We start from the raw sequence: 117,711 nt of genomic DNA, 5'->3' as shown, positions 1-117,711 counted from the left end.
TAGAAACCCCTGCTGCCCTATTGAAATTTCTAAACGGAGCTGAAGAGAATGGGATATCCCATGAGCAGTGGGAGCATGTACTTGTATCTATTTTTCCTCCCCGTGGCAGGTGACAGATCGGAGATAGAAATTCCTGAAGTTCTGCCTGGTAACCTACATTCCAGGAGAAGCACAGTTGATTTGAAGAAGGGAAATCCTTCTGGAGGATTGGAAAAATCTGATGACAATGCAAGTAATAGGTTTGCCATGTATTTATGTTGTACTTCCTTCCCTTGAGAACATGAAGAGCAGAAGTGAATTCTCCCAGATAAGGTGACATAGAAGAAGCCAACAATTCTGACTTCCAAGAAATGTTCCCAAGAGATTTTTAGCTAACAATGTTAGTAGAGCTTTTTTGTCACTTCCAGAGTTGGCTATGACTCCCACATAATGGTTAAGAATGCTATAGTGCCTAAATTTATATCTTAACCCCGCCTCTTTTCCTCACCTATAGAAAAGGGGGTAAATAAGTATCTAACACAAAGAAATCTTATTAACTCATTAAATGAGTTGATACATGTTCCCTCTCTGGTCGGTTATGGCCACTGCTTTCAAGTCCATGACCCTGGAAAGGATATACAGAGCCTAGCAGAGTCCTGGTTAGGGTACCTGCTCTTTGTGCTGGACAGAGAAAACATTCCTGCCCCCAGAGTCCACCCCAGTGCAGTGTCCCTAAAACAAGAGAGCTCCTAACCCAGATATGAACTAGAAATCCGCAGGAAGCCCTGTATGTTAGCTGTCTTCCCCATTGGGAGAAGTTCTCACCTCTGTGAAAACTAAGACCACCTAAAAAAGGTTTGTTTTCAAGCCCAAAAGTAATTTCTTATTTCTGTGGGTCAGGGCTTTCTCCTCCTCCTTTCTCATCTGTCCTCCCACTCATTCCTGCTGCTGAGAACAAAGACCTCTTCCTTTACCATTTTCTGCCTCCCTTAGACTCCTTATCTCTGAAGGTATGTTTAGGAAGAGATACCGCTCATTCCAGCTCAGCCAGAAAAGAAGTCCATGCCACCCCGCTGTTCAGACTAAGTCTAGAATTAATCCCTTGCCTCTTCTTGCTCCACTTTCACCCCAGCTGGCTAAATAAAGCAATAATCCTAAAAGGGAATTTCAGGCTATTTGTGACTCCCCGCCAGCCCCCCACCCCACTCCCTCCCACAAACACCACGTTTACAGAGGAGAGAGCAAAGCCCCTAGATCAGAGTAATCTGTTTCTAACCCACTTCCGTTCCAGGGGATTACTTCTGTAGGGGGAGGGAGACAAAGAAATCTGACACCTTAGCACTGGGGAATGGGGAAGAAGTTCCAGGAATGCTAGGAGGGCTGCAGTTCAGGAGCCTGAGGGCCTGTTCTCCTACGCTAGGTAGGGTACCCTGTGAAAACAATTTTTAGAGTAATGATTGGGAATGAGGTACTCTATAAATGTGTTGAATGAAAGATTGAAAAGTGTATAAATTCTGGGCAGATGAAGGCAAAAACAATTTCCTGATTATACACTACAACCTCATGTGCTTATATGCACACCACTGTGCATTTTGTCTAAATTCAATCTACCAACCAATAGAAAACTAAGATAAGGGAAGGGCTCTGGGTTTGAAGGCAGGAGACAGGGGTTCTAGTACAACCATTGCTGACATTGACTCTCCATGCCTTAAGACAAGTCCCTTCACATCTCTGAGCACTAATTTTCCTTTTGAAAAAGAAAATCACTCTCTAGAGCTCAAAAGCCCACTGTCCCATGCTGTGTGTATTGAGCTCTTCTTATTAATAATGCACAAAGTCCTGAGCTCATTATAATACACTGAAAGGGATGCCCTTTGGGGGCCCTAGTGAAACAAGTGTTGAGCACACCTTCACTATAGACCGTATTCTTTTGTCTGCCCGCTGTGGACCCTGACATAGAAACATGTACCTTCCAGCTGACTATTCTTTTGGGATGCCCTGGAGCTTTTGGGGGTGGAAGGGAAGCTGTGTGAATGCAGAAAACTTCCACTAGAGGGTACCAAGGCTGCACTGAGATCTCCAACTGCAGGGAGGCCTATACAAACCTGACAACTTCAGCTTTTTTAAATACCTGCCTTTAGAGATTTAGAGATTGCCCTTCATTGCTCTTTGCTTGGTCTGCTCCTTACTGTTCCTTGGATGGCTTAAGAGGTCTCTACTATTTTGACATCATTTTGATTTGATTTGACTTCCAGTCCAAGGCAGCTGATACTGGAAACCTATGGGGACTCTGGCAATTAATGCAGACCCCACTACTTCCAAACTCTATGAACAAATCACTTAAATCCTCTAAGTGTCAGTGAACCCCTCTGTGAAATGGGGATAATAAAACTTACCTCCTAGGGCTGTTGTGAACACACAGTGAAATCATACATGGAAACACGTTTCTGGTAGGCTTTCTGGAAGACTTCAGGTGCCTAAAACTTAATGTTTGTTTGTTTGTTTGTTTGTTTGTTTGTATGTCTTTCCCTGAAAGGGAGTTCTAAGAATTGCCACAAGCTGGGAATGGTGTTGACGAAAGAGAGATGGATTTGGGAGAGCGGAGGACCTCCAAACCAGAAAGGTGACTTTTGCCATTTTGCTCTTCCGCCTTGCGGGTTTCCGGGCTAGTGCTTTGGTCCCCCTCACCCTCAGCCCTCAACCCTGTTCTGCCATCCGTGTCAGCCCGGCCACGGTGCTCTTCGGGTCTTTACTTACCCTGATTACTCAGAAGGGAATTCAGTTTTTACTTCCTACTCGCCTCCTAGACAAAACAGCTCTGTATTTTGCCCTGTGTTTTCTGAAGCGACACTTGTCCACCTGGTTCAGTTCTTCCCTTTTCCTCTCATCTTTCCTACAGTCACTTCTGGGGTGGAATGTGCCATCTGTTTCTGGGACTGTGCAGAAGTTCAGCAGCGGGGAGGGAGAGCGTGTCAGGGCTTGCTTGTCAGCAGACGCAGTCCAGCTGCAGGGCAAACGGGGGTGAAACTGCAAGCCAGAGGCCCCTGGGCCAGCAGCTGTGAGGCCCACCCCGCCCCTCTGCTGGCTCCTTCCCATCTCGTCTTCTCTCACCCCGAGAGGCTTCTTGGCAGGAGTGGGAGAGGTTGGTATCGAGTCCTTGAGCCCTGACTCATTCCCTGACCTAGTTGGGTGTTACCTTTGGTGGTAGTGTCATCCCAGACAGAAGAGACGGAAGAGAAAAGTGGACCACCTATGTATTTCCTCCCCATCTGAGGATTCCAATAACAAATAAGTCTATATAGTCCTCGTGCTTTTAGGTGCCACCCAGGACATTGGTTATAAAGTGAACGAAATCATCTCACATTGCTACCCTCAGAGACTGGCTATTTTCCAGAGTGATTTATAGAAACAATCAGGGTTAACTTTGTCAAGAAAGAAAAAAAAAAGATATTATTTCACTCGGGCAGGGGAAGGGGCTGGGAGAGGGGGACTGGGACTGGAACGCTGAGCCAGGAAGTGACTGGCCATTATCACACAGTGAGTCAGGGCCTATCCAGGCACACAACTCAGGTTTCCAGCCCCACCCCAGATTCCATTCCCTTTCACTGGGCCATGTTAATTATGGACTAGAATAATGTTCTGGGCTTTCTGGACTTTACACAAGTTCTTAAAGCCCCCAAAATTCCTGAGGGTCAATAGGAAACCGATTGTGTTATGCTTATGTCCCTTTCACTCTATGTCCTGTGGAAATGTAAGGGAAACGTTTGTTGCCTCCTTGACGTGTTGTTGAAAAGACTTTAGAGTTATCCAAGATTCAAGGAAGACCTATATGGTAGTCTGTGGTCCTGAGATTAGATTTCAGAAACAGGAGATCGCATTTTTAAATCATTTGTTGGTGTTCGTATTCTCTCCTTGTGAGTTACTATACCAGTAGATGCTAAAAATTGTTTTCCTCTCCCTCCTCTATTCAAAGGTCCCAATCTCTCCCTAATTAGGGTCATGCTTCCTAAAGACATTAACTGGTTTCCAGGAAAGCAGATTTTAACTTGATCCCTTGGCAGAGTGAACGGCGTCATTGCACACAGGCCAGAACTTTTTTTTTTTTCTGCCAGAGCTCCCCATCTGGAAGAAAAGAGAAAAAAGAGTTTCAGAGTTTCCATAAAAGCTGCCTAAAGGGGAGGAAGGGAAAGTGAGCCATAGGGAGGGGAGATGAAAGCTACAGGACTGAAACACCAAGCTCCGCAATTTGAAAAGAATATCAGATGAGCGAGCAATCCTGATATCCCAGCCCAGGAGCCCGACACCTTTCCTTCCTTCTGACCCTTAGCCAGGGTTGACTTTGCTCCCCATTCCTTTGTCTTTCCCAAGTCCTTCACTGTCCTTCCTGCCACACCTCAGAATTTTCCCTCTACGTTCTTTATGTCCCTCCCTTCCAATTTTGTGCTCTCTCTATGGATGGCTCTTAGACGTTCCTAGACTACTTCAAAGTGCTTCTCGGAAAAACAGGAGTTAGAAGGAACTTTCTCATAACCATGAATACAGGAGGACTTTAGTGGGTACAGGGAGCCTCTGAAATTGAATGTCAATTTAGCGCACACGTGCCTATTTCTGGCAAGAAGTCCCACAGCTTCCGTCAGGTTCTGCTACATTCCATTCAAATCCCTGCTCTTCACCATGCAGTTCAATGCTGGGCTATTTTTTTCCCTCCCAGAATAAGGCTGGAAACCTACATTAATTTTGGAACCTAGATCATAACTTCTACAGTTTTTAAATTTATTGATTTGAGAAAGAGAGAGAAGGAGAGTTACAGAGAGAGAGACATAGGTCTGTTGTTCCACCAATTTATGCATGCACTGGTTGAGTCTTGTATGTGCCCTGACCAGGGATCAAACTAGTGACTTTGGCATATTGGGATGATGCTCCAACCAACTGAGCTATCCGGCCAGGGCATGCCTTCCATTTTTTTTTAATAAATTCTTCCCCCCCCCCCAAAGATTGTATTTATTTATTTTTAGAGAGGGAAGGAAGGGAGAAAGAGAGAGAGAAACATCAATGTGCGGTTGCTGGGGGTCATAGCCTGCAACCCAGGCATGTACCCTGACTAGGAATCAAACCTGCGATACTTTGGGCCTTCCATTTTTTAAAGTGAACAAAATAGAATAGAAAATATCCATGTGCATCACACATAGTAAGGTCATTAGTTTTGATTAATTAATTAACTGGTATTTGATTTAAATGCATATGTAATACATTTTAAAGATGGAAAAGACATATTTATGACCCACAAGCAGCTCACATTTAGTAGGAAAGAGATGAGTCCACAAAAAACATGAGGTGCTGCTACAGAAGTAAGCACAAGGTACAAGGTGCAAAGGAGAGTTGGACAGGCCATTTGGGGAATTCAGATGGGCTTGTACTTGAGCTGAGTTTGGAGACATGAGCAGGAGTTTGCAGGGTGCATAGGAAGGAGATGTGAGGTTCCAGGACCGATGTGCACAAACACACAGCCGTGTCAGACAACACAGGAAGGCCAGCGCATTCCCAGCAGTCCAGTGTGTTGTCTCCGTATCGTGGGGTTCGGCTGGAGAGGCTGGAGACTCAGCCTGGGTCATAGAGTCTCCCACTGAAAGCAGAAAATTCTAAATATCCTCAACAGACTGTCACCCAGCTCTGCCCCGGCCCTCTCAGTGACAAGGAACCCAGGACTCTGTAAGGAAGCTCAGTCTGCTCTGGAGCGTCTGACTGTGACAAACCCCTTCCAATACGGATGGAGTCTTTGCGTCCCTCCTTCACCCGATGATTCTCATTTGTCTCCTGCAGCATTATAAGAGTCTACATCCTCTTCTACTAAGTTAAAACAAATAAAATTGCCATTTTAGAGATCAAAATGGTTGAATATCGGCAATTTCATAGTGTTAGTCTTATACTTATCAAAATTAGCTATTTGAGGACAGCTATTATTTATCCACCTTAGTCTTCTCATCCCCATATTTAACATCTCTAAACTTGACCCATTCTTCCTCACCTGGATGTTTTTCCGACCCCATCTCTTGCTGGGTGCTCACTAGTTCATCAATATCTTCTGTAATACGGGGCAGCCAGAACTGGTCAGTTCACAAGGTGGAGAGGCTATTGTCTCTCCTGATCTGACGTTGTGTCTTTTCACGAAACTGGGCTGTACTGTGTTTAGTGAGACCAAAACCTTTTTCACGTCAAACGCTGTCAAACCAGTCCCACTCCTTCCTGTACGACTAATTTTTCAAAACCTAAATGTAGGTCTTTACTTTATCCCTGTCAAATTTCCTGTTGATTTTGGCACTTGGTTCTAATCTGCCAAGATGATTTTAAATCTTGCTCCTATCATCCATTCTATTCATTATCTTTCCCAGCTAGGTCACTCTCTAAGTCAGCAATTTTCAGCTGGGGCACCGTAGAATTTTTACAACATGCGATACCTGCCTGTTCAGTCAGGGGCACTGACCTCTTTTCCCATAGTTTGTCAAATAAAAAAAAAAATGACAAGAGCCAACACAACAGTAGCTGTCTGGTGTGAATGAATCAAAGTTATACATACTACTTTGTCAGCTCAGCAAAAATTATAATATTTTTTTAGTGTGCCACAAAATTTTAGTAATTAGTTTATGTGTGCCATGAGATAAAAGGGGTTAAAAATCACTGATCTAAGTTATGGATTTAAAAAATATTTAGTAAAACAGCGATGAGGCCCCTCTCTTTGTTGATATCAATCTCATAATCAATATTCTTTGAGCTCAGTTAAAAAGCTAGTTAAAAATCTACATAACTGTGATTACCCTCCCACAGCTCCCAGCCCCATTTTCCTGGCCCCATATTCCTGCTCCATTACCTACTACCTTTCTCCAACCTGCCCCTGGACCAGTAAGCAAACCAGACCTACCCAGAAACCACGCGACTGAAGATTTCTGTATAGGACCTACACACACCAGCTGTTTTTAAAGGAATTATCAAAAAAACTTTCTCCCTCGATAATTGCCAACCTGCTAGGTCCGCTGATCTTCCCTCCAGGCAACCCTGTGGGAGGCTTTGTGATTTCCGTCCCTCCTTACCCCCACCAGCCACTCCAAATATGATGTCTTTAAATTCTTCCAGGTGTTTAGACTCTGGCTTGGACTTTGGCATAGCTTCTCCTATTGGCTGTTGATGCTCCCCCTTGGCATAAGATACAACTCTCTCTTTTAGCTTGGCTATGTTATGTAGAACCTTGCCTCAATATTTTTGGTGATCACATAGTATTCCACTGCATAGACAGACTATGCTGATGGATATTTAGGTGGTTCCCAAACTTCTGGTTTTACAAAGAGACCATGAGTCAGTTTGCCAGTACCGAGGTAGGATAAATTCCTGGAAATAGAATTGAAGGGTCAAAAATATGTGCATTTTAATTTCAATAGTGCCAAATTGCTCTCCAAGGTAGTTTGCCTTTGTGGTGGCTTAGATCTCAGCGACATAAATAATTTCAAATTAAATTTACCTGCTCTTAAAAGATATCTTGCTATTATACTATTGTAAATTTGAAATTACTTTAAATTTTTCCCCTTTCCCTATTTCTCTTCTTTTCTCTCTTCTCTGATTGTTCCCCCATTGTAAACTCCAAATTCTTTGCACTCGTTTACACAAAGAAATTCTGCTATCTCCAGACCCTACTCCTTGATTCTGCCTCAGCCTGGCCTTTAAACATAAAATCCTCAACATAGTAAACTTGCTGCCATCCAGAGCCATTCTCCTTAGTAATAACAACACTGAGCACTGATGTGTAATAACCTAGTTAACCCTTCAACAACCTTATGACACTGGTACCATTATCATCCTTACTTCATGCGTAAGGAAATGGAGGTATAGATTAAGTAGCTTGTCCAAGGTTACACAGTTTAAAAATTGTACAAATACTATTTGAACCTAGAGGGCAGGTCTCTAGAGACCGCACTTTTAACCCCCTCCTACAAACAGAGACCTCTCTTGGGAGATTAGTACAATAGCTTGGTCCCTACCAAATTCTAACCTAACTTTTTTAGTGATTTCTATAATATAGTTCAGGCTCTGGCCTTTACCTTGATCCCTGCCTAGTCCACAGCCTGTTCTATTAGCAGCTAGCTGTGCCTCTATAAAAGTGTCAGAGGGAACAAGTTTGAGGACTGCCTTCCTCAGTCTGTGGCAGAGGAGAAAGCGTGGGGCAGGGTCATGGGCAGAGGCGGGCATCTGCAGGGCTGTGGCCTCCCTGTTCTGGTCTCTGGGTGGGTCTCCCCAGACAGGAAGGGAGCAGTTGGCTTGTTCAGTTTTACTTTCCCTGGAACTCAGCACACTGAAATTTAGAAGGTGCCTGAGGCCAATTTAGGCAAGTTCTATTCAACAAAGATTGACTGAGGCTCCACAATGGGCCAGGCATCCTGCTCGGTTAGAATACCACACGTAGAAGTCACATTCCTGAGCAGTGAAGATAAGCACTTCAATTGCCAGTTACCCACAGTGGGATCAGTGCCTCAGGAGCGCCTGAGTGCAGCGTCGGGAGTGAGAGAGCTGAGGAGGAAAAGGGGGAAAGGGAAGCTAGGAATAAGGCATTTATTCCTAGGGGTTAGGATTTGAAGGGAACAACTGAGATTAGGGAAAGGAGTAATAACTTTGGTGGAGTGGGACGAGCTACATCCCCTCTCAGAAGGGATGTACCTTCAAGAGTACTGAGTTCTCCAACTGCAGGCGAGGTCAAATACCTTGCCTCTTTATCTAAAATGGTGGAGGAAGGAGGGTATGTGGGCAAAAAAGCAGTCAGAAAAAGTTCCAAGATTCATAACAGTGTGTGGGGAAAGGGTTCTGTGAAATGCTAATTACTGCTTTTTCTTGGCAGCTTTTCTGGAAATTGTGATGACAGCTGGTGGTGGGAAAGAAATCACTGAAATCACCAGTGACCACAGCCATTTCCCTGCATCTAGGTGGCTGGCTATCACCTGAGCCATTCCAGATGTCAGGCTGTTATGGGCTTTTTTGTCTTCCTCATTTAATAAAGTGAAGTTATTACTGTGTGTGTGTGTGTGTGTTGGAGGTAGGAGGTAGGGAGGAAGGAAGAGAGGAAGATAGAGGTTCATTTTCCAAGAGCAATGAGTAAGCAAACCACATCCTCTACATTAACCAGATAGCTTCTTGCGGGATAAAAAGCCATGGACAACAGACTCGGCCAGCAGAGAGACCCAGTTTCTGGCTTCAGATCTGGTCCAACTCACTGTGAGCTTTGGGAATTCACAGCCTATCTGTACATCCACTTCTTCATTTGTACTGTGGGAATCATAAATTCTTCTCTCTCAGTAGTGTGAAAAAGAAAAGAAAGGCATAAGAAATACACATTTAATGGCTCAGGAAATAGTGCTTTGTAGAGATATATTTTATTGTTTTTAATAATTTCTCGGACGGTTCCAGAAAAGTAAAAAGGCCATGGCTGATACACTTTTTAGACTGGATGCTGAGAGTTGCTAAGGGGCCCTCCCTCTTTTATTTTATTTTACTTTTTTTAGAGTGAGAGGGAGAGAGAGAGAAGGAGGAGGAGGAGGAAGAAGAGAAGGAGAAAGAGAAAAAGAAAAAGAAGGAGAAGGAAAAAAGAGAGAAACATCAGTTTGTTGTTTCACTTATTGATGCATTCATTGGTTGATTCTTATATGTGTCCTGACCAGGGATGGAACCTGCAAATTTGGTGGAGTGGGACGATGCTCTAGCCAACAGAGCCATGCAGTCAGGGCCAGGGCCTCTCTTCAGTAACTTCCTCCTGTTAATAGGGACAGAAATTCTGGACATTGACAAACATAGAAGGGCCAAAATAGAACTTAACTGTTCTAGAACTTTTGGTCCTCAATAGGTTCCACTTAAACATTTGGTTCTACTTTGTAGGGGAATGGGTGAAGAGGTGAGGGGATTAAGAAGTACAAATGGGTAGTTACAGAATAGCCATGGGGATGTAAAGTACAGTGTAGGAAATGGAGCAGCCAAAGAACTTATATGCATGACCCAAGGACATGAACAATACTGTGGGGATTGCCTGAGGGAGTGTGTGTGTGGGGGTGCTGGGTGAAGGGGGAGAAAGGGGGGGAAAATTGGGACAAATACAATTTTAGAAAAGCTAAATCATTAAAACACGGGCCAGTTCTAATGAAGAGCATGCTTAATAAGAAATACACACTTTCAGCCAAGATGGAGGCATAGGTAGACACACTGCCTCCTCGCACAACCAAAAGAAGGACAATAACAAATCTAAAACTAAAAAGCAACCAGAACTGACAGAAAATCGAACTGTATGGAAGTCCAACCACCCAGGAGTTAAAGAGGGGTGGAGTCAGGCAGACGGGAAGAGAGGAGTCCTGGCAAGGCAGTGGCTGGAGGACAGGGAGGTCCCACATTCTTGAGCAGATAAACCAAGAGGAACATCTGGGGAATGAGACAGATCACACAACTCAGGGCTCCAGGGCAGGGGTGGGGCAGTGGGGGGTAATAAAACCTCAAACCTCGGACTGAAAATACCTGTGAGGGTTGCGGTGGCAGCGGGAGAAACTCCCAGCCTCACAGGAGAGTTTGTTGGAGAGACCCACAGGGTCCCAGGACGTACACAAACCCACCCACCTGGGAATCAGCACCAGAATGGCCCAGTTTGCTTGGGGGAAGCCGGGGGGAAGTGACTGAAATTTGGCAGAGAGCGAAGCAAGTGCCATTGTTCCTTCTCAGACCCCACCCCCACATACACCTAAGGCTCCACCCCTCACCATGTAACAGGAGCATCAAAACAAAAAAAATGGCCCAAGTGAAAGAACAGATCAAAACTCCAGAAAAAAATACAACTAAGCAATGAAGAGATGACCAACTTATCAGAGGCACAGTTCAAAACACTGGTGGTCAGGATGCTCACAGAATTGGTTGAATATGGTGGCAAATTAGAGAAAAAAATGAAGGGTATGCTAAGTGAAATAAAGGAAAATGTTGAGGGAACCAACAGTGATGGGAAGGAAACTGGGACTCAAATCAATGGAGTGGACCAGAAAGAAGAAAGAAACACTCAACCAGAATAGAATGAAGAAACAAGAATTTAAAAAAAAAATGAGGAGAGGCTTAAGAACCTCCAGGACATCTTTAAACATTCCAACATCCAACTCATAGGTAGGGGTGCCAGAAAGAGAAGAGGAAGAGAAAGAGGAAGAAATTGAAAACTTATTTGAAAACATAATAAAGGAGAACTTCCTTAATCTGGCAAAGGAAATAGACTTCCAGGAAGTCCAGGAAGCTCAGAGAGTCCCAAAGAAGTTAGACCCAAGGAGGAACACACCAAGTCACATCATAATTACATTACCCAAGATTAAAGATAAAGAGAGAATCTTAAAAGCAGCAAGTCAAAAAGAGAGACTTACCTACAAAGGAGTACCAATAAGACTGTCAGCTGATTTCTCAAAAGAGACCTTACAGGCAAGAAGGGACTGGAAAGAAATATTCCAAGTCATGAAAGGCAAGGACCTACATCCAAGATTACTCTATCCAGCAAAGCTATCATTTAGAATGGAAGGGCAGATAAAGTCAAGTTAACTTGACTTTATCTGCTTCCCAGATAAGGTCAAGTTAAAGGAGTTCATCATCACTAAGCCCTTAGCATATGAAATGTTAAAGGGACTTATCTAAGAAAAAGAAGATAAAAAATATGAACAGTACAATGACACAGTTACTAACAACCAAACCTAAAACAAAAACAAAAACAAAAATGAAGTAAGCAAACAACTAGAACAGGAACAGAATCACCGACATGGAGATCACATGGAAGGTTATTAGCAGGGGAGTGGGAAGGGGAGGGAGGAGGAAAAGAGAATAAGAGGAAATAGGAGTACAGAGAATAAGTAGCATAAATGGTAGGTAGAAAATAGACAGGGGGAGGTTAAGAATAGCATAGGAAATGTAGAAGCCAAAGAACTTATATGTATGACCTATGGACATGAACTAAAGGGGGGAAATGTGGGTGAGAGGGTGTGTGCAGGGCGGAGGGAAATAAAGTGGGTAAAATGGGACAACTGTAATAGCATAATCAATAAAACATTTTTTTAAAGATTTTATTTATTTATTTTTTAGAGAGGGAAGGGAGGAAGAAAGAGAGAGAGAGAAACATCAATGTGCGGTTGCTGGGGCCCGTGGCCTGCAACCCAGGCATGTGCCATGACTGGGAATCGAACCTGTGACACTTTGGTTCGCAGCCCGAGCTCAATCCACTGAGCTATGCCAGCCAGGGCTTAATAAAACATATTTAAAAAAGAAACAAAAATAAGAAATACATATATCATGAAGAGAATGAAAAAGCAAGGACAAAAATCCACTGATGAACTGTAAGTGGCCACAAAATCTAAAAACAGCCCTGGCTGGTGTGACTCAGTGGATTGAGCACTAGCCTGCAAACCAAAGGGTTGCTAGTTCAGTTCCCAGTCAGGGCACATGGCTGGGTTGTGGGCCAGGTCCCCTGTGGGGAGGGCATGCGAGAGGCAACTGCACATTGATGTTTCTCTCCCTCTCTGTCTCTGTCCCTTTCCATCTCTGAAGAAATAAATAAAATAATTAAAAATGATTTTAAAAAAGATTACCTAATACATCTAATTTTCCCTTTTAAAAATGTATTTTTCTATCATAGTAGGCATATAATATTATTTTAGTTTTAGGTGTACGTCATAGTAATTTGACATTTATTTTATTATTTTCTTAAAGACCTCTTGACTTCTTTTTTTTTAAAGATTTTATTTATTTATTTTTAGAGAGGGAAGGGAAGGAGAAAGAGAGAAAGAGAGAAACATCAATGTGCGGTTGCTGGGGGTCATGGCCTGCAACCCAGGCATGTGCCCTGACTGGGAATCGAACCTACGATGCTTTGGTTCGCAGCCCACGCTCAATCCACTGAGCTACGCCAGCCAGGTTAATTTGACACTTATATACCTTACTCCAACACCTAAAGTTTCTAGGGATAGATAAAGGATTTGGGTGGCAATATTGGAAAGTCAGGAAATTCTGAGGATCATCAAGAGAAAATGTCTTTTAATAGTTCTTAATATTTAAATGAGACAGGTGATGGAAACTTATCTGCTCTTTAGTGGGCCATGTTAGCACCACCTGTTAGGGATGAGCTAAACAGAAACTCAAGCTCTATTCCTCCTTGTCTTGTTCCATTCTTTGGGTTACATTACATCAGCCCTGGAGTTCACAGAACAAGATCGTGGGAAGACCAAGTGCTGAGAAGGTGCCTGCTCCTAGTCAGACCGACCTGGGCTCTGGCACTGAGGTCCCAGGCGGGTCACTGAACCCACACATTTCTCAGTTTTCCAAAATGAAAATAATAACATCTGTTCCATGTAGTACTGGGGGAATAAGTGAAAGAATACTTAGTGTCAAGTGTACACCAGTTCATCAAATCAATACATATGGCTGGCCACAGTGGAAAAGGAAAATTCTTCCTAATGAGAAATCAAAGAAATGGAAAATAAATAGCAATGAGGTACCACTTTTACCTACCCAATCAAGATGGAAAGAAAACGAAGCTAGTAACGCTGGAGGGTATGAAAGCGGGTATCTTCATATATTGCTGAAAGGAGTATAAATTGTAAATTGGTACATTTCTGGGGGTCAGCAGCCTCCAATACGCATTGCCAACAGCTTGGCAATGTGTATTAAGAACCTTTAAAAAATGTTCATCTTTGATCCCGAGTTTTACTTCTAGATATTCAGCCTATGAAAACAGTTGTATGTGTGTGTGTGGGGGGGAAGATCTATCTATCTGTCTAAAGTTAGTTCTTGATATGATGGGAGGAAATAGAGTAAGTATGAGTTTTCACAACCTTTCTCTCTTCCACAAGGCAAGAAGAATGTTTCGCTGCTACATCAATAAAATGAGGGCATTGGATCCTGGAGAAAATGAAATACAGCTTTAATTTAATTTACATTGAAAAAGACAGATATTTATAGGAAAGGGAGAAGAATTTTATCAGAATATTTGGGGGTGGGGAGGGAAGAAATGATGGGCGAAGGAAGGGAGGAAAGAGGAGAAAAGGGGCTAGTTGGGAGAGAAGCTTCAAATAATTGTCCTGTGTGTGAAGCATTCACCATTGAGAAAGAAGGAGAAGAGAGTGTTTTGAGAAGATTTGTGTCTTATTAATATAATCATCCTTTGGTTTCATCTTGAGAGAGTGAAGATTTCCTTTTTTAAAAAATTTATTTAAAAAAACATTGTATTTATTTTTAGAAAAAGGGAAAGGGAAGGAGAAAAAGAGGGAAAGAAACATCAGTCAGTTGCCTCTCACATACCTTCAACTGGGGACCTGACCCACAACCCAGGCATATGCCTTGACCAGGAATCGAACCTACAACCTTCCAGTTTGCAAGCTGGCACTCAATCCACTGAGGCACACCAGCCAGGGCAGATTTCCTTTTTCTTTAAATGATCATCCCAGTTTCGGTGCTCTTTGTAGGGTCAGCTGAGGCCTTTGAGACTGTGTCACAATTTAACTTCTGCCCCTGCCCAATGTGGTTCAGTCTCTTTGCTTTTACAGGTGTATAGCCAAAGCTCACTCACTCTTTTTCTCAGAGTTGGCTTCCAAAGGAACCCAACCTGTGGCAATGATCAACATCTGTAATCATCAGGGAAATGCAAATAAAAACTGTAAGAAACCGTAGCTAGTCCCATGACTAAAAGGTTGCTGGTTGAATTCCTGGTCAAGGCAAATACCTAGGTTGCGGTTTCCATCCCTGGTCTGGGTGCGAATGGAAGGCAACCAACTGATGTTTCTTTCCCATGTCAATGTTCCTCTCTCTCCCTCTTCCCCATACCCCCTCTCTAAAAGCAATGAAAGAATGTCCTCAGGTAAGGATAAGAAATAAATAAATAAAACCACAAGGAGATGCTATTTCACACCCACTGGAAGAGCTAAAAAGGAGTAACAATACCAAGTGTTGGTGAAGGTGGGAAAAAAATGGAACTCTCGTACGTTGCTGGTGGGAGTGTCAAGTGGTAGAACCATGTTGGAGAAGTGTTTGGCAGTTTTTAACAAGGTTAAATATCAACTTAGCCTATGATCCAGCAATTCTGCTCTTAAGTATGTCCAAAGAGAAATGAAGACATTTTTATTTCTTCCTGGGTCTGAGAAAATGAGAAATTTTATATCCATAAAATTGTACAAGAATGCTCATGGATAGTCTTAGTTATTATAATCCCAAACTGGAAATAACATAAATGTTCATCAATAAGGAAATGAATAAATTGCAGTCTAGTCTTCTTTCCAGCTGCCACTGAGCCTTGGGCATCTCTTAGGACAATGGGCGCAAGTGCCGCAAAGGTGGGGGCAAGAGAAAACCCTGCCATAAGAAGGGAAAATAAGAGTTTAGTGTTGACCCCGCTGCCAACACTACGATTGGCCCCACCGCATACACGCAGCATTCATGCTGATAGGCAGCAAGAAGAGCTGTGCCTTGAGGCTGAACATGGGCAACTTCTCCTGGGGCTTCGAGTGTTACACCCGAAAAACAAGGATTGTTGATGTCTACACATGTCCATCAATGACCTGGTCCTCACCAAGACCCTAGCAAAGAACTGTCCCATGCTTATTGCGCACATCATATTGCTGTAAAGTGGTGTGAGTCCCACTAGGCACTGCCCCTGAGCTGCAGGAAGGGGACCAAGCTGATTCCTGAGGAGACTGAGATCTTAAACAAACAAACAAACAAACAAACAAACAAGCAAGCAAACAAACAAAAACGATAAAACATTTCAGAAGAAATAGCCTTGGCTGGTGTGGCTCAGTGGGTTGAGCACCAGCCTGCAAATCAAAAGGTTGCCAGTTTGATTCCTAGTCGGGGCACATGCCTGGGTTGTGGGCCAGGTCCCCAGCTGCGAGTATTTGAGAGGCAACTGACCGATGTATCTCTCACCCATTGATGTTTCTCTCCCTCTCTTTCTCCATTCCTTCCCCTCTCTCTAAAAGTGAATAAATGAAATCTTTTTAAAAATTCAGAAGATATATGATAAAAGGGGAAAAATGCCAAAAATCAGCCATCTTCTGTAGGAGGACGTCCAGCAGCACAAGTTCTCGCCTGCATGGCTCCAAGACCAGCCCAGTGTGGCCAAGCAGAAGCCTACATAAAGGGTAAGGAGCTGGAGTTTTACTTGAGGAAAATCAAGGCCCGGGAAGACACCCTGACTGGTGTAGGTCAGTGGGTTGAGTGTTGTACTGCAAACTGAAAGGTGGTTGCCGTTTTGATTCCCAGTCAGGGCACATGCCTGGGTTGTGGGCCAGGTCCTGAATTAGGGGCGTGTGAGAGGCAACCAATCAATGTTTCTCTCTTTCTCTCTCTCTAAAAAGAAAAAAAAAAAAAGGTCCAGGGAAGGCAAATAATCCTCCTCCGTCCTATCCTTAGCTCATGTAATAAAGGTGTTTATTGTTCTTTGAAATATTGCAGTATAGTCCTAAAAACACTACCCACCAATATAAAAGAATGAGCTACTGATACACATAACATGTGTAGATCAGAAACATTATGTTGTATAAAAAACACACACAATGAGTAGCGCACACTAGTAGCACTCAATAAATGTTTAAGAAACAAGAAGAGATGGTTTTTCTAAAGGACCAAATTATTAACAATTATGGAAAAGAGTTCCTCCTGAGTTGTGTTAAAATGTGAGATTCTCTTGAGAAACTCCTTGATGAAAATCCTGTGAATACTTATTCTTCACAGTAGTTTCCTTTCCTCCCCCATTACAATGGTTAAGACGTGATATGTACAGGAGTGGCAGAATCAGGTCTACAATGTCTAACTGCATCAGTTGCAGGTGAGTGGAAATGCTGAAACTATATTAATAGAGTAGCAGTGGTGAGAGAAAGAACTAGAAAACCACCATCGGTTTCCCAGTGTGGTAGGTCAGCATTTGGCTGCTACTCTGTACAACCTTGCCAACATCACTCTCAGAGCAATTTTTCTTATAAAACATGGCGCAATCTCCACCCTGTTTTGGACATGGGTATTTAATCTCAGAAAAAGTATTTCAAGCATTTGAAATATCTGAAGAGACAAGTTGACTATTTTATGGAGCCAGCTGATATTAGACTATTCTGTTTTCCACTAAAGTTAATACCCTGGGATATACAAACATTAGAAACAAAGAGTCTGAGGGTTTTCATAGCCTAAAAACTAAGCTTGACAGAGTGCCAATCAACGCTCAAGAAAAAGAGTTCTGCAAACACATGAAGTTATTTAAAATTCTTCTTTCTATAATCAAACAGTTCGACATCCACTGACTGCCATCTTCAAAACCGGAAGGCAGCCTACTGGTGGGCTGGGCAGACTTAGCTAATAAAAAATACAGGATGCTCAATAAAACTTGAATTTTAGATAAGCAATGAGTAATTTTTACTATAAGGATTCCCCTCCAAATATTGCATATTTTTAGTATGAGCATGTCCCATGAAATATTTGAGACATATTTATCCTAAAAGAGTATTTACTGTTTCCCTGAAAATCAAATACAACTAGGTGTTCTGTACTTTATCTGGCAACCCTAGGGGAGAATTACTTGGCCTACTTTGTAGAACAAGAGGCCCCACCTGGCTGCTGAGAGTGTGTATTTATGTAGGGTTACCACACGGAATTACAAGGTTAGCAATGGGCATCATACAAGGAGAAGACTTGAACCTTTCTTCTGCTCCATGGATCTCCACTCTCCCTTTCACACTGAAAAATATTTGGAAAACATTTCAGTGTATTTCCATTTTAGAGTTACAGTGGATTACTTGTACCAAATAAAGAGTACACTTCAATCGAATCTCTAAGGTTTGTTTGCATAGGGGCTGAGAGCCCAGGATTAACCATATGGACTGGTGAACCCAGAAAACTTGTTTCTCTGGCTAGGTTTGCTATTCTTAGGAATGAACAGACCTGATTTTGTAAAGCCATTTGAGGACTTCAAAATACAAGAAAATGTACTTTGTTCTAATGAAGTTCTTCCCCACCCTTTCACCAAGGGGTTATCCTCACGGTTCTGGTTTATAGGACCTGCCGTGCTGTGTCAGCTCTCCAAGGTGGAAGGAAGCCTGCGTCTAATGGAAGCTGGGATACTGGGGCTCCAGAGGCGGGTCGAAAGCAGCAGTAATTGCTCGGAGTCTGTTTTTAGCCCCCATGGAGAGAGCATTCTTTTCAGCTTCGGTTGATGCTCTGCAGCTGGGATTCTATTACCCTCATCTGAGCCGCCTGGTCATTCGAGCAATCAGATCTCTCTGTCTCCTTCCTGTGACTGGGCCCCGGCACCGGCCCTCATGTGCCCTCTTTGCTTTGACTCTCGGGCACACAATTCTCCTTTCATTGTCTTGAAGCTCAAAAGTTGGGATATTGGAATTTCTAGGACAGGTACATAGCTATGACAACACTGGGGGGATAACGTGAGACCAGGACTGTCCAGTAAAACCTAGGACAAGTAGTCTTCCTCATATTTCAACACCCGTCCTCTGACAGTTCCCTCCAACTGCAAGGATATTTGGAGAAGAGACAGGACTGGGAGTTAGAAATCCTTCTCATCATGGCTCTAGTCACTGTTTTTCAGTTAACCTTGGGCAAATAACTGCTTCTATCTCTGCCCCGTGTCCGTTTCTGATCCTCTTTTATTTGAAGCCCCTTGTTACAATCATCAAAAAGAACAAAGCCAAAGGGACTCATTTAAGCTTACTATGCCTATTCTCAGCATTTAAGTTTGAATCCTAGTGTTTGTAACATGGCATATCGGGCTTCTCTGTCCCTTTACCAAGGGGGGGGGGGTTATGGAAAACATAGGTCTTAAAAGGAATTACTATTTTAATCCCTTGATTAGGAGGATGAAATGCGTCTGCTTTGAAGACAGCAATTCGTAAAATTCCAGTCTGAACCCAACCAGGATAGAACTGTAGTGTTCTCGTTCTTAGAAAAAAATAAAAGGGGCTCACGAACTAAAGAAATCGATTGACCTCATCAGACTGTAACAATGACACTTTCTGTAACATAGTGACTCTTTTTTCTCCCCATACCTCTTTAATTCCTTTGATCCTGACACCCTTTCTTCCACGTACTGACATCCTCTTACATTGAGATGAGACGGTGATGAGTCACATAGGGCTAAAGAAAGATGTCATATCTTAGCCCTGGCTCGTGTGGCTCCATGGATTGAGTGCTGGAACACAAACCAAAAGGTTGCCAGTTTGATTCCTGGTCAGGGCACATGCCTGGGTTGCAGGTCAGGTCCCTGGCTGGGGGTGTGTGGGAGGCAACCGATCTATGTTCGTCTCACACTTCAGTGTTTCTCTCCCTTTCTTTCTCCCTCCTTCCTCTATCTCTAAAAATAAATACATAAAATATTTTTTAAGAAAGGTGTCATATTTTGGCATCTCTTGGCACTAAGACACATTAGGATAGGGCCCAGTAAGAGTTCAGGGTTCTCTAATGCAGAATTCCTAAAACTGTGGCTCTCACTTCACAGTTAATGTAGGTTTGGGGCAAGAAAAATATCTCTCTTGAATGTTTGAAGTATGCCTGTTTGCCTAAAGAGTTTTGTCCTTTTTTTCATGCCCTAATTCCTGGTGTCTGCTCCCTAGGATGTCTGTGCTATGTACTTCATTCTCAGTGAATGTATATTTTATACAGTGTGATCCCACTTTGAACTAAAATAGACCATGTCTAGAAGTCTGAGGGTACAGCTTCCCAGGACTAAAGAATCTAAGCAGTTGGAAATGCTTTTTGTCTCTTTGGTTTCTTCTTGAGTCAATTCACAAAATAGAGATGTTACCGTCTAGGTTTCATTTAAACAAGGGCACCAGATCCCAAAGGCTAGCCTCCATACTGAGACTATTCCTGTTACAGTCTACAGGGGGTTCCTCCCCACCTATCTGGGTTCATTTTGCCCACCGCCTGAGGAAAGATGTCTCTTAATACCAGAGATCAGTGAAAAGGAAAGGCATTTATTATTCATTTGAAATAACACAAACTAAAGTTCCCCACAAATGCACACAGTCCTCCCAGCACCCTCCACGTGGCAAAAGGGAGCACTTCCAAAGCCTCATGGTCCTAAACAGACACGTGGTCCCAAAAAGAGAGACGCCCAATGGCTGCTGTGCCTCTGTTTCAATCCCAGCGCTAATGTTCCTCTGCAGCCCCATTTCCGGCTCCTCTCACAATTGGCCACAGCTGCCCACATTCTGGGCCGGTGTGGCCCTGTGGTGTGGAGCCAATTCGGACCCTTCCGGACCCTATTACAGATCCCTATTTGGGGCTCCCCTCTTGGCTGCACCCTGTCACATTCCCTAGAAAATGTGGAATATCTAAAAATGGAATGGTCCTTGATGATTACCTTACAGTCTCTCTTCAGCTCCAGCATTATTTGTTTGTTGGGAACAAGATGACTTTCAGTTCAGTCCTGTGCAGAAGCAGGCTGCAGGCCAATTTCTAGCTTCTCCTACACTTTTTAAGTGTTTATTAATCTGAACTCCTATGCAAATTAGGGAGGTTGGCAGTGGAAAGATTTCCATCCACTGTTCTTTAAGATATGTGGCTAAAACTCCAACGCAAATTGCTTTCATAAAGTAACACCCTGTAAGATGTGACTTTACCAAGTTGGCAGGGCTTAACGTCTTAGGTCTCTTTTCTTCACCCTGCTCTTAACCTAGGGTCGGACAGAGGTTGAAAATGATTCTCTTCACTAGGCTTGGGATCAGGGATTGATTGAGTGAGAACTAATTCTGATGTAAATTCTTCTTGTCAGGGATTTAAAAAGCAAACAGAAATAGAGCCAAGAGCGGAGAAACTGAGGCCATCTGATTGTTGCCAAGCTTCTGAGATTTCTAATCCTCTTGGCTACTCTACTAGTTCAGCCCCTCACTTTTTTTTTTTTTTTTTGGATTTGAAGTCAAGGCAACTTCATTGGTAAGTCAATTTCAGAATGAAAGCTCCCAAAACTGTAACCTTTAAAGACTGGGGTTTCCAGAAGAAATGTAGCAGCGTTCCAGAGACCCGCGCATCAGACACAGACACAGACATATGTATTCTTGCCTGTAGCAGGGGATGTTGGCTTTACTCCCTAACTCACGTGCTGCAAGACTCTGGTGGCTAACCCTTCATAAGAGGGGAGAGCCAGACAGGTTCGTCTCAATTTCAAGGTTACCAGCGACGGACCTGGGTTTAGTCATGTTGTTGCCAGTCATTTGGGATTTGTACATAATCTTGGGGTAGTGGTTGTGAAAAAGGAAGCAAAAGTACTGAAATAAAAAGGGAGGGGCAAAAAAGCTAGAAAGGAAGTAAGACAGGTGGAAATGTCTGACTTTTTCAACTTCCTGATGGAAAGATACCAAGAGAAATAAAAGTCTTTCAACTCTGAGGACCTTTCTTTGGCCATATTTGGATGCATATAGTGTCATATTGCCAACTCCAAATATATATATATATATATTTATATACATATATGTGCACACAGATACACACACACGCACACACACACATATCATCTGCTATATCACAGTAGTTTTCCAGGAGAGGATGCACTTTAAAGCACATGGAATTAATCTACCTCCCTTTCACAAAGAACACAGGATGGGCAGGCAACATTCCGTCTGCTCCCCGCATTTCCAACGGTCATCCCAACAGCCATTTGAAGTCGCAGAAAAGAGCCGAGGTTGTGGTCTTGGGGCGTCGGCTTCCTATGGATTGCTCTCCGACTTTCTGTGTCGCTGGCTTTTGGAACCTCTTTGCCATCTTCTGCATGTAAGGTTCATATTAGTGAAATTAGAGTTATAATTTCCACTCTCGAAACTGACACTGTTAGGGTCACTAGGCTCAGACAATTTCTGAGTCAGGGAGGCTAAATAGTAGCAGTAATGCTTCATCTCATCGGATGTGGTGGGTTTTATAACAGCCTTCCAAAGCCTTCTACATCTTCCCCTTCCCTTTTTAGTGTTTCACAGCCAGCGTGTCTTTCCCTCCTGCCTGAGCGTTTGGCTCCCTAAGCCAACTCCTTGATATTCTCTTTGCTTTGAAGCAGCTCTTTCGATCATTTGCTTTGTATATCCTTTACAGCAACTCTTTATCTACCACTCTTGCTATAAAGGCCATTCTGATGTTAAGGACATGATAGCCCCCTCTTTTTATAGAAATCCCCAAACGACAGGTATAATATTTTTTTTCAAGAAAAGCATGCATTATGCACCTTACCTGCTCTACAAATGGGGAGACCTAAGCAGAGAAACTGGTAAGACTTGCTCTATGTCATGACGAGGTGATAAAACTGGGACTATGTGATCAGACTCAGACTAGTGCTTGAAAACTAAAGACAAAAGTGCCTAAGAGTAGAATGACTGATTCATTTTTTTTCTTAACTTTTTATTGATGGGTATCACCTGCATAGGTTTTTCAGCTTGCATAGAGAAGCCTAGACACCTGTTAGAGGCAGAGCTAAGGACTTCGGCCCACCACTGACTTCCCCACGCCTTCTGAAGTGCCACGGAGGGAGATGACATTGTTTTCTTAAACCAAAGACTGTATATTGGACCTAATATTATCATACTATAGTATTGGGCATCCACCATTTTATTTTATTTTATATTTCAAACATGTTAATTGAAATGTAATTCACATACCATAAAATTCTCCCATGTAATGTTTGGTTTGGGGCATATTCACAGAGCTGTGCAACAACCACCGCAATCTAAGTATAGAGCTTTATTTTTGTTTATTTTTATAAGATTTTATTTATTTTTAAAGAGAGGGGAAGGAAGGGAGAAAGAGAGGGAAGGAAACATTGACTTGCCAGAGAAACATCAATTGGTTGCCTCTTGCAAGCCCCCAACCGAGGACCTGGCCCACAGCTCAGGTATGTGCCCTAACTGGGAACTGAACTGGTGACCTTTTGGTTTGCAGGATGACACCCAGTCCTCTAAGCCATATCAGTCACTATTCAACTTTGCTATTTGGGCGGGGCGGGGGGGTCAAGCACAGTTTACATTCAGTATTATTTGGTATTAGTATCAGGTGTTCAGCATAGTAGTTAGACAATCATATAGTTTACAAAGTGTTCCCCCTGATATTTCTAGTACTCGTCTGGCACCACACATAGTTATTACAATATTATTGGCTCTATTCCGTATGCTGTGCTTTACAGCCTCATGGCTATTTTGTAACTATCAATTTGTACTTCTTAATCCTTTCACCTTTTTTTTTTTTTAATCCTCACCCAAGGACATGCTTATTGATTTTAGAGCGTGGGGAAGGACAGAGAGAGGGAGAGAAACATCAACGCTGTCTGAACTGCAACTAGGCATGTGCCTTGACCAGGAATCCAACCTGTTCCCTTTTGGTTTACAGGACAACATTCCAGCCAACTTAGTCACACAGGCCAGGGCCAACCTTTCACCTTTTCTCTCCCCGTCTCCCAACCGCCCCTCCCCTCTGAGGGAAATGAATTTCCAAGAGGATTCGTGTTCTTCACGTCAGTTATTCCACGGAAGCCTGCCTTGAGCATATATGAGACTGTTAGCTAGTCTTTGCTTATGGGACTGTATGAGAACTTCAGTTCCCTGTATCAAGTCGTAGGCAGTAGGCTGACTTTACTCTTGACTTGCTGCATTGGAACCTCTTGGGTCAGGGGACTAGGGATGGGGGCAGTTTAACTTCTCTTTTTCCTCTGCAGGTCACAAGTACTGCTCCTAGGACGTCTATGGGTCTGAAGTATTTTTGGCTTTGGTCTTAAAATCACCTTCTGTGACTTTATAAGAGAAGGTTGCCTCTAGTCTTAGGTTCACATCGTGGGGCATACATCTTCTACATGTAGGAAAGGCTACAGACTGGTGAAACATTCTCTCCTGGTCAATTGGTGAGCTAGGGCAGTAACAACTGAGTTGTACTTTGTACAGGGCTCCACACTGACAGTTGTAAAATAATTAGAAATCAATCTCTTGCTAGCGGTACATCTTGAAAAGATATCCACATAAAAACATAAAAAATACAACTACAGAACAAAAGAAACAAGTACAAATACATCAGCAAAAGCTAGTACTTGGGAGCTGATGGGAAAGGGTTGGGTGGAGTTAGTCAAGGGAGACTACCTGGAAAAGATGAGTTTTAAAGGAAGGGAGGGGCATGGTTTGCTGACAGGATCAGGTCTTTCCAGCAATGCATGAGCAATGGTAGAGAAGAGAAAATGGACAAGCAATAAGGGCCAAATGGTAAACAGGTTAGCTTGCTAAGGCTGGAGAATCTATGCTACAGGACAAGAAGAAACAAATCTCAGAAAATGGTAAGGATAGTTCATGGAGAGCCTTAAGTGGTTATAAATTGAATTTTCTTTAACAGACAAAAGAGAGCCTTATGGGTTCTTGCATAATGAAAGTGACTTTTTGCCCTGGCTGGTGTGGCTCAGTGGATTGAGTGCTGGCCTTCAAACCAAAAGGTTGCGGGTTTGATTCCTGGTCAGGGCACATGTCTGGGTTGTGGGTCAGATCTCCAGTTGGGGATGTGAAAGAGGCAACCGATTGGTGTATTTCCTGCACATCGATGTTTCTCTCCCTCTCTTTCCCCCTCCTTTCCCCTCTTTCTAAAACTAAAACAATAAAATCTTTTTTTTAAAAGAAAACTTTCAAGGAAGACTGACATACAGATATATTAAAATAAAACATGCCCTAGCTAGAGTGGCTCAGTGGATTGAGCACCAGTCTGTGAACCAAAGGGTTGCCAGTTCGATGGGGCACATGAAAGGCAACCACACATTGATGTTTCTCTCTCTTTCTCCCTCCCTTACCCTCTCTCAAAAAGTAAGTAAATAAAATCTTTTTTAAAAAAGAATGAAACAAACTGGAGACTCAGAAAAATAGAAAAACTGTTGCAAATTTTTCCAGGAGAGGGGTGAGGGAAAGGCTGGATTGTAATTATTAGCTATGGCCTTGGGCAAATCACTGAATCGGTGTGCCTGTTTTGTCATCTGTAAAATGGGAATAATGGTATCCACTCACTAGAGTTGTTGAAAGGATTAAATGAATTAATACTTGAAAAGTGTTTAGCAAACACTCAATACATTATTATTCAATTATGAGTTATATTATTACTCTATTATTATTTCTATGACCAAGAAGCAGTCATAGAAATGCATCTGTTTAAAAAAGGTCTCATCTCACATGTCAGTTTGAAAGGACTGCAGGTGTTTTTTGAAAAATATGTTTTATTGATTATGCTATTACATTTGTCCCATTTTCCCCCTTTTATGCCCCTCCACCCTGCACACCCTCTCCGACCCACATTCCCCACCTTTAGTTCATGTCCATGTGTCATATTTATAAGTTCTTGGCTTCTACATTTCCTATACTATTCTTACCCTCCCTCTATTTTCTACCTACCATCTATGCTGCTTATTCTCTGTACCTTTTCCCCCTCTCTCCTCCTCCCACTCCCCTGTTGATAACATGAGGAGGGGGTTTTCTCCCTCCACGTGATCTCCATTTCTGTGGTTCTGTTCCTGTTCTAGTTGTTTGCTTAGTTTGTTTTTGTTTTTGTTTTAGGTGTGGTTGTTAATTATTGTGAGTTTGCTGTCATTTTACTGTGCATGTTTTTTATCTTCTTTTTCTTAGATAATTCCCTTTAACATTTCATATGCTAAGGGTTTGGTGATAATGAACTCCTTTAACTTGACCTTATCTGGGAAGCACTTTATCTGCCCTTCCATTCTAAATGATAGTTTTACCTGATAGAGGAATCTTGGATTTAGCCTTTCGAATACTTCTTTCCAGTCCCTTCTTGCCTGCAAGATTTCTTTTGAGAAATGAGCTGACAGTCTTATGGGAACTCCTTTGTAGGTAACTGTCTCCTTTTCTCTTGCTGCTTTTAAGATTCTCTCCTTCTCTTTAATCTTTGGTAATATAATTAGGATGTGCCTTGGTATGTGCTTCCTTGGGTCCAACTTCTTTGGAACTCTCTGAGCCTCCTAGACTTCCTGAAAGTATATTTCCTTAGCCAGAATGGGGAAGTTCTCCTTTATTATTTGTTCAAATAACTTTTCCACTTGTTGCTCTTCTTCTTCTCCTGGTACCCCTATAATTTGGATGTTGGAATGTTTCAAGATGTCCTGGAGGTTCGTAAGCCTCTCCTCATTTTTCTGAATTCCTATTTCTTCATTCTTTTCTGATTGGATGTTTCTTTCTTCTTCCTGGCTCACTCCATTGATTTGAGTCCCAGTTTCTTTCCCATCACTATTGGTTCCCTGTACATTTTCCTTTATTTCGCTTAGCGTAGCCTTCATTTTTTCCTTTAATTTGCGACCAAATTCAACCAATTCTGTGAGCATCCTGATCACCAGTGTTTTGAACTGTGCATCTGATAAGTTGTCTATGTCTTCATCACTTAGTTGTATTTTTTCTGGAGATTTGATCTGTTCTTTCGTTTGGACCTTTTTTGTTGTTGTTGTTTTGACGTACCTGTTACATATGAGGGGTGGAGCCTTAGGTGTTTGCCCAGGCAGGTCAACTCTGTCACTGCGTTGTGATGCTGTACGTGAGGCAGGGGTCTGAGAGGAAACAATGGCGCTTGCTCCGCTCTCTGTTGGATTTCAGTCCTTTCTGCTGCTTCCCCCAAGCAAACTGGGCCCTTCTGGTGCTGATTCCCAGGTGGGTAGGCTTGTGTACATTCTAGGACCCTGTGGGTCCCTCCAACCAACTCTCCTGTGAGTCTGGGAGTCTCTCCCAGCACCTCAACCCCACAGGTGTTTTCAATCGGTGGTTTGAGGCTTTATTTCCCCACGCTGGGGCCCTGGGTTGCGTGGTCTATCTTGCTCCCCAGTTTTGCCTGGTTTATCTGCATGAGAATGTGGGACTGGATGCGCCATGCCCCTCTACAATCCACTGCCTTGCTGTGTCCGCCAACTGCCGCTTTGCACACCCGGGGTCCATCAGCCGCCCTGCCGCCACCCCTCTCTGCCCGGCCGCCTGACTTCAGCCCTCCTACCTGTCTGGATGAAGGTGTCTACTTTAACTCCTCGGTTGTTGGACTTCCATGCAGTTCAATTTTCTGTCAGTACTGGGTATTTTTTGGTTTTTAAATTGTTGTTGTCCTTATTTTGGTTGTGCAAGGAGGCACAGTGTGTCTACCTACATCTACCTACGCCTCCATCTTGGCCGGAAGTCGAGGACTGCAGGGTTTCAGTCTGTCTTAAAAGTTATGTAGAGCCCTGGCTGGCATGGCTCACTTGGTTGGGCATCATCCCACAAAGCAAAAGGCTGCTGGTTCGATTCCCAGTCAGGGCACATACCTGGGTTGTGGGTTTGGTCTGTATAAGAGAGGGAACCAATCACTGTTTCTCTCTCACATGGATGTTTCAAAACCTTTCTCCCTCTCTCCCCCTCTCTAAAAATAAATAAATAAAATCTTTTAAAGAAAAAGGCATGTAGGATTCAGAGAATGAAGCTGGCAAGCAAGCCCTTGGAGCTATTGAACATCCAAAATGTGGGTAGTTGGAATTGAGATGTGTTGTCAATGTAAACACACTGGATTTCAAAGCCTTAGACTACATGTTGACATGATAATATTTTGGATATGTTAGGTTAAATAAGATGTATCAATGCCATCTGTTTTCTTTTTCCTTTTTTTAGATTTTTGGTGTGGCTACTAGAAAATTAAAGCTAGTTGGCCCAGATTATATTTCTATTGTATAGTGCTGGTCCAGTACAACATTCGTTACTGGGTTTGGAAATTAAGGGGTTCTACATGAGAAGGTCCTACGAAGGCATATTGGGATTACAGATAAATCTCCTTGCCCTTAATACTTTAAAATATTTTAAAATATATACTTGTTTGTATATAATTAACATATATCTTTATTTAAAGATATGTATATACCTCAATTTGCAAGAAAGCTACAGAACTGAGGGAGCCACAGCTAGTTTACCTTTCAAGAACCCACAATTGGTAAAGGTTTTCTTTTTTAAAAAACAAAAATGAAATGGAAAAAGATAAAACATATCCCATTTTCAACGTTAAACAAAAACCTAACTTTTAAAATCACTCCCTCAAAGGTCCTAATACCATTGGTTAAGTAACGTGGATTATTAAAGGTTTTCTAATTTTTCATGACATCCCTTGGAAGTCGCTACTTATAATAGGAATAATTATGGATAAAGAGCTTCTGGTTATGGCTTTCCACTGATCTGGAGGTAAAAATCTATTTTACGGTTTTGCTCTGAGTTGATGTTTTAACATTTAAGCCTGTCTGCGCTGACCAAGTACCTCGGCTTAAATTTCCAAAGACAGCTGGGGTGGGGGACCTCACACCTTTCCCTCTGCTCCTCAAATTCTTCTCAAATCCTTCCCCGCTGCTTCCTTCTAGAAGGCTTTCCGCTCTCCCCAGCGACGCCGACAGGTGCAGCGCCACCAGGGCGCGACCAGCCCACAGCTCGGCGTCCGCGACCCTGAGCCCTTCCGCGGCCCCGGACGCGGCTCCACCGCTCCGCCCCTGCCCTGGCGCGCGCGCACGGGGCGCGCACGGGGGCGCGCCCTGCTGGCGGGGCCGTGCACGCAGCTGCCGCCGCCGCTGCCACCGCCTCCCTCCCTTGCTCCCTCCCTCCAGGCCCTCCTCCCCTGCCCTCCCCTCCGCCCCCTTCCCCGTAGGCAGTCAACCCGCCCGCATTGACTCCCTCCTGGCCCCTGGCGTTCGGGCTGGGTCTCTCCCCAGCCCCCCAGACTCCCCGGTCGCTCTCCTCAGGCAGTCGCCCGCGCTCGGTGGATGTGGCTGGTAGCCGCCGCCCCCTCTCTCGCTCGCCGCCTGTTCTTTCTCGGCCCTCCGCCTCCTCCCCTCCTCCTTCTCCTCCTCAGCCGCTCCTCTCGCCGCCGCCGCCTCCACAGCCTGGGCCTCGCCGCGATGCCAGAGAAGAGGCCCTTCGAGAGGCTGCCTACCGATGTCTCCCCCATCAACTACAGTCTTTGCCTCAAACCCGACTTGCTGGACTTCACCTTCGAGGGCAAGCTGGAGGCCGCCGCCCAGGTACGGCGACCCTCGGGCGCCGGGGGCGAGCTGCGGAGCCAGCAGTTAGGCCGCGCCCGCGGGCTAGGCTGGGGGCCCGGCAGCAGGGCGGGCTGGCGGGAGGGCCTGGGCGCTGTGGGCCTGGGACTGGGGACGCGGGCTCCGGGCCGGGCGCGCCCCTCGGGGGCAGCCGCGGGGCGCCCGGGCTGGTGTGCTCTGCCCTGCTGGGCCGGGGCGCGGGCCGCGCTGCGGGGAGCGCTGCGGAAGCCGGCAGGCCGGGCCCTGGCGCCCCTCCGGGGCAGGCACACCTGTGCGGGGCATTTCCACTGACCCCTGGCCCTTCCGGGCTTGGTAGTGTTTTGGGAGAGGTTGGAGCGTGTCGGGAGACGCTAGAGGGGTCATCGGAGTCCACTTTCTGTCCCAGCCTCCTGACTCGGTTCTGTTCTATGGTTCTACCTAGGCCCCAGGGAGGACACATTGGAAGGGGCGGTCATCTGGGACTCCTCTGGCCGCCGAGCCTTAGCGAGGAGGGGAGAGTCTAGAAGGGGGGAGAGGGTGAGGAGAATGTTAATCCTGGGCAGCCTTGCTGAGTTCTCCCCGCCTGCTCCGGCCCAGGGGCTGGGTTTCCAAGATGATCCGCCCCTCCCCCCTCCCCTTCTCCTCAAGTGACAGTGCAGCAGTGACTTGATTCTCTGCTAACCCCTAGAGAAGCAGAGGGAGGACCCCATCTCCGCTTTTCCTTCCATCTTCTAGTTTTGCAGCCTTTGAAGCAGGTGGATTTATTGCTATAGCGATGGTTGCTTAGCAGTACCCTCCCCTGAAAGAAGCTATTAGTTTTAGCATACCACTGGTGAAAATATTCCATTACTCTTCATTGCAGTTTTTGGTGAATCATGCTCTCCCCACCTCCCCTCACCCCGTTCGCAGCGTTATTTGAAGTACTGCTTGATTTTGGAGACCATTAATATTGATGCCCTACAAAGGTCCTGAACAGTAGACATTTGTGATACCATATTATATATTATGTGAGATCTGTAGTGAAAAATGGGAACTGTTTAGCAGTTATCTGGGAAAAGAATGATGCTAAAAACATTTTGTTTCATTTTTCTTTCCACTGCAGGCAGGAGGAAAAATCAGTAGGCCTCAACCTAAAAGAACAGGGTGTGTATGTAGCAGTGAAATGAAAGAAATGTAGACTGGTGTTTGAATGAATTGAAAGTTGGCAGTTGTCTTTGGAAGCCGAGTCCTCAGATTAAAAATATGCCTGAAAGTGTAGAATTAAAAAGTATGCTGTCAGATTTGGGGCACTTGTGTGAAAACATGAGGGCTCTAGGGTCTGGCTTCATCAAAAGGCAAAACTTAACCCTATGAAAGTCAGGTGATCTAGAATTTTTCCATTAAGATTTGTGAATCAGAATGAATGCATCTGAGGTCTAAATTAGGATTTCAGAAGGTTATTTGGGAGATGGTGTTTGTTTAAGCCAAGTGACTAGAGTGTTTGGTATATATTGGCAGGGGGCAGATGGGAGGGATTGTAAACAGTAGTGTGTCTTGTGACTTGGCAAAGGAAGGACCTGGTGATGAATGAGTTCGCATTATGTGAAAAGACTGACATTAAAAAAAAAATCATTTGTTTCTTTACCTCATGTTTTGGCACAATAGGTTCAGAATTCTGAGAGAAATATATATTTAAGGAAATTTTTCAGAAAAAAAATGGTCAGTAAAGATTTTTCAGTGATTATTTTATGAGGAAGTGACAGTTTTATTTAAGTGTTGGAATGGAACAGCAAGCAGTGATGTATTGTGCTGGCCAAAAGGTTGTTTAGCTTTTTTCGTACGATGGCTCTAGTAGTGCTTAGTTGTATTTAACTTTATGCTAAGCAATTTTGTTAGAGTGTATGGTGACAGCTGTCATATCAGCGTGCATGAAAAAAAAACTTAATCAAAATTAGTGAATTTTTGTGCAGCCATTTAATACTGAAGATGGAAGAAGATATGCAACATTTTTTGGCATACTATCCTTTATTGTTTCAAGAAAGGTGAAAATGCCACCGAACCACACAAAAAAGATTTGTACAGTGTATGGAGAAGGTGCTGTGACTGGTCGAATGTGTCAAAAATGGTTTGTGGAGTTTCTTGGTGCTATTGACGTTCTGGCCAAATGATTCTTTGCTGCGGGGCTGTCTTATACATTGAAAGATGTTTAGCAGCACCCCCTGGCCTCTAGCCACTAGAAGTCAATAGCAGGAGAAAGCTGATACACTCAAAATATCCAAATCATTGAAGTTATTGGTGTAAATGAAAAATGTGTCTCTTATTTTACGGAAAAAACTAAATGGATCTTTGGCCACCCCAATACTTCTCCTTATCCCTTTTCTACTTCCTTTTCCAAAGAGATGAGAAATCCTTAAAGACTGGTTTGGGCCATTGAGGGACACATGGTAATGTGCTCCGTATTAGCAGGGACTTGTTGATTTGATACAAGGAAATAAATTAATCTTTTTTGGTAACATAAATTTTTCAAAGCATTTCTTTTCAGAAGTCCTTTTCAGGCTAGGTGGCAACACAAATGAAAGGTGGCATTATAGTGAATTCTAACAGGTGTAATTAAAGGACAGTTGGACTCTTTAATCATTTGAATTGCCACCTTTGGAAATATAAAGAGGAATTAACAGTAAAAAGCCAACATTACTAGTAAAAAGCATATGTTAATTTTTTTATATCCATGCATTGGAGCAATAAGTTGTGGCTCTAGGTGATATCTTATAGGGGAAGTCTAAAAATGGGGACAAAATTACAGTGCTAGAAATCCAGATTTATTACTGGTATTGGGTCAGTTTTCTAATAGTTGGAATCACATTACACAAAGTATGCAAGTTGCCTGGTTGCTTTAGTTGCAGAATTTTATGATAAGCCCAGAGTATTTGTACAGGTTACATATTAGAAACTGAGTGGATTTTTAACCTGACCTGGGGTGTGGACTTCTGGGGAAGGTGAAGAAATTAGTCAGTGTGCACTAATTTAAAAAGTAGTTGTCTTTCACACAAGTGAATGTGGTTTAATTCAACAAGTTTTGAGAAGGTATTATCATGGCCCTAGAGCAGCAATTTTTTTTTTTAGATTTTATTTATTTATTTTTAGAGAGGGAAGGGAGGAAGACAGAGAGAGAGAGAGAAACATCAATGTGCAGTTGCTGGGGGTTATGGCCTGCAACCCAGGCATGTACCCTGGCTGGGAATTGAACCTGCGACACTTTGGTTTGCAGCCTGCACTCAATCCACTGAGCTACACCAGCCAGGGCCTAGAGCAGCAATTTTTAATGGCTGTGCCGTGGCAGACACACTGGTGTGTTGCATGAATTTTTAAAACATGCAATACTTGACTATATAGTCAGGGGCATTGACCTCTTTTCCTATAGATTGTCAAATTAAAAAATGACAACAGCCAATACAACAATAGCCGTCCTGTGTGAATGAATCAAAATTATATCTATTTTTTGTCAGACCAGCAAAATATTTTTTGGTGTACCACAGAATTTTAGTAATTAGTTTGTGTGTGCCGTGAGATAAAGGTTGAAAATCACTGGCCTAGAGAAATGGGACATTCCCTATTTCCTCCCTTTACATTAGGATATTTGAGAGCAATGGGTTTTTGTAGCTATTTAAAATTCTGACATTCTTGCTTTGTGGATAATTAAAAAGTAGATTACCAGTTCATGTGAGTGGCCACAATTTTTTGTAATGATTGTATAGTGGTTTATACGGTAATTGTTTTTTTTTTCCTTATGGAAATGCTTCACCTGTGCTGGAGAAAGTAACTTCATCCCTTAAGGCCAGAAGTCACAATATACTAGACAGTCCCTGGCCTCTACCAACAAAATACTCATGTTCCTGATGACTAAATTGGCACTTATAGGAGACTTACAGATAGAGTAGTTTGCTTGGCAGACTAAAACTTGGCATCTAAATGGATGTTATTGTCAACCCTATGTTATGGAATTTTCTGCCCAGATTTTGCATATTTTCTATGCAGTCATTTTGGTAGTTTTTTTGGTACTTTACAAAATGATAAAATAATGTGTCCAGCATTGTTCTAGATCACTAAATGGTCTTAAGACATTAAATTTGAAAGTCAGTGATAATGTATTGAATTTATTCAGATTTGCTATTCTGTTTCTTCAAATACATTTATGAGGAAACACCTAAAACTTTTTTTTTTTTTTAAAGATTTTCCTTATCTATTCTCAGAGAGAGGGGAAGGGAGGGAGACAAACATCAATGTGTGAGAGAAACATTACACATTGTTGTTTCACACATCAGTTGGTTGCCTCTCTCACACCCCCTACTGGAGACCTGGCCCATAACCCAGGCATGTGCCCTGACAGGGAATTGAACCACTGACCCTATGGTTTGTAGGTTAGAGTTCAATCTACTGAGCTATACCAACCAGGGCCCTAAGAAACTTTTCTATTTTAAGCTTTATCTAATACATCTGGCAATGTATTCTGCAGTGAATTTTCTGGATAAATGAAGCTTACTCTTTGGGTCATTTAGAATTTTAAAAATGTTTACTGATTTGCATGGAAATATTCCTAAAATATATTTTAAAACATTCTATAATTCCTCATAATCTAGGTTTGTTTCTTTTTTAAAATACTGGACATCGTTCTGAATGTCTGTCATTGATATTTATAGCCATATATTACCCCAAACTATGTACTATGATTTATTAATTTCATATCTGTTCTTTAAAGTCTTTTGTTTGTTTTCCTTACTCTCAGGTTATTATTTTTTGCTGCTTATGGTGCCTTGTTGCTGCCTATTGTGAAATTTTCTTCCCTCATCTGTTTTACTGAATTTGATCTGAAGAGTTTAAGTAACCAGATAAAATAAGTTTGTTTGAATTTAAAAAGAAATTTCTAAGTGAAGGTTTGGTGGATTCTCTTCTGAATGAAGGGTATGAGCTTAATTGTATGGACTTTGTATCATCTATTCTGGCTTTTCATACAGGCTTTTTTTTTTAACTTCCTGCTTCTGGATAATTGATACTGCCCAATACAACCTGGATAAATGTGGTCTTACGTAGTAAATTATCTATGAAACTTTTCTGAACTTTGCTACATAAATGAGCCTGCTCTTATTGTAAAGTAAGTTTTATTCTAATCTATATGTGAGTCAGTGGCAAAGGGCCGAGTCTTCTAGTAGCTGTTTTGTTGTTAACTGAGATTAGTTCTTCAGACCTTGGAGACTTCATCTCGAATACCATATAAGCATGTAGTTCTCAGTTTATTTCGCCAGTTGTGATCACTTTAAAATTTTATTTTAAATTAGGACATATTGTGGAAATATGGATAAGTAACCCACCACCTGGATTTAGCAAATACTGATATTTTGCCCCACTTGCATCAGACTGTGCATGATTTTGTGGGCGAAATGAAATGTCACAGGTCACTACAGCTCATTTCCATCTCTTCCCACCCACACCCCCATGGTAACTGCTCTTTTTAGGTAGATAAGTATTATTCCTATACATAGTTTAAAAGTTTTGTTGTGTGTGTAAGTAACTACAGACAATAAATGGCAATGTTCTGTATGTTTAACATTTTTACATTAATGGTAGTTATGACTTTCTGCAACTTGCCCTTTTCAATGTCTCTTTTGTTACAAAACTTGGCTCAGCTTGTGTTTACCAATTATTTGCTCCTTATTATCTTCAGAAATTATTGCCCTGTTCTACAAAGACAACAGTTATTACAAAATTTTAACGATGGAAATGCTTGTTAGGCCAAGTGACTCAAGCTTCAGGCTGACTGGTATTTGGAATTGTCACACTGGAGATTTCCTTTTACTACAATATTAGGACTTTGGCAATCAGGAAAAAAAAAACCTCTTGAGTCTTCCCGTAGTACATGTAAGATGTATTTCTGAGTGGTTGTAGTGAAGACTCATTCAGGCAAAAAAAATTATCTCAGATTGCTGCCTTCCTAGCTCTTAGGGAACTTCTGTAAAATTCTTACAAATGGTCAAGCTGCCTCTTCAGTAGAGCTGTTACTTGGCTTTGGTTCTGTTGAAGCACAGTCTGGTGAAACTCCAAAAAGACTTAACCCTGGATTTGAAACAAAGAATACACTAACGTGCCATTCTTTTCTTTTTTCTTTTCTTTCTTTCTTTTTTTTTTTTTTAAAGAGGGAAAGGGAGAGAGAAAGAGAGAGAGAAACATCAAAGTGTGGTTGCCTCACATGCGCTCCCTACTGGGGACCCCGCCTGCAACCCAGGCATGTGCCCCAGACTGGGAATCAAACCAGCGACACTTTGATTTGCTGGCTGGCGCTCAGTCCACTGAGCCACACCAGCCAGGGCTAATGTTCCATTCTTTAATAGCATCAAATGGAAAAGTTGAAACTGAGCTTGTTATTAACGCAATTTTGTATGCCTGCTTTAATATTTTGCTCTCTTTGGAGCTTGGAAACTGAAGATCTTAATGCTCAAGTTCCTTTGCATTATTACCTATATTTTTGATAGTGGAACATAGAGGTAATATGCACTAACATGATGATGTTAATATGTGAGAAATCACTTACAGAATCATCAGGTCAATGCTATTATTGGGAAAGCATCAAAAAGAGCAGTGTTATAGTGTAGTAGTCAAACAAGCATATGCTTAAGTCTACATGGATATTTTAAATTACCTTCCTTGGGTAGTATATATATGCTGATATCCAAAGTGCTATGTATTATATATAGTACATAGTTCTTAAATTTTATATCAGTTCTGATCAGACACTTATACACTTGTTAGGTGAATACTGTTAGGTGATATTCAAAGTAACATCTTTGTGATTAGAGCATATTTAATCTTGGTCTTTGTGTATGTGCCTTAATAATGTCTGTTAAGTGATTACTGTGTATCAGGCACTAAGTGCTACAACAGGCACTTTCTATGGATTATCCTGTTGTTTAAAATGCAACTCTAAGATGACTATACTGTCTGATTTTTAAAATTTGAGGGAGATTTTTTTAAAAGATTTTATTTATTTATTTTTAGAGAGAGGGGAAGGGAGGGAGAAAGGGAAAAAAACATCGATGTGGGAGAGATACATGGATCAGTTGTCTCTCGCATACTCCTAACTGGGGACTTGGCCTGCAACCCAGGCACGTGCCCTGACTGGGAATCAAACTGGCATCCTTCAGGTTCGCAGGCCAGCACTCAGTCCACTGAGCCACACTAGCCAGGGCAAGTTCTTTTTAAAAAAAGATTTTATTTATTTATTTATTTTTAGATAGAGGGGAAGAGAGAAAGAAAGACAGGGAGAGAAACATTGATGTTAGGTTGCCTCTCACATGCCCCCCACTGGGGGCCTGGCCTGCAACCCAGGCATGTGCCCTGACTGGCCATCAAACCTGTGACCCTTTGCTTTGCAGGCCAGCACTCAGTCCATTGAGCCTCACCAGCCTGGGCCTTTTTTTTTTTTTTTTAAGATTTTATTTATTTATTTTAGAAAGAGGTGAAGGGTGGGAGAAAGAGGAAGAGAAACATCAGTGTGAGTGCACTGTGCCTTTCCAAAGTGTATTCCTTCCCTCAGAATGTGGTAATAGTAGTGAGATAAATATAGTATCATTGGCATATGCAGTGTTGTATAGGTATCTTGACATTGGTAGATTAATTGCTTGGCTACCATTAAATTCACTGTAGATGCTGATGGATGAAAATATGGTTGCCTAGATAAAGATTAAGATGTGTAACTAAACCAGTTATTATTCTGTTGGCATAAACTTCAAACTATGGAAGGTTTTGGTTCATTTTACCCTTTGGAGAACACCTAGTGAGTGCTTCATTTCTCTGTTTCCGAATTTTTTAGAAGTCATTTTATGAATAACCAAAGATTTTTTTTTTTTTTGGGGGGGGGGTTCAAATGTAGTGCTGTAGTTGCCAATTAGGACGTAAAAGTTGTAGTGCTATTTAGGTATGTTCTGCTGAAATAAATACTGTGATGGACTGTTATCACTTACTAAATTAAAACAGGTTGCCCTGGCTAGTGTGGCTCAGTGGATCTGGTGGCGGCCTGCGAACCAAAGGGTCGCTGGTTTGATTCCCAGTTAGGGCACATGCCTGGGTTGTGGGCCAGGTCCCCAGTAGGGAGTGTGTGAGAGGCAACCACACATTGATTTTCTCACCCTCTCTTTCTCCCTTCCTTCCCCTCTCTCTAAAAATAAATAAATAAATTCTTTTTTTTAATCTAAAGGAGCCACTTCTCTTTTTTATTTTATTTATTTTATTTTTTAAAAGATTTTATTTTTATTTATTTTTTTAGAGAGGGAAGGGAGGGAGAAAGAGAGAGAGAGAGAAACAAACATCAATGTGCGATTGCTGGGGGCCGTGGCCTGCAACCCAGGCATGTGCCCTAACTGGGAACTGAACCTGCGATGCTTTGGTTCGCAGCCTGCGCTCAATCCACTGAGCTACACCAGGCAGGGCTCTTTTTTTTTTTTTAATAAATAAATTCTTTAAAAAAACAGGTTTATGAAATGACATTTGTTTAGGAAGAGGAAGATTGATTTATGAGAAGGACTTAAAAGTGTTTATTGATTTCAGAGACAGAGGAAGGGGAGAGAGGGAGGGAGAGAGACAGAAGGAAAAAGAGAGAGAGAAACCTAGATGTGAGAGAGCAATGTCAATTGGTTGCCTCCCGTATGTGCCCCGACTAAGGATCGAACCTACAACCTAGGTATGTGTCCTGACAGGGAGTCAAACCCCAACCTTTTGGTGTACGTGATGATGCTCCAACCAACTGAGCCACACTGGCCAGGACTGATTTTTTTTTTTTTAATGAGCCAAAATATATAATGAACCAATGCTTTGTGTGTTAGAGATTTTGACAGTCTGTTACATAAAGGCTTAATAACATTCTATGTGTCAGATAATTTTAGTTTAAAGATAATATTTATGAATGGGTTAATAAAATTACTCTTAGGTATAGCTTTCATATACAATTGATATTACTGCTGTATCGTTACCTAGTTGTGTGGTCTGTTCAGCAATCTCAGTGCACTGTTGACCTCCATATGGGCTTTGTTTGGTCTACACAGTATTTTTTTTTGAAAACTTGAGTTAGTTATCAATTACAAATTAGGAGATTGCACATGAAATCTGAATTTGTGGCTTCTTTAAAATTGGAAGATCTATCAACACTAAGTTTGCCTTTCAGTTCAGCAATAATTGGTGGCTCCAAGAAGTGTTCTTTCCCTCTCCTTCATGCACGCCTCTGTGCACACCTTTCACTCAACCTACTGCACACGCTTGGCTGGCCTCTGCAGGCGTTGTGTGTGATTTAGGGTATCTCTATTTTTGTAACTTTTAGATTTAGACCATTCAAATATCTGAAAATTAATTTGAGGTTTTAATTTGAGGTTAATTTGAGGTTTGTTTAATGCAAGTGTATAAGAACGAGATTACAACCAAATTGAAAAATGGACAAAGGTTATAAACAAACAATTTGCATAGGAAAAACTCAGTGGCACAAAAAGAAAAGCTTAGTCGGCAATGTTAATAGTAATCAGGGAAATTCTTATTAAAACAACAGTGTGATACCATTTAATACCTGTTATATTGTCAAAAATTTTAAAGTTTTTTTGGAGAATGCTGCAAGTGGGATTTCTTCATTCTTTGCTCATGGAAGTGTCAGTTGAGACTACTCTGGAGGATAATTGGGCAATTCTTGGTAAGGAAAACATGTGCACAAGGAAACACGAATCAAGATGTTTATTATAGCACTATTATAAATAACAGTAAAAAAGTGGAAGTAACCTAAGCCCTGGCTGGCGTAGCTCAGTGGATTGAGTGCGGGCTGGGAACCAAAGTGTTCCAGGTTCGATTCCCAGCCAGGGTACATTCCTGGGTTGCAGGCCATAACCCCCAGCAACTGCACATTGACGTTTCTCTCTCTCTCTCTCTCTCTCTCTCTCTCCCCCTTCTCTAAAAATAAATAAATAAAATCTTTAAAAAAAAAAAAGTGGAAGTAACCTAACTTCCTTCATGAAGGAAATGGATGAATAACGTCCTTATTTATAGAATGGAATACTACTATGCAGGAGTTAAAATGAATGAATTCGATACACATTTATGAGCATTTACCCATCTCAGAAACAATGTTAAATGAAAAAAGCAGGTTGCAAAAAATTTTATATACACAATTTGATGCCATTTATATAAAATTAAAAACATTGTTAAAAACATATACTAAACATACATGAGAAAACTACATTATTCTTAGGATGGTAGTTATTTCCAGGGAAGGAGGAAGAGAGAAAAGGGCTTTTATTATTTCTATATTTTATTTACCTTTTGGATCTGAAGCAAGTAAGACAGTCATTAGTGTCTGTTACATCTAAAATATTTCTTTGGGAAAAGAAAAAATTTAAAGAGTGTTTTATGAAGTTTGATATAGTTTAAGATACTAGCTTTCTTCCTCTATTCATATGAAAGGTGTCATGATGGGTTTCATGGGTTGTAATGCATAATTAATTGTAACATAAGGAATGTTTTCTAATTAAATGTTTTTGAAATTTAAAAAATTAAGAAGTAGTTATAATCAAGGTTTCAGTAGAAATAAATTACTTTTATTTTAGCTCACTGGTCAGATGTTTAAATTCTGTGAAATACTTATGCTTTTATTATTTCTTTTAATATAATGTGAATTGCTTTGGATTACTTAAAACTACTCATTTATTTCTACCATTGATGCATAAATAGTTTAGGTTTTAGTGATGTCTGGGTTTAAAAAATTTGGACCTGGCTGGTGTTGCTCAGTGGGTGAGTGTGGGCCTAAGAACCAAAGGGTTGCCGGGTTGATTCCTGGTCAGGGCACACGCCTGGGTTGCAGGCCAGGTCCTCAGTGTGGGGTGTGAGAGGCAACCACACACTGATGTTTCTCTCCCTCTCTTCCTCCTTTCCTTCTCCTCTCTAAAAAATAAATAAATAAAATCTTTTAAAAATATTATTCCTGAGGCTGTTTCTGACACACTGGTTTTTCTTTCTTCTTAGGTGAGGCAGGCAACCAATCAGATTGTGATGAATTGTGCTGATATTGACATTATTACAGCTTCATATGTACCAGAAGGAGATGAAGGTAAGAGCTGTTTTTCATTTTAATTTGTTGTCCCTATTTGTGTGTGTATGATATGTGCAGGGTCAGGCAGAAGTAGGTGTTTACAGTTGTGATTATGTGAACAGGGTTTATTTGTGTATTATTTAGTAGTTGTTGTATTATTTATATGAACAACTGTAATCCCCACTACTTTTGCCCCACTCTGTATTTGTGTGTTCTTTTGTGTGTATAAATATATGTTTTTAGGTTGTTAAGATGTCAATGTTTGTTACTTTAGAAATAGGAAAATTTTTTAGATATTCATGGGAAATGTTTGAATAGTATAATTTGTGCTATGAGATAAAGAAAATGTCACAATTTAGATCACAAAACTCAACTTCAGTTAAGTTTTGTGATCTAGACAGATCACATTTCTTTAAATATGAGTATAATACCATACATATAAATATAAAGTGTAAGACATTTTAAAAATTAATTTGAACAAACAAGGTTTAACAAGAGGGCCTAATTCATATGTGGTTTTCTTGAGTTTTTTTTTTCCTCTTGAACTATAGAGTAAGATTGAGATAAGTCTTACTCGTAACTGAGAGAAAATTATTTGCTTTATGAGATCAAGTACGAAAGTGAGAAGCTAGATGATGGAGTTAGTCACAGGGGAAGAATAGTTTTAAAAGAAACATGATATAGAATGTGTAGGAATTCATTACATATCTTTAAAATGAGAAGTATTTTAGACCTTGTAATTACAATAAGGATTAAATTTAGTAGTCAGTTCTGGCATGAACTCATTTCTACATAAGCTGCATTTCTAAAAGTTATCAAGTTTGGCATTAACTCACAGGTATATTAATATTGGAGCTCAATTGCTTTTAATTTTTTACTTCATCTTGACATTCTTTGTCAGAATGTTTTATTGGTTGGTCTCTACTACTATGAAACTTGCTCTTAGAAAGTCTTCTCATTTGACCCTGGCTGGTGTAGCTCAGTGGATTGAGCTTGGACCTGCCAACCAAAGGGTCACTGGTTCGATTCCCAGTCAGGGCACATGCCTGCATTGCAGGCCAGGTCCCCAGTGAGGGGCGTGAGAGACAACCACACATTGATGTTTCTCTCCCTCTCTTTCTCTCTCCCTTCCCTTCTCTCTAAAAATAAATAAATAAAATCTTTTCTAAAAAAAAAAGTCTTCTCATTTGATATAAAATAAGTTAGAAATTTGACCTTTTTATTTACATTTTGTATTGCCGATTCCCTTCTCCTTTGCATTATACTGGGGAAAAAAAAGCATACAAGTAACATTTTAAGGCCTGGCAATACTTATTTCATGACTTTTTCCTAAATTATCCATATAAAGACCAAAAAAGTTAGTAGCATTTGAGCATACTATTGCCAAGAAGTACTTAAGTTCAATTGATTGTAAATGAGATCAAACTGCTCTGATTTTAAGTTAGAGGAGCAGGTCCTTCAAATGGATTTTGAATGCATGCCAACTTTTAACAAATTGTTTGGTAAATGAAAGAGAGATTATTTAATTTCTTTAACCGAAGGAACACGGAAGCGCATCAGCCAAGCATATCAAGGCAAGCTTTCTTCATTGTAGGTAGAGAACATGTAAGTTCAGTGTAGGGTTTTTAAATAGTGTCAAGTATAGACAGATAGAGGTAGCAAAAGAGATGTGCTGTGTCCCCCCGGCGTGATTTCAGCTCAGGTTTGTTTTCTGTCTTCTACTACTAAAATGTCAAGTAAGAATCTAAGTAAGAACTTAGGTGTTTTGAATATGCATCACTGAGTGGTGCCCAGCTTGTAGTGATCTGCATCTCAAGGAAGCAGTGTTAGTGCTCTCACTAAGAGGGTCAGGAGAGAAGTGAAAACTTAGAGGAAGTAAAGAGGATTTGGAGAGAATTCAGGTAAAACATTAAAATTTTTTAGATACATAAAATAGTTTCTTTAGAACTAGCTAAGGTACATTTCTCAACCTATTTCTCCTACTGCAACAGGAAAACCCTGGAGTCCTGTGTGGTAAGCCGATATTATTTCAGAGTGTAAGAGAGTGGAAGTTGTATGAATTTGGCATTTTAAGGTTTCAGTCAGAAACAAAGGCAGATTGGGCCTTCTATGTATATCTATGTATGTCTCTATATAGACATGTATATCTTAATTTTGTCCTTGGACATAGTAGCATTTTTTGACTTTTTATCTTATGAGAGAGCACAACAGGTTGTTTCTTTACGAACAAGTAGTTGTGAATTTGACTGCCAGCTCCTTCCAGGGCTGTGTGCTGATGATGGCAGGGAACAAATGAGCCAATAGCAGAGATACCATTTATTAACCCAGCTAATCTCATGTAGTACCTATTAATACTGCTGAGTGCCTGCTGCAAGACCGATTGACATCTGCAGCCACCAGACTTTGGTGTTTTAAGGTAAAATCAGAAAATTAGTTGAAGGCATAGAATTGTGCCTTCTTTGTGTACATTTTTAATTGATGAAAAAGGCCATCCGCACTTCAAGGATTGGTGAAATCACTAGCACTTCAGCATGTACCAGGAAAGTACCTCCCTACACCGTGCAGGGATTAGTATTGTCATCAGCTTCTCCAAGAGAAATACAAACGTCTGAGTGCCTGAACTCAGGACCTGACAGGTGAAAAAACTTTTATCATTAATCGATGACTTGGGCATAGAAATGACCACTTGAAAGTTTTGTACTAACTTGTCCCTTAGTATACTCCGCCAGGTATATATGTTTGTAGAATTGACTGTGTAAGAAAATTTTTTTTCCATCGGTGACATAATATTTCACACAAAATTCTAATATATAGTTTCAGATCCAATAGTATCACTTTGGTTTATCCATATAAGGCATGTAAACTTGAACACGTTCATTCTTGAAGTAGGATTGTGTTTTTCAGTATTTGCATACGCACATGTGTGTGCTTAATGAAAGGATAAAACAGCTTAGTCAGAAGAAATATTGCCAAACAATAATTTAGAGCAAAACTATTAACTTGAGAAAAAAGAATGGTTCCTGACACTTGATCCTAAGCCTTCATCCAACTATTAGTAATACATATTCTGTCATACAGTTACATGTGGGCTAATAATAACATTAATAAACCACCATCTCTTTTGCAATAATGTTGCAAAATACATACACGACTGATTAAGTGCTAGCCCGCAGATCAGAGAGATTGAAAGAGAAGGGAAAATATCTATTTCTAATACAAATGTATTGAAATATGATACAGAATTTCATAAGGAAATTTTAAATGAAAAGAACCTAAGTATAACTTAAATGCTAAGCTGGGAGAGGTAGTTGTTCAAATCAGTGCTTCTGAACTTTGCCCCCCAAGAAATAATAGAAAACAATAGTGCTTTCTTGGTTTACTGGAAAGGAGAGGCTCACACGAGGAGGGTGGCAGAGGTTTTCCATTGCTCAGGCTCTGTCTGGCTGACACAGAGTCCAGGAGATTAATATCTTGGCAAACCTGTAATTCATATTTCAAGTTGCCATAAAACACTGGGAAAGCTCTGTTGTAAATAGTTTCAAATTATAGGAATTACCAGAAATCTTAGCTATCAGATCTCTTTTAATAAAATATAATGCTATTTATTTATGTTTATATATTTTATATAAGTAATTTCATACATTTATTATATTTATTTATGTATTTTATTTCATTTATTTTATTTTTAGACAGAGGGGAAGGGAGGGAGAAAGACAGGGAGAGAAACATCAGTGTGTGGTTGTCTCTCACCCCCTACCGGGGGCCTGGCCTACAACCCAGGCCTGTGCCCTGACTGGGAATCAAACCAGCAACCCTTTGATTTGCAGGCTGACGCTCAATCCACTGAGCCACATTAGCCAGGGATGGGTTTTTTGTTTTTGTTTTTGTTTTTAAGAATTTTTAAAAATTTGCTTTTAGAGAGAAGGGAAGGGAGGGAGAAAGAAAAGGAGAGAAACAGCCATGTGTGAGAGATATATTGATCAGTTGCCTCTCCCACAGCCCCAGTCGGGGGCCTGGCCTGAACCTAGGCATGTGCCTCCACTGGGAATCAAACCGGTGACCTTTCAGTTTGCAGGCTGATGCTCAATCCACTGAGCCAGACTAGCCTGGGCTATTTATATATTTTATTTTTTGTGCCTCCTCTTTTTGCCCTTAATCCTCATATCTTTGTCAATTTTATTAGTCTTTTCAAACAACCAACTTATTTTATTTGTAAAATAATTTTTATTTTTCAATTACCATTGCCATACAATATTATATTAGTTTCAGGTATACAGCATAGTGATTAGACATTTATGTAACAGGAAGTAATCACCCCAATAAACCTAGTTCACATCTGCTACCATACATAGTTATTATAGTATTATTGCTGGTATTCCCTATGCCATATTTTACATCTCCATGACTCTTTTGTAACTACCAATTTGTATTTCTTAATCCCTTCATCTTTTTCACCCATACCCCTACCCTCCGTGAAATCTGGCAACCATCAAAACATTCTCTGTATCTATGAACTTATTCCTATTTATTTTGTTTTTTAGATTACACGTATAAGTGAAATCATATGGCATTTGTCCTTTTCTGTCTGACTTATTTCACTCAGCACAACACCCGCTAGGTTCATCCGTGTTGTTGCGGATGGTAAAATTTTATTCATTCTTATGTCTATATGCACTTTTCCTCTTAATCCATTCATCTATTGATGGACCCTTTGGTTGTTTCCATATTTTGGCTATTGTAAATAATGCTGCAGAGAACATACAGATGCATATGTCTTTTCAAGTTAGTGTTTTGGGTTTCTTTGGATAAATATCCAGAAGTGGAATTGCTGGTCCTTCTTTGTCTCTCGTTACAGCCTTTGTTTTAAACTCTATTTTGTCTGGTACAAGTATTGCTACCCCAGCTTTTGTTTTTGGTTTCCATTTTCATGAAATATCTTTTTCCATCCCTTTATTTTCAGTCTGTGGGTTTCTTTGAGCTCAAAAGAGTCTCTTGTAGACAGCGTATGTAAGGATCTTGTTTTCTTATTCACTTCTCCACCCTATGTCTTTTGATTGGAGCATTTAATGCATTTACATTTAAAGTAATTGTTGATCCCTGGCTGGTGTGGCTCAGTTGGTTGGGTGTTGTCTCGCAAAGCAAAAGGTTGCCTGTTCAATCCCTGGTTACAGCACATGCCTGGGTTACAGGTTCAGTCCCCAGTTGGGGCACGAACAAGAGGCAACCAGTGAATGTTTCTCTCCCTTTCTCCCTCCCTTCCCTCTCTCTAAGAAAATAAACAAAACTTTATATTTTAAAAAAGAAAGAAATGTTAAAGGGTCTTCTTTAAGAAGAAGGAAAAAAACAAAATATGTAAATAATAAAGTGGCAATAAATATATATCTATCAACAATTACTTTAAATGACTGAAAGTAAAGGGACAGCATGAATGGGCCTAGAGGGTATAATGCCAAGTGAAGTAAGACAGAGAAAGACAAATACCATATGATTTCACTTACATGTGGAATCTAACGAACAATATAAACAAACAAACAAAATAGAAAAGACTCAGCTATATAGAACAGACAAGGCTGACAGGGGAGGGGTATTGGGGCTGGGTGAAAAGGTGAAGGGATTAAGAAGCACAATGTGCTGCAAAAGGAATATAGTCGATAATATAATAACTATGTATGGTGCCAGGTGAGTACTGAAGATATTGGGGGGGAAATTTGTAAATTGTATGATTGTCAAACCACTATGCTGTACACCTGGGACTAATACAGTATAATACTGAATGTAAACTATAATTGAAAAATAAAAATTTTTAAAAAGAATTTCTCTAAGAAGAAAAAAGGGGGCAAGATAAAAATGTAATAAATGGCAATAACTATTTCTATTAACAATTACTTTATTTTTAAGATTTTATTTATTTTTAGAGAGAGGGGAAAGGAGGGAGAAGACAGGGAGAGAAACATTGCTGTGTGAGAGACACATTGACTCTCCCCCCCAACTGGGGCAAGGAGATCCTTCCACATTTCCTGTAATACCGGTTTGGTGGTGATGAACTCCTTCAGCTTTTTCTTGTCTGCGAAGCTCTTTATCTGTCCTTTGGTTCTAAATATAGCCTTGCTGGGTAGAATAATCTTGGTTGTAGGTCCTTGCTTTTCATCACTTTGAATATTTCATGGCAATCCCTTCTACCCTGCAAAGTTTCTGTTGGGAAATCAGCTGGCAGTCTTATAGGAGCACCCTCATGGGTAACTTTCTCTTGCTGCTTTTGAAATTCTGTCTTTAATCATTGGTATTTTAATTATCACATGGCTTGGTGTGGGCCTCTAAGAGTTCATTTTGTTTGGACTCAGTGTTTCCTAGACTTGTATGTCTATTTTCTTCACCAGGTTAGGATAGTTTGGATGTTTTTTTTTTAATCCTCACCCAAGGACATGCATATTGATTTTAGAGGGAGAGAAACATCAATGGGAGAGAGAAACTTTTATTGACCGGCTGCCTCCCTCCCACATACACTGCGACAAGGTACCAAACCCACAACCCAAGCATGTGCCCTGGCTGGGTATTGAACCTATGACCACTCAGTTTATGGGACGATGCTTCAACCAGCTGAGTCACACTGACCTTGGCAGGATAATTTCCATCATCTTTTTTTTTTTTTTTCCCCCCAGATAGATTTTCAGTTCCATGCTCGCTCTCCTCCTCTGGCTAATGAATGTTGGTGTGCTTAAAGTTGTCCCCGAGGCTCCTTAAACTGTCCTCACTTCTTTTCTTTTTTAATTCTTTTTTCTTTTCTGATGGGTGTTTTCTTATGTTCCAATTTGCTGACTTGATCTTCTGCATATATATTTTACTGTTGATTCCCTGTAATTATTTTTTATTTCAGTTATTGTATTCATTTTTGGCTGGTTCTTTTTTATGTTTTCTGTCTCTATTTTTATGTTTCCTATCTTTTTGTTGAAATTCTCACTGAGATCATTGAATATCCTTATAACCAATGTTTTGAACTCTGTATCTGGTAGATTGTTTACATTCTGTTCAGTTCTTTGTCTTGAGTTTTGTTCTCTTCTTTTATTTAGGACATGTTTCTTTGTCTCCTCATTTTGGTTGCTTCCCTGTGTTTGTTTCTGTGTGTTAGGTAGAGCTGCCATGTCTCCTGGTCTTGGTAGAGGGCCTTATGTAATAGGTGTCTTGTGCTGCGTGGCGCAGTCTTCCAGGTCACCTACGCTGGGTGCCTCAGGTTTACCACCACCCCTGTGTGGTCTCTGTGCACCTCCCATTGTCCTTGAGTCTTGATTGTTGTTGGCATGTCATTGGGAAGGATTTACCCCCAGGTAGATTGGCTGTGAGGACTAGCTGTGACCACAGCAGAGGATCTGCTGTACAGGGGTCAACCTCATGGAGCAAGACTTACTTCGATGAGGCTCTGGTGCCCCGAGTCCTTCTCTTGAGTGTGTTGCTCGTGTAGGTGGTTCAGTAGTGCTTCATTGTGGTCTGAAGCTATTCACTGGCTTTGGGGCCTCCTGGGAAGTGCAGACCAAGGCCAGCTACCACCTGTGTCCTACCCAGGGCCACCTGGCCTGAGCTATAAAGCAATCTGAAGATGGTTGCTACTTCAGCTGGAGTTGAAGGTTTCCAAGGCAGGCAAACTGTGAACCAAGACCGCTTAGCAAGAGTGGCACACTGAGGCCAGATTCTGCTTGTTAGAGATTATAGAAAAGTCCATAGCATGAGTCTAGACAGACTGTATGGAAAAGCCTCTGGAAAGGGCTTGGTTGGACCTGCAAGCTGGGTAAGGTGGAGTCTCAGAGAATCACCAGAGTGGGCAAATAGTGTTAGCCTGGTTGATGGAAACCCCGATATGGTGCCTGCTGCCTCTGCAGGGGGAAGGCTCAGCAAAATGAGCAATAGCCTATGTGAGTACTTCTATATGGGAGAAAGCTGCCCTTCCAGCCCTCACCCTGATGCCAGACAATTCAGTTCCTCCTTGTATGTGTGTATCTGGCACCTTTAGAGCTGGTGCCCCAGCACTGGAGCTCAGAGGCAGTGAGTCGGTTAGTGAGTAAGTCGGCATGGTCCTTTTAAGAGGAATGTCTGAGACTTCAGTAGCCCTCCATCTCACTCGAACATAATCCCCACTGCTTTTCACAGCCAGAATTTATGGGGACTTCTCTTGCTGGCACTGGGAACCCTCGTTTCTTAGAGGGGACCTCCGTATCCAAGACATTTCTCTCGATTTCTAACTGCCACACTTCTGTTTGGGACCAGCCTACTTCTTGTCTCTGCCCCTCCTACCAGTCTTAATGTGGCTTCTTCAATTCCATAGTTGTAGGACTTCCATTTAGCCAGATTTCAGGCGGTTCTGAATGATGGTTGTTCTGTAGTTTAGTTGTGATTTTCATCATGCTTTTTGTTTGTTTTTTGAGAGAGAGAAAGAGAGAAAGAGACATAGATGTGATGGAAACATCAATTGGTTGCCTCTGGTACTTGCCCCGACAAGGGATTGACCCCACAACCTTTTGGCGTACAGGATGACACTCAACCAACTGAGCCACCTGGCCAGGGCCAATTGTAATTTTGATGTGGTTGTGGGATGATGCATTTACCTCCTTCACCACCTTAAGCAGAAGCCTTTTAGCATTTCTTGTAATACTAGTTTGATGATGATTAACTCCTTTAGCTTTTTCTTGTCTAGGAAGCTTTTTATCTGTCCTTGAATGCAACTTTAGATTTTTAAGTCCTCAGTTGAATGCTTATTTCATTCCCTGAACTTCTGCAGTTTATTATTTCCTTCTACTTTCTTGGGATTTGTTTTGCAATTTTTAAAAATACTTCTTGAGGTAGATGCTTGGCTTATTAATTACTCTTCTAGTATATTTATTTAAAGCTATAAGTTTTCCTCCTAAAAATTTATTGCGTTTAGCTGCATCCCAGACATTTTTTTCATTTGTTTGGGAGGGGAAATTCTGGTAGTGACTGTTACTGCCACTACTGCTCCTCCTCCTTCGCCTCTGCCTCCTGTTTGTGTTCTTTGATTTTTTTCTTCTTTTTCTTTTTTTATTCTCACCCGACAACATGTCTGTTGATTGTAGAGAGAGAGAACAAGAAAGGGAGAAACATCTTTGCAGGAGAGAAACATCAATAGGTTGCCTCTCACTCGCTTCTTGACAGGAGGATGGGGGGAGGGAATCTGCAAATCTGACTGAATGGAACCCATGACCTTTGGTTTGCAGGATAACATTCCAGCTGACTGAGCCACTCTGGTCAGGGCTCTTTTCTTTTTTAATAGCCACATGACGGTATATGCAATATTGACATAGAACCTATAAATACAATATGGGATAATACACATTCATTACACCTACATTTCCTCATGCCCCTTTGTAATCCATTCCTACTCTACTTCCCTGTCCTCAGGCAACCACTGATCTGCTTCCACATTTTTTGATATGAAGTCTTTTTTATCATTTTATTCAAAATATTTCCTGATCTTTGATCCATGAAATGTTTAGATGTACCTGGAGGTTTTCTAGTTCTAATTGTATTATGGTCAGTGAACACAGTACATGATTTTAATACTTTAGTTAAGACTTGCTTTATGGCTCCAGGTAGGGTAAACTTTTTAAATGTTTGCATATGTTTGAAAAGAATATGATTCTGTAGTTATTGGATATAATATTTTGTATATGTATTATTAAGTCATGTTTATTAATTTTGCATAAATCTTTATTTTTACTGATTTTTCCCTCTTTTAAAGATTTTGTTTATTTTTTAGAGAGAAGGGAAGGGAGGGAGAAATGGAGGAAGAGAAACATCAATGTGTGGTTGCCTCTCACAAGCCCCCTACTAGGGACCTGGCCTGCAACCCAGACATGTGCCCTAACTGGGAATTGAAATGGTGATGCTTTGGTCACAGGTTGGCACTCAATCCACTGAGCCACACCAGCCAAGGCTGATTTTTCCCTTTTGTCTTGTTTTATAAATTATTTTTATAATTTATAAAAATTATAAATTATAATTTTTAAAAGATTTTATTTATTTATTTATTTTTAGAGAAGGGCAGGGAGGGAGAAAGAGAAGAAGAGAAAAATCAATGTATGATTGCCTCTCGTGTGTTCCCCGCCAGAGACGTGGCCTGCAACCCAGGCATGTGCCCTGACTGGGAATCGAACTGGTGACCCTTTGGTTTACAGGCTGGCACTCAACCACTAGGCCATGCCAGCCAGGGTGCATATCATATTTTTTCACCTTTACCTTCATACATTCCAAATCTGTATGTTTTAGGTATATCTCATGTAACTAGCTCATTGTACTTTTTTTCCTTTATTGTTCCATTCTGAAAATCTTTGTTTTCTAAATAAAGCCTTTAATCCACCTACATTAATGAAATTACTGTTGTTTGGCTTTAAATCTACCTTTTTTTTTTTTTTAAATAGCCAAAGTGAGAGCTTTAGTGTAAGCAATTCTTGAATCTTTTATTTTTTATCTGCCCAAAATAGATCAATCCAAGTAATAGAAGAATCACATGTGCTGTAAAATGGAATCTAGCAAAAGAATACTTGATTATTTCAATTTAAAAACTGCTATTCTTTTGTTTTTCTATTTTCATTTTTTACCAGTTTGAAGCTTTTTTGTGCATTTGTAAAAAGCTAGCTTTAGTAAACCTTTATAGAGACGGTCTTGGATCACAATAATACAGAGTTATGATAATGCCGTTTTATATTAGTCAGAAAGGTACATTCTATTTATGTATGTATGTATGTATTTAAAAATGGGTCCCCTCTCGTGGGTAAACCAATTCCAGGGTGCCCTGCCCTTCACACACAAAAAGAGAATTCTCCCTGACCAGCTTCTCAGGGATGGGTTGCATTACCACACTGGAGAAAGGTACATTCCTATGCGTTGAGGTGATTCTTGACTTTCTTATAGGCTAAGTATAATTTTAGGGAATCAGAGCAAAGATCTTGTTTTTGCCAGCAAAAGTCATTGTTCCAGTAGATAGTTCATCAGTATTGTGTATATACCAAGTCTTGTGTCTCTTCAAATTTAGGAGTTAGCTTGCACTAGTAGAAAGAATTTTGGCAATAGGAGTAGGAAGGGAACTTAGTTCTATTCCTGCTGTGTGACTTTAGGCAAGTCATTTACTTTATATACCTCATTTTCTTCATCTGTGAAATGAGTGGTAATTGATTAAAGTTCTTTTAAAATCTGAAATTATAGTTTCTTACTGGTTTTGCAAAGATTTGGCTTTATAATGACATTTGAACCATAGTGATATTAGAAACATTGGAAATTCAATCTTTGGGTGATTCATAAAAAAAGAATGAATTGTGAGCATCTTGTCTGGCTCATAAAATGTTATTAAATCTAAATCACTATTAACCTGTATCAAACCAAGCCTGTGGCTGATGAGACTACCTCTCTCTTTTAATAACAGTTTTATTGAGATATAATTCACATCCCATACATCACATTCTTTTAAGGTGTACAGTTCAGTGGTTTTTAGTATGTTCAGAGTTGTGCGATTATCACCATAATCACTTTTAGAACATTTTCATCATACCCAAAGGAAAGCACCTATGACCAGTCACTTCCCATTTCCCCTCAATCATTAATGTATCAGCCCTAGGTAACCACTAATCTATTTTTTTGTCTCTGTAGATTTGTCTGTTCTGGACATTTCTTAAAAATATGTGGCCTTTTGTTTCTTTTTTTTTATGAAGCATAATGTTTTCAGTGGGTATCCATATCGTAGCATATATCAACACTCCATTTCTTTTGTTGTCAAATCATATTGGTTGTATACCACCACATTTGCTCTGTTCATGAACTGGTGAACATTCGGGTTGTTTCCACTTTGGTTATTACAAATAATGCTACTATGAACATTTGTATCAATATAGGTATTCACTTCTCTTGGATGTATACCTAAGTGTGGAATTGCTGAGTCATATTGATAACTCTGTATTTGATCTTTTGAGGAATTGCCGGACTGTTTTCCAGAGCAGCTGTACTGTACATTACCATCAAGCAATGTGTGAGGGTTCCAATTTGTGTACATCCTCCCTTATACTGACTGTTATCTTTTTATTACTACTATTATTTATTAGTATTTTCATACTAGTGGTTGTGAGCTGGTATCTCATTATGGTTTTGACTTGCATTTCCCTGAAAGTTAATGATGTTGAACACCTTCTCCTGTGTTTCTTAAGGCTACCTCTTTGCTGATTTTCATCTGGGATGCGGATGTAAGATGATTAGAAGTTCATCTGTTTAGGTTTCCCTAAAGTGTCAATTAAGTTTTCTGAAGTTGCTGTCAAATAAGCAGTCTCTTCTCACTCCTGGTAGAGAGGAAATGGTGGTTTTAATTTAACCCACACGACTGTTTTCACCTTTTTATTTCTGTAAAATGTATAAAGAATTTTACTGGAAGTTAGTATGATTTATGTCTTAAGAGTTGTTACCTATGTTCGAGTGGGGAATAGAATGTTCATTGATGCATCTCTAACACCGAAAGCTCAGCAGTTTTCTCCGTCTTCAAATGTTTATGAATAACACTAAAACATAGACAGCAATATTGACACACAGAGGTAAGAATAAAGCAATCCTGAGAATCTGGTAGAAAATCTTTTCATATTTGTAAGCCCCATTTCCTTTGTATCATAAAGCTTTGTGAATTAATGTAATAGGAAGTACAGAGATTGTTTTTAAGGAGCATATTTAATGTAGTCACATTATATCCTTAAATAGGTTAGTTTGAAATGACACTCTTATAAGTAGGAACTTAATTTACTTAATTAAGAATATTTGGTTTCAGTAGAAATTTTGCTCTTGAAACTGTTAATTGCTGTAGTCTACATTTGATCTTATTAGTTCAGTCAGATTTATTGTACATTTTTTTTTCATTCCAGAAATACATGCTACAGGATTTAATTATCAGAATGAAGATGAAAAAGTCACCTTATCTTTTCCTAGTACTCTCCAACCAGGTAAGAGACAAGGCTTTTGTAAAGTTTCATGATGAATAATGGCATCTTACTTCTTCCTCCAAAGAAATACTGTATGCTACGTTTTCCCTTCATGTTTTGTTTTTTGGGGTTTGGGGTTTTTTTTTTAGTTTTTTATTGATTTGAGAGAGAGAGAGAAACATTGATTTTGTTGTTCTACCTATATTTATGCATTCATTGGTTAATTCTTGTATGCGCCCTGACCACAGATCCAATCCACAGCCTCGAGGTATCGGGATGACATTCTGACCAATTGAGCTACCTGGCCAGGGCCGCCCCTCATGTTCTAAGACCACAGTCAGGTTCAGTGCAACTTTTGGACCACCCAGAAATAAAAAGAGAGAAAGAAAAGACCTAAAACTCATTCTCATTCTACCTTAGAACGTAATGCATTGTTTTTCACCTTTTCAGTCTCAGCTTTTTAAAAATACATTTACCAATTTTATTAACCAGTGTCATCCCAATAAATGTAATTTAAAAAATACATTTACCTAGCTCCATCTTTTACTGATTGAATCCAAATCTCTAAGATGAATATCCCACAGATGTTTTGATATACAACTAGAGACTAGATAAATATTATGCTAGCGAGGGCATGGAAGGAAAGATTTTGATATGTTATTATTATTAGGTATAAAACCACAAAGAAAATACAACACTTTCCAAGGTTAATATAGAAAGAAAAATTGTACAAATCTATTGGTAAAGCCCTAAGATTTTGATTGATGAGCAAATGTAAAGCAACAGATAATTTATATGAAAGAAAATACAAATGTCTGATAAACATGTGAAGAGATACTCAGCTTCCTAGTAATGAGAAATATCAAACCAGTTACTGATATACTAGTTTTTTACTGTCCTATAAGGATTCTCGATGATGTGGCTGCCTTGATGTTATTGGTGGAGTGTAAATCCATATAATTTATTTAGAAGCAGTCTGGCCGCATGTCTCAAAAGAACTTAACATGTTCATGTCGTTTGACCTAGCAATTCTGGTAATAGGAATATATCCTAAAGAAAAATCATAAATACAGGAAAGGCTTTATGCCTGGAAATGACTCCTGAGACATTACTTAACGTAGAAAAAACTGGAATTAATGTGTTTGTCCAACACTAAGGAAATAATTAAGCTATGACATGTCTGTATGGTGGAATATATAGCAATTAAAAGTGAGGTTTGTGAATTCTTAACACTGTAAAGTGCTTATTATAATATAAAATTAAAAAGCAGAATACAGAATTACATATACAGGGTGATGAATCATATCTCTGAAATGGTACAAATAAAATTGTGTGTCTGGTTGTTGACATAATTGGAGATTTTTTATTCTTATTTATACCTTTCTCTGGTTCCCATAATTCTTAAACTGAGAATATATTACCTTAATATAAAAGTATCTTTAGAGAAAATTTTAATTGGCCAAGGTGTCTTTTATTCAGGGCTCTTAATGACCTTTCATTATACCTTTTTCTAGCTAGGATTTTTTTATATGACATTATTATAAAGACAAATGTTTTGCCATGAACACGTGTTAACACCCAAAAACAAAACAAAAATTGAGATTCCCTCTCTCTGACCTTTCACTTCTATTGTTTGGTGAATCCTTTTAGAAGTATTCTATGTGTGTGTGTGTATATATATAAGTATATGTGTATATTTTAACCCCAAAATGGGACGACAAATCTCAGTGGCTTACAACAAATATTGTTTGCTTATACACGGTCCTGTGAGGACTAGCGATCCTCTGCAGCCGTATCGCCGACTTGACGGAGCTCCCCTCAGCTCACGGGTCTCCTTGTTCCAGGGTCTGTAGTGAGCAGCTGCGATGGGTAGCACGTTGTTCTCTCACGTGGCGGAGGCCAGAGAAGTTCAGGGATGAGGATAGAGCCAAATCACAAAGACATTTGAAGCTCCACATGGATGGTGTACACGATGTCCATTCACATTTTCTTTTTTTTTTTTTTAAGATTTTATTTATTTTTAAAGAGGAGAAGGGAGGGAAAACAAGAGAGAAAGAAACATCAGTGTGTGGTTGCCTCTGGCGTGCCCACCACCACGGACCTGAACCAAAACCCAGGCATGTGCCCTGACTGGGAATCAAACCAGTGACCCTTTGGTTCCCAGGCCGGCACTCAGTCCACTGAGCCGCACCAGCCGGGGCTCATTCACATTTTCTTCACCAAAGCAAGTAGCATGTCCAAGTCTAACGTCACTGGGGCAATAATTACCAGACATTTGATGAAACTTCTAGTATGAAAGATAGAACAAAAAGCAAAATCATAAGTATAATAGAAGTATAGGAACTTGGGAGAAGCAAAAACAAATGAAATTTTCAGAAAAACCAAGTGAATTAATATCCTTAGATATTGTTAATGTTATATTCATTAAACAAGGAAAGGGCACAAATACATTCAAACAGAAAGAATAAGAGCAAGAAGTCTTTTGAAAATTACAATATAATAGAAATAAAGAATCCAGTAGAAGTTTTGGAAGATGAAATAGGGAAATCTTCAAAAAAGGAGGGAGATTTGAGGACCAGTCTAGCAGATCCAACAACTGAAAAAGAGAGGACAGAGAATGGGAAGAGGAAATTATTAAAGACACAAAACAAGAAATTTCTTTGAACTGATAGGACAGGAAACTTCAGTCTGAAAAGATATAACATTGAGATGGACTAACCCAATAAATGTAAAAAGTTGTACACCAGAGCAAATTTTAGAACTTTCAGGGGTAAAGTAAGGCTCTCAAACAGTTTCTACCCCATGTGAAGGGCTTGGGAGGAATAAGGGAAGGCTAGCAGATTACCTTCAGTGTTTGGGTTTCGAAATGGCAGTAGACTTACTACCATCAGGAACAATGGAAACTAGACTCTAATGAAGCCATTCCTCCAAAATTAGGAGAATGTGGTTTTCAACCTAGAATTCCATGCTTATCCGAACTGAATTTAAGAGGGTACAATACATATATTTTCAGATTTGTAAGGGCAGAAAATATTTAATTCTTTTTAAGAGATGTGGGAGCCCTGGCTGGTGTAGCTCAGTGCATTGAGCGCGGGTTGCAAACCAAAGGGTCGCTGGTTCAATTCCCAGTTAGGGCACATGCCTAGTTTGTGGGCCAGGTCCACAGTGGGGGCCATGTGAGAGTCAATCACACACTGATGTTTCTCTCCCTCTTGTCCCTCCCTTCCCCTCTCTCTAAAAAAAATAAATAAATAAAACCTTTAAAAAAATAAAAGACTTCCTTTAAAAAAAAAAAAGATGTAGGAGTGGGAGATGTAATTTAACCAAAAACTTCACTTTCAATAGTAAGAAGAAAGTAATGTATAAAATTGAACAATGAAGCCCCAGCTGGTGTGGCTCAGGGGATTGAGTGCCGGCCTGCAAACCAAAGAGTTGCTGGGTCGATTCCCAGTCAGGGCACAATCCTGGATTGCAGGCCAGGTCCCTGGTGAGTGGTATGCAAGAGGCAACCACACATTGATGTTTCTCTCCCTCCTTTCCCCTCTCTCTAAAAATAAATAAATAAAATCTTTCTTTTAAGCTGTCTTTAAAAAAAATTGAACAATGAAGAAATAGCTGTATAAACAAGATACTTAGAAATCAGAGTTGCTACTCTGGGCAGTGTTGTGAGGAGTAGGGTACTATTAGGCAGGAGCCTGCTGGTTATATATGTAAGCCTGTAGTATTATGAGTTATAAGCTATGAACTATTACCTTGATAGATACAAAATAAAATCTTTAGAAATTTTAAATCTGTATCATTATATACTACATTCTGTGTTCACATTGTGAAAAGATTAAAGTCAGTAACAAAAGAGAAACAAAATTGCTTCTCATATTTGGAAAAATTAAATCTCTGAAAATTAGTCAAAGAAGACTTGTTATGGAAATTAGAAAATTTTTAGAACTGAGTAATGAAATTATCACATACCAAAACATGTGGGATGGAGGTAAAACATTACTCAGAGTGGATACTTAGCTAAGAATGACTAAAAATTAATTAGCTAAGCATCAAGATCAAAGTTAGACATAAAGAACAGGTAACTTCAAGAAAGTAGAAGAAAGAAAGATTTCAAAGCAGAAATTAATGAAATAAAAAATGAAGAGAGAAGCAACAATATTTAAAAACTGGGTTTTCAATAGTCCAAGAAGATACCTAAACCTGAGATGTATTTAAAAAGAAAAGATACCATAGATTCAGTTCAACATTAGGAAATATGACAGCACCATTTATTAAATCAAAGAAGTTGAAGCTGCTGTATTTATCAAAAGAAGCCAGAATGTATTTATTAGAATTGACTGGGTAAGAATAGACAGAAACTCCCTGATGATGTGTGTGTGTGGTATGTGCATGTGTATATATGTGTGTGTGTATAATGTACGCATGTATCTATTGCATGCTTAATCTGTGCTAGGTACTGGCAGATGTGCGTCACAAATCCTAATTTATTTAAATCCTTTTTGAGATGTATCTATTCAGTCCATTTGATAGATAAAGAAACTAAGGCACAGAAATGGTTTAAATAACTTAAATAACTTGCCCAAGGTCCACAGCTAGTAAACGGCAGAGCCTGGATTTAAACTCAAGCACTATGTAATACATGGACATGGTTTGAGATTCAAATGCTGTGTAGTGAAAATTTGTTTGCCCTGATATCCCTGTCTTCATCTCTCAGCTCCACTCCTCAGATGCAGTCAGTTTCCTCTATATCCTTTCAAAGCTATAGCATGCTTTTATAAGCATTTGTGTACATACTGTTTAAAAACACAGAAGTTAGCATGCCACACATAATATTCCAGGAACAAGTCAGGAAAAGTTGTGACCTTTAGTATACTATAATTTGACAGAGTTTTGGAGATTTTTAGCTAATATAACAATATAAATAAGTAACTGTATAAGTTAGAATTTTAAAAGTATCTTATTTGTAGATGTTCCTATAGTGAATTATGAATATCTATAAATATCTGTTTAAAAATCATTAGCTTTCACATTTTCCCAAGATTCTTTCAGGCAGAGTTACCCAGTCATTCTTTGCTTTAAGAATGAAGTCCTTACTTTCTCAAAATTGTACAGGTTGTACAATCTATTTTCTGGTAATGGAGTAAATATTGGGTATATATTATGAGGACATTAGTAACCTTTATGTTTAGCCTCATCAAACTTAATAGCCATGTCAACTCTGATATCGCTAAGTAAAAGATCTTTTCTGAAATTGCACCATTGTAGGATAGTAGTTAAGTTACTGTAATCTTTGTAAGACCTAACAACCTCGGAATCAGTGGTTAAGGACCCACTAGAGGGGCATTTCTGTGGAGAAACACTAAAAGATATTAACATTTTGAAGAGTGAAAAAGAGGATCGTAAGGAGCGGTGACACAAGGCAAAGACCTTTACTCCCTGTTTGAATAGTCTGTCTTTGATTTTATAACATTTAGTAACTCATTAAATTTTTTAGAAAATATTTCAATATCTACCTCGGCTTTTATAACAATTATACTCTCGTAAATGCTAAACAAAATTTTTTGGTGGAAGTCCCAGTTTTTCAGTTGTTTAATTTATAAATGAGCTCATTGTATGTTTTTAAAAGGTTACCATCCCAAGCAGATAAATACTGAATATTGATACATTGTATATAATTTGAGGAAGCATTGTAAATTAAATGTATAAATAGGTATAAAAGCAGATGACCTGGCAATCAGTTTTTCAATGGGGTATAAATTTGATAAGTGAAATTGAGGAGTCCTTTTTTCTTTTGTTCTTGCCCTAAAATTCTACTATATTAATAGTAAATACTTTGTAATTAGTATTGTACAATGTGACACTAAATTTATTCATGATTTTTAAAAAAATTTTAACTTGTGTTTTGTTTGAATTTCAGGTAATAACCCTTCCCAATACTTTGTATTTTGTTTAGTATGCCACTTTTGGAAGTGGTCACTGTCAATATCTTGTTATGGTTTGATGGCCTTGGAGATTTAAAACCGAGTAAAAGTGTAAGCAGCCTTTCTTATTTAGTTATGAGTTTTATTCCAAATAGGAAAAGTCGAAAGTAGATTTACTGTGGAATATGAGTTATATAACAGACACCTTAACACTTGACTTAGTGAAAACAGACTTACCAATTCTACTTAGGGAATTGTAACATAAGAGAAAGTGGGTTTTTATAACCTATTAGATATTTCTTGTAAATGTGATTTTATCTGCTTTAAAAAAATCAATGAATTCCTTAAAGAAAAGAGAAATGTTGTGTTCTTTACAGTGAAAGCTTTACCATCAGCTGCTTTAGAATTCTTTCAGATTTTTACTTTGTTCATATTTACTGTTCAGTAATCTATCATTCTCTTTAAAAGAAAAAAGTGTTCATTGTCCCCTTCAGACAGAATGTCTGAGTTTTCGAATATAATGTCCATTCAGTTGAGCTTCAATTGAGTTTTGTTTTTCCAGCATGATTATTTTAAGAATGTAGCACTTCTTTAGTTATGACTTTGGTGCAAAAGTCTGAAATTTTCTCTTGAAATTACTTTCAGAACCTATTTGTGGCACGTAAGAAAAGCATCAGTTTCACTTCATAGACACACTTAGTGTTTTGTCTAGAAATGTTTTGCAGTTTGTCATTCACTTACTCTGTAGACTTGGATTCTGTGACTTTGGGGCCTTTCCGAAAAGCAAATTCAGTTTTAGAACGTGAAGATTTGACTTTGTGAACATCGGGAGCATACGTCAGTGTCGTTCCACTGCATTCCACAACTAATAGTTACAGCACTGTGGGTTCGGTTGGCTAGTGACTCCGCAGTCCTGCGTCTCTGACTCGTTCCACACCCACACTCTAGATCCTGTTACATGCAGGCACTTCAAAGGATCATTTACAAAGACACATTTTTCTGGGGTTTTTGTGACTTGATTTATAAAATGTAGGATGGGATTATTGTTTTGTCGTTCATCTGAATCTAGTAGATCACTACTAGATGATTTTTTTTCTGTTACGAAAGAAAGTACTATATATGCTCAGAAGAAAGTTCCATTTTGTCTGAATTGATTTTGCTCTTGTACAACAATAGAATATATATTCAGGTTAAACACTCATTTTTATTCATACTTAATAATTATTGATTAAAATGTATTTCTTTAATATCACATTTCAAATGATTGAAATGACTATAAGAGATTTTTTAATGCTGTTTTGATGATAAAATCATTGGTATTCCCTATAGTTCCTTACAAAAGTATGGAATCAGTGTTCCATTTGGATTGAACAGATAGGGTCTCATCTTAATGACAGAGGTATTGGCATGAAATTGTCTAAAAGGACAAATTTACATGGTAAAACTGGCAGGGAGCATGAATTTTGGATTAAATAGGCCTAAATTTTTACCTCATTCTTGCTACTTAACTGTGTGACCTTGGACAAGTTATTTAACTTTTCAGCCTCAGTTTCCTCATCTGTAAATATGGAGACAATACCTACTTCCAAGTTTACAAATGCTTTTAAAGCATAATAGCATGTTGTACATTTAATAATAAATGTTCATTCCTGTTTTTATCTTTACGTACTGGTAATTTGAGACAAAGTTAATAACATTAAAGAACTGTCTAAGCAGTTACCCACCCTAAACATGACTTTAGGGTTTACTTTAAGATTAGTCTTGAGGGGTGGGCTGGAATGGGAGTAATGGACAGAAAACTGTACTTGAACAATGATTAAAATAAAATTAGGGGAAAAAAGATTAATCTGACGTGTACTATAATAAAACACTGTATTCTCTCCATTGCCAAGAGGAATATTTGAGAAAGGAAGAATTGATTTAAACACTATAAATACCAGCCAAATTAGTGTCTTAAGGATATATTTTTGATAACTTGTACTTATTAACATTTCCCTAAAAGTGGTTTTTATTTGTCTTCAATCACAGGTACTGGAACCTTAAAGATAGATTTTGTTGGAGAGCTGAATGACAAAATGAAAGGTTTCTATAGAAGTAAATATACTACCCCTTCCGGAGAGGTGCGCTATGCTGCTGTCACACAGTTCGAGGTACGGTATTCTCTTCTGAAGTGTTACCATCTTAAATTAGATACCCTGACAAAGGTCTCTTATTTGTGGCACTGTTTGAGGCTAGGTGCCTTTGACCATAATTATATTCATGGTTTTAGATTTTTATTTTATATTCAGCCAATTGTCTTCATTATGGGAGGGAGGGAATTAGGAGTGTGGGTTAGGGAACGATTTTATATTATATGTATAATAGCATTACTACTTATTTAGTAGGAAAAGCCACAGGTGTTAAATACTAAGAGGATAATTTTAATTAAGAACAGTACATAGTATAAAAGCAATTCAGGTATTGAAAATGTATTACGTGTGTGTGTGTGTGTATTCAGAGCTCATCTTCAGGAACAGCACTTAACAATAGATGTAGCTTCAGTGTCTGTCCCTCAAATGTGCCTTCGATTGCTTCTATCACTTTGTACTTTGAATATTTTAGAAACCTTTAAATCTCGTTACTCATGTCATTCATTTCATTTCCTCTAGTATAAATTCATTTCTGTACTACCACTGCTCCTAATTCTTTTCTCATACTGTACTTACTTTTCAAATGTATTATTTATTGATAGAATGTATAATTTAACTTTTTGCGAGTGCAGTAAGCCATCTAACATTCTTCCTCTGAGAAGCCCTTCTTTCAGAAGTGTGTGCTTCCTCTGCCTCTGTATATTGTTTCTTCTTTTCATAACACAGAATCTTGTCATTAGTTCTGTTTTCTCTATTTTGTTCTGCTTTATTTAATTTCTTCCTTTTGTAACTGAACCACTAAATTTTATTATGCTTTAACAACTCTGTTTTTATTTTTAAAGAAAGAATGAGTCTCCTTAAGTAGGTCAAGTGGTGACAGTTTTATGTGTAGTACGTACAAATACCATTAAACAATGACCTGCTTAGAATTGATAGAGCATCTGCCTTTATTCCTGTTGCTACCATTCCAGATAAAGAACAAAGTACATCAAAGATTCTGAAAATATTTTTAGTTTTGAAATAAAAGCAAGAGAGGCAACCTATCATATTTTCCCAGTTCTGACTTCTTACAATGTACTATTGATCTTCCTATGCTCTGTGTTGTTAACATTATTGATGAAGCTATGTGCATTAAATTTTTAAATGTTTTAGAACACCAATAAAAAAAGATTTAATTAAATGGTAAAATATATATATATAATTATAAATTAATGCTATAAATCAGTGATTTTCAACCTTTTTCATCTCATGGCGCACATAAACTAATTACTAAAATTCTGCAGCATACCAAAAAATGTTCTTTTTTGCCAGTCTGATTTTGATTCATTCACAATGTATGGCTATTGTGTTGCTGTTGCCATTTTTTAATTTAACAGTATAAGGGAAAATATGTCAGTGACCCTGACCAAATAGTCAGGTATTGCATTTTTTTAAAGAGTTTATTTATTTATTTTTTAGAGAGAGGGGAAAGGAGGGAGACAGAGAGAGAGAAACATTGATGTGTGATAAAAATATCAACTGTGGCTCTGGCTTGTGTAGCTCAGTGGACTGAGCACTGGCCTGCAAACCAAAGGGTCACTGGTTCAATTCCCAGTTAGGGCACATGCTTGGGTTGCAGGCCAGGTCCCCATTGGAGAGTTTTGGGTGGGGAGGTGGCGCATGGGAGGCAAACACACATTAATATTTCTCTCCTCTCTTTCTTTTTCTATTCCTCTCTCACTAAAAATAAATAAATAAAATCTTTTTTAAAATAATTTAAAAAATAAGAATATTGTCCAGGGATCTGGCCTGCAACCCAGGCATGTGCCCTCACTAAGAATTGAACCAATAACCTTTCACTCTGCAGGCTGGTGCTCAATCCACTGAGCCACACCAGCCAGGACTTACTGCATGTTTTAAAAATTCTTGTGACACACCGATTGAAATCATTGCTGTAAATTGTAAATCTATAGCAAACCTAGTTCCTTATTATGTGGCAATGATAGTAAGCCTTGTGTTTCTTTGTAGTCAGTGCCTAGCTTGTAGCCTGGCACTGAGTAGAAAGTAAATATCGAATGAGTGAATGAATGATAGAAATTAAGCCAGAGAGATGACAGTTACTTTGTGAAATAGTCTGTTAAATTAATTCAGTGATTTACTTATTAATTTATTTTATTTTTTTGAGGCTACTGATGCTCGGAGGGCTTTTCCTTGCTGGGACGAGCCTGCCATCAAAGCCACTTTTGATATCTCGTTGGTTGTTCCTAAAGACAGAGTAGCTTTATCAAACATGGTATGTATGTGTTTGTAAGTATGTTGAAATTTTTAGTAAGCTTTTAGCATATTTAGTTTACCGGTTAGATGGAATAGCATGAAACCTCCTAATATAGTGCTTGATACATAATAGGAACCCAAATGTTAGTTTTCTTTATTTCCAGTATGCCTTCTTTTTCTTGATTGCCTTATTTAGAGAGTTTCCCACATCATGGGAGAAATTCCTTGTAAACTTTATCAACAAGATTATCTACTTCTTTTAATTTAGAAACCTAAATAAGTGTTGCATTTAATAAATATTACCTGAAAGAAAATATTGACTTCCTCTTTATTTATCTATTGGGGTGACATTGGTTTATAAAATTATACTGGTTTCAGGTGTACAGTTCTGTAATCGATCATCTGTATATTGTATTGTGTTTACCACCCCCAAATCTGATATTCTTATTAAATACTAAAAGATACAGTCACATAATGAAGTATATCTAGATTTTTGGCTAATTGCATTTTTGAAATGTGCTCCCTTCACTGATGTCATTGATCCCATTTGTAAATAGAGCGAGCATGCACCACCTGAAGTGGATTGTCTGGGACTGCTTTAAGACACAGTGTAGCCCGTAGCTTATAATGTGAATCTGGGGAACTTGGAAAAAGCCTGCAGCACCTGAAAACAACTGGCTTTTGCCTCCTTTAATGGGGAAAAAAATTCCATAGATAAAATGCCATTCTTTTCTCAGATATTCTTAGAGAGGAGGCTAATATCTATAACTAAAATATTCATTTACATTTTAGTATGAGTTTCATCAGGTCTGTTCTTAAATAAGTCTTCTTGGAAGAAAGAATAGAGAGATCCTGTGGCTACTGAGAGCCAGCCTGAATAGGAAGAAGACGGAGAACACCAAAGGCAGTCAGGAATGCCAAAAAGGGGAAGTCGAGGCTTCCTCACAAATTTGTTTGGAGCCAGTCTTGGTGCAGAGAATTCTCCGAATCTAGAAATTTGTACCCTTTAAAATGTAGTTTCCACAATTGCATTTTCTTTTTATTCGTAATTATTGTCTCCTATCTTTATTTCACTTAAAAGTATTGAGGTCTGTCTTAAAATATCCCAGTGCCTGGCATATAGTAGGTGTTCCAGAAAAGTTATTTTTTTTTTATTCACAAATCTTTGGTAGTTTTAACACCTTAGTCCTGAACTTCTTAGTGTGAACGGGTGATCAAATCACTTTCCTTCTTAATAGGAAAGATCTTGACAACATAAAAACACTGGATGAATTGGGATAGATAAGTTCTGGAAAGCGGGAAGGAGAGGCAGCAAAGCCTACAGTTTTGGGCTAGTGTTTGCTCTGTATTTATTGTAAATCTGTTTAAATTTTTCCTTTTTTTTTAAGAATGTAATTGATCGGAAACCATACCCTGATGATGAAAATGTAGTGGAAGTGAAGTTTGCCCGCACACCTGTCATGTCTACGTATCTGGTGGCATTTGTTGTGGGTGAATATGACTTTGTAGAAACAAGGTCAAAAGATGGTGTGTGTGTCCGTGTTTACACCCCTGTTGGCAAAGCAGAGCAAGGAAAATTTGCGTTAGAGGTAAATGTACTTGAAGAGGATTGTTCCAACAGTCCATAAATCCAGGTTGGGGAATTTACATTTCTGATCAATTATTAGTACAATTACTTAAAATTTAATCTGAAATTTGTTGTGCTACTTTGGTTTTATTTGTAATAGAATTTGGGAACCACCAGCCTTGGTGTTGCACTAACATTTTATGAAATAATGATTAAGAAAATATGAGAGTGGAATTTATTTACCCAGAGAGTGAGTGGGAAAATATGTAATTGTATTTTTCATACTGAGGTATAACTAGATTAAAGTTTGGCCAACATATACAAAGTTTGGGACTAAGGCAGTCTTTTGGAGGTAGGGCTCCCCGGGATTGGTTTCTAGTAACTTGAGATACTTTGGCTTGCAACGGGATTCCTTTGTGGATTTCTATATGAATTACAATAAAATACTTATCAGATGGTTCTTTTGTTTATACTTTTATAGGTTGCTGCTAAAACCCTGCCTTTTTATAAGGACTACTTCAATGTTCCTTATCCTCTACCTAAAATTGATCTCATTGCTATTGCAGACTTTGCAGCTGGTAAAGTAAATTTCATTTTATTGCTGAATTGTAATAACTTTTTTTGAATTTTGTGATTTTTGAGGAAGAAGTGTGTATATATATCAATAAATGTTTATATTTATTTTATGAAGGTGCCATGGAGAACTGGGGCCTTGTTACTTATAGGTATGTTCATGATGCATTACCCTGCCTTATCTTTTCAATCACTGATTTCATAAGAGCTTCACTCCTAATCACAGTTGAGTATCTTCTGCTTTATGATCTACCATAAATTTCCCTACCTCCTCTCACTGCAGCGCATATTTTAAGAATGCAGATGAACACCCTCTGGTGCTATACAATCTAAGAGTGTAAGACTTTAAAGTGAGCATCTGGCATTAGTTACATTTTTAGATATATTTTTGGCTCAGTTTCTCATTTTGGTGCCTTCTCTTCCTCCCAGTAGTTACATAGTTACTTACCCAGTGTGAAGAACCTTCCCTGATTTAATATTTTCTAGCCAAGTTTTTACATGTCTGTCACCACAATATAAACATGTGGGTTGTATAATTTTTGAAGCAGGGTCCGTAAACAAGTTTTTGCCTTCTACTTTCGTTGCCTTCTGCGATGAGCTAAGTTTTAGACAACCTGCTCAGTGTTCTTTTTGGGACTGTGGAATGCGTCTTCCCCCAGCGTGGCACTCCTGTTCTTTTAATGGAAGAACTGTCTTCTCTATCTAGCACAATAATCCCTAAGTCCCTCAGTCAGAGTTCTAAAATTCCAGGCAGCTGCCCTATCAACAAACTGATAATTACACTTGGGTCACAACTTTATCTTCTGTTGTATGCATCCTGCTGACATAGTCTTGAATCTTCTGGAACTTTTTTGATCCTGCGTATTCTAAGGAAATGACATCTCTAAAGCCTAACCTGAGCATCTTATTTACTGTTTGAATCTACCCCCCCCCACTTGTACATGCTTTTATTGCAATACTTTTATTGTTTAATTCTTTTTTAACACAGGGAGACTGCATTGCTTATTGATTCAAAAAACTCCTGCTCTTCATCACGCCAGTGGGTTGCTCTGGTTGTGGGACATGAACTCGCCCATCAATGGTTTGGAAATCTTGTTACTATGGTATTTAATATTTTTAAGTGCTCAAATATATTTATCTCCATTCTGCTGCACACTATTTTGGCTACATAGTTTTTCAGGGTTGCCTGGAACATTGTGCCAAAAAAAAGTGAACGATAGAAAAACTTTATTTCAAAAGGTCCACATTGAAAAGTGTTTATCGTAATCTCTGTGTTGATCAGGAGCATGTGGGACAGTCTTTTCTCAACAGAAAATACTTCCTCAGCTGTTCTAGAATTTGCCTGCTAGTGGGGGAAGTCACGATACTAATGTGGGTGAGAGAATGAGCTTCCTCTTAGGTGAAGAGATTCCATGCAGTGAGATTCCAGGTCAACTGTAGTTCCCTGAGTCTTATTTATTATGTAGTTCACTAGCTGAAAAGTAGCCTGGCAAATAATACACTGATATTCGATTAGGTTGAAATGTTTTTAGGGGTCAGTTTTTTTCATTGCCTGAAATGTTATATTGAAGTTTGATAGAAATGAAAGCAAAGAAACTGCAGAAGTGCCTTAAAGTTTTGTAAAATTTCTGTTGTCCCTTTGATCCTTTAAGCCCTGACTAATGTGGCATGGTTGGGTGTAGTTGAGACGATATGTCACAGAAATAAGCAAGAAAGTAAGATGTGTAGCTACTATGACATGTCTGAGAGAGTTTGTAAAGGAAGGCAGCCCTTGAATGTACATGCTTCCCTTTTGCTTTGGATGTTGAACATTTTACTTAGGGGTGGAAAAGTTTTTTTGAAATATAATTTTATGTGGAATTAAGTATTCTAGTACCTGTATTCAAATATGTAAAAAAAATGTTCTCTTCCACCTAATGCCTCAAGTTTGTTGCTACTAAACAATTTTTTTTTGCTTAGCTGTCAGTGGACTTTATTTTTTATTGTTTTATTTTGAAATTAGCAGTAATAACTTTTAGTAGGGAAATATATGTACTATTATATTGCTTTTAAATAGCTTTTTAGTTAGTAGATGCCACTTATTTTATTTAACTGAGATTCAAGGGCTTAGAGATAGGTTGGAGAATAACTGGCTTAGAACCAGCTCTCTTAGGGAGGTTCCTAGTGCACAAAGCACTTGGTCAGATAGCCACTTACCACTGAATATTGGAAATTCTTTATCTTTTCAGAATTTTAAAATGCCTTTTTGTTTTTTACCACTGCATTAGTCCTTTAGCATTTATCTTGGGATTCATATATTGCTTTCTTTTTATAAGAGATTTAATCAGCTTTAATGAAAATTAGCTTGAAATCTTTTTGTAAAAAGCTGTTCTTTTTTAAGTTGATTTTATCTGTGACCCATTACCATTTTTGCCCACTCCGCTATTAATTCTTAAATACCATTTGTTACTGAACTACTTACCGCCATGGCACTTCTGTTCATTTCACCAAATCCTCATATTAGCAGTACTGCTCTTCCAGGTATCTGTGATTTCTCTCTGGCATTATAGACACAGTTTCCAGTTTTCCTCGCGTGGTCTTTGTAGCTTTATAACTTTTGGGTTTTTGTTTGTTTGTTTTTTTAAGAGAAATCTTTATTAAACTAAATTTTATATGACAATATAGGAAATAACATAGGGGGGAAAAGCCTATATTTATACACTCTCTTCCCCTTTTCCATATACGGGCTTCCCTACCACTCTCCCCTCCTTCCTCCTTTTCTCCCTTTGGTAGTAAAATGTTACTTACTATGTTTTGAAATGTCCCTGGGGCATAATGCTAATATCACTGGCCTTGCTTGGAATCTCTTTTATGCATCTCTTTTGTTCAGAGATGTGAGTTATTTACTAATTGTTTTGAATTGAATTTTAGTTCAAGTTGTAAGCTTTAGAGTGATAAAGGAAGGGATATGTGAATTTTTCAAATTAGTGGAATGACAAGCATTTTTTTTTACCTGTTTCTCTCTCTCTCTCTCTCTCTCTCTCTCTCTCTCTCTTTTTTTTTTAGGAATGGTGGACGCATCTTTGGTTAAACGAAGGCTTTGCATCCTGGATTGAATATCTGTGTGTAGATCACTGCTTCCCAGAGTATGATATCTGGACTCAGTTTGTTTCTGCTGATTATACCCGTGCGCAGGAGCTTGATGCCTTAGATAACAGCCATCCTATTGAAGTGAGCCATAACGTCCCCCATTTGCTCTCATTTTTAATGAAATAGTTTGTTATAGAGATATTGTACTTAGGACCGTGAAAATTGTATGGGTGATTGCACTTGTTTTTATGGTTTATATTTCCAGTCTTGAAAATCTAGCAAAACTGGTCTGATTATGTTTTTTTCTTAAGGTAGGCAGTATAAAAAATTGATCTTTGTAGAGGCAAGTACCGTGTACCCATAACATTAATTAAATACATTTTTATTGAATAGAACCACACCTGCTGGGTAATATGCATAGGGGAACATTATCATTCCATTGTTTGCTTCAAAGAAAATTCTGAACCTACTCTTATTGTTGTCACTGTCTGTTTTTATATATATATATTTTTTAATTCTCTCTACGTAGCTTATTGTTATTTCAGTTAGTTTATATGTATAAATTTTGTCTCCAAAGAATGAATTTTTTATTCTCTCTACGTAGCTTATTGTTATTTCAGTTAGTTTATATATATAAATTTTGTCTCCAAAGAATGAAGACTTGTAGTCTGCCTTGACATATTTAGCCAAGGTCCCATATAATTGTAAGCCATTACAAGTAGTGCAAGAAAGCACATGTTTCCCATCCCTGCCTTCCTCACCCGCCCTCACCACCACCACCACCACCACCACCAAACAGATCTGTAGTGACTTGCCTCCCAGCAAAGCAGAGCCAAGGCTGGACCCTAAGAGATTACTATGTTCCACTTCATTAATGTTACTGTACTCTGTTTAAGGATCATCGTCATGCATATGAGTGAACTAAAGGCAGAAGAGTACCTTACTAGTTAGAAGGGCTTTCCTAGGAAGTTTTTTAAAGATTTTATTTATTTATTTTTAAAGATTTTATTTATTTTTTCAGGGAAGTTTACTTTTTAGAGAGAGGAGAAAGGTGAGAGGAGACAGGTGAGAGAAAGAGAAACATCAGCGTGCGAGAGATATATCAGTTGATTGCCTCTTACACACCCCCAAATGGGGGGGGGGCCTGTTCTGCAATTCAGGCACATACCTTGACTGGGAATTGAACCAGGGACCTTTTGTTTCAGAGGCAGGCACTCAATCCACTGAGCCTTGCCAGCCAGGGCTTATTTATTTATTTTTAGAGAGAGGAAAGGGATGGAGAAAGGGAATGAAACATCAGTGTGTGAGAAAAACATTGGTTGGTTGCCTCTTGCACACCCTCCAACCCAGAGCCTGGCCCGAAGCCCAGGCATGATCGAATTAGTGACCTTTAGGTTTTCGGGATGATGCCCGACCCAATGAGCCACAGCAGTCAGGAGAGAAAGCTTTTTGTGTAAGTCAGTGTTACAGAATGTCTGCTCCCTCTCAAAACCTTTTATCACACTGTCTTCCAGGTCAGTGTGGGACACCCTTCGGAAGTTGATGAGATATTTGATGCCATATCATACAGCAAAGGCGCATCTGTCATCCGAATGCTCCATGACTACATTGGGGATAAGGTGAAGAAGCAGTTTGAAGTCTTCCATTCTTTTATAGTAAAATAATAACATTTTGCATGGAAAATTGTCAGATTTTATTTAAATTAAGTTCCTGAGTAATTTTTTTCTACAATCTAAAATATATTACAGTGCTCTGGCTTATCTTTATTATTTTTTAAATTTATTTATTTTTAGAGAGGGAAGGGAGGGAGAAAGAGAGAGAGAGAAACATCAATGTGTGGTTGCTGGGGGTCATGGCCTGCAACCCAGGCATGTGCCCTGACTGGGAATCAAACCTGCGACGCTTTGGTTTGCAGCCTGCGCTCAATCCACTGAGCTATGCCAGCCAGGGCTTATCTTTATTATTTTTTAAATACTGATATGTGATCTCTTAGATGAATGATGTACAGATATGTTTGGGAGTGAGTGGAAGGCTGGTATAAAACGTAACAGTAGAAGGCACAGTATGCATTTTTTTTAAGATTTTATTTATTTATATTTTTAGAGAGGGAAGGGAGGGAGAAAGAGAGAGAGAGAAAAACATCAATGTGCGGTTGCTGGGGACCGTGGCCTGCAACCCAGGCATGTGCCTTGACTGGGAATCAAACCTCCGATGCTTTGGTTTGAAGCCCAGCTCAATCCACTGAGCTACGCCAGGCAGGGCACACTATGCACTCTTAAAGGCAGTAGACATACGTATTTTAGTAACTCTGATACTGAGGAATTTCAGTAAAGTAACATTTGAGTATTAATATGTAAATATACTGTAAATTCTGACTCTTCTGGATTTAAAAAATTGTGTTTTCTCAGGACTTTAAGAAAGGAATGAACATGTATTTAACCAAGTTCCAGCAGAAGAATGCTGCCACAGGTAATCTTTAATAGCATGAGATAGAAATGGAAGGGGTTGGCACTGTGTGGACAGAGGGACATTTAATTTTTTTTCTAACTGTTTAACTTTCTTTGTGATGGACAAGAAATAAAGTTGGCTTATTTGACACCATTTGTTAAATCAGGGCCCATTATCCTTTTTGTCATTCTGCCGTGGTCTGCTTTCCCTAGCTCCGTGTGTCGCCACCTAGAGTCTGACAGTTCTGTTTATCTTACCAGAGCTTGTTCTTTTTGGTTTTATGGCCCCAAATTAATCATTGGCCATTAAAATAGCTGCAAATTAACCATATTTAGAAGTAACCGTGGAACTGCAGAGTTTCAATAAAGTCAAGTCTTAAAATTTTTAGCATATGGTGTGCTATAGTTTATTTGCTATTATAGTCAAAAGGATGGATTAAGGCTTAAGAGTTGATTGGATATGAAAAAGAGCCAGAGTCATAGTTTTAAGTTTTTTAGTGAACAGTAATAGTTTTAAAGAAAACAAGATTAATGTAATATCACTAGTTTCTAATAGAATGGCAGAAGTTCAGAGTCTTGGCCATAGGCTGTTCCTGTTCGTGACCTGCGATTTAAAAAATGCGGTATCTCCTCTCTTAAGGACATGATGTAACCTTGACACCCCTCCCCCCATGAATTTTCAATTTAGCTTATAAAGTACACAGTCTGTCCCTTAAACAAGGGCTACAGAAAAGTGTGCTCTTGCAAGTTTTGTGAGTCCTTGGCATTCCTGTACAGGCATACCTTGTTTTTTGCACTTCGTAGACACTGTGTTTTTTACAAATTGAAGGTTTGTGGCAACACTGCATTGAGCAAGTCTGCCAGCGCCATTTTTCACATAGGCTCAGGTGATGGCTAATATTTTTTAGCAATAAAGTATTTTTTAACTAAGGTATGTACATTTTCAGACATAATGCTATTTCACACTTAATAGATTATAGTATATTTTAAACATTTTATATGCACTGGGAAACAATGAATTTGTGACTCCACTTTATTGAGATATTTGCTTTATTGTGGGAGTCTAGAACAAAACTTGCAATATCTCCAAGGTATGTCTGTATATAGTATATGAGGAAATAACCTTGTGCTTCTTTTTAAAAATATTTTATTGATTATGCCCTCCTGCTCCTTAAACCATTATGGAGAGACAGTCACATGGGGTCTATTAAAATGTTTCTAATTCAGTGGGCCTAGGGTGAGGCCTGAAGTCCCCAGGGGAAGCCACTGCTGCTAGTTCATAGGCCACATATGAAAGCAAGGCCTACCATGTAACTGTTTTTGGTTTGTTTTCTGGTTTATGAAAGATAATTGGCAGTTCAGATACACTTGAGTTATCATCCTCCATTTTTACACAATGTCCTCTTTCTGTTCTCACTGTGTTTACCTTAATTCATGCCTTCACAATCTCTTCACTGAACTCTGCAGGTGCCTATTAACTCACTACTTGCCTTCCCCACTCTCGTCAATTTCATCTCTCATTCTGAGGCAAGCTAGGGTTTTTTTCTTAAGTGGATATCTGAATGCATCACTCTACTGATCAAAAATACTTGGGATGCCACATTCGCTTCATGATAAAGTCAGTGCTTCTTTGTGAGCCATGCAGAGTCTTTAGCAGGTCGCCTGCCTACTTTTATAGCCTCATTGCCCATTACTCCCACACATGTATCCTCTGTCTTCAGCTTTTTTATCTCTGTTAATTGAATGAGTATAATGACTTTATGTTTGTGAATGATTGTTTAGCAGTGATCTTGAATATGTTTCCATTTGTTTGTTTCTGTTTGGTCTTGTTCAAACTCACCTGTTTGTCTTTTGTTTATTATAATTTTTAATTTTTAATAAATTGGAACAATTAATTACATCTTAGACTATAAGACCAGTTTTTGTAAAAAAAGTTAACTTAATGGGGAGGCAAGGAGGACATTTGCCCACCGATTGTTTCCTGAATGTGAAAGAACCAAAGTGTTGGTCAGCCACACAGTGTCAAGAGTTACATAAAATCTGGTTTTGGGTTTGTTTGTTTGTTTGTTTTAGGAAAATAAAAATGTAAATATTTATATTTTCATTGTTTGTGTTTCTCTCCTAGAGGATCTCTGGGAAAGTTTAGAAAGTGCTAGTGGTAAACCTATAGCAGCGGTGATGAATACCTGGACCAAACAAATGGGATTTCCCCTCATTTATGTGGAAGCAGAACAGGTAAACTTATAAAGTTTCTCAATTTGTCTGATATTGTATTAAATGAAATTCAATCAGTGGTATCAGATTTGCTTTTCTGTACTTTAAGAATTCTAGGTGACATTTAAACCAGCCCTGTGCTACCAAATTTACATGGGACATTGCAATGTAAGTTAATCTTCCAAAGCCACACCTTACCCTTAAGCACGATTGTGTTTTATATTGAAGTACACACATTGGAGGACCGCTCAGCTGCCTGCCCCAGGCATTCGAAAAGGCAGTTCAGCGAATGCAGTCAATCACATTTGGTAGAAAAGAATATGAGTAAGTTTAGTGACTGACCACTGTGACCATTCTGTTTCTTTCCAGTCTTCTTTCTCCCTTTTGGACTAGTCTTTCCATAAGAGATACCTGATCATACTTGACATTGACATTCTATATAGACAAGTAGTTTTCATTTTATCTTACTGTTTTAAGAATTAATAACATACAAAGATGATTGTTCCTTTCACCTCAGGGGATTTTATTCCCTCAAAAACTATCGACACCTCAGAACTACTTAACTGTTTAGTAATTACACAAAAAGCTATTAGGCCTTTTTTTTTTCCCCCAAGCAGAACACAGAGAACAGAGGACTCTTAATATCCTACTTCCTCCCAGTATTACTGAGATTCAATTAACTACATCAAACTACTTTCAAGGTTTTATTTGCTTTGTTGTTTTTTTGCTATAAGCATAGCCAAATTCATTTTCCTTTTTCATTACAATAAAAACCCTATGACTCTTAATTCATTTAAACATAGGAGAGATCTGTAACAAAATATTTTGATTATTATTTTTTTAAGATTTTATTTATTTATTTTTAGAGAGAGGGGAAGGGAGGAAGAGAGGGACAGGACCATCAATGGGTGGTTGCCTCTCACACGTCCCCTACTGGAGACCTGGTTTGCAACCCAGGCATTTGCCTTGACTGGGAATCCAACCCACAACCCTTTGTTCCGCAGGCTGGTACTCAATCCACTGAGCCACACCAGCCAGGGCTATTTTGATTATTTTTTAAAAGATTTTAATTATTTATTTTCAGATAGAGGGGAAGGGAGGGAGAAAGAGAGGGAGAGAAACATCAATATGTGGTTGCCTCTTGAACCCCTCCTGGAGACCTGGTCTGCAACCCAGGCATGTGCCCTCACTGGGAATCGAATTGTCCACCCTTTGGTTTGTAGGCCATGCTCAGTCTACTGAGCTACACCAGTCAGGACTAAAATGTTTAGCTAATGATCGATTTCTCACTTTATATTTCCTATATTTAAATATTTTTGCTTTATTTCTGAATTTAAAAGTCACTTTTCAACCTTATCAGGGAAATCAGTGTGATAATAACTAATCAATGATGTACTATTTAATTTCATTAGTTGTTTCTCTATGGCATCCAAGTGGCTGTTGCTTTCTCATTCAAATTTTTTAGTTTTTTAATTCTGTCTTTAGTAGTCAGTTTAGCCATAAAGGTCATTGGCCCAATTTTAATTTTGATTTAGGTGATATTAAATTTGTTATATCCTGTATTATTTAAAATGTTCTGGGGTGTAAGCCCTGGCTGGTGCAGCTCAGCAGATTGAGTGCCGGCCTGCGAACCGAAGGGTCGCTGGTTTGATTCCCAGTCAGGCAACATGCTTGGGTTGCAAGCCAGGTCCCCATAGGGGGGCGCGTGAGAGGCAACCACACATCGATGTTTCTCTCCCTCTCTTTCTCCCTACCTTCCCACCTCTCTAAATATGCATAAATAAAACCTTTAAAAATAAATAAATGTTCTAGGGTGTAGTAACTAATAAATCAAACAAATGACTGCACTTTGTTGAAGTACTTTAAAAAATACATACTTGTCTTTGTTGCTCCTGGCTTTTTCTTTTTTTGCAGTCCCCCCCGCCCCACTTTTTTGTTTCATTGCAAAGCTCCTCCTTGGAAAACAAGGTGTGTGCTTCTTCCATGTTTATTAATCATTCTAAAAATTTGAATTCTGAATATTGAGTCCACATGCTAATGTAAAATAACTTGCTGTCATATTATTTTGTGATGTATCCCTTTGAAAACTTGAATCCTAAGAGTTCTTATCTGGCTACATATATTTTCTCAGGGCTCATATTACATAGAACTTTCTCTTTTATTTAGACTATTGTTATTTTGAAGCCTAAATAAGAAATAGTGAATTTACACTATTCTCTAACATTATCATCTTTATCACCATTGCATTTTATGTACTCATGAGACATTTGATTACACTGGTTTTACCTTCTCCTTTGTCACAGAAATGTTGCTCCCTCCAGAAAAGAAAAAGAATTAAACTATAATACCCTTTGTTTTGCTTCTTTAGGTAGAAGATGACAGGTTACTGAAGTTGTCCCAAAGGAAGTTCTGTGCCAGTGGACCATATGCTGGTAAGCAAATGGCTATAAGTGGCAGCTAATCACTGTGTTCGGATATCATATCAGCAGTGTTCCAACTGCTAGGAAATAATTGTCCATTTTTACAATTAAATAAAAGTAAGGAAGTGGTATTAGAATAAAAATGAAATCCAGAAAATCAAGAGAGGAGATTCATGAAGTATTTGTAATATTGTTGTCATATTCTCAGATTTTTGAAATTCCATGTCCCTGTGTATAAAGAAGGATAAGAACACCCAAGAAGTGATGTCTGTAGCCTTAATCTCTAAAAGGAGACTGGATACATATATATATATATATGTGGGTGGCTAATTATTTTTTAAAATTCTTGGGCATAATAAGTAAGTAAACAAATAAAGCCCAATGATTATTTAGATGTATTATTATGTGCTAAGCACTATAACTGACCCTTATTTTATACTCTCAGCAACCCTATTAGGTAGATAGGATTGTTCACACTTTACAAATGAGGGAGCTGAGGCATAGGTAGATTAGTTAAATTGCTCAAAGTCACCTTGAGTTAATTCTCTAATAAGCTGAAGTATAGGAATTCGAACAAAATAGTTGGATTCCTCTGCTTTTTTTCCCCCCAATATTTCTACATATCATTAGACTCTTACCCAGAAAATTAAAGATTAATTGAAAAATCAGAAAATGAAGTGTTGCCCTGGCTGGTGTAGCTCACTGGACTGAGCGGGGGCTGCGAACCAAAGGGTCACCGGTTCAACTCCCAGTCAGGGCACATGCCTGAGCTGTGGGCCAGGTCCCCAGTTGGGGGACTGCAAGAGGCAACCAATCAGTGTTTCTCTCCCTCTCTTTCTCCCTCCCTTCCCCTCTCTCTAAAAATAAATAAATCTTTAAAATAAATAAATCAATAAATAAAACAGCAGGTCTCAACAGGGGGAGCTGCATATTAGGATCACCAATGCCTTTTCATGTTTCACCCACCAGAATGTGATATGCCCTACTAATGTTAAGAGGTACAGCCTTCCACTCTTAAAACTTTCCTTAGCATTGAGAATTACTCTTTTAATAAATATGCCTGATAAGTTAGGTGACAGGTATGTTATCCAAATAAATCCCTAAATGTCACAGTTGCCATTTTCTGCCTTATACCTCCAATCTGCATGGTAGGACTGACAGGTTTTGCAGGTTTTTCTAATACTCTATGACCAATATGGGAAGTGTTAAAACCTGAAATACCCCAATGTCAAGAGGAAATTTTAATTCATGGCTTAGCTTGGTAGCATAAAGCTATATAACTTATTAAAATACTTCCTTTAGCCCTGGCTGGGGTGGCTTAGTGGATTGGATGCCAGCCTGCAAACCAAAGGGTCACCAGTTCGATTCCCAGTCAGGGCATGTGCCTGGGTTTCAGGGCCAGGTCCCCAGTGGGGGGTGCTCAAGAGGTAGCCCCACGTTGATGTTTCTCTCCCTCTCTTTCTTCCTCCTTTCCCCACTCTAAAAATAAATAAATACAATCTTTAAAAATATGTATTTCCTTTAATGTACTACTGGGCAGTGACTCTCTTTTGTTTGGCATCTTAATGCAAAGTCAATTTTGCTATCTGATACCTAAGACAGTGTATGTATCTACTTTACCAAAGCTTTTTGCCTTTTAGATATGACTTGTTCATGATGAGAACCAACAGTTCCCAGTGTGAATCCTGTCTATCAGAAAAATGAAAACCAACCTCTAGTGTTTCAGTAGTGTATATACTTGTTAAAGACTGCTCCTGAGTATTTGTTTTTAAATGCTATGTGAGGGCTTTCACCCACCCACAGTTTGTTTAAAACATTAAAGTCATTTCTGTCTCTATTGCTCTGTAAAGGGAAAAACAACCATTAAATTAAAGCCACCGTGCTTGTTATCCTGTAAGTAAGTAAACTGTTGGTTTTTATTGGACTGTTGTGATTTTGTTTTTCACCAGTATTATTCAGGTCCCCTGAAAGAGTTTTTGGACCATTAAAAATGAGCTATTGTCCTGGCCAGTGTAGTCCAGTTGGTTGGAGCATTGTCTTATAAACTGAAGGGTTGTGGGTTCAATTTTCATCAGGGCACCTCCTGGGTTTTGGCCTCCATCCCCAGTTAGGGCATGTACGAGAGGCAACTGATTGATTTTCTCTCTCACATTGATGTTTCTCTCTCTCTCCCCCTCTCCCTCTCTTTCTCCCTCTCCCTCCCTCCCTCCCTCTCTCAGCATGTGCTTGGGTGAGGATGAAAAATATTTAAAAAACAAAATGAGCTGTTGGCTTAATAGTTAGACTCAAGCACATGCGTAGAACACCAGTTCTGTCTCTCAACCTTACTTTATAATTTTTACAGTGAGAAATTACTTCTCAAGTTTTCCATTTGTTCTTCCCTTGTTTAAGGAGAAGACTGTCCCCAGTGGATGGTCCCCATCACAATCTCTACTAGTGAAGATCCCAGCCATGCCAAACTGAAAATTCTAATGGACAAGCCCGAGATGCATGTGGTTTTGAAGAATGTCAAACCAGACCAGTGGGTCAAGGTGAGTCCGGAAATGGCATGGCCACTTTTATCTTAATCTAAATTTATTTATTTCTCTCACTCCTTTTTTATGCATTTTATGGCTGGTTCTAAATTCTGCTTCAGTTTGGAGTAGGACTTGGCAGAGAAAAACATTTCTAAACTTTCTTGTGTGAAATTTAGGGCCAGTTTTCGAATAGTATTATCTACATATTTGCCTTTATGTCCGGTAAGATAAGTAGTCACAAAGGGATAGGATTAAGGAGGAAGAAATAGTAGACTGCGTGTAAAGTCACATTAACCAGAACACTTGTAGGCTTGCAGTTTCAAACTGTCCTGTCATTGTAATGACATGTTAAGTTCAAATGATGTGTTGTCATCATATGTGTACAACTATAATCAAGTGAGAGCAGACGTATAATAACCAGTTTGTGTCGCTGAAATGTGAAATTCCTTTAGCTGGTGTTGTTGAACAATTTTATAAAAACAGTTGGTAAATATTATTTTTTCATTATGCTGTACTCTGTACTTTTCATAATGAAAATATCTACTACAAACTTTTCTCCCTGTTAATACCTTCTTAATAGGAATTACACATTGGCTGGACTTTTGTGCTTTTCTGTAAAGAGCCATTTCTCCTTCTGTTTTAATTTTTTCTTAAAGATTTTATTTATTTTCAGAAACAGGGGAAGGGAGGGAGAAAGAGAGGGAGAGAAACACCACGTGCGAGAGAAACATCAGTTGGCTGCCTCTCACACGCCCCCAACTGGGGACCTGGTCCATCACCCAGGCATGTGCCCTGACCAGTAATCGAACCCATGACCCTTGGGTTCACAGGCCAGCACTCCATCCACTGAACCAACCAGCCAGGGCTTGTTTTAATTTTTTAAATACACTCAGTGGAATACTATATTTCCATTTGAAATTATAATCTGAAAGATTAAATAGCAATATGAACATTTTCTTATAAGAGAGGAAACATGATGTATACTATGATTGTATTCAGGTAAATAAAGGCATTATTCCGACAGTAAAAAATAAAGGTGATTAATAAAATAAGTTATTTTAGAATTGTGAGGTGATTTTTACTATTTATTTGTAAATAGTAAAATATTTGTATCTTATACAAATAGTGAAATGGTGAAATACAAATAGTAAATACTGGTGTATTTACATACAATATAGTGTATGTAAATACTGTCACAAATATTTTTGATTGTTGGCAAAGAGAATGAATCAGTGATAACCTCACTTCCAAAATCATATGAACTGTCTTTTAAGTCCATATAATGCTTTTTGAGGCTCTGGGCTCAATAAAGCAATGTTTGTAAAGGCTTAGTCTTCCTCGGAGATTGTCTGAGTGTTTTTGCATATAGTAAATGTTTTCTGTAAAACAGTCCACTGAGGTTAGAAGTAGAAACTTGCCCATATTATGTCTTCTGTCCTTGTCATGTTCTTCCCACTGTCCCTCACTCAGGCCCCTGCCATGTCAAGTTTCTGTTTTCCTTTGCCTCTGTATTCATTTTTGATAACTGATTTCTGTCTTTATGTGTTGTTTCATTTTAATCCCTGTCTGTTGGTATATGTGATCTCTGTTTTCATCCAGATATACTAACCGCCAAAGCTCCTTTCACACCTATAAAAGATTGACTTAAAAAAATAAATGCAGCTGTTTCAATAATGCCTACTGGATATCTTTTCAGTTAAACCTGGGAACAGTTGGGTTTTATCGGACCCAGTATAGCTCGGCCATGCTGGAAAGCTTATTACCAGGCATTCGTGACCTTTCTCTGCCCCCTGTGGATCGACTTGGATTACAGAATGACCTCTTCTCCTTGGTGAGCCTCTCTCAAGTAGTATGATGGATTTTGTTGATTAAAGGATTTTGTTTTTCTTGGAGTGTCCAAGCGAAACACAATTAGAATAATATACGTGTGGTTCTTCCTGAAGGTTGAATGCCTTTGGGATTAGAGCAAATGACTAATTATTAATTAACATGACAAGAGCGAACCTACATAATTTACCAGAAACATACCCCATTTCACTACTCCTAAGCCAGCTTTTTACAACTGTACTTAAACTACCCTTTGCATCACAGAAGTTCTTTTCAATAGAAATCAGTGTGAGCCTTGAAGAAACTTCCCTACTGATGTGATTTTTAAAAAATACTTAATTGATTCAGAGTGATTTATATTTTTCTAAAATAGTGGCTGTACTTGGCTGGGAAAGTCTAGAATTTTTTAACATTCCATTACTACTCAAGTATACTAGCCCATTGGCTTTAGAATTCTATTTATATTTGGTTTTGTTCCAGAGGAGATTTAAAGCAGCAGTTGGTAGTATTATCTTTATGACACCGACATAGGTTAGATAATTTCTAGGTGTCTTTACTGTGATAAAATTGTCAGATTCCTCCTAGTGTTCCTTTAAATTGGACTTGAAGTTTTCCCTCCCCTTTGCAGTAACTGGTTTTGGATTCCTCCTTTGTATAAACACAGATTAGCATTGATGCACAAAACCTCACATCTGCTGATCTCATTGCTGAAAGAGACCTGTCCCAGGAGAGTGGTGTGTTTGTGCAGTTGGCTGCTGTAACAGAAGTTCTTTTTCCTAACTCTCTCAGCTAATTCTGAAAGGACTCTGAATTGGTAGTGCCTTCCCAGCGTGTGTTCTTTTAGTAAAAGACGGGCTCAAGTTGACACAGTTTGCAGACCCAGTTTTGAAAGGGCCTCTGTCAAAAACCAAAGCCCCAAATAATTTTGAAACTTTTTCTAAAAGTATGAAAATTTTCAAAAGAAAAACAAAGCCAAGGCCCCTGAAACTGAATAGAAATAGAAAGTTAACTATTTTCTTTATTTTTAAAAATTCTTTCCAAATTTGTAGAATTTTAGCATATTTTTAAGTGGCTCTTTTATAAATAGCAAAAAAGGTAAATAAGAAATGCTCTCATACAGGGTTTGTAGTCTATAAAAGTCTAATGTTTGGAGCTTACGTAGACTCATTTCCTTTAAACCAAAGAGATGACTGACTAGCAGTAGATAATGCCAAGAATGCATGCTTGTGTTTTTTGTTTTGTTTTTGTTTGAAGACTAGATTAATTTATATTTTTTCCTATCCCAGGCTCGAGCTGGAATCATTAGCACTGTAGAGGTTCTAAAAGTCATGGAGGCTTTTGTGAATGAGCCCAATTATACTGTATGGAGCGACCTGAGCTGTAACCTGGGGATTCTCTCAACTCTCTTGTCCCACACAGACTTCTATGAGGAAATCCAGGAGTTTGTGAAAGATATCTTTTCACCCATAGGGGAGAGACTTGGCTGGGACCCCAAACCCGGAGAAGGTAATGGATGTACTGAGTGGGGAAAGAGTTGACCAGAAATCGGTCCTTTTTTACTCACCTGTGGTTAATAGCAGTGGCATCATCTTTGTATCTGCTAGATGTTATTATGTATTCAGCTAGCTAGAATTTAAGACTTAGGTCTTTTATGCCTACTTGTGAACTTACGTGGCTCTCCAACATAAAAACAGTGCCGGTTATGTTGTGTGTATTCATTGCCAAATATGATCTGTGCATAAATGAACGGTGGACATGAAAGTCCTTTATGAGTTCCAAAAGCCCATTTGTAGTCAAGAGGAGCTATAGGGAATTTTGGATTATTTTATTTATTATTACCATAAATACTTTATATACAACTTATAAAGGTGTTGAGAGACACAGGGGCCAGTTTCCTGAAATAGGAAGTTATTTGGCCTTCCACATGTATTCTGTCCTCTGTGAGAGAAGGTTGAGAATGGTGACTTCAGGGCTATAATGCAATTATTTTCTACCATCTGCTAATAACTAAAAGTAGTATTTCCTCCTGACCAGTCTTGGGAGGGAAACACTATTCTGACTTCTTTTACCCTAGATTAATATTGTTTCTTCTAGAATTTTATATAAATGGAAGCATATGTATTCTGTTCTTTTTTAAAATACTTTTTTAAAAATTTATTTTTAGGGGGAAGGGAAGGGAAGGGAAGGGAAAGAGGGGGAGAGAAACATCCATGTGTGGTTGCCTCTCGCACACACACCCCCACCAGGGACCTGGCCCACGACCCCAGCGCATGCCCTGACTGGATATCAAACCAGCAGCCCTTTGGTTCGCAGGCCAGCACTCAATCCACTGAGCCACACCAGCCAGGGCATATTTATTCTGTTCCTATATCTGGCTTCTGTCACTCAGTATGATCCAGGTTGTTCATTCCTTTTTATTGCTGAGTAGTATTTCATTGTATGAATATGCCACAACCTCTTTTTTTAGTGCAAAATGATAAAATTTTTATTTCTTCACAGTTAAACATGAGCAACTGCCTTGACATTTTAGAACATTCAAAAATATGGAACATTTCACAAATTTGCATGTTATCCTTACACAGGGCCCATGCTAACCTTCACTGTATTGGTACAGTTTTAGTGTATGTGCTGCCAAAGCGAGCACAAATATATACCACAACTTACTTGGCCACTATACTGTTGCAAATCCATCAGATTTGTGTGTTAGGGTAATTTCTTTTGAGGTATAACAAATATACCATAAAATGCACACTTTAAAAATTCCGTTCAGTGCTTTTTAGTATGTTCACAAGGCTGTACAACTTTTACCACCATCTGATTCCAGAACAGTTTCTTTACCCTCATAAGAAACTCCATATATGGGTTTGGCTAGGGTGAGGGTGGAGTGGTGGGGGGTAAATGCAGACAACTGTAATTGAACAATAAAATAATTAAAAAAAAAAAAAGAAACTCTATACCAATTAGCAGTTACTCTCCATTCTCTGGTAACCCCAGTCTTAGGCAACCCACTAATGTGCTTTCTAGCTTGTGTATTTTTTTGAAGATTTTATTTATTTACTTTTAGAGAGAGGGGGAGGGAAGGAGAAAGAAGGAGAGAACCATCGATGTGCAAGAGAAGCACTTTGATAAGTTGCCTCTCACACCTGCAGGCCAGGTGTGTGCCCTGACCGAGAATCGAACTGGCAACCTTTTGCTTTGCAGGATGATGCCCAAGCCACTGAGCCACATCAGTCAGGGCTTATCTCATGGACTTGCCTATTCCAGATGTTTCACATAAATGGAATCATACCCTTTGTGGCCATTTGTGTCTGGCTTCTTTCAGTTGGCATGCTTTCAAGGTCATTCATGCTTCATATATCACTTCATTACTTTTTATAGCTGAAATAATATCCCATTGTATGAATATATGGTGCCACATTTTGTTTGTCTGTTTGTCATTGATAGATGTTGGATTATTTCTACTTTTTGACTTTATGAATGTTGCTATGAACATTTGTATACAAGGTTTTATGTGTACATATACTTTCATTTCTCTTGGGTATATACTTAAGAGTGGGATTGCTGGGTCCTATGGTAACTGTGTGTTTAACCTTTCTAGGACTTGCCAGATTGTTTTTCTCTGTGGCCACACCGTTTTACATTCCCACCAGCAAGGAATGAGGGTTCTAATTTCTCCACACCCTTGTCAACACTTATTGTCCGTCCTTTTCTTTATGCTAGCCATCCTGTTGGGTGTGAAGTGGTGCCTCATTGTGGTTTTGATTTGCATTTCCCTGCTGACCAGTGATATTGAATATCTTTTATGTGTTTATTGGCTATTTGCATATCTTTGGAGTAAAAGACCTGTCAGATTTTGATTTTAATGATCTAAGATTTTTAGTTTATTATATATAGTTTATTAATTCTGTATGTGGACTTTCTCTGAATCTTGCATTAAAATTGCATGATCTAAGCCTGTTCTTTCACACATAATCCTTACTTACGGACTCATTACCTGGACGGTGTAATTACCTAAATGGAGTGAACATTTAAATTCAGATAGTCAGAATTTGTGGATATAGACAAAGTCAGCAATTTATTTGCTTGTCTAGTTTGTTTAGCACTTCATTTCACTCTTATGATTTGATCAATTTAAATCAGGTGTTCTTTCAAGTACTAAGGTAATTGTTTATTTTAGATTGCAGACGTGGTATAACACAATTATATCTAGGTGGCATATTTGTAAAAATCGGTGTTTTAAGTAGTTCTGTGTATTTCTTTTACTTCTCAATCAGGTCATCTAGATGCACTCCTGAGGGGCCTGGTCCTGGGCAAACTAGGAAAAGCAGGACATAAGGCAACGTTAGAAGAAGCCCGCCGTCGGTTTAAAGACCATGTGGAAGGGAAACAGATTCTCTCCGCTGATCTGAGGAGTCCTGTAGGTTTTCATAATGAATTACCTTGATTTTTAGGTGACTGCATCGTTCTGTGTAGTGTGGAATGTATTTAATAGTAACTAAAAATGACCTAAGTACTGACCCAAAATCATGTTCGACCCTGTTTTAATGTATTCCATGTAGGTGGTTTGTAGATAGCTTCTCACTTGTTTCAAGTCTCTCAGTCCGCATTATGGTGCTAAAAGGTGGTTATCAGTGCACGTTCCCTTGAGAAAGCTGGTGTGCTCTGTTATTTACGACATGCCGTCTGCCTTTCTGGTTCATGTGGGGCCTTACCTCCTTGCCACAGTTTGCGTGTAGCATCTCCATGTAGCTATGTACAATTTTTTAACTTGCTTTCTGTCTTTTCTTAACATTAGAAAATTTGTAACAAGATCTATTTAATCAGGTTCCTTCTTTCTTGTTCCTGTATTCTCTTACAGGTCTATCTGACGGTCTTGAAGCATGGGGATGTCGCTACCTTAGACGTTATGATGAAGGTATGTAAAGTTGGAAAGGGCCCACATTTTCTGCTTTTCAGCTTGGATTAACACAGATAGTATGAGCTTTCTGAGGTTAAAAAAAGTCCTGGCAAAAGAAATATATGCAGGTATGCATATTTCAGACACCAAATATTAAACAACAATGGGAGAAATATACATGGTCTGTCCAGAAAATTTCTGTCAGTTGTTAATATAATGAGAATAGTTTGTGTGACATCCATGTAACCTGGCAGCCAAGGCGAGTGGACTGGAATGCGCATGTGTGAACAATGATGGCTTCACTGTACTAGTCAGTGGGGACAGTAGATGGTGGCGAGTGAGTATGTATACTCTATGGCCATCGCATTCAAAAGGACTGAGTGAGACATTTTGCATCAAGTTTTGCATTAAGCTTGAATGTTCATCCACGGAAGCTATTCAGATGATTCAGAAGGCTTTCGGGGACAATGAATGCAATGAGTGCAGTGCAAATAAAAATGTGGCTCAAACGCTTCAAAGATGGTCGGAAGTAATCCACATTCTGGAAGGCCTGCGACAAACAGAACACCTGAGAATGTTGAATGTGTACGGCTGCAGTCGAAAAGGTCATTGACTGACTGTGAGAACTAGAAGCTGATCTGGAGATTCTAAAACCTACCGTGTCCAAGATTTTGACACAGGATCTTTGGCATGAAACGTGTCATGGCAAAATTCGTTCTACAGCTTCTGCTACCAGAGCAAAAGGAACATCGTGCTGCTGTTGCTAATGACTTGATTCAAGCCACTACCAATAAATCAGATTTCCTCAACAAGGATAACCAGAAGTGAATCGTGGGTCCATGGCTATGATGTGGAAACGAAGAGCCAGTCACCCCAGTGGAAGTCTCCTGGTTCTCCTCTCCCAAAGAAGGCATAGCAGTCGCAGCAAGATCAAGACCATGTTAATGTGCTGTTTGATTGGGAAGGTGTTGTCCATCACGAGTATGCCCCTGCAGGCCAAACAATTAATAAGGAGTCCTACCTCAATGTTCTTCTGGGTTGAGAGATGGCAATACAATGAAAACAGCCACAGCTGTGGGCAACTGGTGATTGGCAGCCTCATGATGAGAGCACTCCCGCTCATGCATCACATCTCATGTAGCATTTTTTGTGAAAAATCAAATCACCCAGGTGACTGAGTCCTGCTACAGCCCAGATTCAGCATTCTTCACCTCCTGGTTTTTCCAAAAACCAAAATCACCTGTGAAGGGGAAGACGTTTCAGACCGTCAGTGAGATTGAGGAAAATACGATGGGCGGCTGATGGCGATTCCAACAGAGGATTTTGCAGAGCACTTTGAACAGTGGAAGAGATGCGGGGAGAAGTGTGTGAGGTCCCAAGGTGCCTGTGTTGAAGAGGACTGAGGCATCATTGTCCTGTGTACAATGTTTCTTGTATCTTGTGTCTTCTTCAATAAATGTCTCTACTTTTCATAGGATGTGGCTGGATACTTCCTGGACAGGCCTCATATAATGCCTGTTCAATGTATACCTCCAGTATAATATAAAAGATAATCCAATTTTTTTGCTTCCTATTTCTACTTACAAGTTTATATATCTTCAGTCTTTTTTTTTTTTCTTTTTCTAAAGAGTGGGGTAGAGAGGGAGAAAGTGAAGGAGAGAAACATTGTATGAGAGATACATCGATTGGTTGCCTCTCAAACACCCCCGACTGGGGACCTGCCCCACAACCCAGGCATGTGCCCTGACTGGGAATTGAACAGATGACCTTTTGGTTTGCAGGCTGGTATTTAATCCACTGAGCCACACCAGCCAGGGCTGTATCTTCAGTCTTAACACTGAAATGTTCATTAATTTTGATTAATCAAGTCATGTTCTTAAAATTTTCCTCTTCAGTGTAAACTTACTTGGGGTTCTGCCCATTTTAAACAAAGGTTTGTTTCTGTGCTTAGAAAAGGATAGATGATCGGGTATCGCAAGGGTTTGAACTATGCCAGTGCCTCTTAAGAATGGACAAGAAATTAATTCACCTGACTGCATAGCCTCTGTAGTTTTCCCGGGGTAGTTGGCATATAATTAAACTCTAGCTTAAAAAAACATATAGGCAAAACTTTCCCTGTATTTATAATGGCAGTGACCTGTTTGAAAGTCCTAATACCATGGAACAAGTGATGTCTTTAGTCCCTGTCCGTGCAGTTATCAGTCTAAGGGATAACTTGACTATATTGGTTGCATTAGAGGTGAAGGGAGCTGAGTCTACTTATTACCATCAAATAAAATGTGCAGAATGTGCCTAAACACTCAAATCATCAATCAGACCTATAAAGCCCATTATTGAAAGATCCCCACTCGGGGATGAACAGGATATGTGTGAGATATGCTTTTATACTTCCAAGTATAATGTAACATAATATTTTCTGACCCCAAGTGGATCAGAATTGCATATCTAATTTCTAATATTTTAGTTTTAAGCAAATCCTATTTAAAAGATCAGAATGTTCTGAAAAATACAAACTTTATTTGTTTAAGACACTGTATCTCAAAATGTGCTCCTTTAGCCCTCTTGTATAAGGATTTCCTTCGTAACAATGTAAGAGTGTACCGTGGGTTTACTTTTCAACTAAATGACAGCAAGGTCCCTTCTCATTCTAAATATTCTGTGAACCTGTGTACACTATAAAGCATATATTTCTTTGCATACTACATGAGATATTTTGTGGGTTTTGTCTATTCCATAAAAGGCATTACACAGAATAGGGGTTCTGAAATTTTCGTGACAGAGACCTTGACATTTTCATGTCATGGCATTCTTTTAAGACTTTATACTAGTATGTGTATTTGATGAGAATTGGCATCTGGTTAACACAAGGGAACTCACAATAATTCAGCCTTACAATGGAAAGAACTCTCATGAAAACAGAATCAGAGTTCTTTAAAAAAAACAATTGATGAGAGATGAGGAGGATAGTTTTTGTTCGTAATTTAGGAAAAATGAGACAGGATAAAAAATAACTCGAATTCAAAGTTTATTTAAAATGGGTGTTATGGTGCCATCTAGTGGACTAGTGTAACAGGTTCTCTTTGGAGGAAAAAATGCTTCCTGAAAGCATTTTCATACCTAGAGTCCTAGACCTGAAAACGACCTTAGAGATCATCTGTCTACCCCACTCATTTTACGGATGAGGAAACGGAGACCAGGAAAGGTTAAGGACTTAGTTAAGATCACACAGCTAGTTAGAGGCAAATGGGGACTAGAACCCGGGTCCCCAGACTCCTACCTATTTTACCACGCTGCGGCTCCAAAGAGTCCAAAGGAAAGGAGGAGGAAATTAGTTGCTGTGATGGGGTCTCCCTACCCTGGTCAGTGTTAAATCTTCAGAGGGCGAAAACGACTGAGAGAGTCTGTAAATTGTCTTGGAGAGGTATCTTGTACATTTATGGTTCTAATTTTTAAAAATATGTAATATCTTTCTGATATGAAAAAAGATTTTGTATATTAACTATGAGTGATTTAAAGACTAGAACCCCAGAAAGAAGAAAATAAAACTTAGCTCTAATTTTAATATATTGGGTCACAAAAATAGCACTTATAATGTGATCTTATTTTTGATTTAACAAAGTACATATAGTAGTAACTTGAGTTTGTTTCTTTCTGCTTCTCGGTTTTCTTCTGCATTCAGCATGTGCTGCTAACTGCGCTTTTAAAATGCAATGAAAGCCCTGACCAGTGTGGCTCAGTGGTTTGGGCATCATCCTGCAAAGCAAAGGGTTCTGGTTCACTTCCCGGTCAGGGCACATGCCTGGGTTGCGGGTCTGGTCCCCGGGTGACATATGTGCAGGAGGCAACCAATCAACGTTTCTCCCCTTTCCTTACTCCCTCCCTTGCCCTCTCTCTAAAAATAAATAACATATTTAAAACAATAAAAATGTAATGATGCGTGATGTCACTGATCAGAACCATTATTAATAAATGTTAACATTTTGGTGTGTTTTCAGAGATTTTTCCCCTTAACATTTAATTTTTTTTTAATTTAGAATAATTTTGCTTTGTCTCTCTCCTTTTTCCAGTTAATATATCAAGAACATGTTTATGTCACCAAAATTCTTAAAATGTTATTTTCAATAATTCATCATATGTGTTTTCCACTATTGTAAATTAAATTGATGACCATGAGTGGATTAGTAATAAGTTTATTCATATAATACAGAACATTATTCAGACACCACTGATGTAAATAATTTGGCCATGAAAATCTTGATGTAAACTGCTCAGACTGAGGACAAGCCATTCGTATAGGAAGCACTGAAATGTAGTGATTTACTAAAATGACATATGAGGGGTTTAGTGCCCAAACATCTTGAAAGTATTCTTATGTTCATTTCATACCCTGCAGTCTTAGCCAATGAGGATATAGAGTGAAAGTTTCATTGTATTGGGGACAAAGCTCATATAAGCATATGCATAACCTCCAGGGGAGAGTTAACGCTCTGTCTTTATTTTTTCACTATAGCTTCATAAACAAGCAGATATGCAGGAAGAGAAAAACCGAATTGAAAGAGTCCTTGGGGCTACTTCTTCACCTGAATTGATTCAAAAAGTCCTCACGTTTGCACTTTCAGTAAGTTACAATGTAAACTGCTCTCAGAGGAATTGTTACCCACTGATCTGTGGCAAGTGTCTTTGAGCATCTCCTTGATTTGCCTTAACCATAGAGTAAGGCTTCCTCTCAGTCCAGGGCAGTGATTTTCAGCCTTGTTCATCTCGTGGCACACATAAACTAATTACTAAACTATTGTGGCACACCAAAAATATATTTTTTTGCCAATCTGGGGAAAAAAAGGGTATAATTTTGCTTCATTCACACTAATGGCTATTGTTGTATTGGCTGTTGTCATTTTTTTATTTGACAATAAATCTAAGGGAAAAGTCAGGTCAGGTCAGGTGACCTGAATAGTCAGGTGTTTCATGTTTTAAAAATTCTTGCAGCACATCAGTTGAAAATTGGTGGTCTAGGAAAACTGGAATGAGCTTCTGTTACGGACCTCTATGTCTTCCTCCAATGATGAGGGTCAGAGTAGTTGGGAGAGGAGAGAGACTGGAAAGCCGACTTGTCCCTGTGCCTACTTTCTGTCTCTTCCCTTTCTTACCCTGTAGACGAAGCCCAAGCAAGTATCTGTTGAACAGCCTGCCTGTACCTGTCTCAATGCCTTATTCTCATTTTGGCTGATCTTTGGGTTAAATGCCCCCTTTGTTGGAAGCTTGTGGTGCCAGTTATTCCTAAAACAGGGCACAAGTGTCTTCAATGCAATTACTTGGGTACCTCAGCAACATTTGCCCTTTGTGGCACCAGAAGATGTTTTGGATACAGTAGACTTTTAGTTCTCTTTCTATTTTCAGGAAGAGGTACGTCCACAGGACACTGTATCAGTAATTGGTGGAGTGGCTGGAGGCAGCAAGCATGGAAGGAAGGCTGCTTGGAAATTTATAAAGGACAACTGGGAAGAACTTTATAATCGATACCAGGGAGGATTCTTAATATCCAGACTAATAAAGGTATGTGATGATTTTTATTTTGAGTAGCTTGCTTATCATGGAGGTTATTTGAGAGACATTCAGGATTCACTAGACCCCACAGATTATGGTCATTGCTCTTTCAGAGTTTCCTTAGTTATTAGCCTAATTAAAGTACTTCCCCATCACCCATCCTGCACCCTCTAGAACAAACTGAAGTTAGGAGAGAATAGAATCATTCGTTTTTAGGGTGAATGAAGTTTGTTTCAAGCCTCTTTCAGTTGCACTTACTGTTTAAACCATTGTTTTTTCCAGCTATCAGTTGAGGGATTTGCAATTGATAAAATGGCTGGAGAGGTTAAGGTAAGAAAGTACTGTTAATGTTTCACTTTTCACTCTGGTAAACAAAAACACTAACCAACCTATAATCATCACATGTTGGGGAATGTATTTTAGTGTCTCTCTCTCTCTTTTGGGCTTAGAGAAAGACAACTTAGGTTGATTCTTTAATGCCTGAAGAATTTAGAGTTGGAATCATCTTTGAGGGAGTTGAAATATGGTTCAAAGAATGTGGAACTTGGAATCAGTTGACCTGGGTGTAAAGCTCTGCTTGGCGTTGGCTGTTTTACTTCAAGCAAGTTTTTTAACCCCTATGAGTTTGTCTTTTATCTGTAAAATGGGGTGATGATAAGATTGTTATTTAGCTTAAGTAACATAGTGGAGCTGGGACAGAGTAGGTCCTTGATATTCTTTTTCCCTTTCTAATAACCTGTGTAGGTGACTATGTAGGAATTTTCCCTCTTAGCCTTTAAAAGGTTAATAATGAGTACAGTGATAAAGTTCAGCATGTGGGGGAGAAATATACACTGATTAGGAAAATCTTAACTTTAAGCCTTTCATTGCATTTAATTGTGAAGTATTTACATAAAGTGTCATTTTCACCTTCACCTTTTTGAAGGCAAGGTGGTTATCAGGTGTGGATTTGGAAATTCCACACCTGATTCACTCTCTGAGCTAATGGCAGAAATAAGATTTTAAGATTTCAGATCCTAAGAAAACAGCGAAAGACTTGATTTTTGCCTTCATTTAGTATTGTGCACTGTATCATGGAAACAATTTATTTGTACAGATAAGTATTCTGAAGGAGAAATACATATAATGGGCTTGGAGGGGAGGGCAGTGGCCAAGCTAAGGCTTGTAAGACAGGTAGGTAGAAGCCAGACCATGGAGGACTTTATAGCCCATATTAAACTTTTCCAAAAAATGAAAGGGCCTTGAAGGCTTATAAACAAAGGAGGGACTTGAACTGATTTGTATTACAAACATCTCGGCCAGGCTACAGTGTGGGGAATAGTTTGAAAGGGGGAAGAGAGGATGTGGGGAAGCCAACCCTCCAAGCAAGAATGATACAGTAGCTGGGAAGAGGTGAAATAGAGAAGAGATTTAGGGGCCTGATTTTGTTAACCTTTAATTCAACAAATATTTACTGAGTGGCTTCTCTGTGTTGTGAACATGTGTAGGAGCTGGGGGGGAAGTCAAGGATAATTCCCAGGTTTCTATTGTGTAAATGGTGGTGTTGTTACTAAAGTAAGTTGCATCTTACTTGGGCCCTAAGAATCTAATCATGATAAGGAGCCTCGGAGCAGGAACCTTTGTCATCTATGTAAATAAAGTTACAGATTTTTAAAAGGTCTAGACTTAATCTTATGAATTAGTCATTCTCTCTCTTAGTAACTACTAGTTCAAAAGAAGGACCCCATCCTTTTCCTGGCTGGCATTTAAGAGTTGGCTTTGTTTTCTATGAAACCAGGTAGACATCATTAGAAAATGAATTCAATCTTGAATCAGTAATAAATTATAATAAAATCAGAGGCAGTTACATGAAAAATGTGAGTCAATGGAGTATGAAATTACTAGGGTGTAGCAGCAATGTAAGCTCCTTGGTTTTATCATCCCTTACAAATCTTTATTTGAAGCAGCCAAAACGTGTTGAGTTCTGAGTACTCTGTGCCAAGTATTACACTGATGGTTTATATGGGTTGTCTCTTCAGTCTTCTGGACTAAATGTTTCCTCGTAGGCTAGAAAACAGACTTAGAGCAGTTAATTTAAAGTCATAGGCTAGTATGTGAGCGAGCCTAGGTGCAAGTCCCAAGCCTTATTTCAAAGCCTAGATTAACCACTGGTCAATGAGACTAAAAAAGGGTTGTAAGTTTTTTCTCTACTGATTAGGTTTTAAGCATATAATACTTAGGGGAGAATTCCTGTAGGCAGGTTCAAGGACCTGCTGCTTTTCTTTTCATCTGGGAGTCGCAGTACTAAATTGTCAGAGTGAAGCTTATGAACCCTTTACAGACCAGTGGGTGTTTTTTCATGATCTGTGATACTAACCTCTCACTGTCGCTAGTAATGATCCTACATTCTGAATTGTTTTATACCAGGCTTTCTTCGAGAGTCACCCAGCTCCTTCAGCTGAGCGTACCATCCAGCAGTGTTGTGAAAATGTCCTGCTAAATGCTGCTTGGCTAAAGCGAGATGCTGAGAGCATCCACCAGTACCTCCTTCAGCGAAAGGCCTCGCCACCCACAGCGTGAACCCTGAGCATGGCGCACTGCGGTTCTGCTGCTTCGCTGCAGGGATGAGGTGGAGCTACCGAACAGCTGATTCATATACCAAGAATTTGGAGTCTTCTTTCAAACCAGTGGGGGTTGGACAATGAATGTAGTTAACTGGTTCCTGCTCACACTCCAGAATTAAAATCTATTGAAAAAGGAAAGTCAGCAATTCAGCAAAAAAAAAAAAAAAAAAAAAAGAACATAATAATAAAAAATAAAAATGTAAATATGATAGTAATAAAATAGAGCATAATGAAACTGTGAAACTTCCTGAAGCCTTGTCAGTGGTTAAAAGTATTTAACACTCTCCTGTTAATGACAGATGTTCTGTTTTTATAACCTATGGAAAGGAAACCAGAGGCTTCTGGGTGAAGAGATTTTTGTGAAGTGGGTTCTGCAAGCAGCCTGCAAGCCCAGGGTAGCGTCCATTGCAGGGAACGGTTAAACACGAAAGGCCGATAGCTGGTATAACAGACAGAATCTGTGCGTAATTCCAAGTGGGTTTTTTTTTTTTTTTTTGGCATGGGGACTGACCAGGAAGACGTATTTTCCTGCATAACGCAATCCAAACCAAGGATTGTAGTTTTCCTCTTTGCCTTCCCTTCTGTGTGACCCCTTGGCCAAAAAAAAAAAAAAAGAAAGAAAAAAAAAACCAAAAAGAAAAAAAAATGACCTATCTAGGTCTGGGTTTTTTCCTCCCCTTAGTTCCACCCCCAGCACCCATCCCCGGTGTCCTTCTTAGATAAGAAATAATAAGGAAACATCTTTTATAGCCACATTAAATAAGAGAAACTGATATACATTTTTTTCTTTCTTTTTAAATGACTTCTAAAAACCCTGAAAGGCATATAGGTGACACAATAGAAATGAAAAGGTTTTCAGCCAGAACTTTCTGAAGGAGGTTATTCTGCTGAAAATGGTCTTAGTTGTCTTAGGCCAACTGTGAAACCTCTTTACGACAGTATCTACACTGGCTTCTTCTGGTTCCTCTGGGGCATGTGAGAAGTCAGTGGCGCCCGCCCCAGGGCCTGCGTATGTTAGTGGTGACTGCTGAAAGACAGCGACAAAGACGCTAAGCCGGCGGAGTGCCACTCTCTGCTTCAACAGTGTGTCCTACTAATGAGTCTCGCCTCCCTAATCCAGTGAGTTTTAACTCCACATCTCATTCCTTTCTCTGTCCCTATGCTTTTTCCTTTGTTTTCTTCCCCCCCCTTTTCCTTTTATTTTTCTTTTAAAAATATTTTTGTGTTATTAACAGGAATTCATATTTGGTGTGGCTTAACTATTTCAGAAGGTCATCAGATTGTGAGACTGCTTCCTTGAAACATTTTTGTGCTATTGTTTTAAAAAATAATAATTAAAAAAACAGTTGGCGTTAATAAAAATGTCAATGTGAAATTGATGTCCTCATTCTTTTTTTTTTTTTTAAGATTTATTTATTTATTTTTAGAGAGGGAAGGGAGGGAGATAGAGAGAGAGGGAGAAACATCAATGTGCAGTTGCTGGGGGTTATAGCCTGCAACCCAGGCATGTACCCTGGCTGGGACTCGAACCTGCGACACTTTGGTTCGCAGCCTGCGCTCAATCCACTGAGCTACGCCAGCCAGGGCGATGTCCTCATTCTTTTATCTCTTTGGTAAGAAACTGAAAACTTTACTATCATTCAGTAGGATTATAGGTTTTTCTACCGTAGGATATTTGAATCTAACAAAATCCAGTTCCTAAATTCCTAATGAATAGTACCCAAACAGAAAAACCCTAATGTTCCTTCTAAATTAGTTCTCAAAAATCTTAGAGCTCCTTAGAGTGGGCGTTCAGAAGTTGAGACCATCGAGGCTTCCTTATGCAGATGCTGAGCTCAGGGCTTTCCTGTCCAGGGGTGTCCCCAAGCGCATGCAGCTCAGGATGGCTATGAATGCAGCCCAACACAAAATCGTAAATTTACTTAAAACATAGTAAGATTTTTTTTGTGTGTCTCAGCGTATTTATTGTGTGGCCTAAGACAACTCTTCTTCCATTGTGGCCCAGAGACGCCAAAAGGTTGGACACCCCTGCTAGGCTGTCTAGGCATATGCTTAAGGCACCTGCAAAGCAGATGCACAAGACTGAGAAGGTTCTGCTTTGATAAAAGAACTTTAGCCCTGGCTGGTGTGGCTCAGTGGATTGAGTGCCGGACTGCGCCAGCCTGTGAATCAAAGGGTCACCAGTTTGATTCCCAGTCAGGGCACATTCCTGGGTTTCGGGCCAGGTTCCTGGTGGGGGTTTGGGGCAGGTGGCACCAGAGAGGCAACCGCACATTGGTGTTTTCCTCTTTCCCCATTCCCCTCTGTCAAAAAATAAAATATTTTAGCTTCAGCATACATGCAAGTTTTGTGTATAGCAGCTTAGCGGTTTGAATTATGATGGGGGAAAGGTTGTGCTGACTATCTTCCGTTTTTCCCTTCGGAACTACTCCACACGCCCTCTGGGCCCCAGGCGTTGCTGCTGGCCCACGTGGATGGCATTAACAAGCTCTTTTGCCCTCTCACTTCAGGTTGTTTTGATCCAGTTACCACAGTAACACCCTCAAGATCAAAAGGCATAAAAAAGGATGGTCAGGGAATTTATTCTCCCCCCTTCCTCATTGCCAGGTCACATGGGTTATCTGTGTCTCCCTACCAAAGACCATGACTCTTATTACACAGCCCTCCCTAGCTTCTAGCTCCTCCTCTCTGTCCCTTCAAATCTAGGGGCAGAAAGGATAACTCCTTCACTAGCTCTGACTGTTCCATCATTCCTTGTTGGTCTCCCTGAACTCTGCCCATGTCTGTGTCAATAGTCCCCTTTATTAAGCTTTTCCTCAAGTGACCCAGTTTGAGTGTGTTCTCTGTTTTCTGCTAATATCTTGCCTGATTTGGGCACCATAGTCCTGATGTTTAAAGGTCTTAGTCCAACCTTTTCTGTGTCAGATGTTTTATGTATTGTCTCCCAGATAGCTCCCTGTCATAGGTAACATACTTCCCTTACAGATGAGAAAGCAGGCTCAGAAAAATCAGGTAAAACAGTTAATACTGCAAACAACATTCAGAACCAGTGGTTAACCCAAGCTTGACAGTGTCCGAAATCTGTTCTCCCCACTAACGGTCGTGATTCCACAATTAGAAGACCGTGTAGTCTGACTCTACCCAGGCAATAGCTTTAAACATATTTAATGACTTGCCTTTTCCCTAATATTTCTTGGTTTAAAATTTTAGTGGAAATCAGAATGTTAAAAAGATGAGTGTGTTGATCATTGCTGTAGGGAGTTTTATATTTTTTAATCATGTAAAGCAGTAAAGCCCTTTGGGAACACTGGGCAGTGCTGGGTGAATTCTTAACTGACAATTTCTAGGCATGCGTCTGCGCTGTGCAATGTGAGGGTTGTAGGATGGGTTCTGTAGCTTTAAGTGAACCCTTTCTATTGTATTCTGCAGAAAGGTCCTAGAACGTTATCAGAAAGACTTGGAGCCACACTTGCAGGGTTAGTGATGTTTTTGGTTTTTTTTTTTCTTTTCTCAGCAAGTCAGAAAAGCAGGCTTTTGGTAATATATTTATAGCGCTGAATCTATACTTAACAGACGGCATCATTTTTGACTGAATAACAACATATCTGGTATAGTTTTAGCATCTCGGAACTGTTTTTGTTTTGATTATAAAACTATCTTTGTGACAGAGCAAAATACCCAACCAGGATGGACTGTGCCTTCTTGCACCAACCCTGCCAACTGGTCAGGGTGTTTGGGTTCAAATGCGAGAGTGAGACAGGAGACCCTGATGTTCGTAAAATACTAGGCCAAACAACTGCTTTCCCTGGGAAACCGAGTCAGAGACCGGCTGTGCTGCCAGTCCGTTTGATGGCGAGTGAGATGGGTGGCAGTGCTGGAGGGAAAATAGTCGGTTGGGTTGTCACTGCCATTTGTCAAGGACTCTGATTGCTTCTGTGATTCTATTGCTGGTATCTGGCAGCTTTGGCTTTTACTAGTGAACTTCTGCTTCCAACATTGGGGTGAAATTAGCAACAGAAGGAACATAGCTTACTATCAGAATCTGTGCTTTCTCGGGAAAGTTGCCAGCGGCTGACAGCAGACGTTATACGCCAGTTCAGATGACAACTGGAAAGAAGAAGAAGACCTGCTAGAGGTTAGGCGACCATACCAGTTCGGTTCTCTCGAGGACTCTGCCTTCCCTCACACCCCCACCCCACAACCCACTTCACCCTTTACCATCAAGGTGGCACACCGTGCACTTACATTACATTACACTGCAATTTCAACCCAGTCTAATGTATCAGTGGACTTGTACTACATACACTGATCTTACAGGTATTCTAAAAAAAGTTGAGAAGAAAATCATATGTTGAATGGTTGACAGTTTAATGGGAGAAGTCTCAAAACAAGAACATTGAATACGAGATAATGGAGGGTAGAGAAACAGTTTATAAGAAGGACAAAACATTTGAAATTTTTAGATGAATGAGATTATTGCTTTTCTAATGGGTTAGTTCCCTCTTCTATCAGTGGAGCACTTGAAAGTTAGGAGAATGTAAAGGGGTGTTGAGGATGAAGTTAATGCTGTGGCCCTTACAAGTATGAGTAAGTGTCTCGTCCCCCTTCATTCTTAAAACGGTAAAAGAGTACGTGGACCCTCTCTACTGGATAGGTCTCCACTGCCGACAGTACATGACTTACGTAAATCTCCTCTTGGCCTCCCAATCTAGTCTTCTCTCCCTGCCCCTGCTGGCGCTCTTCTTATTCCCAGCAAATGAAAGCTTTTAGAACTGTGTGTCCAAATACAGTATGTATGATACAGCCACATGCAGCTATTTCGGTTTAAATTAAATTTTAAAATGAAGTTCTAAACTTAAAGGACACATGGACAAAAACTAGGGGGAGGGTGGTAATGGGAGGCAAGTGGGGAGGGTTGGGAGGGAGTGCTGGATTGGGAGTAAAAGGGAGAAAACTGTACTTGAACAATGATTAAAATACAATAAAAAAAAAATGAAGTTCTTTAGTTGGACTAGCCACATGCGGCCAGTGGCTCCTCCACTGGGCAGCACAGACAGATCGTGTCTGTCACTGAAGCTCTGCTGGACTGCCTGCCCTGTCCTACACACAGCAGATGCAAGTGTATTTGTTGTGTATAGCAGACAATTGGTACACGCTTTCGTTACCAACCTCGCTGTAATTCTCTATTCCTCTGAAAACACTATGTCACTAATCCCAATTCACTTTAAATTTTGTTTCTGTTCAACAATGTAATACACATTCATTTTCCAAATTTTGAAGGGAAAAAAATAGGAAGTGACTACCCCTTCTTATCAAGCCACCTCCCTCCCAAAGACAGTCTTGATGATTGACAGTTAAGTTTGGCGCATATTCTTCCAGCTACGTTGTTAAAATCTAACTCAGCATTCGATTGCTTTTAGTCGTGGAGGTAGGCCGTGCCCCCATTGCTCGTTCCCCTTTGTAACCAGCACCGCACATTCAGTCTTGGCTGCGTGAAGCTAAGCGTGCCAGGCTCAGACCTGCGACCCTGATGTCGTGCTCTGTCATGGAGCTAATCCCCACAGATGCCTGGAGAACAAAGTAAGAGTTGGCAAACGTATACCCCGAGAAGCGCTTCTTGTTCAGAGTCATTGGTTCACGAGCCCTGGCCTGCCCACTGAAAGGCCACCGATGGATGTCTCTCACACATTGATCTTTCTCTCCCTCTCTTGTCCTCTCTCTAAAAATAAGTAAATAACGCCTTTTTTTTTTTTAATTTCAAAAATAGCCCTCACCCTGGCTGGTGTGGCTTAGTGGCTTAGTGAATTGAGCACTGGCCTGAGAACCAAAGGGTCGGTGGTTCAATTGCCAATCAGGGCACATGCCAGTGGGGGGCATGCGAGAGGCAACCACACATTGGCTTCTCTCGCCCTCTTTCTCCCTCCTTTCCCCTTCTCTAAAGGTAAATTAATAAAATCTAAAGCCCTTAGCTGGTGTGGCTCAGTGGATTGAATGCCGGCCTGCAGACTGGGAGGTTGCCGGTTCGATTCCTGGTAATAGGGGCACATGCCTGGGTTACGGACCAGGTACCCAATTGGGGGTGTGAGAGAAGCAACCAATTGCTATTTCTCTCACACATCATGTTTCTCTTCCTCTCTTTCTCCCTCCTTTCCCCTCTCTCTAAAAATAAGTAAATAGAAGTCTTACAAAATGTATAGAATAATTGGTTCATGAAAGTTTTCTAGCCTGACTGGTCAGTGCCTGACGTTAAATGCCCGTTTTGTGGAGTGCGCACATTTGAGGAGTGTAGCTTTAAGCTCCTGGCTTAGCTGAAGTGGTTCATGGAATGAATTCGCTCAATGTTCTTTCCTCACCGAGATGTGAACTGCACTATATTTAGGACATTTACGGCCCTATACAGTGCTGCTCGGGTGTTTAGGTTATTATCACCATTAACTGGATTTAGGAAGTTATATGGTGATGGAGTTCATAAAGACTTTGGTGAGGAGAGATGTAACTGGCTTGAAAAAAGAAAAGTGCCCTTTTTACAGATTGCAGGCTGCCGGGACTTCAGCTCACTGTTTATTGAAACGAGGCCACCAGTCCCTCCCCTGGGCCCCGCTTACCTGCCACGCAAGCCTGAGCAACTGTGTTGCCTCCATTCCTGTACTTGCGCCATTAATTTGGTGGCTGAATATCACTGCTTCCAAAAAAAAAACCCATGTGCCAACCACCTGTAAATGATGCAAGCGTGCACCCAACCAAGGAAAGATCTGAGATGGGAACAGATTGGACAGCTTTAGATGTCCCTGTCGTCTGTGACCCACCCTTGAGCACCCCAAGTAGGGTGCCGGGCAAAAAGGTTGCGATGGTTAAGTGAGCCTCACAGAGACAACAGAAGAGGAGAGAACACTGGCCTCTTCCCGTCGTTACCAAACAAAAAACGGTGGCACTGCGCTCTGACTCCACAATCTGCTATTTGATGTGGGAGGCGTGCAGTTTGGTCACTAAACTTGGTAATTGAATTATTGGGGGAATCTTGTCTGAAAAGCCCTTAAGTGCTGGATGGGAGGGCGAGAGTCTGACACATTCGTTCCATGGATATTGGCTCCATGGCATTCGGACAGCAGACAATGGTTACAAAAGCTTGCAGGGCAACAGGTTACTGAATTAGGCACTGAAGCTGTGGTGCCAGCGAAGGCAGATCCGGTCTCTGCTTTGTGCAGCTTACAATCTGGCAGGAACAAGAAATACTGAGTAAGTCATTTTCAGTGTGATGACTCTTTGGAATGGGACGTGCAGGGTGGTGTATGAAGATACTATCAGGGAGTCCAGGGTAGTCTGAATGTGCAGGAAAGGCTCCCATGAAGAAATGATGTTAAATAGAGACCTGAAAAATGAGTAGTTGCCAGCCAAAGCAGAGATGGAAAAGTGGTCCAGGCAGAAGAAACAGTATGTGCGATGGAACTGTGGCTGGAAAGAACCTGGCCCATTTCAGGCCTCGAGAGCCAGAGTAGCAGGAAGGTAGACAGGCCTTGGGAAATTGGTGCAAGAGGGATCTGGAGTGGCGAGGCGAGCGCCAGACTGGGGGTGGGGGGGGGGAGGGGGGCGGGACTTAGGGTGAGTCAGAGTTTAAACGTCAGCTAAAGGTTAATGGGAGACCATCGGCCCTTGCACCTGTAAAGTGAGGGTAACCGCTATCTCATGGGGTTACCGGGAAACAAAAAGAGAAGAATACAAGTGAAAGGACTTTGTAAGTCATAAAGCATTCTAGGAACACTACTCATATTGTAATACTAATCGTAATTATAAGCTATGCTGCCTTCTTAAGTAATGGGAGTAATACAGCTCAAATCTCCTAAGTGGGAATATGAAACAGTCTATAAAAACCTGGCTTACTCAAGGGAGCTGACGGAAAGGTCAGAAGTTAATGTCAGTCGAAGGTTCCAGCGTGAGGTTCACGGAGCGGCGGGGCGAGCCCAGCTGTGCGGAGCAGCGTCACTCCATCTGCCGCTACGTGTACCGCCTCCACGCGGACTCCAGCGCTGCTTCCTGGGCAGATCCGTATTCTGCCTCCTTCTCAGACCCCCCAGAATAGCACCACTGAAACATTCTTTCCTCTTGCTTTCTTCCTGCTAGAGCCTGGGCCCAGCATCTCTCTGACATCAGCTTTTGCAGAAGCTGCCATCATTCCAAAAACATTACACTCCTCTGAACTGTTCGTGGCAAAATAATCATCCTGGTTAGCATCTGCGTTCCATTTTAGGAAAGATTCAACAGCCTTGCAAATCTGCGACAATTTAACCTTACAATGATTCTGTGAAGTAGGCACAGCCAAAGCTCGCCAATAGATGAGAAACCTGGGGTTTACTTCTCCAATCCGACCAGCACTGATGTACTACCATGGACAGCTTAATGGTTCATTTTGGGCCACTTCTGCTCCGCCTGCGACACATTAAACATTCCCCAAGCACAGAAGGGCACGGCTTTGGTAGGTGGAAGCATTAGATTGCATCCTTCCCAGCTCGGGGCAGACAAACCAGATATAACTCCTCCACACTGCTGCACACCAAACGTTGTAAACTTGCATTTTTTTTTTCTTTGACTTACGTGATGTTTTTAAAATCTTTTTGAAAATTTAAATCCATAAAAATGTCTGGAGGTGAGTAATGGCTTATGGCCAGCATATTACGCCACAGTCGCCGCTCTGCCTGGATCATGCCCTTACAGAGTTCCCATGACTAGCCCAGAATATCGGAATTTGTACCCCTGCCCCGTGCACACCAAGTCTTACGAATACTGTAGCCCTCCTCTGTGACCTTTTCACACGTACAGGGCTTACTCTGTCTGAATGCAACCTCAGGAATGTTTCAGACACCGTTGTGCTGCCGGTCACCCCAGTCCATCTCTAACGGATCTCAAGTTTATTTGCGACTGCCTCCCGAGGGTAAAAGTAAAAAGGTTTATTCCATCAAAGACTTCTGTTAGGTCACTCCTTTCCACTGTCTGCTCTGTTCCCTCCTGGCCCCTTCATTCACTCATTCATCCATTCATCCATTCAAGATTCAGAACATGTTTTTAAATACTTATGAAGGTGCTGGAACAGTGGCCTCAAATCATTTTTAGAATTAGATGAAGAATTTAAATCCCACTTCTGGATATATAGGCAAAAGAACTGAAAGCAGGATCTCGAAGATCCTGCTCACAGTAGCATCATTATTCACAACAGCCGAAAGGTGGAAGCAGCCCCAGTGTCCACAGGCAAATGAATGGCTAAACAGAATGTGGCGCATACATACGGTGGACTATTATTCGGCCTTCAACAGGAAAGGCTCTGGACAGTGCGACTCAGTTGGTTGGTGCATCATCCCGGGAGCAAAAGGTTTTTGGATGTGACTCCCAGTCAGGGCACGTGCCTAAGTTGGGGGTTCTATACCCCGGTCTCAGAGCATACAGGAAGCAAGCAATCAATGCTTCTCTCTCACATCGATGTTTCTACCTCTCCTGTCCTCTCTCCATTCCTCCCGCTTTAAAAAAGCAATGAAAAAATGTCCTCAGGTGCGGATTAAAACAATAAAGGAAGGAAATTCTGACACATGCTACAACATGAATGAACTTTGAGAACATTATGCTAAGTGAAATAAGCCAACCACAAAAAGACACTTATATAAATTCCATTTATATAAGGTTCCTAGACTACTCAAAATTCATAAAGAGAGTTGAATGGTGGTTGCCGGAGGCTGGGGTGAGGGAGAAATTGAGAGTTGCTGATTAATAGAGTTTTCAATTTTGTAAGATGAAAAAGTTCTGGAATAGTCAGTAATATGGTAATGACTATGTACAGTACCAGATGGGTACCGGATTTATTGGGGTGATCATTTTTTAAGTTAAATGGGTTTCTAATCACTGGATGGTACACCTGAAACTAATATAATATTGTATGTAAACTGTAATTAAAAAGAAGAATTATTTTAGCCTTGACTGGTGTGACTCAGTGGGTTGGGCATCATCCTGCAAACTGAAAGGGTCTCGGGTTCAATTCCCGGTCAGGGCACAGGCCTGGGTTGCGGCCCAGGTTCCCCAGTTGGGGGCGTATGAGTGGCAACCAATCAAGGTATCTCCCACACATTGATGTTTTCCTCTCTTTCTCCCTCCCTTCCCCTCTCTCTAAAAAGCTATTTTTAAAAAATAAAAAGTAGCCCTGGCTGGCATAGCTCAGTGGATTGAGCGCGGGCTGCGAACCGAAGCATCACAGGTTCGATTCCCAGTCAGGGCACATGCCTGGGTTACAGGCCATGGCCCCCAGCAACCGCACATTGATGTTTCTCTCTCTCTCTTTCTCCCTCCCTTCCCTCTCTAAAAGAATAAATAAATAAAATATTAAAAATGAAAAGTAAAAAGTGTTCTGGAGATCCCAATAATGTGAATATACCTAACAAAGTTCAGTAGAACTATGCACTTAAAAATGGTTAAAATGGTTATTTTTAAATTAACTTCGATTAAAATATAAAAATGCATTATTGGGTGCAAGAAGACCTGGATATCGCTAGAGGACCCAGCACTGACTTGTGTGACGTTGGGCAGGGCGCTCTTAGGAACTCAGGTCCCTTCTGGAGAAATGGGAGTGCGGAGGAGATGACACCAACACCAGTCGCCGTGTGGGACAGGCCGATGTGACACAGGGTTGGGTGAGTAACCCAATGCTCTGCAAATACCAGATGTGGTCATCATCTCAAACTGTGGTTTCCGTGGTGACTCAATAAACCTTAATTTTTTTTTTAAAGCCAAGGTCTGTGTTAGGTGCCAGAACTTACAGAGAAAAGAATAAGAACCTGCCCTTGAACTGACCACAGCATAATGAAAAAAAAACAAATAAAAAGAAAACCAGAAAAATAAAACTTAAAATATAATGTGTTCAGTGTCAATCTACCATATTCTGGACACAAATATACACAACTTAACTTCACCGTAAGGGGGTGAAGGTTGAGTATAAACCCTGATACGTAGTTTGGGTAAATCGAAATTCTCAAATGAATTGCCAAGTTTAAAGCTTCAGACAATCTTACAGGTGTTTAGTATAAAAAAGAAAAGTGTATGTGTATTTTCATCCACAGACTTTTGCTTAGACCCATTTACCTTTTTTAAAATAAAATCTAAGCTTTTATTTATTTGCTTAAGAGAGAGGAGAAGAGAGGGGGGAAGAGAGAGGAACATCAGTGAGCGAGAGATACATGATCAGTTGCTTCTTGCACACCCCCAGCTGGGTACCTGGCCTACAGTCCAGGCATGTGCCCTGACTGGGAATCGAGCTGGCAACCTTTCAGTTCACAGGCCGGAGCTCAAGCCACTGAGCCACAGCAGCCAGGACAGACCCATTTTTCTTACTGAGATTTTAACTCAACAACAATTTCTTAATGTATGAATTTACCAATTGAATTTAATTAACCCAATTCCTGTGTAGCCGAAAGAAACCCAGGACAGCTGGAGCGGAGTCCCTGCTGGCTTGAAGGCAGTCTGCGAGGTGGGAGCCCACGAATGCTGCGGCTGGTGGCCATCCTCACACTGTCCACACAGTTGGGCCTCCATAAATATTCGCAGCCCAGTTATTTCGTCTTCTATAATTACGCTTTCTTTTTCAGTTTTTTTTTTATTAATTTACTGGAATTATTAAAACACATTGGTTTTTATTAGCTCAGATTTCCATGTCCCCACGATGAGTTGACTCTCCACTGTCACCGAAAGCGCACATTTCCCCCTCTGTTCCTCTTGTATTTTTTTTCTTGAAGACATCCCTCATGGTGCCTCCTACCCTCCTGCCCCGACCTTGACTGACTGCCCTCTAAGCCTGCTGCCTGGCCGGCTGGCACACGAGGATTTCCCTTCATCCTCCTCTTGGGGGTTTCTTCATGTCTCACCTGCCTTGAACATCCGGTTCTAGGACCATGTGTCTTCCTGTTTCTCAGTGTATGCTCACATTTTGATGCACCACATCCTCCAGTAATTTCCTGAGAAAAGGTACATGGGTAGGAAGTAAAATATTCAAGATTTCACACGTCTGAAAACGTGCTTATTTTACTGAATCCACAGTTTGGCTAATTCCTTAAGTTGTAGGTCATAAGTAACCTGAAAGCATTGCTCCACCATCTCCCAGCACGTCTGCTGGGAAGCGCGGTGCCACTCAGACCCTTGTTCCTCTCCATGTGACCTGAGTTTTCTCTCTGGAGGAACCTAGTCACCTTCTTCTGTTTACTCAATAATCTGAACTTTTATTCCCATCCATTATGCGGGCCTGGAGATATGTGGGTCATCCTGGAGATTTCAGGTCTGAGACGGTTTCTGAATTACCCCTCCAGTGACCGCTTTCCCTCCATTTTTCTATTTCTCTGGAACTCTTCTTAGTTGAATGTTAGTCCTCCAGGCTACCTCTACCTTTTAAAAATCTTTTCATGCTTATTTTTCAGGGGTTTTCTTTTAGGACATTTCCTCGACTTCATCTTCAAACACTGAAGCTTTTGGTTATCACATTTTATTTAGTGTTTCATTTCCTGATGCTATTTTTATGTTATTTTTTAATTATTATTTTTAATATATTTTAGTGATTATGCTATTACAGTTATTCCATTCCCCCTTCACTCCCCTCCACCCTGCTCACCCTCTCCCACCCACATTCCCCCACTTTAGTTCATGTCCATGTGTCATAATTTCTTTAGCTTCTACATTTCCCATACTATTCTTACCCTCCCCCTGTCTGTTTTCTACCTACCATCTATGCTACTTATTCTCTGTACCTTTTCCCCCTCTCTGCTCCTCCCACTCCCCTGTTGCTAACCCTCCATGTGATCTCCATTTCTGTGGTTCTGTTCTTGTTCTAGTTGATTACTTAGTTTGTTTTGTTTTAGGTGTGGTTGCTCATAATTGTGAGTTTACTGTCATTTCACTGTACATGCTTTTTATCTTCTTTGTCTTAGGTAAGTCCCTTTAACATTTCATATAATAGGGCTTGGTGATGCTGAACTCCTTTTAACTTGACCTTATCTGAGAAGCACTTTACATGCCCTTCCATTCTAAATGAAAGCTTTGCTGGATAGAGCAATCTTGGATGTAGGTCCTTGCCTTTCATGACTTGGAATACTTCTTTCCAGCCCCCTTTTGCCTGCAAGGTCTCTTTTGAGAAATCAGCTGACAGTCTGATGGGAACTCCTTTGTAGGTTACTGTCCCCTTATCTCTTGCTGCTTCTAGGAGTCTCTCCTTCATTTTTACCTTGGCTAATGTAATTATGATGTGCCTTGGTGTGTTCTTCCTTGGGTCCAACTTCTTTGGAACTCTCTGAGCTTCCTGGACTTCCTGGAAGTCTATTTCCTTTGCCAGCTTGGGAAGTTCTCCTTTATTATTTGTTCAAATAAGTTTTCCACTTGTTGCTCTTCCCCTTCCCCTTCTGTTACCCCTATAATTTGGATGTTGGAACGTTTAAAGATGTCCTGGAGGTTCCTAAGCTTCTCATTTTTTTGAATTCCCATTTCTCCATTCTTTTCTGTTTGGTTGTTTCTTTCTTCCTTCTGGTCCGCTATTGTTTTGAGTCTCAATTTCCTTCCCATCACTATTGGTTCCCTGTGCATTTCCCTCAATTTCTCTTATTGTAGCCTTCATTTTTTCATCTAATTTGTGACCAAATTCAACCAATTCTGTGAATATCCTGATCACCAGTGCTTTGAACTGTGCATCTGATGGGTTGGTTATCTCTTGGTCACTTAAAAATATTGGCTCCGGGGCTTTGATTTGTATTTTGGTTTGAGCCTTTTTTTTTTTTTTCGGTCTGGTTGCACCTGTTACGTATGAGGGGGCCTTATGTGTTCTCCAGGGCGGGGCAACCCAGTCACTGGGGTGTGACGCTGCATGTGGGGGTGGGGTCTGAGAGGAAACAATGGTGCTTGCTCCACTCTCTCTCGGATTTCAGTCCCTTCTGCAGCTGCCCCCAAGCTAACTGGGCCTTTCTGGTGCTGATTTCAGTGTGGGTGGGCTTTTGTACACTCTAGGACCCTGTGGGTCCCTCCAGCGAACTCTCCTGTGAGGCTGGGAATCTCTCTCTGGGCCTCAACCCCCACAGAAACACCGGTATTTCCAATCAGTGTCTCAAGGTTCTATTTCCCGGCGCTGGGACCCTGGGTTGCATGGTCTGTCTCACTGCCCAATTTCACCTGGTTTATCTGCATGCAAATGTGGCCCGGACAGCCAGGCACCTAGCGTGCAGTGCCTCACTTCACAGTTGCCGCCTCGCTGGGTCTGCCAGCCACCTGTGTGCTTGGGATGCCTTATGCACCCCAGGTGCATTACGTGTCACGCGTCACTTTTTGAGCTGCAACCCCTCTCCGCCTGGCTGCCTGACTCCGCCCCTCCTACTGGTCTGGATTAATATGTATATTTTATCTCCTTGGTTGTCCCACTTCCATACAGTTCAATTTTCTGTCAGATCTGGTTGTTATCTTGTTTCTAAATTGTTGCTGACCTTCTTTTGGTTGTGTGAGGGGGCACAGTGTGTCTACCTACACCTCCATCTTGGCCGGAAGTCCCCGATGCTATTTTTTACAACCTTCTGTTCTTGTTTCGTGTATGCAACATCTCCGTATCACTCTGAGAATATTTATCTTTTTTTTAAATTTAGAGTTTGTTTTGTCCTGTTTTCTGTACTGTTTCCGTATTCTCCAATTTTCTTCTTCATTGTTTACTTGTTTGGTCTCTGTGTCTCACGTTAGAGGCTTTCTTTAAGTATCCGGGATCCTTGACGATCCATTTTTGGTTAAGACTGAGGCACTAGCCAAGATCTGGAAGCAGCCCAATCATTGGATGAGTGGATGAAAAAGCTGTGGTACCTTTACACAATGGACTACTACTCGGACATAAAAAAGAAGGGAATCTTACCTTTGTGACAGCACGGATGGACCTGGAGAGTATTATACTAAGTGAAAGAAGCCAGTCAGAGAAAGACGAGTACCATATGATTTCACTTACATGTGGAATCTAATGAACAAAATAAACTAACAAAGTGGAGACAGACTCATGGATACGGAGAATAGACTGGCAGCTGTCAGACGGGAGGGGGCTGGAGGCTGGGTGAGAAGGTTAAAGGAATTAAGCAAAGAAAAAAAAAAGAAAGACTCCTGGATACACGCAACAGTACGGTGACTGCCAGAGAGAAAGTGGGGTGGGAGGGGGTAGGAGACCGTAGAGGGGGATCAGTGGTGACGGAAGGAGACTTGACCTGAGGTGGTGAACACACAATACAATACACAGATGATGTACTGTAGAACTGTACAACTGAAACCTATATAATTTTATTAACCAACGTCACCCCAATGCATGCAATTAAAAGACGGAGGCACTGAAACTGTCTGGAAGCTCTGTGTTCATGAAACGGGGCTCCTCAGTCGGTGGGCATTGCTGCAGTGAGCTGACTTTCCCGGGAGCTCTCGGGTCTCGGTGTCTGTAGAACAAAATGCGTTTACACCCTCATGCCCATAACCTGTGAATATGTGACCTCATTAGGAAAAAGGATCTTTGCAAATGTAGTGAAGGATTTTGAGATAAGAGCATCCTGGATTATCTGCGTGGGCCCTAAATCCAACACGTGTCTGTAAGAAACAGAGGAGAGACAGCGGGAGGAGGAGAAAGCACACGATGCTGAGGCAGACCGGAGGGACGCAGCTGCCAGCCGAGGAGCACACGGAGCCACCAGAAGCTGGAGATGAGGAAGGGATGCTCCCTGGAGCCTCTGGAGGGAACCCGGCCCAGCGGACGTCTTGTTTCAGGCTCTAGCCCCCAGAACTGTGAGTCTAAATGTCTTCTGTTTTAGGCCACTAAGTTTTGGTACTTTGTTGCAGCAGCCCTAGGAAACTAACATGGTATACACATGTTAGGAATTTCCTCTTGGGCGGGTCTGTGCTCCCACAGGAGGATCCGATTGGAAGGTAGTGGCTTGGCTGGGAAAACCTTAGGGTCAAAGTGTGACAAAGGGGCCAGGGAGTCTTGCCGTTTGGTAGGTAGTCTTTCACCCAACTCCGTTTTTCATTGCAGTCTAGTACATTGCCTCAGCTATGCTTAGTATCCCAGAGTTCAGGGATTTTCTAGATTAACCTTTCAAGGAACTGTATTAATTATGTTTTTAAACATTTTCTGGTACTTTGACATCTCGGGGCCTTGCTGGCCCTGGAGAGACTGCCCCTTCCAGGGCTAGCCAATTCTTAGAGAGAATAAACTTTTCTCCTGCTAGTGGACCTTTTACATACAAACCAACCAATCCAAAACCCTTCCCCCAACCACCTACTTTATCAGGCTCTGACCCGTAGGCCACTACTCCTCTGCCCTAATCACTCCAGGGCCAGGTACCAGAATGGAGACGGTCTGTCCCTGTGCCCCAGGGTCCACTGAAATTATTAAACTAGTCCACCCTAAGCCTGCTTTCCCTGCCTCACCAGTTCCTTCCTGTGGAAACCACAACGCAGGCCCTGGCCACCTGACATGGCCATAGAATGGAACACAACACACTTAAAAGAGACGAATTTTTGACAAGTATAACGACGTTGATGAATTTCAAAAACATGCAAGTAAAAGAGGCTAGCCAAAAGCGTTTGTGCTGCATGATTTTACTTATATAGAATTCTTTAAAAACAAAAAAAGAATGTCAGAAAGCAGTTTCTGATTGCAGGGTAGAGGGCTGACCACAAAAGAGAGTAAGTTGGACAGATAAACTAGTTCTCAAAAAAAAAAAAAAAAGGAAAAAAGCTCTGGTTTATGGCACTTGATCAATGTCTTATGTGGCCAATTTTGAGCTACTGATGTGATGTCACTAAATGCAGATTTGAGCAATGTACATACTTGATACTTGATGCTCCCGATCTGGTGCTAGACCCTGGCCAGATTTACTACAAAAAGGAAAAAAGGTGATGAAAATGTTCTACATCTTGATTGTGTTGGTGGTAGCATGGGTTTGTACATTTGTCAAAACTTATCAAACTGTACCCTTAGAATGGGTGCACTATATGCATGTAAGCTATACTTCAAAAAACTTGAGCCCTGGCTGGTGTGGCTCAGTGGATTGAGTACCAGCCTGCAAACTAAAAGGTCACAGGTTCGATTCCCAATCAGGGCACGTGCCTGGGTTGTGGTCCAGTTTCCCCAGTTGGGGGCATGTGAGAGGCAACCATGTATCTCTCACATTGATGTTTCCTTCCCTCTCTTTCTCCCTCCCTAACCCTCTCTCTAACAAGTAAATAAAATCTTTTAAAAAATTTGATTATGATGTTTCAAATACAATATTAGCAACAACTGAAATGCCCAATAAGGGACTAGTTGTTAGTTTATTGTTAAGCTTCTTGACAGAATATGATGCATCCATTCAAACAATTTAGAAGTTTTTTTGCAACACAACAAATGCTTTGCTTTATCCTGTTTTGTCAAAAAGGCAGAATAGGAAACTTTTAAAAGTATTTTATTTGTTTTTTTAGAGAAGGGGAGGGAGAGAGACATCGATGTGTGGCCCCCTCTCTTGCACCCCCCCCACTGGGGACCCTGCCGAAACCCAGGCATGTGCCCTGACTGGGAATTGAACCAGTGACCCTTTGGTTCGAAGACTGGCACTCGATTCACTGAGCCACACCAGCCAGGGTGGAATTCTATTTTTATGATGTGTTTGCCTGTGCAAATTCTGCAGACCAATGGAGAATGTCTGGCTTTTCTTACAAGTTGATTTTTTATCTTTGTATTTAAAAGCAGTAGATAGCAGAATGGTTGAGAGCCCAGAATCTACAGCTGGACTGCCTGGTTAGTGGTCAAGTCCCAGGTCTCGCTTCCCAGCTAGGTGACCTCGAGCCACTAATCTAACCTCTTTGAGCTTTAGCTTCTTGGCTGTGAAAAGGTGTGATAATGACACCTATCACATAGAGTTGTTGTGAGGGGTAAACAACATATGTAAAGAGCTTAGAACAGTACAAAGAGTGAGAGCTTTGCAAATATTAGCTTATTTTAATGAGGCGATGATACTGTTGAGACAATGTGCTGTGCACTGTCGGGGGTACAGGCATTGATAAGACATGGCCTCTGACCTCTGACCTTGAGGAGCTATTGCAGTGGTTCTCAACTGCAGGGCATGGAGGAGCAATTTCTGCCCCCTGAGGACAGTAAGCTAGGTCTGGAGACATTTTTGATCATCAGAAGAGGGGCGTATGACTGGCATCTAGCGGGCAGAGGCCAGAGATGCTGCCAAAAAATCCCGCAATACACAACACAGGCCTCCCAAGCACCAAGGCTGAAAACCCAGAGTTATAGTCTATGGAATAAAAGATACGCATGCTTACAAAATATGCAAGTGTGAAATAGTAAAAAATATATATTCGATTCTGCCCCCAGCTCTTGGCACAGGGCTCCTAAAACCCTTGTACACGCCATGTAGTGAGAGCACTGGGAGCGTCTTCTGGTCTAACGGGGCAACTTTGCATGGTACAGGCCGTTGGCTGGTCCCCAGAAAGACCAAGCCATAACTAGAAATCGAAAATTTCCGCCTGCCGACCCCAGCTTCTCTAGAGAGGGGAGAGGGTCTGGAAATGGAGTTAATAATTGACCATGCCTACGAGGGGAAGCTTCCATAAAAATCTTGCCAAGAGTAGTGGGTTCGGGGAGCTTCCAGTGGATGAACACAGCCGTGAGCTGGTGGGACAGTAGAGCCCAGCTTCACAGGGACAGAAGCTCCTGCGCCAGGGACCATCCCAGACCTCAGCCTATGTAACTCTCCACTTGGCTGTTCATCTGCATCACCACACCCTTTTAATAACCTGGAAAATATAAGTAACACCTTCCCCGAGTTCTGTGAGCTGTTCTAGCGGAACCCAAGGAAGGGGTCGTGGGAACCTCTCATGCATAGCCAAGTCAGATGGAAGCTGTGGATAACCTGGGGCCCCCTACTTGTGATCGGCATCTGAAGGGGGCAAAATCTCATGGGACTGAGCCCTTAACCTGTGGGGTCTGAGGCTATCTCCAGGTAGTGTCAGAATGGAGTTAAACTGTAAGACACGCAGCTGACGTCAAATTGTTTAACGGGGGAAAACCACACACACCTGGAGTCGGAAGTGTTGTGAGCGCAGAGGTAGTGTGGGAATAAAGGTAACACACAGGAAGAGACGGGTTTCCCCCCAACAACAAAGCAGACCGTGGAAACCGAGTATGTATTCAGTCAAATAAAGAACAGATCAGGTGTATGGGAAGAGCCCTGGCTCAGAATACAGGATTTCCCGTTACACGTGGCCAGAAAGCCAGGCCTTAGTGAGCCTTGGGTTTGGTGACCCAGGGGGCATGTTTCAATACTTTCCAATTTTTTGCTTATTCTGTTGGTACTTAAGAAAAAAAAATGCTCTCAGAGAGAAGGGAAGGGAGAGAGAAGGAGAGAAACATTGATGTGAGAAACATCGGCTGCCCCACCTTGGGACCGAACCCACAACCTAGGCATGTGTCCTGACGGGGAATTGAACTGGCGACCTTTTGCTTTGCAGGACAACACCTAACCTAGCCACACGTCAGAGCTCTGCTGGTATTTTCTTTTTTTAAAAGATTTTATTTATTTTTAGAGAGAGAAGGGAAGGAGAGAGAGGGACAGAAACATCAATGTGTGGTTGGTTCTCACGTGCCCCCCCCCACAACGGGGGCCTGGCCTGCAACCTAGGCATGTGCCCTAGGCTGGGAATTGAACCAGCGGCCCTCTGATTTGCAGGCCCACGCTCAATCCACAGCTACACCAGCCAGGGCTGTTGGTACTTTTATTTTTAAAGAAAGCTTCAATCAAAGTGAAAAGGCTTTACTTACTTCTGCATAGTACTACTTGGATGAAAAGCCTTTTGCAGCCACTTCAAATGTTTCTTTCCTTCATCCTATTTCTTTTTTTTAAAGATTTTATTTATTTACTTTTAGAGAGGGAAGGGAGGGAGATAGAGATAGAGAGAGAGAGAGAGAGAGAGAGAGAAAGAAACGTCAATGTGTGGTTGCTGGAGGTCATGGCCTGCAACCCAGGCATGTACCCTGACTGGGAATTGAACCTGCGACACTTTGGTTCGCAGCCCGCGCTCAATCCACTGAGCTACGCCAGGGTCTTCATCCTATTTCTTAATGCAACCTGATCAAGAATTCAACCAACTTAAAATTCTTAAAAGAACATTTTGAGGAGGGGTGAAAAGAGTGAATGCTACATATTAATACCTTGGTTTTCATTTATATTTGAACCTTGGGAAAAATATACCAATTATTTTAATGGTGGTTATTATTTCAGATTACAGCTGATTTCTGCTTAACTCTCGATGCTTTTCAAAATTCTGCCAGTGACTTTGTATTGCTTTGATAATCAGGCAAAGAATAGAGGAAGATTGAATAAACGAAAGGACAAAGCGGCTCAGGGTGTCTGGTCGGTCTCCAGGCTTTCGGGTAAAAACGGGAGGGGCAGGCGTAAGACTCATTAAATGGTTTGCTCCACTTCCCTCGCACCTCTCAGAGGACCTCCTGACTCGGGATTCAGGAAGCTCATATCTCTACATTCTTACTTTTTTCGTCCTTCTTTCCCTTTGTCCCCAGTACTGCATCCCTTCCTGCTTTGGGCGGGAGAAGGATACGATCAAAAGAACCATCACCTCTACGTTCAGGACACTGTCTGTAGAGCTTTGGTTGCGGCAGGTGCTGCAGGGTTCTTGCCCTTGAGCTTACAAATCCTTCTTCAAACTTTCTCCTTCTCTCTTTTCCTGGATTTAAAAAAACTAATTTTTTTCTGACATCAAGAAATACCTGTTTATTGAACATTCCTCATGGCATATTCAAAATGCCCTGGGGGGTGGGGGAAACAATAAATTAATGTAAGTGAATGAACAAATTAGCAAGAGTACAATCTTGAAGACAGAGGATAAGGAGGGAATTCTAGGTGGGGGACATGCCTTGGGCAGTGAGGAGCACTTCTTCAGGACACTGTGATCTGGTCGGCCTGACAGGACCAAAGGTACACGTGGTGGCTGGTGTGGATAACACTAGAAAAAAGGCGAAGTGATAAAGTGCCTTTAACAAGGCTAGACAGCCACGTTTCTTGGACCTCAAGGATGTGTTGCATGTTTAGTTATGTATGTTTCATCCATTTAACAAGTATGTGCACACCTACTATGTGTGAGGTGCACTTTTAAGCACCAAACGAAACAGACAAGACCCTTGCTCTCCTGGAAACTGCACTCCAGTGGGGGCGGGGAGACAGCAAAAAAGATGTCAGATGTTGGGAGGTGTTCTGAAGACAATCAAATAGGGCTCTGTCACAGGGTATCTGTGGGAACCACCTTCGATGTGTCTGTCGGTCAGGGAAGGCCATATGAGGTGACATCTGAACCTGAGATAGGCAAAATGGGAAGAAACAGCAAATGCCAAGGTTCTAAGACACACAGATCACGGTGCGTTCAATGAAGAGAAAGACGGCTAGAGCCTAGCGAGCAAAGGGACAGGACAGGGCAAACCAGATAATTCTTTCATGGTAAGCCTTCCTGCTCACAGCAGTTAAGATGAAGAGCGACATCTCGGCTCCTTTTCTGGGAATACTCTCTTTTCTAAGTTATTTGGAAGAAGTGCTGGGTGGGAATTCAGGAAAATGGCTAGGGAGTTTGCCTGTCACTGAGCAAGGGGCACTCCGTCCTCCAGATGTCATACTCACCCCCCCTTCCTCATGGCTCCAGAGGCCAAGGTCTAACCAGGTAGGTCAGCTTTGCTCCGGAGGAAAGGGCATCAGGGCTCAGCCTGACTGGGGGGTGGGCAGAGGACACGACCCTGGGTGGAGAACTTAGAGCTGATCTCATCTACTCGTGAATTCACTTGCTCTCCAGATCCTGGCGAGCACCTCCCTGCATGAGACATTTGCACCAAGCGCCTCACAGAGGCTCCTGGGTACGTATGCTCAGACTGTCCACTTCACAGATCCACAGGTTAAGTGACTTGCTCAGGATCATACAGCAGGAAGTGGCAGAGTAAGGCTGAAACCCAGTTTCTTTTTTAATTTCCTAATTTGTTAATTGGACATAAATATTCCTGACATTCAGGAAGTTAGAGAATAACATATCAAAACCCACATACTCCACAGAGAGCTCAAATACAACTTGAAGCCTCCTACGTACCTCTCCTCTTCCTGCTGAACAATGTGGCCCCGAGTCCTCCCACTTGGGAAACACTGCAAATGGCATTGCCACCCACCCTGGGGTACGAGCCAGAAATCCTAACAGGTACCACGGACACTTCTCTCTTCGTCCAATCAGTCACCGAGTTCAATGAACTTGGTATCTATTTCTATTTCCACTATTCTTCCTACCCTTCTGCTTTGTACAAGTATCATCTCTTATCTGGATTATTACAATGGCTTCCTAACTGGTCTCTCTGCATCTACTCTTTGCTCATTGCAGTCTAATCATCCTTAAAACCTTTCAATAGCAGCTCTTTGCTCTTAGGATATAGGCAAAAGTCACTTGTATGGCATGCAAAGTTTCATATGGGCTTTCCCCTACTCAACACTCCAGCTTTATCTCAACCCCTTGCTCTCTGTGTTTTGGAGGCTCCAGCCTTCTTGCAGTTCCTTATAACTCCCAGGCTCCCTCCTACCACAGCCTTTGCACATGCTGTTTCTTCCTTCTCCACCTGAATGACTCTTCCTTTTCTCAGCTCAGTTTTCCTTGAGCTGACTATATAGTTCCTTGGCATCTGTCACTTTTGACAATTTTACATTTGTTTGTGAGAGTAATTATCTTATCTTCCCTAATCGGCCAAGGACCAAGAACCTCTTGCTTAGTACCAAATACATGCTAGATAGGAAACAGCCAATGTGTACACACTACCATGCCAGGCAGCGTACCTAGCACTTTACATCATTACCTCACTTAAGAACTCCCCAAATCCCGTTTTGAGGTTGGTAAGTTAGCTCCATTTTACATAAGCAAAGGAAAGTCAAACAAGCTAAGTGGCAGAGCTGGGATACAATGACCTCATGCAATCAGTTTCTAGAGTATGTGTACAAATACTCACACTTTGATTTCTCACTAGCATCTGCTGAATGCAGGAGGGTGTTGAGTGATTTTGATAGAACTAGACAGCACCATCGGTAACGTCTGCTGAACTAAAAATCATTTCACTCGGGTTTTGTTAAAGATCTTATGTTTACACCTGCTGCAAAACATTTCCTAGCATTTTATTCCGGCTGCTTTGGAAATCCATTTGCCTTCACTGGTATTATCATGACTGACGTTGAGCAGAAGAGGTGGCTCAGCAAACTGCTCGGGGTCAGGAGCAGGTTGGCTTTGGAGCGAGACAAATTGTGGATCACTTGGAGTATGGGTAATCCACGTAAGGCCAATTCAAAGATCTTCACGGATGTCATCTCACTTAACCTTCATTGATTCCTAATAAAGTCACGCACACAGGGCAGTTCTTCCTCAGTTAATAGATGAAGCGAAAGGCTGGGGTTAGACTGCTAAGCCATAGGAAATCGACCAGTTACAGGATGGGGCGAAGAGAGTGACCCGCACTTCTGCTTTAGAACTCCAACAACATCTCTAGCAAAGTCCATTTCTTCCTCTCTTAAGTATTAAATTTAGCTGGCTCATCCTTTCTAATTCTTGAGTGGCACTTCTCAGTGAGGACAGGGTTCCTCCTAGGTTTTCCCAGTATGGCTAGAGTAGGGTAATTATTCCACAAGTTCAAGCTTCATGGTCAAGAGCTCTACAAGCTACCTACATCCAATTAACCCTGGAGCAATATGGTGAAAATGAAACAATTCAGAAAATTCTTCACATAGAGTCCAAGTATCAATGTCAGGAGAAGTCAAGAAACTGTGCACGTTTTCTTTATGTGCATTTTACTAAGATAAGGCTTTAATTAGTTCCTTCCAGGGCTTAGAACTAAAAAAGGCGAAGAATCACGATCCCTCACGCCTGTACACGCTTTCTTTCTGGCTCATCGTTGTACCTTTATAGAAGCATCTTAGCAGATGAAATATTTCTATTCCTTTAAGTACCAGGTAGCTATAGGTGGAGGTCTAAGAGAAATCCAAATGCCCACCCCATGTGAGTTAGACCTTAAACCAGCACAGGTCTCACATCCTATAAATAGGTCTAAGGGAAGTAATTAGCATTCACCTCCTTGGAGGGGGGAAGCTGTGTGTAAGGCCAGGGGTAGCCAGGAGAGCTGGAGTCCAGTCCCGAGCAGGCCACTAACCGGCTGTGTAACCTTGCACAAGTTGCATACCCTCTCTGGCCTTCGGCTTCCATATCTGTGAGCTGAAAAGTTGAATCGCATGTTCAAGGTCCTTCCAAGCTGTGAGACTAGTACCAAGAACACCCAGCCATGAAAGCAGCTTCCTGTGGGCGCGGCGCAGGGCTTTAACGGTTCCCCCCTCCCCCGCTTAAGCCCGCGAAACCCTCTTCAACACGCCCCTCGGAGTGACGGTGCTTCCCCAACCGCAGCCAGAACACGGCTCCGCCTCTTCCCGGGGGCGTCCCGTCGTGCCCCGCGCCGGGATCCTAAAGCGGCGCGGTGCCTCCCGCCTTTCCGCGGCCTCGACCCCGAACTCCTCTCCCCAATTCTCCCGGGCGCCCTATCCTATCAACGTCCAGTATCCCAGCCAATCACGCGGGCCCAGAGCC

General features: G+C 40.5%; 1 protein-coding gene and 1 non-coding gene across 2 annotated transcripts; one reads left to right on the top strand and one right to left on the bottom strand.

Moving 5' to 3' along the window:
- The first annotated feature begins 28,629 nt into the window (after positions 1-28,629).
- On the top strand, positions 28,630-94,423 carry NPEPPS (aminopeptidase puromycin sensitive). The gene is made up of 23 exons (XM_045836871.1): positions 28,630-29,026; positions 40,046-40,130; positions 53,012-53,089; positions 61,018-61,139; positions 63,283-63,390; positions 64,760-64,960; positions 65,420-65,516; positions 65,630-65,663; positions 66,500-66,614; positions 68,557-68,721; positions 70,095-70,199; positions 70,989-71,049; positions 73,153-73,262; positions 75,610-75,673; positions 78,053-78,192; positions 79,874-80,008; positions 81,291-81,510; positions 84,279-84,421; positions 84,863-84,919; positions 89,412-89,519; positions 90,299-90,454; positions 90,728-90,775; positions 92,852-94,423. Exons 1-23 carry the CDS (start codon positions 28,769-28,771, stop codon positions 93,002-93,004), a joined length of 2,763 nt encoding a protein of 920 aa, XP_045692827.1. The 5' UTR covers positions 28,630-28,768; the 3' UTR covers positions 93,005-94,423.
- On the bottom strand, positions 82,542-82,648 carry LOC123817836. The gene has a single exon (XR_006785536.1). It is a non-coding gene; the product is annotated as a U6 spliceosomal RNA (small nuclear RNA).
- Positions 94,424-117,711: the final 23,288 nt, after the last annotated feature.

This window comes from Phyllostomus hastatus, unplaced genomic scaffold (genome assembly GCF_019186645.2).
Source record: "Phyllostomus hastatus isolate PE091 unplaced genomic scaffold, TTU_PhHast_1.1 phas_contig_210, whole genome shotgun sequence".
In the NCBI taxonomy this organism is placed as follows: Eukaryota; Metazoa; Chordata; class Mammalia; order Chiroptera; family Phyllostomidae; genus Phyllostomus; species Phyllostomus hastatus.
The sequence above is the reverse complement of the archived record's forward strand: the minus strand, read 5'-3'. Positions and strand labels throughout refer to the sequence as shown.

Coding starts and splice junctions, on each gene's coding strand:
- NPEPPS (XM_045836871.1), top strand. CDS start 28,769: ATGTGGCTGGTAGCCGCCGCCCCCTCTCTCGCTCGCCGCCTGTTCTTT. Junction 71,050..73,152: donor GCAGAAGAATGCTGCCACAG/GTAATCTTTAAT, acceptor TTTCTCTCCTAG/AGGATCTCTGGGAAAGTTTA. Junction 78,193..79,873: donor AACCAGACCAGTGGGTCAAG/GTGAGTCCGGAA, acceptor ATATCTTTTCAG/TTAAACCTGGGAACAGTTGG.